The following is a 142,137-nucleotide window of genomic DNA, read 5'->3' as shown; positions in this document are numbered from 1 at the left end:
TAATAAAATTATTAAAATGTGTTCAATACAGGGTCTAGGAAAAAAGTTCTGCAGGACTCAAACTGAAGACCTTCCAAGTTGAAACAAAACCATTAACAAATATAGGTAGTCCTTGACTTATAACCACAACTGAGTCCAACATTTCTGTTGCTAAGTGAGGCAGTTGTTAAGTGAGTTTTGCCCCATTTTGCGATCTTTATTGTCACAGTTAAGTGAATTGTTGTTAAGTTAGTAACACAGTTGTTAAGTGAATCTTACTTCCCCACTGACTTTGCTCGTCAGAAGTTTGCAAAAGGTGATCACATGACTGGGATACTGCAATCATCATAAATACATGCCAATTACCAAATGTCTCAATTTTGATCATGTGACCATGGGGATGCTACAAAAATCGTAAGTGTGAAAAATGGTCATAAGTCACTTTGTAATTTTGAATAGTCAATAAATGTAAATTATAAAAAATTGTAAGTTGACAACTACCTGTGCTCATGGAATATTATCAACAAGGAAGATATTACCCGGTATGTTGCTGCAAGCTATATCTTTTTTTCCCAATTGCCTCTTTATTCTAAGTCATTCCTATTATTTATTAGCCATTTTTATTTATTGCTTTCTGCGTAAAGCTATCTGTAACATGGTCATCAGATCTACCTTCAGAGTTAGTCCTGGCATGCATTTAGGGATAGTTGAGTTTAGTGCCAAAATAACAGGACCAAATAGAAATCAAGATGAATGAACTAAACAATCATTATTCCCCAGCTGTTCTTATTTTATATTGAAATTATATTTCATTTTATATGTCCTCTTATACAGACACTTGCCACAGTCAGGCTGCTATAGAAAAGCTTGTGCATGTATTGACTAAAAACGGAAGGGTAAAGGAAAGTATATTTAAATATTAAATATATTTAATATTTAATGCCACAAAGAAGAGGGAGTCAAGCTATTTTCCAAAGTGCCTGAAGGCAGGACAAGAAGCAACGGATGGAAACAAATCAAGGACAGAAGCAACCTAGAACTAAGGAGACACTTCCTGAGTTAGAACAATTAACCAGTGGAACAACCTGACTCCCAAAGCGGTGAATGCTCCAACACTGGAAGATTTTAAGAAAAGACTGGACAGCCATTTGTCCGAAATGGTATAGGGTTTCCTGCCTGAGCAGGGAGTTGGACTAGATGACCTCTAAGGTCCCTTCCAATTTTATTATTATTATATCAGCAAATGCTGCCATCAGAAACTAAATATGATGTTTTGAACTGGTGTCCTAATGACACTTTTACTGGTAGTCACTGTTGATAAAGAAAGGGTTTACTGGACTTGAAATAGATAATCTTGTGTTTATTAATTGATTAACACATGTAAGAGGATAAAAAAGATTAAAGAGACTTCATGATTATATCAGTGTGAAATGTGGAGTGATGACTGCATTTATGCAGTTTTCTTGGCAGTGTTACGTCTGCTGGCTTTCTTCTTGTTTTTGCCTCCCCAATTGAAAAAGCTGGCTAAAATACTGGGATTCCCAAACAGTCCTTCATCCATGTTCTAATACCAGGTCTGACTTGGATCAGCTTCTGAGATAAGATCAGCTAACTGCTGCCACCTGTTGAAACATGCCAATGTTACTTAATGTTCATAAAAGGGGATGGAAAGGCCAGCTCAAAAAAGTCCTGAAAACTTTCCATCCAAAAAGTGCATTGAAGTCACTTTTAAATTAGAATTGAAAACAGCAAGAGGGGTAAAAACAACACACAGTAAAGTTCAAGAACAGATACAATCCCGTATTTATAAAGCTAATTTAGAATGAAAATGCATCTAGATTTTTCTGACTACATGAAAAAAACTCCCCCCCCAAAAAAATGCTGACCACACGAGGCCCTTGTAAACAGAAGAATGCTGACGCTGACATCCCCTAAACTCCACTGAAGATGTTACCTAGCCTAGTAATGAAATGTTCAGAAACAAACCCACAAGCTCGGAGAACAAACCTCACCCTCACAATCTACACTGTCATCAATAAAGCAAGAATAAGTCTTCTAGTATTCTCTTGCTCTTTCCCTTTTACCAATCTGATCTGTGTTCCTCTTCTGTTCTAAAACCTGACTGTTAACTGACATTTTTCTTTCCATTTATGGATCAGTTCTAAGTACTGCTCAGTGCAGGATCCACTGAAGCAGCGGTTCTCAACCTGTGGGTCACGACCCCATTTGGGGTAGAACGACCATTTCACGGGGGTCGCCAAACAAGGCTGTCCGCCATTTTTTCCACTTTTCTTTAACTGTGCTACTCCCTCTTATTCTATTGGCTTTTGAAAGACAATAGAATAGACTCTATTCAAGAGACTCTATTCTATTGGTGTTCGAAAGCCAATAGAATCTATTGGCTTTCGAAAGCCAATAGAATAGATTCTCTTGAATAGAGTCTAATTCTATTGGCTTTCAAAAGCCAATAGGAATTGTCCAGGCTGTCTCTGCCCTGCTGAGACCGCCAAAAGCCCCAGTCTGCAAACGGTGCTGCAAGGAAAGCTTCCCTCCCTGCTGAGCAACTACTAAAAGTAAGTAAAAGAGGGCCAGGGGTGGGAGGTGGGAGGCCGGCGAGTGCAGGGAGGGTTTCTGGCGCGCGTGGGGCCCGGCGGGTGCCTTACCTGCCTGGGCTGGGCCAGCTGGTGGCCCAGCCAGTGGTCGCCCTGTGCCATTGCTGCCGCTTGCCGTGGCTGCCCAGGAGCATCTGGGCCTGCCTGCCGCCGCCCCGAACGGGTGGTGGCCAAGGTAAGGCTAGCGGGGCAGCAGCGGACGCAGGGAGGGTTGCTGCCGTGCGTGGGGCCCGGCGGGTGCCTTACCTGCCTGGGCTGGGCCAGCTGGTGGCCCAGCCGGTGGTCGCTCTGCGCTGTCGCTGCCCCTTGCCAGCTAGGCCTCGGCCGGCGCAGGGGGTGGCACACATGCGCGGCGCTCCCGAGCAGGGAAAGTCCTTGACTTACGACCGGTTGGGTAGTCCTTGACTTACGACTGGTTGGGGGTTGCGGCATTAAAAAGTTGAGAACCACTGCATTGAAGACTCTGAGAAATTACTGCTCCTGTTGCAGACCTCCATGATGAAGAACTCACTGCATTGTATTGCAGGCTGTTTTATTGATTGGCAGTTTATAAAGTCAAGAGGTTCCTTCTATGTATTTTTTATATATTTTTAATTTATTGGTTCCTCCCCAGTTGGAATCAGAGAAATTCATCCCCTTTTTATGTGGTAACACTTCATATATTTGAAGACTGCTAACATATCATCGTATTAGTTGGTTCATCCATGGACTAAATTTATTAAGATCCTCTAACTGTTCTTCATAGGGCTTGGATTCCAGAGCTGTCACTATCCTGGTACTCCCCCACCCATCACCCCTTTGAACTTGCTGAAATTTGTCCTTTTCAAACTGTGATGCCCCGACAATCCAAGTGGGGTTTGAAAGACTGGCATAACTGCTTCCTGTGATTTAGAATTTATGTTTCTATTAATACATTTCAAAACAGCATTGCCTTTTAGCAACTGCATCAAACTCAGGTTTAACTTGTGGCCTTGCTTGTCCTTTTTTTGGGTATAGCTGTATAGACCAACCTTTCCCTATCTCTGGCCACAAAGGATGTTTTGAAGAATAAATAAGATTAAATGGGTCTTCAAGCAACAGATGGCATCTTCTGGAAAGAGACAGGTTAATTTTATATTCATCAGCCAATTTGATTTTGAGAGGTGTTGCTGAATAACTGAAGAATGTAGCTAAGTGCCTAGGAGCAAGTTGATCATAAAAGAGTTGAATTTTGCTTCTTCTTAAGGTAACCTGGTTGCAGAATTACTTAACTGGGTGAACAAGGCTTTTCAACCTTTTCACCCATTGTACCACTTTTAGGATATGGCAATATCCAAGTACCACCAGTCGCCTAGCAAGGTGTCAAAAACTTGATGACCCCCCCCCCAAAAAAAGAAAAAAAGTGATGAAGTACAGGTAGTCCTTGACTTACTACAGTTCACTTAGTGACTGTTCGAAGTTACAATGGCACTGAAAAAAGTGCCCCACAAGCCACAGCCAAGCAAGACACCTGCTTGCTTTCCCGGCGGCACTCTTCCTCCTGTCCGAGGTTTTAATTGTTGTGAACATTTCTGTTGAGGATTGGCAGCAGGGGTGGGGAGGGGTGTTTGGTTTTTATTCCCCCTGTCTGCTGGGTGGTTGCAGCAGATTTTGGTCACTTCACATGACCCTGGGACACTGTGATCATCAAAAATATGAATCAGTTGCCAAGCATCTGAATGTAAATCAGAAGACCCTGAAGATGCTGCAACATTCCAGCTGATTGGCGCTTCTTCTGGGCCCAGCAGAAGCGCCAGGATCAGCAACAAGCTCCAATTGAGCCCTGACAGTCCCGAAGAAGCGCTGATCCTGGTGCTTCCGCTGAGGCTTGTTCAGTGCTGCCACCGGTTCAGCTCATTCCCCTCCCCCACTACCACTTTTCTAGGATGGTCACGTACCACCTGCCAGGTGCCAATGTACCACAGGTGGTACCCGTACCACTGGTTGAAAAGCCTTGGTCTAGAATGTTGAAAAAACACAGCAGTAGTATTTGCATTTATAAGTAGAGTAAGGATCCTACAATTCCCTAGCACTGAGTAAATATGGCAAGGGTTGGCTACAATGGCAGTATAAATTTACAAATTTGAAAGTAAACTCTGAGTAATAAATTATGTTTACTTCTGCACAAATGTGACCTTACTGTGTAATAAGAAAAATTGGGGTAGATTGAGATATTTAATACCTTTTTTGGAAGTCTAAGCCCCCAGAGAGTAGAGAACTTATGCAAGTTAAGTGAAGCCATAAATATGAATGGGACAGAATTCCCAGTTTCTTTTCCCTGATTTTCAAGACTTGTTTAAGATTATTTCCTCTCTGCCTCTTCATCAAACCTATTTTTTAAAATAAATGCTATCAATGTTTATGACTTATAATGTACTTACTATATCCTTCTCTGTTTCAGACTAGTTAAAAAATATTGCCATTGGTTTTCAACACTTATACCTAAAGGTGAATCTAAGGACTGTAAAAGTGATCCCTCAGATAGCCACCCTTGACATATTTTTTTAATTATGGCATATCTCGTGGAGCATTCTTTTTTTACAAGGCAATGATTTTATGCGAATGTGTATTGTTCAAAAATAATCTCTGTCATCAATCCTGTGGGGGAGAAACTTAATGATTCTGAAAGTAACATTTGTAAGCTTACATTTGTACAAAATATACATTAAAATTCATGAAGACCCCAAAGATTTTCTTGATTTCTTTACTACTTTGATATTATTTTCTTTTCTTAAATCTTTTCCTCCTGCTTTCCCTTGTCTTGTTACATTTTTTCCAATTGACTATTTTTCCTTTCTAACTTTTTTGTTATTCTGTATTTTCAGAAAATCTACAATGAAACTAGCAAGGAAGGAGTAAGGAAAGCAGTGAAGTTGACACAAGCATGATTTCCTGTAATTAAAAGTTTCAATAAATGTAATGGTTTCTTTGAAAAGGAGACATTTGCTTCAGCCCATAAATATAAGCATGTCAACAAAAGCAGGTGCCATTTGCCTGACTCGTTCTTGTATTGTTCTCTGTAGTCTGTACTATCGTTGCTAATGCTGGGTTTTAAGAAGCCATATCCAATAATTTTATTATATTACTACTCTCCAGACAATTTTTATTTGTTTGAATATATGTTTTATGTAATAACAATGAAAATAGACAAATAAAATAATATATATGAGACATCAAATATTTATCCTTTCTGTCTATGGATAATTGTTTCATTACCAATATGTTGATACTGCTTTTTTCTCTGTTCCTTTGATTCTTCCCTTTCTTCCACCTCATCCAAAGAACATTTTGTCCAATAAAAGTGGGAATCCAGGTCCCACATATTTGGACCAGCAGCAAGTTAATTTCACATTAACCAGTTTTATAAAGGAGAAGTAACTACAGCAGAAATTCTATTCCCATCAATTTTAGGCTATTATATAATTACCTTTCAATCATGAATTAAAAGATTAACTTGAAGCAAAGGCCCTTCAACTATTTTTCTAGGGCAATGGAAATATTTTGCATCTACTGTATTTTCCAGAGTTGTGAAAGAGAATAGAACAGATTACAGATCACAACTAGCTTCTTCCAATAAATGTCACTCTTAATGTAAATTAGCTTTTTAAAATCAGCTTATATTAGCAAATCCATGAATATGATAAATAAGCGTTGTTAAAAGACAATACTCCATAATGGTACAATGACAGACATACCAAATGTCATACAAGTCATATATAGCTTCTATTTAAATTAAAGACAGATAGACATTGAACAGGCAGAAAAATGTGTTGTCTCTATTATTGATCTATATTCTGCCACAATAAAAATATTAGTAGATGGTATTGTCCTTATTTAAAGAGGCAAGTAGATGACTTCGTTTTCCGTCTCACCAAACACTGGAAAACCCCCATCAGTTTCTTTCTCCCTAACATAAGGTAAGTGGAGTGAAGTGGGCATTGAACGATGATTTAGTTGCCTATTAAGTTGCCTGACTAATATATAGTAAGTACTAAATACTAATTGTGTATGCTTCATAACCACAGATGGAAACAGCAGCCTATTCAGGTGATAAATGTAGCGCTTTTGCATGAGTTCTCAGAGATAATAAAAATTAAAAAACACAGCCACAGGGAACCCCTTATTAATAGAAGCAGTGGAAAACCTATAATGCAGTTTATTGGCTGAAAAAGGGGGTGGGGGGCAAATTTTAGACTTGCAAGATTGATGTCGGTCTTGCTGGGAAAACCAGAAAGAAATCACAATCAGATGAATTAAATCTACTTTATTGTAAAGCTGCATTAACAGAATCTTGCAAGTCTGAAGGTAAAATTCTTCCCCCCATCTCCTTTACAGACCGAGAAACTAAAGAGAATCTATTCTCATCCTCTTCCTGTGCTGTTTTTTTTAATCTGACTGTTGCCTTTGCAGCATCTCTTTGTCTAGTCTCCCAAGGTTTTTTCCCACATACCATTATAATATGTTAACAGATGCTAGGAAGCTCTGTCATTGGATATCACATATAATCTTGTCTATAAAATAATGGCAATTACATTGTGGGAAACAGATTCAAAGTCAAATTTAACTTCAAACTTGAAAAATACATCAGATATAGAATTTAATTCAATAATTAAAGCATTTTTGTACTACAATTTGATAATGTTCTGCATCTGACATTTGGGGTTCTCTTCATGTAAGGTTTTAAAACTTAAGTTATAACAATTAAAGCTAGATTTTTCAGTTTATACAGAAACTAATGCAATATTTTTTCTTAGTTTTTAATTTGAAATTCATATTATACTCACTACAATTATTACATTTTATTTCAATATTGATTTAAAGTTTTAAGTTGTAAGATTTTCTAATATGTAGAGTTGAATCCTTGTTATCTGAAAATAGTTTATCTCATCTCACAATATTTGTAAATCTTTCTTGTTCCTTTCTTTTAAAAAAAACTAAATTTATTAAAATTAAACTTTTATTAAATATTTATTGACTTAACACATTATCAAGCTATGAAGATTTATTTTTGTTGGACTACCATAGTGCTTCTAGCTTGCCTACAGTTGCGAGGGGGGAGGGAAGAGCTTGGGATCCACAGGTGTTGTCTATCAGTTGAGAGCTGAGGCCGTTTGAAGAGATGTTTTGGTGAACTGAAGTTTTCTTCTCATAACAAATGCTTGAAGATTAATTGGACAATGTGACCTGAACTGTAAGAGAGGGGAGAAAAAGTTTTACTTTTTTAATTATGTTTCCCGCCATATTGCCAGAGCTAGCTTTCCTTCTATCATAACGGTATGCCATGTCTAATAAAGTTTACATGAGAGATCAACATGTCTCCGATGATTTACTTCTTGGGCTTTTCAGCTGGAACTTGACATACACACATTCTAAATTACAGTTCCAAAGCACTGCAGAGCACTAACATAGGTATATTTCCTTACTATGATGTTACCAAAATAATGTATGATGATGTCACCAATGAAAGTGCCACCCTTTGACGTTTGCATTGCAACCTCATATGCTGGGAGAAGTTTGTATCAGACCTACATTTCATCATTCCCCCCCCTTTCCCTCCCTCCCCTTGCAAATGCCTACAGCCCTAATATATATTGTATGAAGTATGAAGCTTGTATATCTTATTTTACATTGTCTGCAGACATCTGATCAACCACTTCAGGTTAGATAGATTAGATGGACCATTGATCTAATAAAATTTTCATAGACTTTCAATCCTTGACCAGCCATTATACCTTTCTAACCAAGCTCCTTTTGATTCACCCCATCCATTTGATTAGAATATGGCTTATTATAATAAGAATCTTCACTTCAAAAGATGGTAATGATTACAGCAATACTCCAAAGTAGATTTTTATGTTTAAGAAACTAGGAATATCATGTGAAGTTGTTCTCCATGCTTCTTCTTTTTGTACATACCTGTTGAGAAAGGCAGGAAAGCTGCTTGCTTGACATACTATCCCACTGGAATCTAGGAAGTCTCTGGGTTATATTTGCATGGTTTCATTCACATTTTCATCTTTTTCTGCAGTTCTCAGGCTAATCCTAATTAAGGTGCAATTTTCAGTATTGCACATTTGAGAAGTTAAAAGGAACTTCTTTTGTTTTAATAGTAACATAGGATTGTCTAATTAAGTATCTTTCTGTGCTCCTCAGAATTCTGCAGTCGTACATTTTTGGACAGTCTTCAGGAAAGTTACGAATATGAAAGACAATATCATTATTATAACAGCTTCAAACAATTGTCAGACAAAACAAACAGAGGAGGTATTTTTATTTTATTCATGTATATTTATTATAGCTGCCCAACTCCAATGGACTCTGGGTGGTGTTCAAAGCAAAAAAAAAAAAAAACACAAAAAGAGATAAAACATAAAACTAGACAGATAGCCCACACTAAAATGATCTAAAAGGACACAAATTGGTGGCCCAATTTATTTTGGATGGAATCCTTTGTCATGAGCATGATCTATGATTAATGAGCTGATTTATTCAGCATAAACGGGACTGTCAATGTCTTTCAGAATTCATCTGAAACGGGTTGGCTACCAATAAACCTTTTCCATGTGTTTTGGAATTCGCCTCCTCAGTTCTTGCAGAGCAGTGCCCTCTCTGTGGGCACGCATGCCATCATCCCAGTCCTAGGCCTTCAGCTGGGTTTTATAAAACCTTTTCGATTTTGGCCTCCGCCACCGTGTGCAAAAAAAAAAAAAAAGGTTCAATCAATCAATCAATTTCAACTTCTCGCAGGAAAAAAAAGATCTCAAAGTTAGGACTGATTGAACTTTTTAGTCCCACTCAGTCTGCCGTTACCACCGCAGCCACGCTCACCCAATGGGCCATACCCAGCCAGTGGCCACACCCACCCAGCACCCAATGATACATAAGTGAGTTTTGGGTTGCAGTTTGGGTACTCAGTCTCTAAAAGGTTCGCCATCACTGGCCTAGCCTTTTCTACCTGTATTTTAAAAATAAGCAGAGAAGCATATCCCACTGTAACCTCTTCAAGGATGTAGATAATATCTTTACAGTTTCCCTTGCTCATATTCCTTTCCATTTTTTTGTGCATCTCCATAAGAAATGCACTGACCAGTCTTTTTGCTCTTAGCTCTTGCTGGTTGGGAGATATTTGAAAAAGACCTTGAGAAATGGGGTAAAGCTATGTTGCCTAGGGAAAGGTCAGACTGGCAAACAAGGCAAAGCCTGCAACTGCATAATGTGCTGACAAAGAGGCTCAGAAGAACCCTCACCATCTAGCTTCTCAGTCTGTAAAGGAAATGCCAGATTTGTACACTTGAAATATTATGTTAATCTAGTCCTACAATAAAGTAAAATTAGCTCATCTGGTCATATTTTCTGTCTGTTCTACCCGGGAAGCTTGACAGGAACTCATTATTCACTGCAACTTACTCACCTAATGAATAAACAAGTATCTTTCCAATTGTTTTGGATTATTCAATGAGCTTTTGCCACCATACACAAAAGTGGAAAATTGCCAGAAAACTGTCTATCTTGTGTCCAGCAAAGACATAAGGTAGACAAAGATGTGAGGGTATGTGGGAATGACCTTGGGAGACAAGGTAAAGAGAGGCAGCCAAGGAAATGATTTGTTAAAGGCAACTCAGTCCTCAACAAGAATATGGGCAGTGTAAGAGACTCGTAAGAGATCTTCCCTAGTTCCTTGGGCTGTAAAGGGAATGGGGAAGAAAGATTTGCAAGATTCTGCTAATGTAAAATCTGGCAATCTAGTTTATCTCACAAGGTTGATACAAGGTGCCTGAAAAGTGAACCATATGGACCAGAGTAGAAGGAATCATGTTAGCTAGTAGTTTGTCTTTTTGTGCTTTTTGTTTGCTTGGGCCACAAAGCAAATGTTAAAGGTTTCGAGGTTTCTAAGTTTAACCAGTTGCCTCATCGAAGTCGCTAAGCGTAAATTGAAGAAGTCGATAAATCCCTCATATCTCTTTGTACATACCACAATGCTTCTACCACACATAAATCTCTACGGGTTTTTTTCTTTCTTTCCAGAACCGTAAGGTCAGCTGGCGCACGTCAACCTCATTGATATTCTCACATCGGGTTATTCAACTTCCGGTTTGGGCGGTAGCAGAGCCAAGTCTTGAGTTTACTATGCAATGTTCATCTTAAATTCTCTCAACGCTATTGGTCACTATCCGTAAGTGGGTAGTCCTCTCTTCTAGTCATAAAGCTAGAGATTAGCCAATCGTCAGTCTTCTTTAGGTGAATGTCATAATTTTTAGCCAATAGACACTCTCTTACTCTTTCAAGGAAACGATGAGGGCGGGGTTTGTTTATCTGAACAGGAAACATGGCGGCTGCCGGGGCTGGGAAGGTGGCGGGCACAGTTGTCGGAGCTGTAGTAAAACCAATCTTCAGTCGGGATTTGGCTGAAGCCAAACGGCACGTGAGAGAATTATATAGAACTTGGTACCGCGAAATCCCAAATACTGGTGAGGGGCCGTGATTACGTTCGCGATCTCCGCTGTCAAGGTCGTAGGGGCAAGAAACGTTTAACTTAGTTTGAAAAGGAGCTTCGCAAACCGGAGTTGTCCTATGTCTTTCCTCTACGGCTTCTCCGGTCTGAAGATCACAAAGGGGTACTTTTACATTTTCACGGAAATTCCTTAAATGGAATGGCTACTCTAAATCGCCTTGATGACTAGACGCATAAATAAATAGGAGATAGTTGCTTGGATTAGGTTCATAAAGTTGGAAGGACCTAAGAGGTCATTTAGTCCAACCCCTCCATTCTGCAGGATTCACTACACCATCCCTGATAGATAATTACTCAGTCAAGATTATCGATGTATGTAAATATACGATTGTGTGCATTTGAGATAAGGATTTAGTGCATAATTCGAACTGTTCTATTGATTAATGGCCTGTTCTCTATTATCTTGCCTCATCATCTTTGGTTGCTAGGATTCATTCATAATCATTCATCTTTATATTCATTGTCATTGTTGACCATTCAGTGTATTCTGAATGTAGCCTGAAACTCATTGGAATTCTATCATGATTCAGAAATAAATGTATAAATATTAATTGCCTGTTAGCATATAGTACAGGACATTTGTCTGCAGAAAAAACACGTGAAATAGTTGCTGTTACAGATAGTTTCATAAATAGCCACAGAGTGGAAAGAAAAACTAAAAATTACCATGTGGATTTAGAAGGCCACAAGAGTTTCAAATGTATGTACCTTTTATTTTTTTTAAAAAAAAATCCAATTTTTATTTCATTGTAAATTGTAGTTTCACGTTTTGATCAAACTGATCCTCAAGACAGTTTACTTGAGAATCCCAATTATAAAAAACTCTGCCTTATAGTTTAAGATTTTGTATTGTTTTACATTACCTCAAATGATACATAATTTTTGCTTCTGCTTGGAAAATGAAAATAACTGCTTTACACCTATAACAAAAATGGGGTTTTTAAACACCTGTAGGCTGTATTTCCACAATATATTATCTAGTATAGTATTTAATATTGGGGCATGGGATGGTTACATAGTGTTGGGAAAGAGTTTTCCTTATGGAGAATCACTTAAGTGACTGATAGCATGAAGATCTAGTTATACATGATAAAATCAGAATAATCATATTTGATAGTGTTTTCTTATTTTCCTGCAGCTTAAATGATTTTTTCTATTAATTAATTTTTTCACATATATCACATAATTTTCAGTAAAACAACCTGTGTAAATTAGTTTTATTAGAAGTGATGATAACACTGACAACTGATAATGTCCATAGGATTATTTTTCATTCATGATCATTATTTTGCTTCTGGTCTAGTGCATACGTACCAGCTGGAGATTACAGTGAAACAGGGGCGTGATAAAGTACGAGAGTTGTTCATGAAAAATGCCCATGTTACAGATCCCAGAATTATTGATTTGCTTGTTATTAAGGTAAGACAAATAGTACTACGTAGTTCTAAATCCATAGCAGATGTAAGATTAGGGTTGTTATGAAGATAATTATTTCCTCTTTTTATCAAATCTGTGAAAATAGAAAGAATGAGAAGTTGTAACATATAGAAAATACCTCTTATTTGTATCAGCTATTTTTGTCTGAGTTTTCTTTCTTGGATGCTCTAGGTATGCTGTATTTATAGCATTCCTATGTTCTACTAAGCAAGTAACTTTTTAAAAAAGATAAAATTGTTCTAGTGTAATATTTGTGACAATCCCATACTGGCTCCTATAACCAGTAATTGTAGCTTGTCTATACAAGTGCTTAAAAACATGTTGCTTGATAATCTGGTCAAAGACTAGCTAACCAATACAGATGTCAAGTTGCCAGATTTGAAGTTTCCTACGTCTTTCCCCTTTTAGAGATAGGGATAAAATTTGCTCTCCTTCAATCTTTTGGAACCTCATCAGAAGTGCTCAAAGATCACCTGCAATCACCTCCACTATTTTCTTCAGTATCCTATATGTACTCCATTTTGGAGTCATATATTCAGTTAAATTAGCTAAACTTTCTCTCATTAACTCTTTTTGTGTATCCCCACTAGTACAAATATGATCAGCTAGGGCTCCATTTCCTTCCTGAGAGAAGACAGATGTCTTATCATCACTTATTAACAATTCAACATTTGCTTTTCACAATGGGCGCACATTCTCCTCAGTTTCTTTTTATTTCTAATATACCTATAGAAACATTTTCTGTAGTCTATAAGAAGCTTTAGTTTTTATTAAGTTTGAGCTTTATTGATGGTGACTTTGATTACCTTCTATTCATCTTTGCATTTTCTCCTCCAATTTCCTATATGTCTCTCTTTTTATCTTCAGCATTTTATAAAACCTGGCTCCTATCAATGCTGGCCTATTTAGATTTATCTCCTTTCTCCTTGTGGGGATTTTTGTAATTCCACTTTCAGTGTCTTGTTTCATTGAATTTCCCAGCTTTCCTGAATACTTTAAAGCAGTGGTTCTCAACCTTTTTAATGCCGCGACCCCCAACCGGTCGTAAGTCGAGGACTACTCAACCGGTCGTAGGTCGAGGACTACCCAACCGGTCGTAAGTCGAGGACTTTCCCTGCCCGGGAGCGCCGCGCATGCATGGTGCTGCCCCCTGCGCCAGCCAAGGCGTAACTGGCAAGGGGCAGCGACGGCGCAGGGTGACCACTGGCTGGGCCACCAGCTGGCCCAGCCCAAGGGAGGTAAGGCACCCGCCAGGCCCCACGTGCGCCAGCAACCCTCCCTGCGCCTGCCGGCCTCCCACCCCTGGCCCTCTTTTACTTACATTTTAATAGTTGCTCAGCAGGGAGGGGTGGAAACTTCCAAACAGCTCGCCTTCGCTGCAGACAACTTGCAGCACTGTTTGCAGAATGGGACTTTTGGCAGGCTCAGCAGGGCAGAGACAGCGTGGACAATTCCTATTGGCTTTTGAAAGCCAATAGAATTAGACTCTATTCAAGAGAGTCTATTCTATTGGCTTTCAAAAGCCAATAGAATAAAAGGGAGTAGCACAGCTAAGGAAAAGGGGAAAAAATGGCGGACTGCATTGTTTGGCGACCCCCGTGAAATGGTTGTTTGACCCCAAATGGGGTCCTGGCCCACAGGTTGAGAACCACTGCTTTAAAGATTTGTAGCTATTGAGTCCGACCTATTTTCCTTCAAAGTTTATCAAAATTCAGTCTTCTGATAGATAGCATTCATGTCTATCTTCCTCTGGACAATATGAGCACTTTTCCTCAATGTGTCAATCACTTTTACTTCTTCAACCAATTCTCCTTGTTAGTGAGGATTGAGTCCAGGATATCAGACAACCCTTTTAATTTCTCACACCTTCTGACAAATGACATGGTCAAGAGATGAAAAGAATTTGTTGGAGATTTGACTTGGCAGAGTTAAATTCCCATTACATATTAGGATAATTGAAATCATTCATAACCGAAATCTCTGCATCGCATAGGGTCAGGTTATCAGCAGGACTGCATCCCCCTAAAACAGCAGTTCTCAACCTTTGGGTCGCGACCCCATTTGGGGTCGAACGACCATTTCACAGGGCCGCCAAACAACGCGATCCGCCATTTTTTTCCCTCGGGGCGCCGCCGCGCATGGCGCCGCCACGCATGCGCGGCGCGTCCTTATGACCGGGGTCGCCGTATAAAAAGGTTGAGAACCACTGCCCTAAAAACATCTACCCAACCTTCCAGATCAGATAGGATTGGGGCATGCTCCTATTCCCTTCCCTTAAACTTTGGCATCTTGTGGGATATAGGAAGCATGTTTTTTCTATAGTCACCCTGCCTGCAGTTTGGCAGATCTCTACCCCCTTAGCTTTCTGAAAACTTAAAAACTGGCTTTCCCCAAGTGCTAGGGTAATCCACTGCATGTGAAAGCTTAAATTTGGTATCAGAATTTTAAGCCTGTAGTTTTTAATAGATGTATATATTTATTACAGGTAGTCTTCAATTTACAACAACTGAGCCCAAAATTTCTGTTGCTAAGTTAGACAGTTATTAGCAGTTATTCCTCCCATTAGCAGTGGGAGGAAGATGGCAAAGATCAGCTAAGGGCAGGAGTGGTGGAGCATAGGACAGCAGGGCAGAGGACAGAGCAGCCGAAAGGGCAATGCTGGGAGGGGGGTGATAGGAGGATGGGAGAAGCTGAAGCTGGATGGGCTGCCAAGTGCCCAAATTTGGATCATGTGACTGCAAGAGAGGAATAACAGATGTAACTTTGGGGACTGGGTGTATTCAGTGCTATCATAACTACATGGTTATGAATGAATGGTTGTTAAGTAAGGAATACCTGCACTGCATGACTCTTTGAAAGAGTAGTCATAGTCATCTAAAATAGAAAGAGCTCTATCTTCTAACCAGGTGGCTCTACAACAGTATCACTTATTCTTTCCTTTTACTCTTAACCAAATGCTTTTAACAATATTTCCACACTGATTAGTGATTTCCTATATATATTAGGGACAATACAACATCCCTACTATTTCTACTGGATCTATTCCCTTTGAATAACTTGATGTGGGCCACTTATAAGCAACACTCTGCCATGTTTCAGTGTTGTCTATGACTGCATATTTGTCTTCCTAAGGTCACATCCCTTGTTCTCTCAGTTTATTTCCCATATTCTACATTTAGTGTAAAAACATTTTTATAGCATATCTATTGCTATCTCCTTTATAGTTCTGCGAACTCTGAATCTCCTTTTGATGTCCTGCTTCCTACTTAGTGTTCTGTTTTCTTGGCCCGTGTCCTTGGTTGCATGCTTGGTTCTGGGCTTTTGCCACTTTCCCTCCATGTTAGTGCTCTCTTAATGAGTCCAGTGAGGTTTCTATCAAACATTTTCTTCCCAGTTTTTGTAAGCTATATCCTTTCCCTTCCCAAGCATCCTTCATAAAGGGATCATGGATAGTCTTTTTGATGATACGATGTGCAGAGCCTACCTACAGAGTACTAAGACTCACACTAAGCTAAAGATCTCTTGCTAGGCAGGAGTGGACTGGTTTTTTTTCTACGAAAAAAAGGACAGCTTTCCCCCCAAGATTTACAAGAGGCACCACAGGCTGGGTAGCACTGAAGAAAGAAAGAGGTATTCCTCTGTTTCCTATCAGAGAACTAACAGATTTTATAGCAAATGTCTGATTTCCTAAAGAAAGCTTTGAAATTAGAGGGGCCATGGGTTACTTAGCCATTTTGATCTTCTGAGTATAAAACCTGTTGTTGTTTTTTAAAAAAATCAGTTATTACCAATTTTTGATAATTTTGTTCCTAAAACTGACTTGACAGGAACTATCATCTGGCATATTGGTAATTTAAGTAATAATTGTTCTCTTATTCTTGATACAGGGAAAAATGGAATTCCAAGAAACAATCAATGTGTGGAAACAAAAGACCCATATAATGAGATTTTTTCATGAGACAGAAACACCACAACCCACGGATTTCCTATCCAAGTTCTACAAGGGCCACGATCCTTGAACTAAATCATCAATAGAGAATAATGACTCTATTTCTGTTCCAAATAAATGCCTTTATCTTACTATTCTTCAGCAAGAAAGTATTCAAGTAGGCATGCATTATTTATATTGATTCTGAGTAACTGGTGCTATTTCATCCTGGATTCATTTTGCAAAATCTACTTTACTATAGTTAAGTATATTGTATCACTTCCACAGCAATTAATGTCTTAAATAATATATAACACTGCAATCTAAAAAGTAACACTAAATTTCTTTTTAATATATGGTGAGATTCTTTTGGATATATATGCAGAAAAGATTTTATTTGGGAGAAAGGGAACCAAATGCAATTCAAAATATTACATTCTTAGGAGTCTATTGAATTTTAAAATATTTATTTTAGAGGGTACACCACATTCATGTGTTTACTGCCGCAAAATTGTAGCAATATTCCAAATTCTGGAATAAAAATCTCATACTGCTTAAATGTTGACGTAGAGATGGAGGTTGCTTATTAACACTTTTTCAAAATTTAGCAACCTACGTAATACTTCCATTATACATCCTAATCCTATAATCTTTCTAAGGTATTTCAGCTATATGTAATAACAAATAAAAACCCAGGTAACTGGAAAAATCTAATAGTTATACAATAGCTGTTTAAGCAATTTGCTTTCACCAAAATTGTAATTAAAACTTTCTCAAAGTTCTATAAAAATGTGTATTTATACTGACACTATTTATACTGATTCAACTGAATCAAATAACAAGATTGAGAAGTTGCTTTATGTACTTTTCTATAGCCTTGTAATTTTGTTCCTTTCAAAAAGAAAGCTGACATTCTATTTTATGTAGTATCATAGTTGGACAGCATAATCCCAAGGATATTAATTCAGCAGGACATCTCAATTCAGTAAAATATATATTCCTAAAAGGATGAGGACAGCAGGTGAATATATAAAAGAAACACACGAGCCTTGATCTCTAATTCTTAATTTACTATTCAGAGGAATTCTTCACACAGTGAGGGGAAAAAATATTTGATCCCCTGCTGATTTTGTACGATTGCCCACTGACAAAAAAATGATCAGTCTATAATTTTAATGGTAAATTTATTTTAACAGTGAGAGATAAAATAACAAAAATCCAGAAAAACGCATTTCAAAAAAGTTATAAATTGATTTTCATTTTAATGAGTGTGAAATAAGTATTTGATCCCCTATCAGCAAGATTTCTGGTTCCCAGGTGTCTTTTATACAGGTAATGATCTGAGATTAGGAACACTCTGAAAGGGAGTGCTCCTAATCTCAGCTGGTTACCTGTACAAAAGACACCTGTCCACAGAAGGAATCAATCAGATTCCAAACTCTTCACCATGGCCAAGACCAGAGCTGTCCAAGAATATCAGGGACAAGATTCTAGACCTACACAAGGCTGGAATGGGCTACAAGACTATCACCAAGCAGCTTAGTGAGAAGATGACAACAATTGGTGCGATTATTTGCAAATGGAAGAAACACAATAACTGTCAATTTCCCTCGGTCTGGGGCTCAATACAAAATCTCACATCATGGAGTTTCAGTGATCACGAGAACGGTGAGGAATCAGTCCAGAACTACACAGGAGGATCTTGTCAATGATCTCAAGGCAGCTGGGACTATAGTCACCAAGAAAACAATTGGTAACACACTACACTGTGAAGGACTGAAATCCTGCAGCGCCCACAAGGTCCCCCTGCTCAAGAAAGCACATGTACAGGCCGTCTGAAGTTTGCCAATTAACATCTGAATGATTCAGAGGAGAACAGGGTAAAGGTTGTGGTCAGATGAGACCAAAATTGAGCTCTTCGGCATCAACTCAACTCGCCATGTTTGGAGGAGGAGGAATGCTGCCTATGACCCCAAGAACACCATTTCCACCATCAAACATGGAAGTGGAAATATTATGCTTTGGGGGTGTTTTTCTGCTAAGGGGACAGGACAACTTCCCTGCATCAAAGGGATGATGGACAGGGCCATGTACTGTCAAATCTTGGGTAAGAACCTCCTTCCCTCAGCCAGGGCATTGAAAATGGGTCATGGATGGGTATTCCAGCATGACAATGGCCCACCAACACATAGCCAAGGCAACAAAGGAGTGGCTCAAGAGGATGCACATTAAGGTCCTGGAGTGGCCTAGCCAGTCTCCAGACCTTAATCCCATAGAAAATCTGTGGAGAGAGCTGAAAGTTTGAGCTACCAAACGTCAGCCTCAAAACCTTAATGGCTTGGAGAGGATCTGCAAAGTGGGACAAAATCCCTCCTGAGATATGTGGAAACCTGGTGACGAACTACAAGAAACATCTGACCTCTGTGATTGCCAACGAGGGTTTTGCCACTAAGCACTAAGGCATGTTTTGCGACGGGGTCAAATACTTATTTCACTCATTAAAATGCAAATCAATTTATAACTTCATTAAAATGCGTTTTTCTGGATTTTTGTCTCACTGTTAAATCTACTATTACAATTATAGACTGATCATTTGTCAGTGGGCAAACATAAAAAATCAGCAGGGGATCAAATAATTTTTTCCTCTCACTATTAATTAGGGATCCAGTGTATTCAGAAATAAGGTATACTCTAAACATGCAACAATTGTTGAATCAAGACATAAATATGTATTCTTAACTAGATATAGCATTTAAACACCATTGTTTACACATGCACAGAGCAATCCGTGGTACAATGGGTAGTCCAGCTGTCCCCAAAATATGTTCTTTAGACATCTGAGGAGCGGTGATTAAACATTGATATTAGAACACTTCATTATGGCTTTGTTCCTCTTACTGCCACATTGTAGACCTGTAAAAAACAAGAAATTTTTCACGCTGTGGAACTATTTTGTGATTACAGAGTATGAGTTCTGCACTATTTAGAACTAGTAACGCTTAGGACGGGTAGGCAACCTTGGCTCTTTTATGACTCGTGGACTTCAACTCCCAGAATTCCTGAGCCAGCCTGGCTGGCTCAGGAATTCTGGGAGTTGAAGTCCACGAGTCATAAAAGAGCCAAGGTTGCCTACCCCTGGCTTAGGACAAGAGGACAATTGGATAATACTTTTAAAATGTGCAACTTGCTCTAAAATGGCATGAGGGAATAATTATTTTCCTGATATTAATTTTTGGAGTGTTACTTCAGCTTGAAAAAAATGGTGTATACCGGTTTCCTGATTAAGAAACAAAGAATGTATTGGCTCAAATAGAAAAGATTCATATGCATATCAATATACACATCAGAAACACAATGCTGTTGCATGATCACATACACTATTAAATCAAAGTTAATGTATCTTTGGCAAGTATTTAACATAACATACTTCTACTAGCCTATTACAGAATAAAATATCAAGTATGTACAAACTCTTGGAATATCAATTCCCATCATGTTATAGTTATACAAAAAATACTACTAACATAATTAAAAGTAGGTAAAGCATAACTTGCATTTGTTTACTTTAGTTTTACTGCAGAACTAAATGTAGAAGATAACAGGAAAAAGAAAGAGGAAGGCATCAGAAGGACAGGGACCATTCATGCAATGATAATGAAAAGATGTTAAGATATGGAAAAGATATAAATGGATGGGTTTCTGTCCCAGTTTGAAACTGCAAATTTTCTTTAGAATAAATATGCACAATTAGATTATAAAGTTGTTTGAAGTTGGCAGCAAGGAGCTTTTAATTCTCAATTGTGTAGCCATAAACAATAATCCAGTTTCTTCATCCTAAATCTGCAAATTATGTGGTCAAAAATATATGAGGGAAGAACAAAAATAGATTTTGTTCAGTTCTTTCAATTCCTTCAAATTTATTTTTTATTTGGATCTATAAGGGTTTTTTTTGTCCTAGACCAGGGGTAGGCAACCCAAAACACTCAAAGAGCCACTTGGACCCGTTTCCCACCAAAAACAAAACACTGGGAGCCGCAAAACCCTTTTGATATCTAAAATGAAGATAACACTGCATATATCCTTTTTTACCTTTATTATAGGTGTGTGTATGTGTATATGTGTGTGTATGTGTATACACACACACACACACACACACACAGACACAGACACACACACACATATACACATTAAAAATAAAAGTAAAAATATGACTCTTGGGAATATCCATACTATTAAAACAATGATCACCAAGAGAATGCTTTAAGAGAATAAAATTACATACATACACAGGTAAAAAAAGGATATATGCAGTGTTATCTTCATTTTAGATGTCAAAAGGTCTCTCTCTCCCTCCCTCTCTATCTGTCCTTGGTCTGCCACTCCTCTTCCCCCACTCTCTCTCTCTCTCCCTCTCTCTCTCTTTCTCTCTCTTTCTCCCCCCCCCTCCTATCTGCTGCTCACCTGGCAAGCTTCAAGCTGTTGTCCAACAACCTCCGGGGTAGGCAACCTCGTCTCTTTTATGACTCATGGACTTCAACTCCCAGAATTCCTGAGTCAGCCTAGCTGGGCTAGCTAGCTCTCTCCTGCCCTTCCTGCTTCCTTCAGAGACGCAGCAAAGGGAGGAGCTCCGCCCAGAAAGCTTTTCAGCTCCTCGGAGAACACTGTGAGTGCACTCTCTTTTACACATACACACACACACAAACACACACAAAACACACACACACAGAGACACACACACACACACACACACAGAGAAGCAGGGAAGTGCAATTGCCTCTCTCTGTCTCTGTCTCTCTCTGCAAAGGCAGAGGAGGCTGGGAGCCACAGGGGAAGGCTCAAAGAGCCGCATGCAGCTCTGGAGCCGCAGGTTGCCGACCTGTGTCCTAGACCATGGGTGTCAAACTCGCTGCATCACATGACGTGTTGTGACATATTGCGATTTTACATTGCCGGAGCTGGGGTGGGCGGGCTGGCAGTTTAACACCCCTGTCCTACACCAACTATTCATTTAATCACTTCCCCAAATCTCCCAGCATGCCAGTTAGAGGATACATGCAGCTGAGAAGGGTTGCACAGCTATAATTGTACCTATTAGTCGTCATCATCGTCATCCTCTGGTACAAAGATATCATGTTCTTCAAGCAAAGCTGCAAAACTTTTGCTGATTTGTGTCCCAACATAGAGAAAGGGAATTACAACGGCAAACACTCGGACAAGACCAAATGGCATCTAAAAGGATTAATGAAAAGCTGGTTAATATCTCTTGGCACATATTCAAATACACATGAACAAATTTATAGCTGCCAGAGTATAACTAGAACTGATGGAAAGAACAAAAAGAATCACACAGCTGCCTCAGTAAATTTAACTACTGTCTTATTGTAGTTACTTTCAGGTGCAAGCATTTTTGAAAATTCCTTCAAATGAAGAATTTATGAAGAATCCATAGACTGAATAAGTACCCAACATCATTAGAATAATAAAGATAGTTAATAAAATACATCTTCAGGATATTTCAAATTACAAACACAGATATCACAGAACACAACTGTATCTGCGTTTAGATGATCTCAAATTTCCATTCCAGTCATCATAACCATCTCGCTCTTTGATTTTCAACTTACACGGGGCTTTCGTGTCCCCTCTACATCGGTCCTCCTCGAATCTAACCACTTGTCAGGTGACGCCCAAGGGTGCTTTTTCAAGAGGCTTTTTTCTTGAAAAAGCACCTTTGGGACAACCATGACCTGGATGACTGAGAATCTCCATAGACATTGTAGATCAGTGTTTCTCAACCTTGACCATTTTAAGGCATGTGGACTTCAACTCCCAGAATCCCACAGCCAGCAATGCTGGCTGTGGAATTCTGGGAGTTGAAGTCCACATGCCTTAAAATGGTCAAGGTTGAGAAACACTGTTGTAGATGAAGCTGCCGCTGAGTTTTTAAAAAACTGCTGCGTGGCTTACGGCATTTTCGGGGATGACAGAATAGGAAACCGCTTGCAACAGGATAATGGCATCCCTGAAATAAGCCGGCCTGCTGCATAATTGCCCAACTAACTTAAAAGCGTTCACGTCAATCACGACAAAACCAGATTAAGTGGGAAGGGCAAGTTCCAGTAATATTTTCTCATGATGACTAACGGAGGGGGGGGGGGGGAAGAGAGCACGACTTCAGCTTTCGAAAAAAAAAGTCACTGTCCGCAGCGCTTCTCCGAGACGAAATAAAGTTCTCGCTCTTTAACAACGCGTTATTTCCGCGTCTGCCCCACAACTGTTTTATTGCTAGGCAACGATCGAACACTAACATAACCCGCCCTTCCAAATAAGCTACACGCGATTGGCTGATACAACCTGCCAATTTACACCATCCTTGCTAAGCGATTGCTCAGTTTGGTTCCTACCCGTTTCTCCTTTAGAAGCTACGGCTACCTTTCACACTCACTCACTTTGACGGGCTTAGGCAAGATGGCGCCAGTCCGAGTGACGGTTATATTTCGTGAGGATAAAACGGTTGCTAAGGGCGCCTTCTGGTTCTCGACGGGTCGCAACTTTACCCAAGAGCCAGCCACTGACCACAACCGCGAAGCCATCTCCTCTAGCCAGCTCCTCCCCCAGGAATCGGACACTTTCTTGATAACCGGAACTAGCGAAAGAATGGGCGGTGTTTTTTCAAACCTCGCGAGATATCAATAGGCGGAAGGAGAGATTATTTAAATAGCGGGTGTCTGAAAAGTTTGAATTAGTCTTTTTTTTTAGTTTCCGTTTAGATGACACCTTTAAATGCTTCTGGAGCGGCATTGAAAGTTGCCAATAAAAAATAGAATAGTTTAGTAACGGAATTGTGTCTTATCTTTGTATCTCTGCTGCCCTCTTGTGGTTCGTTGGAGTCTTGTAATTTGGGCTGTCCTGACTTATTTCTCAGTCTTTGTCAACGAAGGCAGACCAGACTAATAGACATTGTGAGGGCCTAAAACTATTTTTATTAGAGAAATTGCAGTAACAGAATCTTGCAAGACTAAATGTGTTTCCCTTTGCTCCTGTGAATTGGGGGGCAGAAAGACCAATATCTCGGTCATGAATTCAAGTCATCTTTATCTGATTGATCGCCTTGGTAAATGATCTTACTGCCTTCCAAGGTCCTCTATAAAATTTAAACAGGGTAGGAAAAACACAAGTGGCTCTGGACTCTTCTTATAATAGTGATGGGAAAGAAGACAGAGGTGGGCTAAGAATGGAGGCCTCAGCAAAGTTCTGGCATTTATGGTGCAATTATTTTTCTGGAATTTTTTTCTTTGCAGCTTCTGGCCAGATCCAGTCCAAATTAACTCTGTACCTCAAAGCAAAGACCTGTTTTCTACTTTGAAGTCAGCCAACCCACACGTTCCTTCTAATGCTTCAAGATGCAATTTCACCCTGTTCATGCCCCAAATTGCCTTAGACACAGGTCGGCAACCTGTGGCTCCGGAGCCGCATGCGGCTCTTTGAGCCTTCCCCGGTGGCTCCCAGCCTCCTCTGCCTTTGCAGAGAGAGACAGAGAGAGGCAATTGCGCTTCCCTGCTTCCTTCTCTCTCTCTCTCTCTCTCTCTCTCTGTGTGTGTGTGTGTGTGTAAAAGATTGCACTCACAGTGTTCTCCGAGGAGCTGAAAAGCTTTCTGGACAGAGCTCCTCCCTTTGCTGCGTCTCTGCAGCAAGCAGGAAGCAGGAAGGGCAGGAGAGAGCTAGCTAGCCCAGCTAGGCTGACTCAGGAATTCTGGGAGTTGAAGTCCATGAGTCATAAAAGAGACGAGGTTGCTTACCCTGAGCTTGTTGGACAACAGCTTGAAGCTTGCCAGGTGAGCAGCAGATAGGAGAGAGAGAGAGAAAGAGAGAGAGAGAGGGAGTGGGGAAGAGGAGTGGCAGGCAGACCAAGGGCAGATAGAGAGGGAGGGAGAGAGAGAGACAGAGAGAGAGAGAGAGCCTTTTGACATCTAAAATGAAGATAACACTGCATATATCCTTTTTTTACCTGTATGTGTATGTGTATTTTCAGCTCCTCGGAGAACACTGTGAGTGCAATCTTTTACACACACACACACATATATACACACACACAAACACACACACACACCTATAATAAAGGTAAAAAAGGATATATGCAGTGTTATCTTCATTTTAGATATCAAAAGGATTTTGCGGCTCCCGGTGTTTTGTTTTTGGTGGGAAATGGGTCCAAGTGGTTCTTTGAGTGTTTTGGGTTGCCTACCCCTGGCCTTAGAAAATTTCAAAGCTCACTTTGCAGCAATCTGTATCTGACCAATAAATAGATGGTTCCAAAATTGGACATTCAACCAATGCTCCTCACTTCACATGCCTCATGTTCCATACTAAATCTAAGTAGTCATTGTGATGGGAGGTTGAAGCCAGCAAGGCCCTTTCCCTCTGCATAAAGGATTGGTGAAATCCTAGCTATTAGTTAGCCACTGAACGTCTATGATGGTGGTGGTGGGAGTATCTAGAAACAAATGAAGGCAGAAGTTCCTTTCCAGTGGAAGAACTGCCTTTTCAAGAGCGCCAACATTCTTACTGTAAAAACAATCTGTTACAATTCCTCTGATGCTATGGCTGAGCTGAAAAAAAAGTCAATTTAACCATCAAGCTTAGGTAATGGCATGGAAGCTGAAGAGATAAAAACAAACTGATAATTTCACCAAAAATGTATCAATAAAACTGCAATTTTGGGAATCACTAGAAAATGTGATGGCCTCCCAAGATAAGACTTTGCAAAGATAAAATTATCAGGGATTGCCACATGACAGCGTATATGCTATTTCTACCTCTCTTCTTCTTATGGGCCACAGACTATTAGTCTCTTTTTGTTCTTTTAGAAGTTTATAACTTTGATAAATCTTTCAACTCTAAAGTAAAAACAGTTCTCCTGATAATTTTAAAAACCTACATATTTATTCATATTTTTGTGTAAATAAAAAACATTCATGAAAATCTGTGCAATTCATAAATTTGTTTCCAAGGTAGACTCCCTTCTGGAAACTATAAAGTAAGTGTACGCTATTTTAAAAATGATCATTAAGTTTGAGCCACAAATAATTATGAAATAATATTGTACTTTCCTATTTTGGATAAAATGAAATTTATAAAACACATTTTATATAACATGCAATATAACATTACCAGAATGTTATAGGTTATAAGTTTATTATAAAATTTAGCATGCTTTTTTATTACTAATAACAGTATTATTGGTTGTGATCAAAAATACTGCAAGAAAAATCATTTCTGGAACCAGGTATATACATCAATCACAATGTAATTCAAACAATTCCCCAAACTTAATTTTACTAATATGTATCATGGCAATTTAGTTTTATCTTACTGAGCAGTAAAGATAATTCATTTTCTTTCTGAAATAATAATCTTAGATTACTGCAAATGCCCAATAAACTAAGTATATAACTGATGGCTATTACTAATGCTGTATTAATCTGTAAGGTTATAAATAGTTCTTGTTTCATTAATTCAATAATTAGTTACGTTCAAAGTCATAAATGTAAGCCATTAAATTGTGAATGCCCCTCCCCAATCAGAAAGCAGCAGAATGGTAGATAGATTCTGAATACTGAACACTAAAAAATTAAACTCATATTCACATGAAATTATGTAAGATTGCTTTGGATGACTTCTTGCCATTAATCTGTAGCAATATAATCTAAGAATTTAGAACAAAGTATCAAAAGAAATAAACATAGCTTAGTCCAGTCTTAGAAAACTATTGTATAGAAGTGACATTGAGGATGATTAAATGATCACATATTATATTAACAATTTGAGAGCAGCTGCTGATATTTATTTGGCTTTTCTATCTAGATTGTGTTGCTTTGGTAACCATACTTCTGCTTTTTCTACCTTTTGTGTTAGTGCAAATAGTTGTCAACTTACGGCCACTATTGAGACCAAACTTTCTGTTGCTGAGATAGTTAAGTGAGTTTTGTCCCATTTTACAATCTTTCTTGCCACAGTTGTTAAGTGAATCATTGCAGTTAAGTTAGTAACATGGTTGTTAAGTGAATCTTACTTCCCCATTGACTTTGTCAGAAAGTCACAAAAGGTGATCATGTGACCCCAGGACACTGCAACCGTCATAAATATGAGTCAGATGCCAAGTGCCTGAATTTTGATCACATGGCCATGGGGATGTTGCAGTGGGGTTGTGTGAAAAACAGTCATATGTCAATTTTTTTCAATGCTGTTTTAACTTCGAAAGGTCATTAAACAAACTGTTTTAATTCAAGGACAGTCCATATAAGAAGTTCCAAAAGATAGAAAAAACACAGGTAAGGTCAGATAAAGGCATACCTAAGGTATGACTATGAATCATATACTGTTCTTATATTTTATGAGGCTGCCCAGTGTTGCATCTGAGTGCATGAGGTGGGACGTTCCTGAATAAAAAATATATTTTGACTATAAATTCTTGAGGTGGTCGTATGGAAGCAACTTTTCACAGCTTTGTCCTCATTTGCATGAAAATCTAAAATATATGAAATGTCTATAGTTAAAATATAATGTATACATTCTATGATGTTTTTCTAATGAACAGAAAGGCAACTCACTACTATATTGTTCCAACATCTATCAAAATAGCTACAATATACAGATGAAATACAATTAATAGTTGTGCATGGATAAAAAAGGAGGAAATGATACATGGATTCTTCTCTTGCATGAAGAAGTAGACTTTCTGAAATAAAGGTCTGGAATACTCTTTTGAGCTGATATAGCAGTTTCTTAGAAATATCTTCTTAAATTCTGAAAGGTGCATAATTAGGAATATGGTGTTTTTAGAATTCCTGGCAATAACGTGTGGTGGCAATGTATAATAGAAAGCAGACTTATTAATCATCCAGTCTGGAAGATGCAATAATAGCTGTTTCTTAGTTTTTATCAACTAGGAATAAAACCTGCAAGTAAAATAAGGACTTCTGCCTTGGGCAGAGGGTTGGACTAAAAGACCACCAAGGTCCTTTCCAACCATATGATTCTATAAGCAGAAACCTACCTTATGTCCATTTCTCTCAATCCCACAAAATGTATTTTCTTCAATGTGTTCCTATTTCTACTGTCTTCTTTCTTTCCATCCACTCTCTTCTCACCTCTGCAATTTCATGACCATACCAATTATGCAACTTTGAGAAGCAGGTAGTCTCTGGAGATACAGGACTTTCCTGTGTGGCAGAGGCAGACCCAGCCAACAATGCTCCACCTACAGCACTGCCTGTCAGTTTTCGACGAGGAGGTAAAGGTGGAGGCTTCAGAAATCCTCCACTGAAATCAGAATATGCCATTTCTGCAAGAGTGCAACTATCGTTCCATGTGGAGTAACCATTCTCCAAGATGACAGGATGTTCTTGGATGGATATCATCATGGGATTTGATAAATGCCTTTTGCGGCCAGAAGACAATTTCTTTGGTGATTTATGGCTAGCAGCTAAACTCCTCTGAGCCTCTTCCAGCTGTTTCTCTAGTTCCTTAACTACTAGCCTCATATAATCAAAGCTGGCTCGTGAAAGTGCCTTCACCCAAGCCTCCATGGCAACTTGGCAGTCAGCAACCAACACATAAGATTTGCCACCACTGCTATCAAAGCGGATGGCAAAAGCAAATTCCTCAGCAGCTTCACATAGTTCCACGGTGCAGCCCTCTAACACAATGAGACCCAGGGGGTCACAGCAGTCCCGCTCTTCAAAGTAGAACAGCAAGTTGCCCTTGAGAATGAACCAGCAGCGCTGGTAAGAGGTGATGTGATGGTTGTGATGATGGCGTTCCATACGCTTGCACAGAAAGCCAGTATGATCGGCTGGAGAGTCACATGTGGCATAATGTACCACACTACGTTCATTGAGTTTCATTGTGGTAATCTTCCTTCCAGAATAGAATGAGAGGAAATGTACTGAATTATCACACAATGCATATTATTAATCCAGATAAAACTTAATATAACACTATATACACACATATACACTACTGGTATAAAATACTGATTATACGGGGATGGCAGTCACAACCATGCAGGCAAAGGCATGACTCTTTTTATGTGCAGGACTTCAATCATGTCATCATGCACACCACTTTTGACTTTTGACAGCTCCTTTCCAGTGAATGCTCCTGTCTGCTATTTAACCTTCCTTCCTAAAGATCTTATTGTGGATATTTTTTAAAGTAACAAACTCTATGGAGCTAGACCATATAAACACTAAAATTTATTTATTTATTTATGAGACTTATATACCGCTTTAAGTGCAAGCACTCTCTAAGCGGTGTACATCAGTAAGCAATGTATATATATATTTACGTTGCCCCCAACAATCTGGGTCCTCATTTTACCTACCTCAGAAGGATGGAAGGCTGAGTCAACCTTGAGCCGGTGAGATTTGAACCGCTGACCTGCTGAACACAGTCAGCTAAAGTGGCCTGCAGTACTGCACTCTAACTAACTAACTAAAATAATAAAAAGGGATTCTCTCATTGCTTCATTGTTTAATAAAATGAAAAATTCTTGTTGTTGATCTTTGTCATAACTACATTTATTTGCAACAAATTGCCACCTGCAGTGTAAATGACCATGGATTTTCCCTAAGAGTTTTGGATCCCCCAGATCCAAGAGTTGGAGTGTTTCCATCTTTGGTCCTGGATGGGTTGGCACTGCCACATTCAGACTAGGTATGTAATCTCAAGGTTTTCCTGGACTCAGATTCTGAAAATGTTACTGTGTCTATTCCTGGATTGTGAAGACTTTCTTATGGTCATTCATATCTTAATACCCTCATGACTGGACTCTGTAACACACTTTACATGGGGTGCTTTGAAGACCATCTGGAAGCTTAGTTAGTTGAGAATGCAGCAGCAGACATTGGGGCACAGCTTGTTGCACCTACGTAAAACTGCTATTTTATGAACTGCACAGGCTCTCAATAGGCTTCTCAGTAGGATTCAAGGTGCTGATTATCACAGGGGTCCCCCAACCCTGGTACTAGTCAGTGGCCTGTTGGGAACCGGGCCGCACAGCTGGAGGTGAGCAGCAGGCAAGTGACCTGTTTTCTAGGTCTGTGGAAAAAATGTCTTCCACGAAATCAGACCCTGGTGCCAAAAAGATTGGGGACCACTGGGTTATCACTTTTAAAATCCTACATAGCATAAGACTAAACATCTGCCTGACTCTTTGCTCCCATTGGGAAGACATATTCCAAGCACAACTTACTCCTCATACTTCTCTTTTAAACTTTACCATCTTGTAGAAAGCAGGGAAGCATGCCTTTTTGGTGGTTCCTCCTATGCTCTCCCTCTCATATGGCAGGCCTCAACTCTGCTCTTCTTAGGCTAAGTCTAAGACCTGCCTTTTCCCCTACATATTTGGATTCAGCAGCACTCCCTTTTGATTGCTTTTTATAACAATATTGGGCTTGATCACCATTTTATATCTAATATTTAACAGAACCCAGTTTGAAAAAAACTGGACTCACCTATTGCCCAAATCAGAATGGCCATAGAACACAATGCCCAAGGAGCAGCCAGGAGAGGGATGCCCATACCAGTCTAAAGTGGCCAGTAAGTGCCAGGCTGATCTCACTCCTGACTACACCACAAAGGAACAGTGGTGAAACGTGGGATTCTACCTAGCTGTGTCAGGAAAAAGTGGAAACACTAAAGGTAAGGATCCCCAAAGGCAGCCTGAGATATGAACAGGGAAACATATGAAGGCACCATTCTGAAGATACAGAGGAAGTTGTTGCAGTTATACAGTTATATATGACACAAGGTCCAAGTAGAAGTGCCACTGTATCGTAAGCAAAAGGCTGCAAGTTTAATTCCTGGCATCTCCAGGTAAAGACAGGAGGACGAACCCAACCCACGGCTCTAGAGCAGCCCTCTCCAACTTCGGCTGACTGTCCAGTTCCCTGAAGCCTGCTTTTCCCCAAGTACCTGGGGAAGACCAAATAGATGATTTCTTCAACGAAGTCATTAAGTGCACTTCCTCATCTCAGGCGGACCCGGAGCATGCAGAGACTAAAAGTTACCCTCGGAATTTCCTTTTTTCCTTTTCTCTCAGAAAGAAAACCCTTTTTGCAACCTTTTAATGTCACAGAGAAAAGGCAGGCTAGTTCAGGGACAGGCCTATCCTAACAAGCTGAAGCGACGCTTATCCATAATCGTACCTTGCTCACACCATTACCCAGAACGAGTTTAGCTTCGTCTTTTATCTACTCCCTGCTTTTCTTAAGCAGTCGCGTGTCCTCCTTCCTCTGCTGGACTCCCGTGTTACGGCGCCCTGGTCCTCGGGCAAAACCCGGAGCGCAGGATCATTAGAGCAGAAGGAAATCCTGCCACTACCCGGGGGGAGGTTTTTTTTTCGCAATCCAGATTTTCCAATAGCTTCCCGAGGGGAGGTTTTCCTCTTTTCAGCCCCCCCCTTCTCTTGGGGTCCTGAAAGCCAAGTAGGAAAGAAGCAGGCCGGATGTCAACGAGCAGAGGCTTCTCCATCGTTTTTCTGTCCTGCGCGATGGTATCTTTGTTCATTTAACATAAAAATTGGGTGGGTCATCTCCAAGTCAGCCGAAGTTTTCTCTTCCCTACCCGAAGAACGTTGCTTTTATTTGGGGAACCTAAATTTGAGACATAAGTGATATTTTGAAATTTATTTTACTATATGCACTGCTTCTTTTCCTCTAGAAACACATGGACATGGGTATAGTTCCTCCCTCTCCCATTTTGTTTTTCCGACAATACGGAGGAGATCGGTTGGGAGGCGATTTCAAATCACCTGCGAGATTGGTCACTGACTGGCATTTGAATTTAGTGTTCCCCAGTCCTCGTTCAACCTCCCCCTAATGTAACTCCTTGTCTACCACAACGTATCGCCTGAATGAGGCGAGGGGTAACTCCCCACTTAGTGACTACTCATGTCCTACCGTATTACGCGTGAAGAACCCCAGCGTTCTTTTAAATATGTTTTATTTTCGGCCACGAGAGGGCATCGCGAGGCCACGAGTACATCTGAACCAGACTGAAGTCAGAAAACAGGATCCGCAAGCAATTGCTAGGAGGCGGATTGCTTTATCTGGGCATCGTGAGTCGGTCGTACAGTACCGTATATTTGAAGAACTCTGTGAGTGTGGGCTGGCCCTGGAGAGCACATTAGAAATATGAATGAAGTCGACTTTCTGGGCCCGAGGATTATAGTTAATGAACAAAAGGTATTGCGTACCTATTCAGAAGGGAGAAGTACAATTGCTGCAGTGGGATTTGAAAAGGGAGATTTAAAAAAAGTGGACTAAAACTATCTTTTTTGTTTCTTCTCGGCTTCCTCTTCCAATCTGTGAAACGAATTCATTAGAAAAAGAGAAGGCAACTTGTGGCCCAAGAAAGTCTTCTGCACAAGATGAGACACTTCTAGCCCCCTGCCCCCCCCCCCATATTCCACAGAGAAGTTCCAATGCCTTAAAATAGGATTTGCAGGAACATTTCCATTGCAACATCTGATGGCAGATTAGTTTGTGGGTACAACATAAACTACATGATGTGTTCTGTCCAGCCTTAAGAAATTTTTTTTATTCTCCCACGGCCTGCCTACCACCTGCTTCTGCTCACTCAAACACATTCTGCAGTTGAACTACTGTATATTACTATCGCAGTGCACCAATCATGCATGGACACAAGCAAGACCCATTTAAACTGTCAACCACTTTATTTAAGCTGGAGCCTTTGCCACGGTTGACTTTGCCATGCTGGGGGGGGGAGCCAGCATTTCTGGAGTTGGAATATCAATTGGGATTGGTGGGAACAATTGGAGATCAAAGAGACAATTGGTGGCGGTAGGAAGACTGTACTTGCCTGAAACAGAAATCTCATGGTGCCTAGTAGTAAGTAGTAAGGCCAACCTAATTATACAGACATAGTTCATCTTTTCATTCTCACCTGTCATTGCTGATATTACTAGAAAGAGAAAGGAAGAGAGGATGGGTGAGTTTAAAACAGTGCAGTAAAGGGACAAAAGAGATCTGAAGAGTAGCTTCCATGGGTTCTGTAGTTAACCTGTCTCCGGTTCCATGCTGTTATTCCTCAGGCATAGGCATAAAAGCAGCCTGAAACCACTTTTACTGGTTTCCTTTCTAAGCCTTGGACCACTTCAGTTCATAAATCTGCCATACATATTCCAATTCGAATAATAAACAAAAGAGGCATCTCTGCTAAGGGACATAAAAGAGACGGCAATACTCTGATCCTTGGACGATTCAAAACGTCTCTTGGAGAAACTGTGCATGAACTTCATTACGTCCAGCACCGAGTGAAAAGGGCTGAGCTCAAACGACGCTCGCATACACGTGTCACAGGGAGAGTCTGCTTCCTCTTTTCCTCGGGACAAAAGCGAGGGTGGAGTTGACAGGACGCTGAGATCAGCACCTTATCGGCTCTACTATTGAGCAATCCAAGGGATCAGCTGATCGGTGGAAGTAAGCGAGCACGTGATTACCAGCCCTGTGCAGGAAAGCGATCGACTTGCAGGCTTTCGATTGTCGCTGGTGTAGTACTGGTTGCAGCTTAATGTCTGATAGTGTAAGTGTCCTGATGTGTCTTGAAGTTTGGATGGGTGATATACGTGAACGGTCGGGATGGGGAATAGTCTTTTTTTTCTTTTGTCTGATCAAAGATCGCAGTATATGAAAATGAATAGAAAAACGAATAATTGTTCCAGAGTACCTACTGATTACGATTACAGTTGTAGATTTGAATTAATTTAGGCCGTTTGTGCAATCAGTGAAATATGTTTTCATTAAATGAAAAATACCGAATTTGCACAATTATTTCACCATTGTCTTGATGCAGTCTGAAGGTTTCTTTGTAAATGCGGAAACTGGCTTGCAGCAGCCACGGGGAGGGGGGAGGCGGATGGATGCCTGGGATTCTAATGGACACAGCAATAGATTTGGCAACAGTTTTCAAGAAGTTTTCTATTGCCTTTCTTCATGATTTTTTTAACTTAGATCAGCTCACCTTACCATCCTATTCAGATACAAATAGGTCCCGCTGGGCCAGATGCTGCAATTCTGTTTCATCCCAAACAAGTACATTGTGCGTAATGAAACTTTTTGCCAAGTTGGAAACGGAACCAGGCATTGATCCTATGGCTGATTCTGTATCTGCACATCTCAGAAAATTAAATTATTCATATGAAGCTACTTACGCTAAGTACATAAGATTTATCTTAGAGAAAACTATGATTGAAAGTAGCTCTCCAGAGACCTTGCAAAAGATTTCCTCTGGTGTGCTGTCTGAGATTCATTCATAGCACACGTCAGATAGTGAACCTGGGAATTGCTATATGCTATTATCTTGCCACAAGCCAACTTTCCTTACTTGATGCCCTTCAAAGTGCGGGGCTGTATCATTTTGCGAACTCTACACCACACTTCATTTAGTGGATCTGTGGAATCAACATATTCTTTATGAAAGTGTAGTATAATAGATACTGGTTAGGAATGCTGTGTCTGTAATTTTGCTTCCATCACTGTGTGTGCTTCAGGATCCTGCTCTAACAGCAGCATGAGTTCCAGAATGCAACACTGGGAACTTGTGTGTGTGTGGTGTAAAACAGGGAAGGGTAAATGGAATCCAGAGTCAGTTTCTTTTTCAATTGTTGTCATATAAGTTTGCCTAATTCCTCCTGCAAACTGGGTGAGACAATCACAAATAAGAGTGATAAACAACATGTGGATTATAGGTAAGATCTCCAATAGAACATTGTGCTGACGGCAGCTAGTGGCATTATAGTATGAAATGGGATGGTACAGGTTGAAGCACCATTTCAGAAAGTAAATTTTAGACAGAGCTGGCATGGGGTGGTTGGTAGATGGATGTGAGCTTCTACCAGGTCTGTAATTTATTATTTTAAATGGTTGTTTTATTGTATTATCATCTTCAGAACAACCAAGCATCTTAAATAAGCAAAACATGTATATCACCAAGATAAACTTTTATGAATTACCATTAAGTTCTTGCTCTTTTTTCTTTCCTTTGAGTGAGTTTTGATTTTGGTAGCGGCCTGGACTAGTGCCTGCAATTTTTGTGGCAAGATTTTTGGAAATGTTTTGCAATTGCCTTTTTTCTAAGGCTGAGAGACAACGACTGACCGAAGGTCATCCAGTTGGTTTCGTGCCTAAGGTAGGATTAGAACTCACAGTCTCCTGGTTTCTAGCCTGGTGCCTTAAGTATTTTGTTTGCTGCCCAGAGTCCCTTTGGGTCAGTAACTATATAAATTTGTTTAACAAATAAATAAATTTTGGATATATCAACAGTGCTCTTAAAATCGGTGATTATCTACAAATAATATGCAAGAAAGAGTCAGTTTGGTATTGTGGTTAAGGCACCAGGCTAGAAACTAGGAGACTGGTTTCACGAAGCCAGCTGGATGACCTTGGGCCAGTCATTGTCTCTTAGCCTTAAAAAAAAAAGGCAATGGCAAAACATTTCCAAAAATCTTGCTACAAAAATTGCAGCACTAATCCAGGTAGTTACCAAAGTCAAAACTCACTCAAAAGAAAAAAGAGCAAAAGCTTAATGACCACTCATAAAATTTTATATTGGTGATATGCGTGTTTTGCTTGTTTAAGATACTTGGTTGTTCTGAAGATGATAACCATAGTTTCCAGGTTCAGGCAAAAAAGGTAACTGTCTAACTGAAGACTTCCAGGTTTCACTGCACATTGTTAAAACAAGAAAAACGGGTGCAGGCAGAGGTGAAAGCTTGTAAATATTTAACCTCATTAGATTTGGTGGAAAAGCCATTGAATGCAAACAGTTGAATGGAAACAATTGAATGGAAACAATTGAAAGTGATATTTCATTATGTCTCCTCCCCCCTCTGCCCACCTCTTTTGCAGTGGTCATTCCCCAATCCCTTGTCATGAAATGTATTGTCTTCCTCCTTCTACTCTATGCCTTCTCCCTGGCTTTGGAGAATGGACTTATGAGAACGCCCCCAATGGGGTGGCTTGCTTGGGAGCGCTTTCGTTGTAATGTTGATTGCAAGGAAGATCCCCATAATTGTATCAGGTAAGTGGGAGAACCTTGGAAATGGTACAAAATCCAATCTTTTTCTGGGTATGTTCCTGAGTTTCAGAATCCTGGGATTCAAGATGAGGGATGGCATCAAACCTAGAAAATCTGAAGCTCCAGGGTGGCATCTGCCTTCCCTAAAAGCCCTCATGTGTCTCTGAATATTGATGCCAAGTTGTAGTTTAATTTTCTGATTGAGCATAGTTCAGAAAAGAGTACTGAATCATTTTGCTATAAAAATATTAATGAAAATGAAAACATATGAGGAAATCATTAATTAATAGACCTTGTACCGCAATATACAAACATGTTGTTTGAACAGGAACCAGTAAAAGAGCCCAGCCTACAAGCTTTTGTTTATTCTCATAGTGACATTGGTTGAATGAGGCATATTTTAAGAAATAGAAGGATCCTGTCCATAAGGAAGGGCATTGATGAAAACATAATATTGTAGGGAGCTTTATTTTAATTTTACTTCCAGATTATTGCAGAAAAATAATAAGTATGAAAGAGTGATAGTGGGGACCTGACAGAGAAATGAACCTTTTTATCTATTGTGGAAAGTAAACTTGCATGACTGTGGCAGATTATGTCAGTGCAGTGTGAAGCCTGACATTGTCAGAGCAGTATTTTTTATGCCTGATTGTTCCCACTGGCTATTCCACATTGGTCACTTTGCTTGTCATTCTTGTTTCCTATGGCTGCTTTTCCATTTGTGGGACAGTGAGACTCTCTTTATGGAAATGGCGGACTGTCTGGCAATGGATGGTTGGAGGGAGCTAGGCTACGAGTACGTGAATATTGATGATTGCTGGATGGCAAAGAAGCGGAATATGACGGGACATCTGATTCCGGATCCAGAGAGGTTTCCCAGGGGGATCAAAGCCTTGGCAGACTATGTAAGTGAATATTTTTGATGTGAGAGTGAAATCAAATGATCTAGCTGTGATTTTTTAAAAAAGATTAATTGCTTAGCCAATAGTAAAGAAGTTCCAGAGGAACTTTGCGACTGCCCCAAAAGGTCAAGGCTTGCTTCTTAATTGCTGTAAAAAATGTAGGTTCCTTCTTCAGGTAGGACCAGCCAATTTGCAGCCATGGACCTGGACTTGTACAACAAGTTGGGCTGAGTGAAGCACCTTTGCTCAGTTATTCAATGAGAAACATCCAGAGGGCCATGTTGCTGGGCAAGAGATTCTGCATCTAAATCACCAAATTATTCTGTAAATTCAAACTCTATAGTTTCAGACGTAATCCTTGGCATTGGATATTTTTAAAAAGCTTATCAGTTTTCTATTGTGTCATCCAGCTTGGTACCCTCCAGATATTTTGACCTTCAGTATTCCTAACACATTTCCAGCATAGTGAATGGCTGTGCTGAATAAAGATGATAGTTAAAGCCAACATATCTGAAAAACATTAGATTGGAAAAGGAAGGCTTGGCCATTTGGTAAAAAAAAAAGCAACAATGAAACATACCTTTTAACTTTTTTTTCCCCTCTGACATCATCTTATGCCATGGTGGGCAGAAGCATAATTTGAACTGGCCATTCAGTCAGCAGAAATGTTTGTATTCACAGAAAATGGGGAAAATGCTACCACCTACTAAATATTGATGTTTCAGTATTTTATCTAGTTTGCTTTTGTATCTTTCCATTGGTGGAAACATAATTTTACGTACTACAAAGTAAGTGTTCATCCTCGGGGAGTTTGTTTGGGTAACTAGTTATTCTTAGTTTTAACACTCTACTCATTAGATATCTAGTCTTACAATAACCAATTTCAATTTAAGTCAACATTGTTGAGATATTCTGCAAATAAGGAAGAAGAGGAGAAGAAGGTGGATTAGCTTTTGAGGAAGTGATTAAAAATAGATGCTCACTAACACCAACAATAACAATGTTTGTACTGTTTCCTCCATCATGTAGATTCTTCATAGGCCTTCTTTCTTGATCTCACAAGTCATGACATATTTTGGCAGGTTCATTCACGGGGTCTGAAACTTGGCATTTATGGTGATCTAGGCACCCATACTTGTGCAGGTTACCCGGGTACTACATTAAATTGTATCGAACAAGATGCTCTAACGTTTGCACAATGGGGAGTGGATATGCTGAAACTAGATGGTTGCTACTCATCAGCAGATGAACAGGCCCAAGGTAAAGTTCAAGGCTTTATCATGCCTCCGTGTTGCTTCTTTTGTCAGTGCACCAAAAGTTGCTAAAATAATATATTTTAATTGGCTTTGTTTAAGATGTCAAATATAGATTTGGGATATTAATTATAATAAGCATCAACCAGCTAAAATAATTTGGTTTAAATAAATTCTGAATTTAACTCAAATGGATAATTATTTTTGTTTTCCAAAGGTTATCCTAGAATGTCCAAGGCTCTGAATGCAACAGGTCATCCCATTGCTTATTCCTGCAGCTGGCCAGCCTATCAAGGGGGACTCCCACCTTCAGTGAGTTGTATTGGAGGAAGGATGGGGCTCATCTTAAAGCTTCTGTCCATTGAACTTCAGAATTTTAAATGAAGGTTTTGCATCACATTTTAACAATTTAGTGTGACATGGATCCATAAATGTACTCATTTAATTTGCAAGAGACACATTCCTTTAATCTTGTATTGAGTTTTAGAATCAATCCACCTAGAACTCTTGGCACAATGTTTTACTTGGCTGAAACAGTATTTTTTTTATTAACAAGCTTACTACATGTAGTACTACATAATAGTATAGTGTTGTTGGATGTTACATATTTTGTTAATGACAGTGTTCTAATTATGAGTGATACAGTTATTCTGTTAACACATCCTTTGAGCAGTTCTATCCATTTCTCTTTGCTATGGTGACACAACTGTGTGGCTTTAGTTGGATAGCAAAATAATTATAGCTAATTGTTTAACTTAGTATTTCTTCTTTCCAATATATATTTTTGCCATATATTAAGTACACCCAGACTAGCCAAAATGATGTAAATTGATGATCATTTTCAAAAGATAAATCATGCCAAGCTGACTGTAATTATTGTTTCATGCATTTGTTTTGTTTTAGGTGAATTATACTCTTTTAGCAAATATATGTAACCTCTGGAGAAACTTTGATGACATACAAGACTCTTGGGAAAGTGTCCTCTCTATTGTGGAATGGTTCTCAACGAATCAGGATGTACTTCAGCCAGCGGCTGGCCCTGGCCATTGGAATGACCCTGACATGGTAATGTTGAGCTGAAGAGGATCATATGAAAGCTAAATGGATGAGAGAGTCTCTCTTTGGAATTCTAAAGCTAGAAAAAAGCTAATGAAGGTGACTGTTGGCAGGAATTTATATGTTCCATCATCTTGTTTTCAACTCTTGTATGTACCGTATATTCCGGCGTATAAGACGACTTTCTAAACACTTAAAATCTTCGCAAAAGTGGGGGGTCGTCTTATACGCCGGAAAAATATTACTCAGCAAGTTTTCTCTTCCCCCCCCCCTCTCTCTCACTCAAAAAGAGTCCTAGGGTTATTATTAAAACCAGCCGATCAACTAAAGATATCTCTGAGAGTACGATAGGCATTATCTGGCTGTTGTGACGGTAAGATTTCCTGGAGGTTTAATCCCCATTCTATAATGCTACATTGCAAACCGTCTCCTCTCTTCTTCCCTCCCTTTTGCATCCCAATTCCTTGCCCACCCCTCCAGAACTGCGGATTGGTAGTGGCCATCCCCTGATTAATTCATTCAAAGGAAGTAGAAAGGGATGGCCCATGTAATGGGGAAGGGGGGAAAAGAATTGTAGGGTGGTTTTTTTATATAATGAAAACAAACCTAAGCATCTGCGTCCATTCGAGGCACTTTTCAGTGCTTCTTCATGCAAGCTTTTCAGCGTTTACCTCTCACTGCCGGTGAGAGTAGCTTGGGGGAGGCGGAGCTTATGGGTCTGGAAGGGGAGGGGTGTCAGCTAAATTCCTCTCGGAGTTAAGAAGCAGGAATGGAGTGGGGACAGAAAACAGCTACACAATCCTTTTGCCCGAGCTTATGCAAGCAGTTTCTCCCCCCCCCTGCCTAAATAAACTTGCATGGTGCATTTGTGGTGTTATTTATGACAGATCCTGGCTGGTCAATCTGGCTCCCATCTATAAGTACTGTAGTGCACTGAGTTTTAATAACAAATTAAAAGGAAAGCATTTACTCCCCCCCCCATTACCTGAAAAGGGGGCAACTTATCACATTTATGGAAATGCAAGTTTTCGAAGGGCGAATGCCTTTCTTACTTAGCTTATTAACTGCTTCCTTTCCTTCTTCCCTAAACATTCTGGCTGTCTCCAATTTCATTCTGGGTAGTGTTGCTTTAAAAAACTGCTGAGAAGTCCTTTTGCAGGCAGGGCAATTTTCATCAAGGTGTGTGTGCGATTGACAAGGCAGAGCCTTTGAAAAACAGGCAGGCTTTCTGCTCACTCAGCTTGGAGAGGCTGTGGAGTATTCGCAGGGTGGAAGACTGAGAGGAGGAGATCCCTGTGTGCAGCCTGTTTGCTCCAAGCCAAAGCTTGCTACTGGGGGGAGGGCAATGGAAGGGACCCAGGGAGTCACACGCATGCCTACATGTGCACGCACACACCCTGAGCTACTCATTTGGACTTACAGGTGGCCAATGAGAACTCAGAAACTGTGCTCCCTTTCCCCCTCCCTCATGGAATTAGCTTGTCCATTTTTTCCCTAGGGCCTATACAGGAGTAGGCAACCTTGGCTCTTTTATGACTCATGGACTTCAACTCCCAGAATTCCTGAGCCAGCATAGCTGGCTCAGGAATTCTGGAAGTTGAAGTCCATGAGTCATAAAAGAGCCAAGGTTGCCTACCCCTGGCCTATAAGATGACAGGAAGGGTTGGGCAGGCAGGGAGAGCTGATCCACCCAATCCAAGCAGGCTTTGTATACAACAACCAGCTAAGGTTCATCGCTTGCTGTGATTGGCTGGTTGTTGTATACTGGGTACATACAGTACAGCACCAGTATCTGTACCAGTTCATACAGTACAGCACCAATACATACAGTACAGTATACAAATGTCCAATAGTCAAGACCCTATCATGGCTCCACCAGCAAGAAGAAGGAAATATGAAGCCAGTTTCAAACTTAAAGTTGTAAACTTTGCCATGGAACATAATAACTGCGCTGCTGCAAGACAATATGGAGTAACAGAAAAGATGGTTCGGGACTGGAAGGCAAATGAAAAAGCATTAAAGAGTATGCCAAGGGGTAAGTGTGCATTAAGAAGAGGCACCCCACATTGGCCAGAACTTGAAAAACATGTAGCAGACATGGTGAATGAGCATCGCCAAAACGGTTATGTAGTGACACGAAATAAAATACGTTTGTTTGCACTTCAGTGGGCCAAATCTAACCCAGATCACAGCAACAGATTTAAGGCCACTGCATCCTGGTGTACTAGATTCTTGGAAAGGCATAATATGGTACTGAGGCAAAAGACGAAAATTGCACAAAAATTACCTGCAGATCTTGATAGCAAAGTAATTAGTTTCCATCAATACATAATACAACAGCGCATTAAACATGGCTATGCATTAAGTAGTATTGGAAATATGGATGAAACTCCAATGAATTTTGATATGGTTGGAAATAAAACTGTCCATCAGAAAGGTGAAAAAACAATTTTAATTAAAACAACAGGACATGAGAAGTCCAGTTTTACAGTGGTACTAGCATGCACAGCTGATGGTGCCAAACTGAGACCAATGATTATTTTTAAAAGAAAAACAATGCCAAAACTCAAGTTCCCTGTTGGTTGTTTTGTACATGTGAATGAAAAAGGCTGGATGGATGAAGAAGGGGTAAAGCTATGGCTTGATAATGTATGGAGCAGGCGACCAGGTGGACTTATTCAAAAACGTAGTCTACTGGTGTGGGATATGTTCAGGGCTCATTTAACTCCCAGCACCAAGCAAAAGCTTGCAAGACTAAACACAGATGTGGCAGTTATTCCTGCAGGATTAACATCGTTAGTACAGCCACTGGATGTATGCCTAAACAAGCCATTTAAAGATCGCATTCGAGAACAGTGGAATGAATGGATGGTTAGTGGCGAAAAGTCATTCACAAAAGGAGGAAACATGCGTGCTCCACAATTGGATGTTTTGTGCAAGTTTGTCATAAAAGCCTGGAATGATATTGATGCAGAAACAATAATCAAGTCTTTCAAGAAGTGTGGCATATCAAATTCATTAGATGGTATGGAGGACGACTACTTGTGGCAAGATGAAGAGGAAGCCGAAGCTGAGACCACACCATCTGATACGGAATTCGATCCATACGATGACTGCCTTGCAAATGTATCACAAGATGTCATTGATATTTTTATGATATCAGATGATGAACAGGATGATTTTAAAGGCTTTTAAAGGGAAAGTATTATGCCAGCAAAACCTATAAAAATAGCTTGCAGTTATGATGGGCGTTGCTGACTCGCCAGGGACTTGCCCGGCACTTGCTCTCTCTATTGTTTGTTATCTTCCTCCTATCATCATCAGTTCCAGTTTGGTTGACAGCTTAGAAAACAAATAGCATGGCAGCTCCCATGGGTTTATTGTCTTATCCTTCCTTTCAGCTTTAGAGTGAATTAGGAAAAGTTTAATCACTTGCACTGTTTTATGTTTACATGTTTGATGACAAACAGCCTTATGTTTATAAGTGACAGTTTTCCTGCTAAGTACCTTTATGCCATAAGCATTTGAATTAAAATTACCATATTGAAATCAAATCTGATGTTTTTTAATTTTTATTTGGTGTGCGTTGAAAGAGGGGTAGTCTTATACGGCGAGTATAGCCCAAACTCTATATTTTAACTGGAAAAGTTGGGGGTCGTCTTATACGCCCAGTCGTCTTATACGCCGGAATATACGGTAATTTAAGTAGACAAGCCATTTGTGTTACATTCTTACATTTGCTGCACATATCCATTACTTTAATCTCAGTGAGTATAACCTACACTAGAAATATCACAGAAAACCTGAATTCCATTAAAATAATTTGTACAAATAGGCATATATTGCTAATTTTTGCAAAAACATGTTACATTGAAAGGATAAGCAGTTATATATTATACTGATTCAATTATCCTGCAGTTCTTTGAAAATATAGCTTGTTTTGCTTACGTATGGTTTTTTTAGTTTTTAAAGTTTAACTCATTATCTTCTTCTACCCCTTCTAAATTCTTCATTAATTTAATAATTTTTGCATCTAATTTTTATATTAGAAAACTGACATTCCTAGGATGCAGGACTTAATAGTTATGTCTATGTTTGCCTAGTGGGATATTGGAATTCAGCATTGATATTATTTCCTAAACTTTTTTCTAGAAAAAAATTGGGGAAGGTTATTCCAATCATAGGCATTGAGTAAACCTACCTAGTTATTAATTTAGCATATGGGTAAATAAATTAATAAAAATTAATAATCATAAATAAAAGCTACCTTTATTGAACAAGAGTTCTCTTGGAATCAGTCCATACGCAGCTCTTGTTTTCTTTTGCTTTCATTCTTGACTTTATTACTCACCTCTGGGTTAACCTCTCCTTTATCCTACAGCTAATCATTGGAAACTTTGGGCTGAGCCTTGAAGAGTCCAAGTCCCAGATGGCCTTATGGACAATTATGGCTGCTCCTCTTTTCATGTCCACAGACCTCCGTGTTGTTTCTGAAAGTGCCAAGGAAATTCTACAAAACAAATTGATGATCACAATTAACCAAGATCCCCTGGGAATTCAAGGTCGTAGAATCCTTCAGGTAATGAAAGCCAAGCATCTGGAGCAGTGTTTCTCAACCTTGACAATTTTAAGGCATGTGGACTTCAACTCCCAGAATTCCACAGCCAGCATTGCTGGCTGTGGAATTCTGGGAGTTGAAGTCCACATGCCTTAAAATTGTCAAGGTTGAGAAACACTGAATTCTGGAGAATCTTATTTGAATCCCTGGAAATCCAGAGGGTATATTCCTGCCTTTTGACCCTGTTATGTGGGAAGATCATTAGTTAAGGATATTTATTACATTCATAACGATCCTCTCTTCTAAGGAGCTTAGGAGACAATATATTAGTTTTCAGCAATCTGGCATACTCCAGATCCATTGACACTGTTGTTTTCATAATTTATCTGGAAGGAAGAAGGGTAGAGAAGCCTGTGTATATAGTGTTCTCCCATGCTGTTTTTGGCTCAAATTACAGCACCAAGAGTTGGGTTAAACTAGTATGAGTTTTATACCTCATAACAATTTCAGTTGAAGAATTGTTCTTTTCCTTATGATAACATAACCATTTTCAATTTATGTCCTGGGAAAGATTTCCTTTAGAAGAACATGTTGCTTAATCTGATTTTGTAGGCGAAATCTCAAATTGAAGTATTTCTGCGGCCTCTTTCCCACTCAGCCAGTGCTCTGGTTTTCTTTAATCGGAGGACAGACATGCCATATCACTACACAACTTCCCTTGCACAGCTCAATTTTACAGAGAATGCTGTCTATGAAGTAAGTAAAGAAACACCCATACGTGGTCTTCCTTTCCATTGCTGAAAACATTTTAGGGGAATGGGATGACAAGCTGAAATTCTCATGTACTACACAGTAATGCTTACTTATATTTGCCCCGTGTTATTGAATTTAATATGGCCATATCTGGCTTTTAGAAAATTATTTAATAATCAGGAAATTTCCTGGGGTGATAAAACAGTCCAAAACAAAATAACTCATAAACCCAAAACTCTGTCCCCTCTGCCAACACTACCATTCATTTGTGACAAACGAGTAACAGGATTATTTACTATTTAAGAATTCAAGTTGTACGGCAATTAAGCTTTAATATTTTTTATTGGGATAAACATTGCTATGGAATAGCTATTAGAATATATGAGTAGTTCCATAGTATATGCACATATGATCATTTATCCATTTATCTTTTTTTTGTTGTTGTTGTTAGGCGCAGGATGTGTACACCAGTGAAATAATCAGCGATCTGAAGATTGCTACCAACTTCACAGTGGTGATTAATCCCTCTGGAGTAGTTATGTGGTATCTGTACCCAGCAATGTACCTGGGGCAGCCTTCCAACTTCATAAAGCAGCAGGTGAAAGCAAATAAATTCAGTCCCTTTAATCTGTGATAGCCAGCAGTTGAATAACATTTTGGAAAGCTGCTAAGGATTCACCACTCCCTATTGGTACACTTGTGGTACTTCAACAGAGAGAAAAAAAAGATTGTGTAGGTTGGCAGTTTTATACAAGTAACATACAAATTGAGATCTACCTGTACACACAATGGAGATGCTATTATAGTAGTTCACTAGTATGCAGTCCAATATTTCTAAGTACAGTAGACATAAATAAGTAGACATGTATTCTTATTTATATAGATTAGACTGCTAATGATGGTCACATGCTTTGAGATAATCAACTAGAAGCTTGTTGCCTATATATAAGCATAAGCATGGAAAAAATTATATTTTGTACAACGAATTTCCTATAGATCACTGAATTGTAAATTTCCTGGATTCCAAACCTGAACTGGAATTGTCCTTTAATGCACAGAATTTCTATTGCACTATAGGTGTTTGTAATGGTATCAGCTATTTCAATAATTGAAATAATTGCAAAAGTTCTTTTTGTTAAGGGTTCTAGCATTTCTTTTATTGTCGCTTATCTGACTTGCTTAATTTTCCAGGATTTTAAAAATTTTTATTATTTTGTTGTAAAGAACTCTTTAGGGACTATTTTTTTCATCATATGTTCAGATGTTTATATTTTTAAATAAGTTTTTGAATAAAGATTATTGTTTCAGAAATGATTTGATTAAAAAGCCATATAAAATGAATAAATTTTCAAAGTGTTTGCTAATTCTGTAATTTATTTTTCCTAGTACATTTTTCCTAGTCACATACTTTTGATGTAACTGAATCCCAGAATTCCCAGAATTGCCAGCCAGCATATAGTCTATCACATCTGGAGATTACCAAAATAAGTTTCCTCAGTTTTATCCACCCCACTATTCAATAAGCTAATTTTAGTACTATGACAGTCTGTTTTTCTGTCTGTCTATCTATCTATCCTATATTATTTATCTTATCTATCTATCTATCTATCTATCTATCTATCTATCTATCTATCTATCTATCTATCATCTATCTTCTATCATCTATCATCTGTATCTATATATTTATCTGGATTAAAAGGCAACATTGAGGCACTGATCATAGCAGCATAAGTACAGGCAATAAGGACTAGATCTATAGAAGTAGTGGTCTAGACATGATCCAAGATGCAGACTATGCAGAGAGGTCTGAGACAGAGTCTAACACATAATAACAGGGTGTAAGAAGCTGGCAACAACAGCATATACTGAATGACATAACCAAATATCATTCTGTACAGGAACACGTGCATAGTATATAGATTAGATCCAAGTCTCAATGGGAGATCCTACAGGAGAATAAGAGAGCTAAGATCCTATAGGATAGCAGTGCCCAACCTTCCTGGCACCAGGGACTGGTTTTGTGGAAGACAATTCTTCTATGGACCAGGGGAGAACTTTGCATGCAACCTAGATTCCATGCATGGGCAGATAAAGCTTTGCTCACTCACCTGCCACTTATGTGGCCCGGTTCCTACCAGCCATGGACTGGTACTGGTTTACAACTCAGGGGTTGGGGATTCCTGCTGTAGGCTTCCAGATCAAGATGGACAGGTATTAGCCAATCAAGCAGCCATTATGGTAGTAGACATAATCAGAAGATAGCAATGGTGATAGATGTAGCAGTGCCAAGTGATAGCAATAGGAAGGAGTAAGAAAAGCTGGGTAAGTACCAGGGCTTGAAAGAGGAATTAGAAAGGATGTGGAAAGTGAAGGCCAAATGGTTCAGTCATGATAGGAGCACTCAAGGCTTAACTCATAAGTTGGGAAAGTGGCTCCAACAGAACCCGGGAACAACAGATGAGTACATTGTTAGGAACAGCTAAGAACTCTCAAACACCCAGGTTTGGGAGGAAGTGAAATTGAGGAAGACACATACCCATACCACCACCACCCCAACTCCCAACAAGATTGTGGTATATGCCAAGGTGATGCATAATCTCTTGTTATTCTGCATAGGCTTGAACTTCCTCAGCCAACTAATTACAAGGACATAAATGGATACAAGTTCAAGAATCGAACTATCACCAGTCATCTCTTCTACATGGATGACATCAAGTTGTATGCTAAGGGTGAATGAGACATTGACTCACTAATTCCCCTGACAAAGATCTACAATGAGGCCTTTGGATGTTGTTCAGATGAGAATTGTGACTGCATGGTACTCAGAAGAGGGAAAATAGTTTTAACTGTTGGCGGTGGAATTCCCAGCAGGCCACATAACAGACGTACAGGCCAGTTCAGGTACCTTGGTATCCCATTCACGAGAACCATGATGAGGCAAGGAAGTACCACCAAGGATAAGACAGATTCTGAACAGCCAGATCAATAGAAAGAACAAGATCCATCAAAATGTATGCTCTGCTAGTCATCAGATACCCTTCCAGTGTAGTGAGCTGGCCAAAGGACATGGAAGCTGCTGGTAAACACCTGAAAGCTCCTCACAATGTACAGATTTTCACCCCAAGCCCAACATGCAGAAATTGTACACTAGCCAGAAAGAGGGTGGGCAGGGTCTGGTGAGTGTCAAAGCCACTGTCCTGGATGAAACTCAGAGCATCCACAAATACACAGTTAAGGTGGCATTCAAAGATGAACTACTGAGAGAATGCCTAAGGCAGCAGTAGACATGGAAAGATCAAGCAGGAGTGCCATGGCAAGACAAGACCTTGCATGGAAAGTACCATCAACAGATTATTTGAGGTGGCAGTTTAATATTGTACATTAATCTCGGCAAGAAATTAAGTCTTGCTAATGTCTAAGTCACCGCATCTATTTAGTTTGATCTCTATAAACATTAATGGGACTTGAAAAGTTTATTTTTGCAGCTTGTAAAACTCAACATATTGCTGACAGCAAAATAGTGCAAACATAATTGTACATTTTTTTTATCTTGTATGCTTTATTTTTTTTGTACTCTATATTGTAACTCTACTATGTAAGTTTCATTTCTTCTTCTTCTTGTGCCATATCCGTTATTGGATGTTGGTGATCATGTTGGTGATCCTGTTTTTATCAGCAGCCACACAAAAAAGTGCTGCTGAGTTTTGTCCAAACCAGTCCCTTAGATTTTGAAGCCATGATGTTCTTCTTCTGCCTGGACCTTGTTTGCCTTCCATCTTTCCTTGGAGGATTAAATGGAGTATGCTGTATTTTTCTGGGTGTCGCATCACATTCATTTAAGAGGTTTTATTTAATCTGGGTCACTAACATGTAATACAGAATGTGATTTGAATGTATGTATACAAAGTTTGAAGCAGGCAAGAGCAAACTACTTTTGAATTGTTTCCAAATAAATTAGTCATAAAGCCGTCCAGAGGTCAAGGTTGAGGAAGATCTTACCAGGCACAAAATTCAAATCTTGTTAAGTGTGTAGTGGGGTGCTCCAGGGCTCTGTTCTGGGCCAGTGCTCTTCAACATCTTCATCAATGATTTAGACGAGGGGATAGATGGGGAAATCATCAAATATGCAGACGACACCAAGCTGGCAGGAATAGCCAACACTCCAGAAGACAGGCTTAGGATACAGGAGGATCTGGACAGACTTGAACACTGGGCGCTATCTAACAAAATGAAATTCAATGGTGAAAAAAGGTTCTACATTTAGGCAAGAAAAACCAAATGTACAGGTATAGTATAGGGGGTACCTTGCTCAATAGTAGTAACTGTGAGAGGGATCTCGGAGTCCTAGTGGACAATCACCTAAATATGAGCCAGCAGTGTGCTGCAGCTGCCAAAAAGGCCAACACAGTGCTGGGCTGCCTTAACAGAGGGATAGAATCAAGATCACATGAAGTATTAATACCACTTTACAATGCCTTGGTCAGGCCAAACTTGAAATACTGCATCCAGTTTTGGTCACCACGATGTAAAAAAGATGTAGAGCAGTGGTTCTCAACCTTTTTAATGCCGTGACCCCCAACCAGTCGTAAGTCGAGGACTACCCAACCGGTCGTAAGTCGAGGACTACCCAACCGGTCGTAAGTCAAGGACTTTCCCTGCCCGGGAGCGCCGCGCATGCGTGGTGCTGCCCCTTGCGCCAGCCGAGGCGTAGCTGGCAAGCGGCAGAGATGGCGCAGGCCAACCACCAGCTGGGCCACCAGCTGGCCCAGCCCAAGGGAGGTAAGGCACCCGCCGGGCCCCACACGCGCCAGCAATTCTCCCTGCGCCCGCCGGCCTCCCACCTCCCGCCCCTGGCCCTCTTTTACTTACAGTAGTTGCTCAGCAGGGAGGGGTAGAAACTTCCAGACAGCTCGCCTTCGCTGCAGACAACTTGCAGCACCGTTTGCAGAATGGGACTTTTGACGGGCTCAGCAGGGCAGAGACAGCCTGGACAATTCCTATTGGCTTTTGAAAGCCAATAGAATTAGACTCTATTCAAGAGGTCTATTCATTGGCTTTCAAAAGCCAATAGAAAAGGGAGTAGCACAGCTAAGGAAAAGGGGGAAAAAAATGGCGGACTGCGTTGTTTGGCGACCCCCGTGAAATGGTCGTTCAACCCCAAATGGGGTCCTGACCCACAGGTTGAGAACCACTGATGTAGAGACCCTAGAAAGAGTACAGAGAAGAGTAACAAAGATGATTAGGGGACTGGAGGCTAAAGCATATAAGGAAAGGCTACTGGAATTGGGTATGTCTAGTTTAATGAAGAGAAGGACGAGGGGGGACATGATGGCAGTATTCCAATATCTCAGGGGCTGCCACAAAGAAGAGGGAGCCAAGCTATTTTCCAAAGAGCCTGAAGGTCAGACAGGAAGCAACAGATGGAAACTAATCAAGGAGAGAAGCAACCTAGAACTAAGGAGAAACTTCCTGACAGTTAGAACAATTAATCAGTGGAACAACCTGCCTCCAGAAGTGGTGAATGCTCCAACACTATAAGTTTTTAAGAAGAGACTGGACAGCCATTTGTCTGAAATGGTATAGGTTTCCTGCCTGAGCAGGGTGTTGGATTAGATGGCCTCCAAGGTCCCTTCCAACTTTATATTATTATTATTATTATTATTATGGATCATCGCACAGTCAGCCAGATGTTCAGACTGGATTTGGCATTTTGTCTACCTATCGAGTCCTTACCCAGGACCTGGGATAGGCAGATGTGGATGTTTGATGGTGTTACAGATATCGTCGCAGGATGGAAGCAGTTCCTAATAAGGCTGCCTTTTGCAATTGACTAATAGCGAATTTGTCAATGCCAATGGTGTTCAAGTGGTGCTCCAGTTGTTTTGGGATTGCACCCAAGGAGCCTATGACTATTGGTACTACCCTTGCTTGCTTTTGCCACAGTCTTTCTATTTCTATTTGTAGGTCTTTGTATTTTGTTATCTTCTCCAGTTCTTTCTCGTCTATTCTCGTCTCCAGTTCTGCCACGTCCACTATCCAGACTTTTTTGTCTTTCTTATCGACAATTGTTAAGTCTGGGGTATTATGTTGCAGGTGCTTGTTTGTTTGAATTCTGAAGTCCCAGAGCAGTTTAATTTTATCATTTTCTATGACTTTCTCTATTTTATGATCCCATCAGTTTTTGTTTACAGGCAAATGATATTTTTTGCAGATCTTCCAATGCACCATTGTTGCTACTTTGTCATGCCGCTGCTTGTAGTCAGTCTGTGCAATCTTCTTGCAACAGTTTACCAAGTGGTCCACTGTTTCTTTATGATGATGATGATGCTAGTTTTCCATACCATTCTTTAAAGAAAGGAACTATATCTCCTCCCAGCCCACACCAACTGATCCTTGCACAAAATGATAAGTTATCAACATACCAATACAGACACAAATATAAAGGTTTCAATATTTCTGTATTAAAGTGCAATTCAAAAATATTATAAACAGAGTTAACTAGTTATGGAAAACAGTTATGCTTTTGTGTTCAGAATGAAAGTATTTGTTAGAAAAAAGTTTATTTCATACTTTTTACTGAATAATAAACTCATGTACTAAAGGGAAAATAAACAAGTATCCGTAACACAGCAGTACGTCTTGAGTTTTTCACTGTGAAGTACAGCCCTAACATCAAGGAAGAAAAGAAGAGATTTCCTATATGCAAATTACAGTCGCCACTACTTTAGTGGAACAATAGTTTTTTTAAGAAAACAAATACGAGAGAAGTCATTATTAAATAACAGCTTAACACAACCCAGAATATTGCTTGCTTCTTTCTAGCTCATAGACAAAAAAACTATTTTTAGTTTTTTTTCTTCCAATACAATTGCAGAACTCTTTATCAAATATAGTTTCTTACTCATGTTTGCAGTTTTAATATTTTTTCCACCTCATTATCTCTGGCTTGATGGTGTAGCTCAGCTAAATCTAGATAGAGGGCTAACTAACAGAAACTGCTTTGATATCTATGTCAGGTTTTACCAACATACAGCAGTGTTAATTCCCATATCTGTAGCAGAAAAAAAGGTTTTTCCTTAGATATAATATCTGATGTTGTGTTAGCTGCTAAAAGTTAGAAAAGAACTGATTTCCAGATCAAAGATTTTGAGTCCTGTTCTTAGAATAACCAATATCTGTTTTTTCTGGATCAGATATTATGCTGTTTGCTTAATTACATTTTATTTTAGTCCTCTCAAATCTAGCCAGTTATAAACCAATCTTTGGTTCCAGTTCACATAAATGGTTTCAATGCTAGTTTCCTTTCTGCTGTATAGTTATGATAGACAGATAATTTGCACTAATTTGAGTAAGACTCACTGCCCTACTCTTACAACAGGCAGAAGACATTTTAGGGGCACAGAGACACGTAAACACATTTTAGAAACATAGACCCTGCAGCCAAATTGAAAGCAGAAAGCCTGCTGTGCATTCCTTCAGATGTAGATACAGTAAAACTGTATCTACCTGGCATCCTTCTGCAAGGATAAAGAACCAATACTGCAGAAAGCGAAATCTTTACAGCACATTGAATATGGAAAACCAGAAGGCAGCAACAATTATTGAGAAGAAATGAATTGATTAATCTTTTGGATCTCCTCCCTGTCATCACTTCCTCTTGAGATATCAATTTCTAGGAATCAGTAGAAAGCTTTCTTCCCTTCTACTTTTCAGGAAAGATAGAAATCTCTGAAAATTCCTTGGTATTCATTGATCTGCAAGGGGCGAAAATACCATGCAGATAACGATGGTATTAAACATACAGAGATGCAGAAAAACCAAATGCTCCTTCATGAATATCTGTGTCACATTAAAGTGTTTTGTTTGTACACTGAATATTTCATCCCTGCATAACTGAAGTTGTTTTATATGTATTTTATAGTTTATCTTTCCCACCAATTAAAGGGCTAAAACAGTTGTGGCAATCCTAGTCTACCCTTAGGACAGAAAGCAAATAAAGTAGTATTGTCACTTCTTTTGTATTGCCATTCTGAAAGTTTAACAGCAAGTGTAACACCATCCAATACTATGCGTGCTACTGACACAGGATGGTCTAGAGCAGAGGTTCTCAACCTGGGCAACTTTAAGACTTGTGGACTTCAACTCCCAGAATTCCTCAGCCAGCTTCAATTCTGGGAGTTGAAGTCCACAAGTCTTAAAGTTGCCCAGGTTGAGAACCCCTGCTCTAGAGATTAAAAAAAACCCCAAGAGGCAGCAGCAATGGTAAAATCTCCAAAGTCAAGAAACACAAGAAAGAAGATGGTGCTGAGACTCCTGTTAGTTGTTCTTCTTTTCCTCAGGTGGTGAATAAGGAGGTGGTTGATCCTAAAATGAAAATTAGGCACATTTAATCAAATTGGCACTTTACTATTTAACATTTGAGTTTTTCTTCTGCCCGCTATTAAAATATCTCAGCATTCTTCAAATTATTTCATATTAAATCACAGTGTGTAAGACATTTCAACGCAGTCTCATATGCGACCTATCTTCTAAGAAGAGTTCAACTATAATGAAAGACCTCAAGTCAGAAGATGTCATGTTCTTCATACCTATATAAGGAAAGTTACTTAGGAATATGTGGTAAGCCAATTTTATGCAAAGACACAGCTCTCTGCAAAAGGCTCTAATGCTTGGAGAGGTGGAAAGAAAAAGAGGTGGTCAGCAACAAGGTACGGTAAATGGACACAGTTACAAAGGGTGTGCCACTGGAAGACTCGCAAGGCCGGTTTAGGAACAGTTCATCATGGCAATAATCAACCTATCAATGTTATTATCACAGGGATGGGATGAGATAATATAGAAACAGACAGTTAAACATGTATATAGGTATTTCATTTTTTTTTTAAAAAGGAGAGGAATAGCCTAAAGTAAATAAATAGACTCTGTGTTTGTGTGTAATTTCCTGTAGAATTCAAAGTTTCCCAGTGTTAGTATGCTCGTATAATAGAAAGCAAAAATGTCAGATGCTCTTGGTATAATGTAAACATTATATTCCGTGTAACTAGCTACAGATTTTATTTAACTAAATGTCAGAACAGCAAAAATTTTAGAAATACAAAGCAAAGCCTGCTCCTCATTGTGCTACAGCAGAGGTCTCCAACCTTTCTGGGCTCATGGCCTGGAGGGAAGGAGAGCAGCTTCCAAATTGGTGCGTGCGCATGCACACACAAACAGGGCAACATGCACCGGAGCGGCATTAGCGGCCCCATTCGCGCATGCACAAATGGGCCGTGCAACCTGCCCAGCGTTAGCGGCCCCATTCGCGCCCACATGCATGTGCAAATGGGAGTGCGGGTGCTAGCGTGAGTGGGGGGAATGTGTGCACACACATGTGCATACCAGCCAGTCATTTCTGCGGCCCGCTGGCCAAAAAGCCATGGCCTGGTAGTAGGCTGCGGCTCATAGGTTAGGGACCCTACCTACATGCTACAGGATGTCTATTCCCACTCAGTGATTGTACCAAATATTAAAACTGAGAATCAGGTAGTTCAGACCCAACCGAGTTAACACGACAGAAAGTTAATCTATGACAGAACTCAGAACTGAGAATCAGGTAGGTGAAACATAACCAGGTTAGCACAACAGAGAGTTAGTGTATGACAGAACTCATTATATTTCTCAGAAATTCCTCTCCCGATTTTCTCAGATAAAATGGTACCTAAAAAATGTGGAAAATCACTACTCCCTTGGCCCCATCTTCTGCCACATACAATTCTAGAGAAATTCCTTACCATAGGCATGTAAACATTATGAGGATTAGCTGGGTTATAATATGCACTGGAAGTTGCCTCTGCTGCTTTATTGCCACCTACATCATTAATAAAAGAAAAAAGGCAGGGAGAACTTTTAAAACAAATGCAAACACTATTCACATTCACAAACGCTTAGTGTCTTCTTATTATTTTCTAGATAAAATTAAAGTACAGATTTGTAGCCTCCATAAGGAAGAATCTGGACAAAACAAGGTGATCATTTTTAGATATATTAACCATATAGGTTTAGGGTAGGCAAGAGGGAGAATATTCCACACTGATCAGAGACTGAGATCAAGATCTGTCAACTAACATATCTCAACAAGTAGCAGCTCAAACAGAATGTACAATCTCTAAAACAGAATCTGGTCACATTTTTGCAAGCAAGGCTACAGGCTCTCCCCTTTTGTTAATTTTTAGGCAGCGATTGTCCATAAGTGGAATAGCACTAATGATACAGGAAGGGATGGAGACAGATTTTCTGACTTCGGCTTTTGGGCAGGAGGGAGGTGGGGTGAGTCACCAAAAAAAAAGAATACTAAGCCTAACAGAGTCAATACAAAATTTCAATAGCACAATCTTGCACAATTTCTGAGTACAAAGATAAGACTGGAGGTGAGGGGGCACAAGAAGCTGGGGACTTTTGCACTCATCTTTAGAGTTTATGTTTAAGAGATGGGTGTTTCAAAGAATAGTTACTTGATTGAAAGAAAATGGCTTGGACAAATCAGCATGACAATAATTGCTCTTTAAATGACTTACTTAAAAATAAGTACCAGAAAATAAAAACCTGGGAGAACAATGCAACTAACCCAGTTCTAAGCAGAAGCAATCCTAGATTCTTACCTGGCATTCCAGGTTCTGTCCAGGTCCTAGGACCTGTAAGTCCTGGGTCAGTAGGAGCTGAAGGGCCAGCACCAGAAGGGCCAGGATATGGGGGAGGAGGTGCCATGTACATGGAGTTCATCCCCGGAGGTGGTGGATACGCACCTAAAGAAAGAAAATCCATATTTGTACAAGCATATCACAGATGAATTTATGTTGGTGCAAGTTCACACGAACTGGATTTTTCTTACATTGCACCTTCTTTAAAAATCAACCAGGAAGTAGTTTTCAAATAATTTACACATTCAAAGAGAGATGACTATTGTGCAATCTGTATTCTTGTGCAGATCCTACATCTATTCTCTTGGTTGTATAATACAATATATAGGACAGTAGCAGAATCATTTGTGGGAAATGGATGCGCAGAACAGCATACATGATACTCGAACACTTAATTCTATATTGCAGCTAATTCCATTCACAATGAATAGGTTCAATCATTCTAAATATTATCCTTTCCCTAGTGGCAATTCTATAATGTTGCTATTCATATGGTTCAGATCTGGATCATTTTTAAGTCATTTCATCTACATGGAATAGTTACGAATTTTATAGTGCTATAGCACATTTTATCAAGATAATCTTATTTATAAGTGTGATTTTTAAAAAAAAACATTTTATATGTTAAATGAAGATGAAAAAAGGAACAAGAATTATAAAAATGCCCAAAACTTATCCTAAACAAAAAGAGACAGCTTAATATTGAATAACAGTATTTTATAAAGTTGGTTGAAAACTCACCTGGAGGAGGTGCATATGGATATCCCATAGGCTGCGGAGCAACTCCATATCCATTCATTTGTGGAGACATATACATATATGCTCCAGAAGCTGGTTGTGGCATAACGTAGCTTCCTGGTGGAGGTACATAAGCACCAGGAAAAGGTGGCGGTGCATACCCATAGCCAAAACTCTGAGCTGGTACTCCTCTAGAAGCTAAACACAGTATATTTAATAAGCCAAATTTACAACATGAAATCTTAAAGTTTAAATAATTATGTTTTAAATTAACCAAAATTAGAGGGAATTTAAGCAAATTATCTAATTAGTTTACTCATGCTCATTATATTTTTGCAGGAAATGCACTCTATGTGAAAATTGATTGTGAAATTAAGGAAACTACAGAAAGCATGCAGAAGATAGCTTTGTACTGTTTACTCACAGTGGTCATTGGAAGTGTCTGTATTTAATTCTAGATAACAAAATGTGTTTGCAAGCATGCATGGATGCACAGAGAAGACTGCACATGCTCCCCTCTGGGTCATGTGCCTGGAAGGAGAGAAGGGGCTTAGAACAGAATAGGCAGTATTCCAAGTCACCGCCCCATGAACATTTGCCATTGAGGAATATTTTCCTATAATGTTATTTTTATATCAGCTGCCAATCTAATCCAAACCCATTTTTGTACCCAGTTTTTATTTTTCCTGCTTCTTCCACCATATCAAATCTGGACCCATTCTGTTTAGAGGAGTTATCCTGCTGTTAGACAGAGTCCAAGTCTCTTTACATATTTTTCCCCCCAACATTCTGCTGGTAATTTTTCCCCCAACATTCTGTTGGAAAGAATGAAAAACATATAATAGATGTGGGAATAGCAGCATTTAGCACTGACCATACATTAGGCTTTAAGCATGACTGAAGAACTATCAGCAAGTACATCCATCAGATATTATCATCAAAAGCAGAAATCAGCTTTTTTATCTGTCTGGGATGGGAAGAAATGAGAAGAAAGTCTTACCATCACTTGCAAGCTTGAACATCATTTGTCCAAACTCTATAGCACCTCCACTGAAGAAGCTCATTTTAAATGACGCCTGACCTTCCCAGCCACCTAAGAAAAAATGATTGTGTTATAAGTCTTCATTATGGCAGCTTCCCAAAGGTTGTCAAGATAAACCAGGGATAAATTGAACACAATTTGATACCAATTATCAATTTACAAAGCAATTCAGAAATAGTTTTAACAAATATTACCATAATAGAGTATCCCTATGCCAGTTTTGGGAAAACTTTTTTGCCAATTCCAGGTTCCTCAGCATTGTGTTACTGAAATTCAGAGATAAACTATCAACTCTCAGTAGATGTATTAAACCTTTAGTAAGATTAGCCTACTTACATTATTAAGAATCCTTTAAAATCAAATTAAAAGGACCAAAACTTCTGGAGAGGGCAGATGGCCGAATAACCGTAACTTCACAGTATAACCCATCTTTCTCTCACAGATTTCAAAAAGAACAAATTTCAAGGTAAGAACAATACTTAAATGGCTTTTTTCCTTTTCACAACCAGCTAAAGATGCTCATTCATTACTTTCCCCTAAACACATTAATATGCAATTCTTCTTACAAAATCAGAAGTGCATAGCTTCCTCCAAATGCTAATCAAATGTTTTCACTGAATTTAATCAGGAAATGTGAAATTTAACCAGAATGTATACCAGGAAAACTGAATTTTCTATTTCCATATGCAAGCAAAAATTTATAAATAGATATAAATCTTTAGAAATAGGTATTCAAAATACCCCTTTATGGACTACTGCCTTGTCGTGGCGAAGGGGCTTGCGTAACTCAATGAAGCTATAAGCTATGCCGTGCAGGGCCACCCAAGACGGACAGGTTATAGCAGAGAGTTCTGACAAAATGTGATCCACTGGAGAAGGAAATGGCACACCACTCCAGTATCTTTGCCATGAAAACCCCATGGACAGTACTAAAAGGAAAAAAGATATGACGCTGGAAGGTGAGCCCCTCAGGTTGGAAGGTGTCCAGTATGCTACTGGGGAAGAGCAGAGGGCTAGTACTAGTATCGCCAGAAAGAATGAAGCGACTGGGCCAAAGCCGAAAGGACGCTCAGCTGTGGATATATCTGGTGATAAAAGGAAAGTCCAATGCTGTAAAGATTTTTTCTCCATAGGAACCTGGAATGTAAGATCCATGAATCAAGGCAAGCTAGACGTAGTCAAAAAAGAGATGACAAGATTGAACATCGACATCTTAGGAATCAGCGAACTAAAATGGGCAGGAATGGGTGAATTTAACTCAGATGACAATCAGGTATACTACCGTGGGCAAGAATCCCTCAGAAGAAATGGAGTAGCCTTCATAGTCAATAAAAGAATAGGAAAAGCAATACTGGGATACAATCCTCAAAATGACAGAATGATCTCTATTCGAATCCAAGGCAAACCATTCAATATCACAGTAGTCCAAATCTATGCCCCAACCACTGCTGCTGAAGAGGATGAAATTGACCGATTCTATGAAGCCCTACAGCACCTTATAGAATTAACACCAAAAAATGATGTCCTTATCATCATGGGGGATTGGAATGCTAAGGTAGGAAGCCAAAAGATAACCGGAATAACAGGCAAGTTTGGCCTTGGAGTACAAAATGAAGCAGGGCACAGGCTGATAGAATTCTGTCAAGAGAATACGATGGTCATAACAAACACTCTTTTCCAACAACCCAAGAGACGGCTCTACACATGGACATCACCAGACGGTCAACATAGAAATCAGATTGACTATGTGCTCTGCAGCCAAAGATGGAGAAGCTCTATACAGTCAGTAAAAACAAGACCAGGAGCTGACTGTGGATCAGATCATGAGCTTCTCGTTGCAAAATTTAGGCTTAAATTGAAAAAAGTAGGGAAAAGCACTAGGCCACTCAGGTATGAACTAAATCATATTCCTGATGAATATACAGTAGAGGTGACAAATAGATTTAAGGAACTGGATGTGATAGACAGAATGCCTGAAGAACTATGGATGGAAGTTCGCAACATTGTACAAGAGGTAGCAACTAAAACCATCCCAAAGAAAAAGAAATGCAAGAAAGCAAAATGGCTTTCTGAGGAAGCTTTGCAAATAGCTGAGGAAAGAATGGAAGCGAAAGGCAAAGGAGAAAGAGAAAGATACACCCAATTGAATGCAGAATTCCAGAGAATAACTAGAAGAGATAAGAATGCCTTCTTAAATGAACAGTGCAAAGAAATAGAAGAAAACAACAGAATAGGGAGAACCAGAGATCTCTTCAAGAAAATTGGAGATATGAAGGGAATGTTTCATGCAAAGATGGGCATGATAAAGGACCAAAATGGCAGAGACCTAACAGAGGCAGAAGAGATTAAGAAGAGATGGCAAAACTACACAGAACTATACAAGAATGAGCTTAACATCCCAGATAACCACAATGAGATGGTCACTGACCTCGAACCAGACATCCTAGAATGTGAAGTGAAATGGGCCTTAGAAAATCTGAGCAACAACAAGCTAGTGGAGGTGACAGTATTCCAGCTGAGCTATTCAAAATCTTAAAAGACGATGCAGTAAAAGTGCTACATTCAATTTGCCAGCCAATTTGGAAAACTCAACAGTGGCCACAGGATTGGAAAAGGTCAGTTTACATTCCAATTCCAAAGAAAGGCAATGCCAAAGAATGTTCAAACTATCGAACCATTGCACTCATTTCACATGCTAGTAAAGTTATGCTTAAAATCCTACAAGCTAGACTCCAGCAGTATGTGGATCGAGAACTACCATAAGTACAGGCAGGATTTCGAAGAGGCAGAGGAACTAGAGATCAAATTGCCAACATACGCTGGATCATGGAGAAAGCTAGGGAGTTCCAGAAAAACATCTACTTCTGCTTCATTGACTATACAAAAGCCTTTGATTGTGTGGATCACAACAAATTGTGGCAAGTCCTTAAAGAGATGGGAGTACCAGACCATCTCATTTGTCTCTTGAGAAACCTATATGCGGGTCAAGAAGCAACAGTGAGAACCGAACACGGAACCACTGATTGGTTCAAAATTGGAAAGGAGTCCGGCAAGGCTGTATACTGTCGCCCTGCCTATTTAACTTATATGCAGAGCACATCATGAGAAAGGCAGGGCTAGATGAATCAAAAGTTGGAATTAAGATTGCCGGGAGAAATATCAACAACCTAAGATATACAGATGATACCACTCTAATGGCAGAAAGTGAAGAGGAACTAAAGAGCTCTTGATGCGGGTGAAGAAAGAGAATGCAAAAGTTGGCTTGAAACTCAACATTAAGAAAACCAAAATCATGGCATCCGGCCCTCTCAATTCCTGGCAAATAGATGGGGAAGAAATGGAGGTAGTGACAGATTTTATTTTTCTGGGCTCCAAGATCACCTCAGATGGGGACTGCAGCCAAGAAATTAAAAGACTCTTGCTCCTGGGGAGGAAAGCTATGGCAAATCTAGACAGCATACTAAAAAGCAGAGACATCACCCTGCCAACAAAAGCGCGTATAGTCCAGGCCATGGTTTTCCCAGTTGCAATGTATGGCTGTGAAAGTTGGACCATAAGAAAGGCTGAGCGCAAAAGAATTGAGGCCTTTGAACTATGGTGCTGGAGAAGACTGCTGCGAGTCCCTTGGACTGCAAGGCGTTCAAACCGGTCAGTCCTAGAAGAGATCAACCCCGACTGCTCTTTAGAAGGCCAGATCCTGAAGTTGAAACTCAAGTACTTTGGTCACCTAATGAGAAGGAAGGATTCACTGGAGAAGAGCCTAATGCTGGGAAAGATTGAGTGCAATAGAAGAAGGGGACGACAGAGAATGAGATGGCTGGATGGAGTCACTGAAGCAGTAGGTGTGAATTTAAATGGACTCCAGAAGATGGTAGAGGACAGGAAGACCTGGAGGAACGTTGTCCATGGGGTTGCGATGGGTCGGACACGACTTCGCAATTAACAACAACAATTCAAAATAAAATCCAGTTTTTCTTTTTCTTCCAAATCAAGGTAAAGTGAATTATGAAGTTTCGCATAAGTACTGAATGAAGGATAGTGAACATAATAGCTATCAAAAACCTTCATTATTGGTATATATGTACAAAGAGACATTGATACATATTTTTGATGGATGTATAGATCTCAGTACAACAGAAATTTAAACCAAAACCTTTAAGCTTGATTTTATATATGATTACTCCAAGAGCATTTTTTTATTATTATTTGCCTCTCTTATGGGTGACACACACCTCCTGGTTCTGCTTGTATTACTCCTTTGATATAATTGGCAGAAAAGACTGGTTGTTCAATGGAGCATCCCTTCACCAAGTGGAATGGCATCATGAAAGACATCATTGGGTCTTTGCTTTTTGACACAAAAATAACCTGCAAAACAAATTTATGGTTTCACTTTTTATAAAGAAAGCCAACACAGAAATGAAAACATGTAACATATAACTGCAATCTACATCCATATCAAACCATCAACTTAAGATTTAAAATTTTATCCCAAAGCTAACTTATCCTAAAATACTTTTCCTAAATAGTCAAAATAATCAATCAAGATAGATATCTTTTAGAAGGCTGTTCAGCATGGTTTAGCTTTACTTCTTATAACTTTTGATTCTTGGCTTGTGTAGGCCTTCATTAAAGATCTCAGTAACAGTGTATGGACCAACCAAAAGAAAATGGTATGCCAGGTTCTGAGTTAATATACAAAATATTTAAAGCCAAACTCACAATCCTTTTAATCTAAACACAAAAGCAAATATTTTAAATATTATTTTAAAAATAGTGATGGAGTTGTGTTTATTTTTCTTTTTGGGCTGGAGATAGTTCCAGAAACAGAAGGGTTCTAGGCTATATAGAACTCATCTGTAGTGTCTGTCAACCTAAAGGATTGCAGCAGGCCTGCAATCAAAACTTCATAGACCACTCTTAAAATCCACATGAGTGCAGTCAATTTTTTGAATAATCTACTCTTTTTTTTATTAAAAAGTTTTATAAAAATTACAATATAACCCACCCAAACCCCCCCTCCCTCCCCAACTTCTCAGAGCTGAGTACAGGGTTACAAATATAATAATCATAATTTAACTAACATTAACCAACTATATAAATAACCAAGTCCATAATGCACTTTAACTCCCCTTTAACATAAATATAAACAAATTAAAAATAAACATAATAATAATGAAAACATAAACAAATTAATATCCTAATTATTAAACAATACAATCTTGAAATTGTTAAACAATACTAATACTAAAAATAATAATAATATCATAATAATACTCTAAAATTCACTCATAGGCTAAATGAAACTTTTTAGTCCCATATTTATTCTGAATATAATTTATCCATCTTCTCCAAACCGAAATACATCTTTCTTGTGAGTGATCCTTCAAGTAAGCAGAAATCTTAGCCATTTTTGCTAAATTTGACACTTTAAGCATCCATTCTTCTACAGTAGGCAAGCAATCCTTCTTCCAATATTGCCCTACTAATAACCTTGCAGCTGTTATCAAATTCAACATCAAATAAATTTCTTTAACATCACAATCTATAATAACACCCAATAAAAATAATTGTGGGGTAAACTTTATCTTTCTCTTGAAAATCTGTTGAATGTTCCACCAAATCTTAATCCAAAAGGCTTTTATATTTCTACAAGTCCACCATATATGAAAATAAGTGGCATCCAAACTACCATATCTCCAACATTTGGGCTGTAAATTAGGATACATACAAGACAACTTTTTAGGATCCAGATGCCATCTATAAAACATTTTATAAAAATTTTCTCTTAAATTTTGTGCCTGGGTAAATTTTACATTTCTAACCCAAAAATCCAATGGAATCAGTTCTTGAATATTTTGAGTCCTCTTTACCATACAATCTTTAACTAATTCCATTTCCGAATCATTTCTATTAAAACATTATAAATTCTCTTTATATGCGCTCGGTTTTGATCTTTAATCTGTTTTACCAAATTCTTGTCTATTAAAGTGATACCAACCTTTTGAGCTAACTTCCACCTAACCAACAATTGATTATACTGAAACCAAGATTGTACAATATTTTCTTGCTTTAACTCAGCTAACGATTTTAAATGCCAATCATTCCCTACCAATCTAAGTAATTCCTTATAAGAAACCCTATCCAAATTCACACCCCTAGATACCCCCTCTATCGCATGTCCAGGAATCCCCCAAATTGGCATTTTATAATTTAACCTATAATAATACTTCTTCCAGACACACAATAAAGCACTTCTTAAAATATGGGATTTAAAAACCTGATCCACCTTTTTATCATAAATTAAATATGCATGCCATCCATATAGTAAATCCCATCCCTCAAGAGAAAGTATATTTTTATTTGTTAAATTAAGCCAGTCACTAATCAATGTTAAAGCCACCGCATCATAATATAATTTCAGATTAGGTGCCTTAAGTCCACCTCTTTCCTGTACATCTTGTATAATCTTGAACTTAACTCTTGGTTTTTTGCCCGCCCAAATAAATTTATTAATACCCTTCTGCCATTCCTCCAAGTTGGATCTTTTTTCAAAATAGGTATCATTTGAAACAAAAAAAAAGAAACTTTGGAAGAACATTCATTTTAACCGCTGAGATTCTCCCCAGCAAAGATAACTGTAGTTTTTTCCAATCATTTAAATCCTTTTGCGCTTTTACCCATAATGTCTCATAATTATTTTTGTACAATTTAACATTAGAAGCTGTAATGTATACTCCCAAGTATTTAACCTTTTTCACTATTTCAAAACCTGTTAATTTAGCTAACATATCCTTTTCCTTCATAGACATATTTTTCGGTAGTATTTTAGTCTTATTGTTATTTACCTTAAAACTAGAGACTTTCCCATACTGGGTTATGATTTCTACCAAATCCCTTACCGAATCTGTTGGTTGAGATAATGTCACAACCAAAAATTTTTTCACACAGTTGAGATATGGATAATCTACTCTTAAGTATTTAAAACATTAAATTGTCTGAAAATGAATTAATACAAATGGTACTATACTAGTGTTACTGGCTTCAAAAGCTAAATCACTATAGCTATTCTAGTGATTTCAACTGAGAGCCTTTTAAAGACTTCCACATCGAAGGCATTAAGCATTAATTTGACTTTCAATTAGAGCATGTAAATGACTAAAGCATAACTTGTTTTAGATAGAACCCTAACTATGAGACACTTAAATCGGGAGGGAAAATAAAAGCTAACCACTGGCTTTACTTCTGATGCCACAGCTAACTTTGACTCTAGTAAAAGCATCTAATTGAGAAGGATTTTGCAGAAAACTCAGATTACTTTATGTATTATTAAAAATGTCTTTTCAGAAACTAAATAGTGTTTTGGAAGCTTGACTGAGGAAATTTTCCACTTTGTTTTTTTACTTGGGAAGGTTGGATTTCACTCAGAACTTACCCGGAATGGAGTGAGAAAAACCATTCCTTTCTTAGTGCCTTTGAAAATCTCCGGATTGCCAGTTATCTCAGAGAAAGTCAGCTCCACATCTTTACAGTGCTTGAGAATACTTCAAGAAGGAGACATAATATAGATGTATTAATATCTTTAATAAGATTTATTTAAAATGACAATACTAAGTATTGTTTTTTTACAAAGTAAATAAAAAGTATTTACTAAGCTCAATCCAGAAAACGTAGCTCAGATCATCTTTGTATAAACCTCTGTACAACTCAAACACTACAGTTAGCAACACTAGTGAATGTAGTATTCTATCCCCAATATAGCAATATCTATTATTATTATTATTATTTGTTCTTTGTATTAAGTCTTTTAAGATTTCTTTGCTCTTGCAGTTGATAAATTACAGCCCAGTAGCATTGTATACGTAGCATGTTCAGTTTTGAAGAAAGATGGGGAGGAAGCCTTACCATCAGGCCACTGTGGCCTTTCTGCACTACAGTTTGCCAATAAAGCCATTCACAGTCATGTAACGTTTGATTCTTCATGGTAGGCGTAAGGTAATTGGGTCAATGTCTTTTACTATTATTTGTGACTCTAATGGACTCTAATGAAGTTGAAAGCCTGTTTGGGGCAATTCTGCCCACCTCTGGCTTAGATCCATGTTCCCTTTGGCTTCTTTAGATGGCTGGGTGGATTGATGAACCCAGACAGGAGTAAGCACCTCATTTGGGGAATAAGTGATGCTCCCTCCTTATTCCCTGGTCCCAATCATATTGAATAACTATTGTCATCAAGCTCCTCTTCCTAATGAAGTTTTCATTTATTTATTCAATTTCTATAGCCATCCAACTCAACCAAGTGACTCTGGGCGACTTTATTTTGGGGAAGAAAGTAGATGTCAAAGCATCTGGTAAAAATGGATTATCTTACACCCTTTCAGTCAGAAATCTAGAAAAAGCACAAGATGGAAACAGTTTTCATTTGTTTGGAGAATGATCTATGAATGACCTAGATGGAGAATAGATGCCTCCTGGACCACTCAGCAACATTCAATACAATTAATCCTAGTATTCTTCTAGACCATCTGCCCAGTTTGGAATTGAGGGCACCGGTTTACAATAGTTCTGCTCCTTACAAAGTAAGTAATTCCAATGGTGATAATGAGTCAGGTTGGCCCAGTGGGTGGTCCCTTGTGTGATATCTCAGGGTTTGGTTTTCTCTCCCTAACATGAAACTGCTAAAAGAGGCTATCCATCTGTTTGGAGACAGAATATCATCAGTATGCTACTGAGCTGATCCCTAGTTATACATTTTCATCTTGGGCAGGGCCAACCTGAAGTTCCTGACTCTGAAGGCTGTTAGTCTAGACAACATGAAATAGACTGAAGTTAAATCCCAATAGGAAAGGGATGCTATTCTGTTCTGGTTTTAACTCTAGACAGAATAGCATTCCTCTGAAACAAAAGTTCTACAATTTGGAGTTCTTCCAGATTTCATGGTTTACAGCTGGAGGGGCAGGTGGAGGCCATGGCCAGAGGAGCCTTTACTCTGGTTTGGGTGATGTGTCTACTCAGCCCTACATGGAATTGGAAGCCCTAGTGATAGCAAGTCATACACTTAATTCCATTAGACTACCATTATATGATGTCCCAAAATCTAACTTTTACAATTCTCAGAAATTGCAATATATACACTGAGAAAAATGCACAAAATTCTGAATATCTTCATTGAAAAACAATCATTTACTTAAATTTTATTTTAAAAAAACAGATGGTGACCTATCACTGCTCAAGAATGTTGACAAGGTTAACTTAGCACTCCAATGATCATTTAGAAATCATGTGATTCTGATTTAACTCATATTGGCTCTACTTCCAGGCCTACTCTCAGTATTGCAGCTCTGCTGTACTATTTTTTTTTGTATGTTTTCTTCAATAATTGCTTGCCTTTTTATTTCAAAGTAAACCAAAAGAATGATGAATCAAACATGTAAATTATTTGCTCTCATTTGTTTAATAATTATGACAAAAACAAAGTCATAATTATTCATCTCTTCAATGTATTAATTGAGTACTATCTTAACATAAATAAATAATTGTTTTCCTGTGAACCAATTACTTCAGTCATGTTTCTTCTTAGGTAACGAGCCTGCCAGAAAAGTAATGCAGAAATTTATCTCGGGCCCAGACTTTATTTCCTTTTCCCTATCAATTTGTACTTTTATATGGTGTGATGGAAAGAGAACTTGTATTCAGTAACGCAGCCTCCTTAACTCTCTACCTCCACGTAAATTGCTCTCCGGATACACCCATTATTCCTAAACTAGACTGAGGAAGGCGGGATTAAATTCGTACTTAATGAAGCCTACACCAGGAGAGGAAAATGTGTGTCACAACTACGGCCCACGTCATAAAACAACAACACTACTGTACGCAGATTATTGCCGGATGGGAAGTGGAATTAAAGGCCACGTAGACACTTTTGGGGTTACAGGGAAACAAAACATAACAAAACAAAACAAGCCACTACCATCCTTGCGCCTCCCCACCAGGAGTCAAAATCCCGGGGAGAGCAAGACTGTAGAAGGGGAGAGAGCGACGCAAGTAACACTCCTACGGCCTCTTAACACTTGGGCAGAAGTCACAATCCCTCTCCGGGTGATGAAAAGATGCGAGCGCTCTCGAGCTCTGGCGCCGCGCTCGGGGCCGAAGAAACCAGGCGGCTTTCCGCGGGGGGTGGGGGTGGGGGGCGCAAGGTCGTTGTGCTGTGCATTAGAGGCGTCCGTCCCACTGCTCAAGTAGAAATGTCCCACCTGTATTTTGCGATCCCCGAGGCTACACAAGGGCCCCAATTTATCCCCCTGCCACCCCTTACTAGCCAAGTGCATCTTCGCCTCCGGTTACCTTTCCCCGTGGGGCGGGACAACCCCGCCACCGGGCGAGTGGTTCCTGTTCACCGCCATGTTCCCGGCCAATGGCACCGACCGAGGCGGTTCTTCTCTTTCGTCCCTTGCCAAATACGGCAGAGCCGCCCCGTAGCGGCCGTGATCTCCTGGCGCGCAGGCCTGCCTCTCGGTGGAGAGGAGGCGTGGCGGCGGCCGGTCAGCTGTGGGGGAAGCCTGTCCCGCGGAAGCCTCGTGGTTACTTGGGAAGATTGCAAAACGCGCGACGGCGCTGCTAAGGTTCTAGTTTATAATCGGCTTAATGGGTTCTGGAAGGAGGAGTAGAAGGAAGATCAGTGAGCAATGCAATTAGTGTTGATCGATGAAAAACGCCCATAACTAGGTAGTACCTTTCTTGGAATTAACTTAATAACAGTTTTATTTGCTTTGTAAATACAACATTTGTTCCCGGCATTCCCACCAACCACCCTGGAAAGTAATATATAATCGAAGGCTGCTTGAAATCAACTGTTCATTTCTACACCCGTAGATAGCTGAAAAATGTATTTGGAGTGAGGACTTCCCTCCAGTCACAAAACATCTTGCTTCCTAGCCTGCCCCTTTAACAGCATAAGCAGAAATTGTTTTGGTTGCATTTTTTCTATGAACTTGAACCTCGTATGTTCGGGGCTTATCTCTCCTGCAGGCAAAGGAGTTAGACAAAATTGTGTATTCTCATCTTCTTTATAGGCTTATTACATATTGAGGGAGGCTGAATTCAAAAGAGATAGTGTGAACTTTTAAACTTGGAGGAAGCAAAAGTGGTCTTTTAAGAAGCGGGATAAAAAGACTGTAATGCTTTTTAACGTTACTGTTAAAGAAGACTGATAAGCGAAGCATAGATAGCCAGAAAACAAATAAGTGGATCATAATCCAAATTATCGAAATCAAATTATCATCTAGAATACATTATGCAGAAACTAGGCCTCTTGAGAAGTTCATGATACTGGAAAAGGTGGAAAGAAAGTGAAAAAGGCAACCACAAACAATATGGATGGCTTTGATTCATTACTAGATCATAATTTGATCTAATGTAACAGAAGAGAGGAATTTAGGGAAAGACGATTCCATCAATTTCTGTCTCAGGTTGCAATTTATAGAATTTGGAATTATGTAATGCATCTGCCTGCTGTATTAGATACAGAGGGACAATTTTTTTGTTTGCTTTTTTATTTTTGCTTATCTAATAGTTAAAACAGATGAACAGTGATATTCAAATTTTCAAATATGCTTCACTTATGCTTCCTTTTTCCTCAAGTTAACACATAATCTGAGACCCTCCAGAATACCAAGGTTATATGATTATAACAATAGCCCTTTGAAGTTTCACATCAATCAGTTTCTGGTAAAATTTGCCTAGCTTTTGAGAAATGCCTGGTTCTGCATTTTGGACTGTTCCTAGAGTGAATGATTATAGGTTTCTGTCCTACATATTTCTTAACATTAGTCTCTTCAGAACTGTATGGTAGAAGTGCTATAACATCTATTTCAAAGAAGTGTCTTCCTTATATTGCTGTTTCTTGTATTTCTGTAAAAACCTTAACATAGTTTACTATTTTTATTAGGAATTAATATGAAATCACCAGTTTATCTAAACATAGCTTCATTCTATAATCATAGTTAAAATTAAGTTGTCTTCCCAGTTAATGTATTATAGGTAGTCCTCCAAGTAGGACCACAATTGAGCCCAACATTTCTGTTGCTAAATGAGATAGCTGTTAAGTGAGTTTTGCCCCATTTTACGACCTTTGTTGCTACAGTAATTAAATGAATCACTGCAGTTGTTAAGTTAGTAACATGGTTATTAAGTGAATCTAGCTTCCCCATTGACTTTCCTTGTCAGAAGGTCACAAATAGTGAGCGTATAATCCGAGGACACTGCAGCCATTATAAATATGAACCAGTTGCCAAGTGTCTGTAAATTTTTATCACATGACCATGGGGATGCTGCAACGGCCATAAATGTGAAAAATTGTCATTTTTTTCAGTGCCATTGTAACTAAACAAATGGTTGTAAGGAGAGGATTACCAGTAATGTTTATTTATGTATCATTTATACATTCTTCTATTCCCTCTCCCCCTACCAAACTAATGGTAATACAAACAACCCTTAATATTCCAATCCCTACAAAATAAAACAGTTGTTTTCTCAATCATAGGAAGAATGGAGAAATCATTCCATAGAAATTGAGTAATCATCTATACATTTCCAGATCACATACTTCTGGTGGGTTAACTGAAAGCATTACTTCCTGCATCAAATATACAGGGTGTCAGATTCAATTGGAAGGATGTGAATATGTGAAGATATCTAAAAGTTATACTATATAAGACTTATTCCATAAAATAGCACTTCAAATTGTTCTTGAAAACCTATATAATGTAAATGTTGATATTGGTATATTAGTGACATACATAACTAAATATCAGAGTGTTCAAGCATTCAACATTTATATGAAGCCACTTGGAATGATTTTTGGCAGATTTAGAACTAGATACCGATATGTCGACAATACCCAGTGATAAGTCCCTATTCTGCAAAGTCAGCATTGGATGCCTCCAGGGCTTCTGCGTGTCTCCAGCTTATAAAGGACAGGATGTGAGATAATAAGCTGAAACTGAAACAAGATGGAACTGTTACTGATTCTAAGGGTAGACCTCAAACGGTAGAGCAAGCTACTAATAAATCACTCAAATTACATATTTTAATCAGGCAATGGAACACAAAAGTTAAGTCTAGCAATATTTACATCATTGTGGTAATTTTTTCAAAAAGGTTGGATCAGTAACAAGAAACTTCATTGTGATACTTTAATGAGCTAAATATATCAAAAGATTCTAGGCATTGTCCAATCCCGTAATTGTTTTTTTAATACAAACAAAACCCCTCCCAGTCGTAGTATAATATACTAATTCTCCACAAAGACAATCTACATTATCAAAATGTTTTAATTAAATTTTGGTATCCACAATGACAATGGAAGGTTTTCAGAGATTATAATAGGGTATTTTCTTTCTCTATACCTGTATTCTTTTTATGGCTTGATTTATACAATACAGACCCATATGTAACATAAAAAAGAGGGGGGGACTATATTGCTGTGAGGCATTTTCTTTCCTAATATATTTGTGACAGTGATATGGTGATACTCAAGTAAGAGCTATTTCTGTAGTTTTGATGTCTTTAGGTATTTGAATTGGGGAAATGAAACTGAAAAAAGGGCAGTTTTGTAATAGTGCATACATTGGCTACAGCAAATGGCCATGAATACCTGATGCTCCCACAACTGGCTCTAAAATGCAAAGATCTGCATTGGGAGCAGGCAGATCTTTGGCTTTTCTCAGCAACGTTAGACTAGCTATGATGTAGATGAGAAATACTTTAAAAATAAATGCCTCTACACAATTCAGTATCAAGATGGAATTTTAGAGCTAATTTTATTGTTAAGAAGTAAAACTGATAAGAATATTCTACTACTTTTGGTAGTAAAGGAAATCAGAATTAGCTTGCAAAAGTAGAGCTTGTTAAACTCAGTTTGAGTTCCCCAAGACAAGTTATCAATAACATCATATCTCAAAATCACTGCTCCTATACACAGTCTAAGAAGATAAAACTTGAAATGGCTTAAGGTAGAGTGAAAATCGAAGGTTTTCTCTTTGTTCAACTCATCTGGAATATACCATACCTACATAGGACATAACACCAGAGCTTTGTATATTTTACTGCGTTTATTGCCAGGGTGTGCGAAGAATGTGTTTATGATTATAATCTGCAGTGCAAGGCAGTGCAGTGGTTAGAGAGTGGAACTGGGATTTGAAAAACCCAGAATTCAAGTTATCTCTTGAATAAGACAGTAACAGTGCAACTTTATATTTGTCACTTTTCCTCAGCCCCAATAGCCTAAAATTTTTTGCTGTGGGTATATAATGAGTGGTGACTGTTTGTATTGTATAACATGAGCTCTTTAGAAAAGACGGATAAAGGTTGCTTAGGAACACTGGCCACCAAAACATTTTAATATATTTAAATATATGTGTATTTGATAGAAGCAATTTGAATATTAATATGAGAAAAGGGCACACAGGTGAATTTGTGTAAATAGAAAAATAGCCAATATGCATGAATTAAACCACCATTGTTGAGGTTTATTCTCCCATAGTAGGCACAATAATGCTAATGCATGTTAAAGGGCAGTAGAATTTCTTTAATTAGGTTTCTTGTGCCCAAGAGTTCTAAAAACAAGCAGATAAAAGAAGTAATATGCCTAGTGTGATCATTCTGATTTTATGCCTAGGAGAATCAGCACAATACTATAGAATTCTCTGATAACCTCTTCCATTGAACATCAAGTTTCTGAGTCAGTATCATTCCAATAACATAGCTTTATATTTCCACAATTATATTAGAATATATTAGTTTTCACACTTAAATATATTGAACTAAAGTGGGACTTACTTCTGAATAAATATCTATGCAGTTGCTCTTTTATCTTTTTTATATTTGACAAAGGATACTGCTGCTATACTAAGACAATCCTCATAAAATTATTTTCTGAATAACTATAGTGAAACATTTCTTCTCTTGCAGTCATTAATCTGTCATGGCTTTGACATAGTTTTCAGAAACATCATGCAATTGTATCTTGCAATGTTATGGAAAGGCTTGAAAATTACCCTTTCACAAAAACCTGCTCAGGACCAGACAATCATATTCATTTCAGCTAAAACGTAAGCTACATTTGTTTCAGAATATTCATAACCTACTAGCAAACTATCCTCTCAATGGTTAAACTAAGCTAAAGAAGCAAGAAATTCTGCACAGAAATAAATGAAAGGCCTGCCTCCTTATCATGCAAATGTATTTCTCTTACTAGGCCTTTGTTATAAAACAAATCTTATGAAGAATAGTACCATTTATGCAAATTCATATAAATTCATAGTGTTAATGGCAATGTGAAATAGAGAAATTGTCTACTCTAGCTATTTGTCAAAACTAGAAGTGGGAGTTATGAGTCTTCCTAGTATATAATAAAAGTATTAATTAAATCCTTCAGTCTTGACTCCTGATGATTACATGGACATATCCAAGTTGTTTTCTTGGCAATAATTCAGAAATCATTTGCCTTTGCTTCTTCCTCGATATTCAGAAAAAAGGACCTCTTTGGGAATTTCTGGAAGTTTCCCAACTAAATACTAATTTATGTAATTAATTATATATTAAATATCAATAGGGTCATAGTCTGCTTAGCTTTTTGGAACTAGGCAAGTTTCCTATATGTAATACATCCAATGATCTCTCCCTCCCTCCCTCCCTCCCTCTCTCTCTCTCTCTCTCTCTCTCTCTCACACACACACACACACACACACACACAGAGTTGTCCCTCTCATTCTTACGGTTGAGTGGTTGCTTCAGTCAAATATTATTTGGGTTAATATTTCATATTAAGTTACAGTTTGATTAACTGTAATGAATAAGCAATAATAGGTTAGGATCCCACATACTGCAACATCACAAACTATGTTACAGTCCAGAATGGCTTAGTTCACCTCATATAGTAAATCAAATCACATTATAACTTACAGTAATATATGTGTGAACCTAGACTGTATATTAAGGTCTATTGAAATAAATCCAAAATTATAGCAAACATTTTCCTATTAAATTCTCCTATGATCTCGTGAGGTTTTATGGAGAGAGTTCTTCTAAAGCTGTCTTGAAGGATTCCAAATGTACTTCTCTTTTGTTATCTTTTTTGAGTTAATGGAAAAAGATTAAATTCCATTGGACTAAACCAGACTAAGAAATAAAAAAAAAAAATCTCAAAAGAAGGCATTGACAAACCATTTCTATACTATTTTTTTTAGAAAACTATATTACTCTTAATTCAGAAGAGCCTTGACATTTATCTAAGCTAGGAACAAAGGATCAAAACACTTATTCTTTGATTAAGTATATTACTTTAAGTAGTTGTTATATGCAAAATAGTTATGCATACTGCAAAAGTTTGTATATGTATTTGTAGAAATTAAAATATGGCAGTTAGTTTTTCCAGGTTTCTAGAGCCAAAAATCTATTTGGAAGGACTGAAAACATTTTATGAATGAATCTACGGACAACTTTTCTATAATGTGATGACCTTTTCTGCCACATTCCTGATCATATTTTAATAATTTGTAAACTCAAAAAGGGGTTTCGGTGGATTTCTGTTGTTGTGGCTCCAATTCAATTAAATACCCTCCCTAAGGAGATTCTTAATGCATGGAACTTTAATTTTACTGATTAAACTTTGATTTTTAATTTAGTGTTTGCTGACTTAGAATTGTTTGAATTAAGCAATAAATTATATAATACCAGCTACAAATTTTACTCCATTTTTAATATTTCTGTGATATATTTTATGATAGGGAAAGGCCATAATTCCATAACAGAGCAGACACTCTTCATGTAAAGAATTCAGGGTTCAATTGTTGTCTTCTTCAGGATTGGATGGAAACCCACTGCCAGATAAGACAAACAGTATAGAACGGGATGAGACAGTCATCAGATTCAGCTGTAAACAGCTTCTTTTGTTTTCTCTATTTTTTAATGTTTTGTTAGCTAATTTCCACTATGGAGAACTCTATAGAAGGAACATTTGACTTTGATGTTTAGATGTGCACATTTAAAAATGAAAGAGGACTATTTTTTCCCCCAAAAGTGGGGTTACATTAGTTAATAATCATGATATTATGGGAGACAGTATGAAACAGCAAACATGGTGGCTCACTATGTGGCAGTGAAATTCTGATCCTCACAAGTCACTTCTGTTTTCTAGGTAGTCCACAAATTTTGATTTTCAGCATTTGACTGTATAAACTAAGTACCTGTTTTTGTTTTAAAAAGAGAACAAAGCAGAAAACCTAAAGATTAGAGTACTCTAGTCAGATTCCGTATTTGGAAATCAGCAGTACAATTTGCAATTGAATGAAAGCTGACTGCCTAGAGGCAAACTTACAAGGATCTGAGTCAGAATTAAAATGACACATTTTAGGATGAAAGAAGGATGTGCCTTAAATATCCTCCTTAACAGTGTCTTAGTATACAATAGCTACAGGCATCTTTCCCATAGTCTGTGGGTTAGAGCAGGGGTCCCCAACCCCCGGTCTAGGGTCTGGTACTGTGCCGCAGCATGCCATCAATAGGGCCACACAAGCAAAGCCCCATCTGCGGGATGCAGGCAGCACGCAAAACCACACCCCCTAAGGTCTGCAGAAAAACCTCTCTCCACATAACCGGTCCCTAGTGCCCAAAAGATTGGAGACCTCTGGGTTAGAGGGCAAAAGGCACAGTTGGAAATGTTGCATTCTTTGCTTTCCAGCTGCCTCAGACATCCAGAAGGATTGTTCCATTACTGTAATGTCAAAACTTCATTAGGGTAGGTCTGACAATAACATGGGGCAGATTTTAGGTAGTGGGTATGTATGTGAATCTGAGATACATAATGGTGATTTAAGGAATATTGTGGTACTATTAAAAATGTTATTTCCCCTGTTCTAAGAAAACAATATTTCCAGATTAGCTTTTAACTCTATAATAGTTTATCTCCTATAATAATGAGAAAGAAAAACCTGACATTGTTATCCACACCTGCCTATTAATTCTAACTAAACACACTTACTTGGCAACTAATTCCTCCCACTGATTTCATTACATTTACTATTACAGAAGTGCCTGTAAGATCCCAACCTCAGTCTAACTTTTAATATTTCTACATTGAGAAGTGAATTTATAACACAAACCATCAACCACAATGCAAAGTATCCAGACCTGGAAAGCTTGACTCTATGTGTCTATTTTCACCACAGTGCTTACAGTAAATTGATCTCATTTCCTACCAACCCTTGGAGGCGCTTCACATGGTTTCACAGTTCGTGTCACGTCAAGGATTTTTTTACATTTCCCACAATCAGGATGCACAACTGAGTACTGGAAAACAACGGAAGACTAGAACTTCTGGTACAAAATTAATAAAAATAATTATAATGGTGGACAAAAATGCCAAATCCAGTCTAAACATCTGGCTGATTGTGCAACAAACCATAACAAATTGAGGACATATAGGGAAAGTTGGAAATCCATATCTATGTTCTTTCTCCCATACACTCATGAAGGATATTCCATACGTTTCTAAGAGAGGCCTGAATTCAAATAAAAAGATAGAATGAAATGCTTCTGAAACAACAGATAACAGTATTGATCATTCACAAATTGCTTTCATGATTTTCTTCTGTCTCTATGGTCACTGGGGGGAGTCCCCCATTGTCATTCAGTCGTTTTGCCCTATAGGTTTCATAGTGGATGTTGTGGGTGACTTCTTTTAGGTCTTGAAGGTGGGTCCTGGAGAACAAGGGAAAAAAAAAAGGTGAACAGAAGACAAAAAGCATATCCTGTTACAACACAGAAATACAGGAGCACATGTAATAATAATAATAAAGTTGGAAGGGACCTTGGAGGTCATCTAGTCCAGGGCTTTTCAACCAGTGGTATGGGTACCATCTGTGGTACATTGGCACCTGCCAGGTGGTATGTGACCATCCTAGAAAAGTGGTAGCGGGGGAGGGGAATTAGCTGAACCGGTGGCAACACCGCACAAGCCTGAGTGAGAGATGGCTGGAGTTGCAGGGCTGTCAGGGCTCAGCAGAAGCGCCAGGATCAGTGCTGCTTTCCAGCTGATCGGCGCTTCAGAGCTGTCAGGGCTCAGTGGAAGTGCCAGGATCAGCGCCAGGCTCCATCTGAAGCTTGGCGCTGATCCCGACACTTCTGCCGAGCCCAGAAGAAGTGCCAATCAGCTGGAATGTTGCAGCATCTCCAGGGTCTTGTGATTTACATTCAGATGCTTGGCAACTGATTCATATTTATGACGGTCACAGTGTCCCAGGGTCATGTGAAGTGACCAAAACCTGCTGCAACCACCCAGCAGTCGGGGAAAATAAAAACCAAACACCCCCCACCCCACCCCCACTGCCAATCCTCAACAGAAATGCTCACAACAATGAAAATCTTGGGATTAAAGGCACCAAATTTAAAATTGTATTATGATGCAATGGCTTTAACCTTGGTTAGTGATTGGCTCAACTTAACAAATAAGAATATCCTTTCTCTTGAGGGATGGGATTTATTATATGGATGGCACGCATATTTAATTTATGATAAAAAAGTGGATCAGGTTTTTAAAACCCATATTTTAAGAAGTGCCTGGCTGCGTGTCTGGAAAAAGTATTACTATAGGTTAAATTATAAAATTCCAGTTTGGGGGGTTCAAGGACACGTGATAGAGGGAGTATCTAGGGGAGTAAATTTGGATAAGATTTCTTATAAGGAATTACTTAGTTTGGTTGGGCAGCATTGGCAATTAAAGCCTTTAACTGAGTTGAAGCAAGAAAATATTGTATATTCTTGGTTTTATTATAATCAATTGTTATTGAGGTGGAATATAGATAAAAAGGTTGGCATTATTTTAGAGGATGTGAATTTGGTAAAACAGATTAAAGATCAAAGTCGATTTCATATAAAAAGAATTTATAATGCTTTAATAGAATTGGACTCTGAAACGGAGTTAAAGATTGTATGATTAAATGGGCGCAAAATATCCAAGAGCCAATTTTATTGGATACATGGGATACATGGGTTAGAAATGTAAAATTTACTTAAGCACAAAATTTAAGAGAAAATTTTTATAAAATGTTTTATAGATGGCATTTGGATCCCCAAAAGTTGTCCCGCATGTATCCGAAATTACAGCCCAAATGTTGGAGATGTGGAAATTTAGATGCAACTTATTTTCATATTTGGTGGACTTGTAAAGATATTAAAGCTTTTTGGATTAAGATTTGGTGGAATATTCAAAAGATTTTTAAGAAAAAGATAAAGTTTACTCCGCAATTATTTTTGTTGGGTATTATTGTAGATTTGGATGTTAAAGAAACTAATTTGATGTTGAACTTCATAACTGCTGCAAGATTATTGGTGGGGCAATATTGGAAGAAAAACTTATTGCCTACTTTGGAAGAATGGATACTGTATGTGTCTAATTTAGCAGAAATGGCGAAAATTTCCGCCTATTTGAAGGATCATTCAGAAGAAAGATATATTATGGTTTGGAGAAGATGGATTGATTATATTCAGAAGAAGTATGAAACTGAAAAGTATTATCTTGCTTTTGAATAGATTTTAGATAATTATTAATAGTATTAATGGTATTATTATTTTTGTTTTAATTTGTTAATATTTGTTTTGAGAAGGAGTTAAAGTGTATTATGGTTTTGATTGATAGTTTAGTTGGTTTATGTTAGCTAGAGTATGTTTGTTTATTTGTTACCCTGTAATCAGCTCTGGGAAGTGGGAAGGGGGGGAGGAGATGGGTGGGTTTATATTGTAATTTGTAAAACTTTTAATTTAAAAAAAAACAACAATGAAAATCTTGGACAGGAGGAAGACCGCCGCCAGGCACTGTCTTGCTCGGCTGTGGCTTATGGGGCACTTTTTTCAGTGCCATTGTAACTTCGAACAGTCACTAAGCGAACTGTTGTAAGTCGAGGACTACCTGTACTTTATCACTTTTTTCCTTTTTTGGGTCATCAAGTTTTTGACATCTTGCTAGGCGACTGGTGGTACTTGGATGTTGCCATATCCTAAAAGTGGTACAATGGGCGAAAAGGTTGAAAAGCCCTGATCTAGTCCAACCCCCTGCTCGGGCAGGAAACCCTATGGCCTATACCATTTTATACAAATGGCTGTCCAGTCTCTCCTTAAAAACTTCCAGTGTTGGATCATTCACAGCTTCTGGAGGCAGGTTGTTCCACTGATTAATTGCTCTAACTGTCAAAAAAATTCTCCTTAGTTCTAGGTTGCTTCTCTCTTTGATTAGTTTCCATCCGATGCTTCTTGTCCTGCCTTCAGGTGCTTTGGAGAATAGCTTGACTCCCTCTTCTTTGTGGCAACCCCTGAGATATTGGAACACTGCCATTGTGTCCTTCTCTTCATTAGACTAGACATACACAATTCCAGCAACCATTCCTTATATGTGTTCCTATTCAGTTATTTAATATGGCAAATGATCAAAATTATCCAAATATATTAGCTTTTATATTTAAATTGTTCGAAGACTGAGTACCGTATTTCCCTTATTCTCCTGCAATTTCATCTCTCAGGATTGTCATATATGATTGATAAATTTCTCTAACCCTTTTTTAACCTTGTAGCCATTATCACATTTTGTGGCAGAACATTTCTTAAGTGTCTATTATTTGAAGAAGTATTTTGTTTGTTCCAAATTTATTCTATTGTCATGAAAAATCTATCCAGCTTAATGAACTATAGACAATAAGGAGCAATTGAGAAAAAAGAAGTATTCACATCTCTCCTTTTTATTACTTTATTTGTTCCCATTCTAGCAAATTATTTGTTGTAAATATAGATAATCCTTGAGGTATGATAGGTCATTTAACGACTATTCAAAGTTACCATAGACCTCCCAAAGTTAGATATGATCCTGTTACAAAGTTACATTGCATGCAGCCATTCACCTCTGAGCACAGAGATGTTGCAGCATGCCCATCCATCTACTCCCCCCCATCCTGCATGGGGCATGGGGTAAATCGGGTTGGGGAGAGGCCTTGGGAGGCCTGATGCAGGTGGGTTTGTGCTTGCACTAGGCCTCCCAGGGACTCTCCTACTCCTGAAGCATCCCATGTTCCACTTAATAGCCTATATGTTTGTTTAATGAATGTATTGGGATGGGGGTTGTTAATGAGGCAATTCACTTAACATTCATCCTGAATTGGGCAGGCTCCATATCTATCATAACTTGAAGACTATCTGTACTATATCACCTCCCTGGAGACAAAGTTATGGCTGAATGCTGGCGAGGAGGACTGGCTTCCTTACCACTCAGTCCTCAGTCAAACTCACTCCCCTGTGGTGCCAAATTGAAATATTTTTTTTACCACGGTCATTTTAATGCTGTAGTATGGCAATAGCTTATTTAATTTTTTGAGTTTATTTTAGTAAATTATTCCAGTTGAATAGGCAACATCTTTAAAAGTTATTCTCACCTAATGACAAAATCTCGTAGTAGAGCAAATTCACAATGGTTGAGATTTTCAACTGTAAATAAAGGAAATTACATTAATGACATATAAGAATATAGTAATGGAATCACAAAACTGAATGGAAATCTTGAGGGCCGATCCTTGCTTGAAGCAGCACTAATATAAGAGGATATCTTGCCATTCTTAGGTCTCTCACATTATCTGCATGGTAGTGGATTAGATAAAACATTGCAGAAGAATTCCTTCGGATTTGTAAGAGAAGGAATGGCAGAACCTGGGGAGGGAATCTTTTCAACCTAGAATCACTACACCCCAAGCAAACTAAATCCAACCCCCCCCCCTTGAGTGCTACTGTCCTTTATCTAACACTAACCAGGTGCTGAATGTTAATTGAGAAGATTCTTATATATAGGCTTTTAGCAATAAATTGGCTTAATTGATCCTTCTCACGTGATCCTAGTCTTCCATGGCTGTCAGGACCTAAAACAACAATACTCTCCCTAGGAGATTAGAAAGAAGGGGCCTTTCCACCAACTTCTGTCTAGAATAGACCTATGCCCTTCTGTTTATCAAACACGTTTTTCTGATGATTGTGGAAACCACTTGAATAATATAGACTGCTGTCAAAAAGTTCCAAAAATATCAACAAAAAGCAAGTGAAAGCAAGTGGAGCAAAGATTTGTGAGGAGGAGAAATTTACCTTCACTTGCCTCTTTCCACATTGTTTTCTCACTCATATTTTTTTCACAACTCTATTTATTATAAATTATTCTGTCAATTCAGTTACAATATGTCTTTAAGCGGTACCATAAATCAATAAATATGAACTCAAAGCAAAAATCCATATCAGAAATTACAACCAGCACTAATACACTAGTAAAACCATGGTGTCATATATCATCAAAATAAAAAAATAATGTATTCAGGTACCAGTCCTCATTTTGTGTCCTAATGCAAGCTGAAAGACTCACGTTTTTAAAAGCTTCCTGAGTGTTATAATTTATCATATATTATCCTTCCTGGTGCTTAAAACATTTAAAAGTTAATATCAAGCTATTATTCATTAACTGAGATTTTTTTCTTATATATTTCAAACTAAAAACTGATCTAATGGGATTTCTCTTTTTCTTGCTCACCCCCCCCCCCAGTTATTTAGAGAAAATTCACCCTTGAAAATAACTGCTGTATTTTCCTATTTTATGATTCAGTATTTCAAATAAGCTCACCTCAATTTATTCATCCATATCATGAATAACTAATGAATCCCATTGAATAAGATGGGAAAGATAGTGTACATATTTGTAGGTCATAGGCAGGAATCTTCACAAAAAATACAACTGGTACCATTTGCAGATTGTCTGCTACCATTAGCATTTGCAATATAGTGATATCTAAAAATAGAGCAGTCAGAAATTACAGGATAATGATGTATTTACCTTCAATGACTCCCCAAGGTGTTTTTCTGCCTAAGACTCTTTTCCCATTCACTTGATATTCTTTGTCACTGCCCACCACAGCAAATGGCATACTTTCCTGCTGAAAATATACATAGGCATTAATTTCCTTCTTTCTAGTACTGTACAAGTAAGGATGATTTTATTATTTATATATTTGTTTGTTTCCCACCTTTTATTATTTTCACAAATAACATATCCAACCTCCTCCTATTTTCCTCACAAGAACAACCCTGTGAGATGAGTTGCACCAAGAGTGACACAATCACCCAGCTGGCTTTCATGACTAACTCAGGAATTGGTTCTCTCCATTTCACCCAACCCCCTGTACCTTTATAAAATAATATGTGTATACAAGTTGTCATTGCTAGTTTCTCTCTCTCTACAGTAGGTCTATACAGAGTACACACAATATATAATGGAAAATACATTTGAAAACTAATGACTCCTTTAATCATCTAATAAATAAAAAGGCAGCACATAAATATGTCTAAACCAACAATAATTAAATAAGTTTGTAAAAATGTATTTAAAAAATTAGATTCCCTCACTAAATGCATAAGTTTCAAATGTATGTAAGGATAAAAATTCCTTACATTCCAACTTTGGATTCAGTCTCTAAAAGCTACATATGACCTAATTTTAATCTCTAGTAAAAATAATAGTTTATAAAAATCTAAAGTTTATATATTCTCAATAACTAGACACACATCCTAGGTGTAGCTCATATCAAACAAACCAAAGATGAAAAAATAGTGATTAAACTACTTCAGAACCTACTACAAAAAGTCAATTGGTATTATAAACATCGCACCCTGATTTTGTCATTCTCTGTTTTGTCTTCAAGATCTTCATCAAACTCTTTCTGGGGATAAAATTCAATTCCATTGACTTCTAGTTCCTTACGGACCTGGTTAGAAAAAATATTTCAGGTTGAAAAGATTATGCAAGCAGATAGCATTTCTGACACAGTCTAGAACAGTGGTTCTCAACCTTTTTAATGCTGCGATCCCCAACCGGTCGTAAGTCGAGGACTACCCAACCAGTCGTAAATCGAGAACTACCCAACCGGTCGTAGGTCGAGGATTACCCAACCGGTCGTAAGTCGAGGACTTTCCCTGCCTGGGAGCGCTGCACATTTGTGGTGCCTCCCCCTGCGCCAGCCGAGGCATAGCTGGCAAGCGGCAGAGACGGAGCAGGCCGACCACTGGCTGGGCCACCAGCTGGCCCAGCCCAAAGAAGGTAAGGAACCCGCCGAGCCCCACGCGCGCGAGCAACCCTCCCTACACCCGCCGGCCTCCCATCTCCCACCCCTGGCCCTCTTTTACTTACATTTTTAGTAGTTGCTCAGCAGAGAGGGGTGGAAACTTCCAGACAGCTCACCTTCGCTGCAGACAACTTGCAGCACCGTTTGCAGAATGGGACTTTTGGCGGGCTCAGCAGGGCAGAGACAGCCTGGACAATTCCTATTGGCTTTTGAAAGCCAATAGAATTAGACTCTATTCAAGAGAGTCTATTCTATTGGCTTTCAAAAGCCAATAGAATAAAAGGGAGTAGCACAGCTAAGGAAAAGGGGAAAAAATGGCGGACTGCGTTGTTTGGCCACCCCGTGAAATGGTCATTCGACCCCAAATGGGGTCGCGACCCACAGGTTGAGAACCACTGATCTAGAAAGATATTTGGATTGTGTGCTTTGCTAGATGCTTTCCCAAGGGAGACTCACCCTCTGTTTGAACTCAATCTTTTCTTCCAGAGTCATGGTGTCTGCCTTGGCAATAACTGGAATAATATTTACGACTTTGCTCAAATGTTTCATAAATTCCATATCTAAAGGTCGCAAACTGCAGGAAGAAGATGATTAGGCAATTATAACCATCTTTACTATGGAAAAGCATCTTACTTTACTAATAATTAATATAATTAATTCCTCTAATAATGTATTCAGCTCCAGTTTGGAAGGTGGGGGATAAGATACAGGAGCCTAGTTGATCTGTGACTCCAGGCCCTTTCCTATTAATTTATTGCCATCAGGAAGACCCTTTGACTGGCAGAGAAAGTAAAAAGAAATAAATTCTAGGCACTAAAACCTCAAGGAACATAAACAAGAAAAAATCTCAGCGACCTTGAGGTTATGTGCTAAATATAAAGATTACATAAGTGGCTGTTTTGCCAAGTACCACTCTTGTTGGCAAGCATGGCTGATAGCAGTTACTAAAGAGTATAGATAGAGCTGGTAAAATAATTACATCTGTGTGATCACACAGATTAATATATTCATATTAAATATCTAGAAATACTGTGTTCGCCTACAGAACTGTGCATTTGAACTTTGAAAAAAATCATATATGAACCAGCCTTAAAAATATTCTGTCCTGGAAACTTGCAAACAATAATTATAATGAATAGGAATAGCTCTTCTAGGTCTTCATATGCATGATTAGGTATAGAGATGTAAGATATCTCAAGCATGGATTTTGCTTTGAGTAAAGCTTACCACTTTCTTCTTTGGGCCTTTGGAAGAAATATTACCATGAAATCTGTGCTGACCTTGATTACTTTAGCTGGCTGCAGGGGGAATTTATTCTAGCATCCTGTTAGTCCAAAAAGGGTATTTTTTCCTCCATTAATAAAACCTATCAGTAACAATCTTAATTCCCCTCTCTTCATCTTATGGACCAGCCCCAGAACTAGGAGAGATACATACGAGTGGCCTGTGGGAGAGATAAAGTAGAGGCAACAGTGGACTCTTGTATCTGGGATTCGTTTCTTTCTGGCAATATTCACCTCTTCCTTCAGGAATTTCTCATATTGCTCATTGATGTATTTTTCAATGGGCTCCCAGCTAAGCACGCAGAAGAGAAGAAGCAGACAGACAATCTTTTATTTCTTATTCCGACATGTGCTAATAGGCTTTGGGAGGAAACAAACCACAGGCACCAAAATGATTTTTGACAGGATCCCTTTTATAGCCAAATAATCTGACATTCTGATCTAACTGATATTACAAAATGAAATTGGGATGCTGCTAATATGATTTTAGATTTAGATTTTAGAATCTCTGTATTCTGCAACTGTGTCACCAGATTTGCCCAATTATAACAAATTACTGAGGTACTGTATATATAATGTATGGAACATGGTAGTAGATCATGCTTTATGAGCAACAAAACAAATCATGTAGCATAAAAAATAGCTGGATAATTTTATAGATCATGGAATAAATAGAATATGAAATTAGTACAATGGCTAAAATGTACTAATGCTAAATGTTGTATGTTCTCTGAAATTATTTGTGATATTTTCATGTATATTAAGGAGGAAATTTAAAATTGCTTTGCAGCTTGGGTCTCTGGGAAGACACATATTTTTCATATTGAAAAAACATGTCCTTTATGCAGGATGTCCATTTTGTCATTTAGCAGTACAATGTTCCCAGGGAATAGGGAACCATGCTAGAATTTGCAATGATGCTTATAGTGGTAGGACTTTTCCTCGGAGATACCAAGTCTCTAATCTACTACAACTTTGAAATATAAACAGTTTCCCAACTGCTGTTCATACTGGCAGCATAGTAAGCCATCCTGAAGGGTTTTTGTAATTTCACTAGTATGACCATTTAGGGGGAAATTAACCTCATGTGATCAGTAAATCACTTGTTAAAAATAATTTAATCAATATGAGATTACAGATAGTCCTTGATTTGCAACCACAATTGGGACTGGACTTGATTTTATGACCATTTTACTGTGGTTGTTAAATGAAACACATGGTCATTAAGAAAATCTGGCTTCCCCATTTATTTTCCTTATCAGAAATTCAGCTGGGAAGGTTGCAAATCATGATTCTGAGCACAGCATACCACAATCATTGTAAATGGGAACTTATTGCCAAGTGCCTGAATTGTAATCATGTGACTGCAGTGGAGGTGCAAAAGTTGTAAATTTGGCGACAGGTTGTAAGTCACTTTTTTCTGAAGGCGTCATAACTTTGAACCATTACTAACTGAACACTCGTAGGTTGAGGACTACCTGTATTAAAACATTCCTGTTGGCATTTCTTTAGTAAATGTCATCGTATCATCAAAACTATAATTTGAAGTAACTTGGAGTACAAGGCACATACTATATTGCTGTATGGTATTTCTGAAAATGTTTATGTGTGTGTGTACATTAATCAGAGTTTGCAAATGAGAATTCCACTATATTTAAATCTTACCCACTTCTCTACTTATATCAGGAGGAAAAGAAAGTTGGATTGAAACAGAAAATCAGTGAAAAAAGAAAATACTTACCAATTTTCATTATTGATCTGGTCACCAAAGCCAGGGGTGTCAATAACAGTCAGCTTCATTTTGACACCACATTCTTCAATAACTGAGGGAAGAATGTTGCTGTTACTCGCCTTCAAAAGTAATCTCTCTCTTTCTCTTTCTCTTTCCCTGTCTATCAATATAATTAGGGCATGAAGATCTTTCTAGAGGACAAAAAGAACTAAGAGTTTTGTAGCTCTTTAGAAATAATTACTTCTCAAAGTATATATTTTTAGTGAATGGAGAAAGCATGTAGTGGATCATGAGTGAAACATTTGCAACCATTCTTAGGTGAATGAGAGAGGAGTAAATAAATACACATTCACAGGGAAGCCTATTTAAGTTTGACATATATTAATAAATTAAATACTCTGATTATATTGTATTTATTTATAATATCTGTAATCCTTGAATGGTAAGGATTAGAAGGCAATATCTAGTTGATATGTCCTTCAACTAGAAGATTACTTATACGGATTCCAAATATAGCACAAGTAATACTCTGTTTAGTTCTTGGCACCAGGAAATAACCTTGACCAATAATAACAATGGTTCAAAAGTCATCTGATTGGATGGATTCAGCCATGCCACTTCCATTTATCCATATAGGGACAGTCCATCTCTGTACAACCACAGTATGTATAAAATTGTATGCAGCTAGGCAAAAAACAACAACCAACAATAACAATCACACAGTTGACTTCCAAGATACACAGTTGACTCCTAGAAGCACGAAGCCGAAAACACCAGCCTGAAGATGACAAATGGGACTTCATCGAAACGTCGCCAAGACACTTCCAATTTTATGCAGGAGAAAACCCAAATAACCAAAGACCTACATACAAACAACTGCGAAAACCTCAGAAAACAGAATACACACCATATTTTCATTTGTGAAAGTGCCTACACTATACATTAATCACAATGGTGTAATTCTTATATACTAGGGAACCTTTGGGGTAAAATATGGTCTGAAAAACAGGCCAGGCATATTGTCCTTAATTACACTAAAAATACGAATCCCGGGTATATTCATATTCAAGAAGATCATCGAACACCAGGATAAAATACAAACAAAACTGTTTTAATACACTTAGCTTTCCTCGGCTAACTGCCAACGACATCAGAGTAAAATGCCGGTGTTTTGGGAGCTTGCTTATAAATACTTAAGAAATGGGTGCAAAGAAGGGAGGCCAGTATCACAGCATCGCTATCCCTTCCATTATTATATTCCCTTTATGTCAGTAACACAGGAAGCATGGTTGTTTTACTTATAGTTTCATGTTTTAGGTAGTTGAGCAAGGGAGGTGAGTGCAGTGAGGTCTCCTTTTAGTACGTAAATGCTTTTCACATTTTCAAATTCTGCCACTGCATATCTACCCCAGCAAAAGTACTGTTTTGTCTGTCAGATTACCAGCCAACTTCGAATCTATTTAGCCTAGCATTTCCCTGCAATCGGCCCTACATCTATTGTCACAACTATTTTATATATTTTTTCAAAGAGATAATTCTTAAAAAAATTAGCTGAGCACCCCACTCCCTAGAATTGGAACAGCACAGCAGATTCTTTCAGATTCTTGCCATTCTCCTGGGAGAGAGAGCCAAATTACTGGATGAAGAAAAAGCAAGGAGTTCTATTTCAGTCCTTCTTTTGAAAGCTGTGCTGCCCTGACCCTAATTCCTTTTGTAATTAATAAAGAAATGGCTTAAAAGCCTGGCATAATAAGCCACAGTTTATCTGCATACTAAGAAGAACTGCCTTTTACCATGCCCAATAGCTTTGATTTCTACAGTCTTAGGGATCTTCTCGTCACGGTTCCAGCCTGAAGACTTCCTGCTTACTTGGGATTTGAACAGGGTGTTTACCAGTGTTGATTTTCCAAGTCCACTTTGGCCTAGGGGAAACAACATACAAACAATATAAAATAAGTTTTTGGCTAGTGTTAATTGCTACTGTATTTTTTTTTTATTACTACTGCTTTGACTATCAAATTCTCCCAGGGAGCTTCTTTTAATGGCTCTTTGTTCGCTTGCAAGGTATATCCCCATCAATCCCAGTGTTCCTCATTGATCACACAACATAGGCCATATCTTGTCTCAGCTCTGAGTTAAAATAGTAAAAATCTTACACCAATGCTTCATAAAAGAACAGCTTTATCTTGCTTTGGCCAGTCAGCACAGGCCTAAGAATGAAAACACACACACACACACACACACACACACACACACACACACACACACGAGACAGAGAGAGAGAGAGAGGGAGGGAGGGAGGGAGGGAGAGAGAGAGAGAGAGAGAGAGAGAACATTTATACAGCTGCCTGGAATGGACCATTATTGCAGTGCTGTGATTTGGGGTGTATCCTGAGCATGTGGGAAGATATAGCTACACTCCTCACTTAGATGACTGGCCAACTGTATATTTTAACCATTAATCAGATTTTGACCAACTACCTGTCTGAAATATGTGAAAACAATAACTTAGTTATCAAGGAACTAAGAATGCAAAAGAGTGCATAATCCAGACAATCTGTTATATGGCAGTATCTCTTTTTACCTGTCACAGTAAAAGCTGAATGGTAAACTGCTAGTGAAAAAAGGACCATTTGGTAGATTTAAAACATAATAAAGAAATACTGGCAACCTTTCTCAACTTGGTACCTTCCAGACATGCTGGAATCAGAACTGCTGTTGCCCATGCTATGCTGGCTATGGAGTTTGGGAGCTGTAAAGCTCATTCACACATCCTCCTTGCCTGATGTGAGAATGTCTCCCCCCTGCTTTTTCTTGAAAGAAGCAGGTAACTTTGTCCAAGCAGACCAAGTCCACTGTGAAAGCAATTCTATCTCAAAAGTTATGTTTTCTTGTTTATGCCTCTACAAGTGGATTTTAGCTGTCTGTCTGCAGCACAGCATTTCACTGTAGGCAAATACTTCTGCTCCAGTTGGTTACCATGCATTGTGGTGGAAACACCTCTTTCCTGCTCACTGATATCCATGTCTGTGTTAGCCTGGTTACAAGGCTGCCTGCCCCCTATTCTGAAAGGATTTTCACTGATGGACTGGTAAAATGCTGGACTGCTTAATGAATGGACAGAAAGGCTGGTCTGATACTATGTTTTGGGGTTGTTGTTTTTTTTACAAATTTCTTTGCTTTAATCAGGTGAAGTTGACAAATGTTCTGCCAAGTTCTTCCCATGGCATAAATGTCAGGAAGAACAGTAAAACTGAATTTTTCTTGTGTTGGATGAGAAAATGTGAAGCACAAGAAGGAATCAGTGGAGGCAATTCATATAAAAGCCACATTGTCCTTAAACTCCCCCCCCCACTCCAAGAGCAAAGCTGTTTGCTTTCTTGGCATGTATAACGGGGAAAAAGCAAGGGAACCCTAGTCAGGGTCTGTGATTATTGTCTGGCGAACACTTTTGTCAATGTCATTTCCAACTGATTTAAGCAGAGAAACAAGCAGTTTAAAACTGTCACGTGGAAGCAGCCATGGTGTCAACTTGTTTGGAGGATATTCATCCAGGCAGAGTCTGTTTTAAGTTTGATTACTGATTGCCATGAGAGAAAATGCTAGGTCAAAAGAAAGAACTATTTAGGATGAAATACCTGCTTGCAATCAGGAGCAGAAGTAGAGCCTCAAGGAAATACTCATGCTTGTAGGAAATGCTGCAAGGCAACTTCAAAGAAAGTACCTAGATGAAGTCTCTCCTACCCCAAGCCTTTCTTTCCTACCTACAACCATGATGTTGAAGTCAAATCCAGTTTTCATGGTCTTCTTCCGCATTTGCTCTATGATAGTATCAATCCCAATGTAACCCAGTAGGTTGGAATTAATACTGACAGGTTTCATTGGTACTACTGGCTTTTGCCGTGGCTCTGGTACCAATTCAGACATGACTGCTTCAGACTTGGTATCTGCTGAGCCTGCAAATGGAAGGAAAATAAAGAATAAATTATGTGCCCAAAGCAAGTTGAATATAAAGAGTTCAGAAGCTTAAAGCTGGAAAAGCTTTCAAATGGATAAAGAGTCAAGAGACCAAATACCCCAAGATTCATTCCCCTTGTATCTCCAGAGAGACCAACATTCTCCACGTTAAACCACATGGGTACTGTATAAAGAAAATAATCAGTCCCTAGTCCAATATGCACAGGGCTTGTTTGTTTGTTTGTTTGTTTGTGTGAAAGGAAAAAGAGCTCACTTGCTGGATTTTTTGTAATATATCTATTTTCAATTTAAAGTTTGCTAGTGAGATTCATGCATGGGGGAAATTTTATATTTGGTTCAGGCACCTGTCAATGATTGCCATTAAATTACTAAATCTGTTTCTGTTTTATAGTAAAATAGAATAACTCCTCTCACCAAAGACTCATTTCTCTTTATCAGAATGTCTCTATTTGGGCTCTTCTAAGTGGGAAAGTAGTACAGATTAAGGACTAGTTCAGACAATACACATACCCTAATTCTTTTTTTTTTTTTTTCATATTTGGAGGCAATAGATACCTCTGGCTGGTCTTAGCATGTAGCAGAATGAAAAACACCAACCATCAGACTCCATCCAGTGGGACTGAGGAAGGTAAGAACTAGTAAGTGGTTCAGCCAATCTAGTCCCCAAAAGGGTGATATCTGAACTTCACTACAAATAGCAGTATGTCATGACCATGTACCATTTAATGAAAAGAAAAAAAAGTATGAAACATGCTATATTAAAAGAAAGACATCTATTTCAAATACCACAGTGGCAGTGGCACTCTGTAATGAAACTTGTACAACATATCTATTGTCAGTTTTAGGCATTTTCACAAAATGTTGAAATAATATGTTAACATAGCATTTCCATTCTTTTCTGTAGAATGAAGCAGTTGCTTCTGGCCACATAATAACTGATGGCACATGAACTTAGGCAGTCATAGGATGGATTCCACTTGATAAAAAGTGTCCACAAAAGGGACCTAAAACAAGATAGAGCAATGGCATCAGCAAGAGCTGGGTGCCCAGTTAGCAAAAGAAAGCTAAAGACCGTATTGGTTGGAAACATGCTGAAGAGACCTTCACCCTAAAGTGAATAGACAATGGCTGGAATGATGAAGCAATTACTTAAACAAAAACAGCAAAGCAGAGATGGAAGTTGGAGACCAGCATATAGCCTACTCAAGTTCTCTAAAAATTAATAAGGATTGTTTGATTGGAATACTTAAAAGCATTTGTTATAAATAAAAGATTCCATGAATATCAGTCATGGTATCAAATCTTCTTTCATCAGGTAACCACATCAATAGATAGGCCTGTGGGGGTGCCAATAAAATGTGACTAAACCAGTGGACCAGCAAAATACCATGGACATAATTTACTTTTACTTCAGTAAAACATTTGATAAAGTAGACTACAACCTACTACTTGATAAGTTAGGAAAATGTGGATTAGAAAGCATCATCAAATGCTTTAGTAACTGGCTGACCAATGGCACTCAATGTTAATGGATCCCCATCTGCAATGGAATAATTCAAGGGTCTGTCTTAGGCCCAGTATTCTTCAATAGCTCCATAAAAGATTTAGATGATGAGATAGGAGAGAAACTCATCAGATTTGCACATGACACCAAGCTGGCAGGAATAGCCAATACTAGGCTTAAGATACAGAAGGATGTATACAGACTTGAACATTGGGCTTATCTAACAAAATAAAATTCAGTGGTGAGAAATGTAAGGTTGTACACATAGGCAAGAACAGCCAAATGTACAGATATAGAATAGGTGGTACCTGGATCAATGGTTGTAATTGTGAGAGGGAGCCTGGAGTCCTAGTGAACAATCATTTAAATATAAGCCAGCAGTGTGTTGCACCACCAAAAAAGCTAACACAATCCAAGGCTGCATTAACAAGGGATAGAATCAAGATCACATAAAGTGTTAGTATCACTTTATAGTGCCTTGTAAGACCACACTTGGAATATTGCATCCAATTTTGGTTGCCACGATATAAAAAAGATGTTGAGACTCTAGAAAGAGTATAGAGAACAGCAACAAAGATGATTAGGGGACTGGAGGCTAAAATATATGAAGAACAGTTGCAGGAATTGGGTATATCTGGTCTAATGAAAAGAAGGGCTACGTGTGATGTGATAGCAGTGTTCAAATATCTAAGGGACTGCCACAAAGAAGAGGGGGTCAACCTGGTCTCCAAGGCATCTGAAGGCAGGACAAGAAGCAATGGATGGAAGCTAATCAAGGAAAAATCCAACTTAGAAATAAGGAGAAATTTCTGACAGAAAAATTAATCAGTGGAATGGCTTGCCTTCAGAAGCTGTGAGTGCTCCATTACTGGAGGTTTTTAAGAAGAGATTGGACAGCCACTTGTCTGAAATGATACAGGTCTCCTGCTTGAACAGAGAGTTAGACTACAAAATCTCCAAGGTTTCTTCCAACTCTGTTATTTTGTAAAATAAGGCCCAGCTGAAAGCTCTCTCTTGAAGCTCCCTTCAAAATTCTCACATCTGAAGTCTGAAGGCAACTTGGAACACTTGAAAGCATTTTTTGTTCATTACTGTTACTACTACTACTTATTTACTTCCTTGTTGGATACACGGAAGCGCTTCCATGGTGAAAGGCTTAACCGGTAATATCACCATTGCCTGGAGGTCGTTCAGTTGGGGGCTCCTTTCATGTTCCCGTTAAATTGCTCACTGAAGTGATATACATCTATCTACTCATGGTCACCCACTTTTGAACTGCTGGACTGGCAAGAGCTGGAACGAGTGACGAGCTCACGCTGCCATTGCGCCAGCAACTGGGTCTCAAATGCAAGCCTGTGATCATTAGACCAGTGTCTTAATCACCACCACCACCACTACCACCACCACTACTACTACTCCTCTACTAAAAATAGTTCTTTGGATTGATCAGCTACCTCTACTTGATTCTCTCGGACTGTTTGGATTAAAATGGCCATGCTATTTCCCAATGTATTATTCCTTGCTGGGAATTATGAAACATGCAGCCAATGTGTCTGAGGGAATGACAGAAATCCAACACATGATCTAAACTTAGTTTATCATTCATTGACAGGAATATTCCTCCTCTGAATAATTCTTTTTCCTATTATTTTCAACTACTGTTTTCACCGAATCTCCAGCCCTGCTTCAATAAATGGGTTCTGCTGTTTAAGACCTAAGTCAGACTTTACTTTTCTATAAAGAAGAATCTGCAGATGTGGGAGCCAAATTGAGCTAGTCAAACAGAACTGGCAATTTGTTTTTGCCATTTCACAATCTCAGTTTGTGATATGATTTGTGTGTTACCAGACAACTTTTTTGTTGCCTTTTTCTTTCTTTTTCAGAATCTGGAAAAACATCATTTTTTTAAACAAGAACACCAAGAGCATCCATAGGGTTGTGAGTGGTGGGGTAAAATCAAAAAGTGGATGGCAGCTCTGGTTAAACATGCTGATAGTCATGACATTATCTTGCTTTCTATCCCTGCCACCACAGATTAGTTCTTGGAAGTACACCAGGCTGTATGTTTGTTTTGCATTGGCATAATACATTTAAATATTTGTCTTTAGAACAAAATACTTATTAAATTCAGCTTCTCCAAATCCTTGGAAGCCACCCTTGGTAAGGTGCAAACTTAAATTAGTCTGTCTGTCGGTCGGTCTGTCGGTCGGTCTGTCTGTCTGTCTGTCTGTCTGTCTGTCTGTCTGTCTATCTATCTATCTATCTATCTATCTATCTATCTATCTATCTATCTATCTATCTTCCTTCTTTCTACCTACCTACCGACCTATCTACCTATCATCCAACTATATCATCTACTGTCTCACACATACATGAAAAGCATTCTTCTCCCCTTGGCTTTTGTCTGAGTAGCTCCAGAAGATAGAGCATAGATAATATGCCTTTTTTTTTTTGAAGTGTGTGGAAATCTTCACACATAGGAATTCAAAAGGAAATTGAATATATCCTAGGAACCAAGTTTTTGATAATCAGATTATTTCCTTATGATTTTCTAATTGTCAGTCTTTAAAAACTCTATCATAGGCAATTAAAGAGTCCCAAGATAACAGAGGTTTCCAAAAGTGCTTCCAATGGCTCCCACTGTTACCAATCAAATCATATTATGGAGTTGCTTTCTTTTTCTCCTCTTTCCCACTTCCATATTCCCATCTCTCTTTTGTCTTCTAAACTGATACTTTATGTCTGAGGGAAGAAAGTACTCACATCAGGGTAAGCAACTTTTATCAACAGAAAGTTTAATCTAAAACAGTCCAGAACTGGGAAACTATTTTTTTTTAATTTCTATGCAATGCAAAAAAACACGTAGGTTTTAGAAGAAACTCTTCTCAAGTAGGTCACAAACTGATTTTCATAAGAGAAACGGATGAATTCAAGACTCCATTACATCCCAAATGCTCAGGACTAGGGTTTCAAAAACGGGATCCTGAGTTTTGCAGAATCTATTATGTTGCAAGTAATCCCTTCACATGGCTTCTCAGGAGATCTGAATATTGACTTCTATTTTTAAATTATTAAAGAAATCACTATAGAGTTTTATTCATGCCATTGCAAAAGTAGTCCTCTGAAATACAGTGGTCTTCACTCCCAGAGATATAGATAACAGATGGCTTCTCTGCCTTGCTTTTGAAGCTGGAGCTGATTCTGCCAACAGTTATTCTCCTATCTTTTTTCATACCATATTGAAGCTATTTTGAAATGTAGGAAAAGACATTAATATGATGTGAATAAAATTTTATATGCTGAAATTTGCATGGTTCAGTCTTTTTATTTCCACATAAATGGGAAAAATCCATCCTTGCTAGATACTGAATGAGGTCAGTACTCTGACTAGGATCAACTTGCTGATTAGTGTAAGACAGTTTACAGTAGTGTGTTTCCATGAAAGACAGCAGGATACATTTCTTTGGACTGCCTATGAGGGAGTAAATTAAAAGCATGTTTTCCCCCAGCATATTTCACATTACCATAAAATATCTGGAACTGCTTATTAATACCAGTCATTTTTTTTTAATCCAGATTCCCTAACCTGGATTTTCTCCAGATATACAGCACTACAACTTCCATCATTCCTAGCCAGAAGAACCACAATGAATGGGGAGGGTGGGAAGTGTTAGTTCAACTGAGTTCTTTGTATTTCATTCATCTATTATCCCTCCCTTCTTTCTCCTCTGCTAATGTACGGATGTTCTGTTCCTGTGATCCAGCCCCAATCCCATCACACGCCTTCTTTCCTCTGATCTAGAGTTGTTTCCACTGCCCAGCATTTTAAATCACACCAGTCTGTCATCCACAATTACCCACCGAACAGCCATAGACCAAAACATTTTGCCATGCTGAAGGTTACCCATTAACATCCCTCCATCCTTGTTCCAGACTCAGTCCCTGAGGATTCTTATGTGGGTTCAAATGTTAGCTGCAGCTGCAAACTGGTACTCACACCCCTGGGCCAACTGGGATGAATGCCCTCCTTCACAAAAGCCTCAGTTCTGATGCTCAGCAGCAGCAGGCAGCTGCTGCTGCTGCTTCCCTCTTGATACCAGATGGAAAAGATGAATAAGTGTAGCGTCGCCTTTTGGCAGGCTTCTCCGGGGAGCCTTGAATTAAAGCAGTGGTCAGCCTCTGTTCCAAACCCAAATGCATGGTTGAGCTGAGAGTGCATGCAAGAGCGCAGCATCCCTTCCTGCATCTCTGAGCTCAGCCAGATCCAGAAAGAGCGTGCAAACCCCTGCAGGAAACACCTACCTTTGAACATGAATCTTTCTTTGTCTCTGGCTGTGAACCTTCGGGTGGGATTTCTCTTGACTTTTTCCTGCCCCACAGGCGCCTATTAGATTCTGGTTGTCTTTGTTTTTTCCCCCGTAAGTGTCTGAAACCCCCTTTCTTTTCTTCTCCAATGAATATTTCAGATAAGCAAAGATGCTGCTGCTACTGCTGTTACCACGATCACGTGATCTGAATATTAAACATCGCTGCAAAATCTCCCCCACACTCTGCCTCCCTCTCTTCCTAGGATCCAGAGCATTATCATTCAAGCATCTAGGAGACCTTGATTGGATTGATGTGCATTAAATTGTGCACTAGCTTTTGAAGGGAGGTGCTGCTGGGATATGAGGCTTAGAGGTAGCCTGGAATTTGTCCCCTCCCCATCACATATATAAATGTTTCCTTCTCTGCCTGGTCTCAACATCCTCCTTCCTTCTGTCTGTTCCCAAGCAGCATTCATATGGCTTTGTTTGCTGAGCATCTCTAGAGGCAGACACTAGTTAATGTAAGAGGATCATTAACTCCTTCATCAATCATAGCATTCACATGTAAGGAAAAGGAAATAGATTTCACATCTAGGAATTCAGGGATTGTCATCTTGGCACTTGCTTTCAAGCAGATTATGATAAAGCTTGTGACATTTTGCATTCATTCATCATCACAGGATGCTGGCAACAACAAGAGATAATAAGGTACTGTATGACAAGACATGGTATATGTCAGTAATGGTTTACATGTCAACAGTGATGCTGGCAGAGAGAAATCTGCCTTTGTGTCAATCTGAATAATGCACACTGGTGTGTCTCCATGTGTTCATAGGCATCTACATCACGTATGTGAATTTGCATAGTTGTCATGGTAAGCATAAATGCCTAAGGAAAAAAAACATTTCCATCATTTTAATTATCCAAGATATCTGGCATTTGTATTTACTTTGACAATATGGAGAGACCTATTTGCAATGGGAAACACTCTGATCCAAGATAAACTCTACAAAACACATACAGTATGTATTGCTTCATGTGAAGTTTATATATGTGTAAATTTCATTGCAGGTAACAGGCTGAGTAGGCATGACTTTATGGTAAATATGTTAACATACGTATTTGCAAATCTCACATTTGGTATCTGATGCCCATAGGCAAAATTTCTTAATACACAAAATATTCTGGGTGCTAAAGGAAAGACAAGAAGTCTGCACAGAAATTCCCCAAACAGCTGGAATGAACTATATTCACTGAAGTCATTTTCTAATTTAATATTTGGAGAACAAGAGTTCAGAATGGAGATGGGAATCAGGATTATGGATATTATGTGCATTGAACAGGATGGCTAGGCTACAGAGAAACTGTATCCAACTGTTAAGTAGAGTGCATATCAAGGTACAACAGCTCTCAGATTAAGCTGTTGGCATTCCTATCTAGAATGGAAAAGAGACCTCCTGGAGACTGTGGTGTTGAAAAACAACTACCAGTCAGCACAATTTTCTTCAACTAGGTTCCACCACTTCTGACATCCCTAGCTAATGTTCTCCATATTATTTGAAAAACCTGGAATATATGAAGAAAAGAACAAGTAGAAGAAAGCTGCTATAGAAAAGACTGAGTTAGATGGACCTTTTTTTTATATATCAGGCAAGTTCTACATGAACAAATCTTCACAAATGTATTATGACCCTTCCTTCACTAAGTTCAGGCTCTCATAGGTGAACCAGACACTTAGTGTGCTCATAGACAATTGGAGAAATGTATGTTCTGCTCCTGATCAAAGGTCTCTTAGAAATCACTTAACAGTACAGCACTATATGACAATATAGTCACTAAAACCATCCTCACTTCAATTGAAATGATATTGAGTAACATAAAAGTATCAAATGAGATAAAGAACAGATCTGTTGTCAGTGTAGTGATTAAAATCATTTATTTGCTACAATGTGATTAACTGTTTTGTTTGGTCTGCATATGGATTTCAATAAACTTCCTACATTTACTGAAATTCTAGAGTCAGAATTCAACTTATCTGGAGAGCAGAAAGCTGGAGAATGGTAGTTTATACATGCTACATATTTAATCCTTATATTTTTAAACCACTTTAGAATGCTATGCTCTTATATTGCCTGTCCTTTTCTATATAGGTAGTCTTTGACTTACGACCACTATTGAGCCCAACATTTGTTAAGTGAGTTTTGCCCCATTTTACGACCTTTCTTGCCACAGTTGTTAAGTGAATCACTGCAGCTGTTAAGTTAGTAAATGAATCTGGCTTTCCCATTGACTTTGCTTGTCAGAAGGATGCAAAAGGCGATCACATGACCCTTCGTCACTGCAACCGTCATAAATATGAGTCAGTTGCCAAGCATCCAAATTGACCATGGGGATGCTGCAATGGTCATAAATGTGAAAAATGGTCATAAGTCATTTTTTTCAGTGCTTATAACTTTGAACGGTCACTAAATGAACTGTTGTAAGTGGAGGACTATCTGTATAGACTAGAGATTATATTTCCATGGATTCTTGAATGATATTTGAAAAGATTGTTCATGTCATATCTATTTTATGAAGTTGATGGCACGGCCCTTGAATTTCAGCCTGATTGTAAATGGTCTGTCTTTGCTGGATCAGGTGTTGCCTTTAGCAAGACTGAAGAGCTCTCTAGAGAGTAACGTATACTCAAGGCAAGGAGTACAGAGTTATATAGACCAATAATTGGTTTAAAGCCATTTAATATATCTATTGAGATTTTGTTAATGTTAATTATCCCCAACTAGGTGCTTCCCAGATGTTTTTCCCAGACTAGTACCGAAGGTCATGCCAGTTAAAAATTCTAGGAGCTGTAGTCTAAGAATATGGTGAAGAGGATCAGAAATAAATAACTTGGAAGCTCCATGGAGCCATCCCAAACTGCACCACTGAATTTTAAAGGCAACCCTTGCCATTTTTTATTAAACAAAGGGCTAAAATAGTTGTGTTATTCCTTGCCTAACCTCTGTCGGATAAAGAAAAAGAAAAGAAAAAACAGTTTTTTGATGCCATTATATCACCCTCATGCCATCCTTCTGATTTTTTTTTACACGCAAACCCCTAGGCCCAAATTCTGGGTGGTTCTACATGTAGATAGAATACAGATTGTCCTTGACTTACAAATGTGCACTTGGTGACCATTCAGAGTTATAATGGCACTGAAAAAAGTGACTTATGACTGCTTTTCACACTTAGAATAGTTGCAGCATCCTCATGGTCGCATGATCAATATTCAGGTGCTTGGCAACTGGTTTATATTTATGACAGTTGCAGTGTCCCCAGGTCATGTGATCACTTTTTGCAACCTTTTGGCAAACAAAGTCAATGGAGAAGCCGGATTCACTTAACCATGTTATTAATGTAACAACTGCAGTGATTCACTTACGGTAACAACTATGGAAAGAAAAGTCATAAAATGGCACAAAATTCACCTAACAACTGTGTCGCTTAGCAATAGAAATTTTGGGCTCAATTGTTATCATGAGTCGAGGACTACCTGTAATATGAAAAACAAAACAAAACAATGACACAGATAACTCTTGTGTGTGAATTGGATCTGATTTTATATTTCTGCAGAGCCTCTGCTCTGAGGTAATAAAACAATATTCAGCAAGAATTTAGTTTCATGGAACATGCAATCCATAGTATGCCATTATTAACTGAGAGACTACTATCATTGATCCCATATAATGTATGTACAATAATATATAGCAGCACTTACCATTTTGGGATTTACATTCTGACTCAGTTGCATTTACTACAGAAATGGGTGTAGAATTTGCCATAAAACAGTGGCCCATACCACCTTGCTCTTCAGGACACTCCTGAGGAAAGGGAGGGAGTATCTTCATAGGCCCTGATAAACCCCGGAGAGTAACTCTTGGAATGCCGTTTCTGGCCATCGAAACCTGGGCTTCATGTACAGCTTCTACCAGGATAGAATTCATGAGCTCCTTTCCCATGGTTTGGGTATGCGCCTGACATGATGGAAAGCTATCAAAGCCTATTTTTTTCTCTGAATCTGATGTTTCTGTCTCTGAAATCTGGATTGCACGTTCAAGAGAGGAGTTGGTTTGTGAATCAGGAGTGAACTCCACTGTACTCTCTGGCAAGGTTTGTGGTCCAGATAGCAGTTTAGGACATGGCAAAGGCTGGTTTTTGAACCTCCGTGGTATTTCCTCCGTTGAAGATACCTTCTGGAATTCTCTTCTTGCCATGGGATGCCAAATGAGTTGCTGGCTGGTTGGAGGAATGCTGTTGCTTTGATGAAAAGTAAAAGATATGGAGCTGAGTTTCTGTTGTTCCAAACCATTAGCTGCTGTTTGCTGAAGTGACTGGTATCTCGTGGGAGGAGGACATGAAACCTGAACATCATGGCGCTCTGGAGATTTGGGAGAAAGAAGTCTAGAAGCAGGTCTTGGAATTCCTTTGCCTTTAGCCAGAAGAGTTTGTTTGGGAGAACCTTTCATGAATAAGGAGTTGTTTTTCAAACTAGGGTTAACAGACCCTAAACCTCCAGTCCCAGGTGAGCGAGCTGAACATCCTGGAATGCTATTGCAATGAGAGGAGGCACCTAAGATTGGGATACACCTTTGGATCCTGTGTGGGGAGGGAGTACAACTTTTATCCATTATGACTCGTGGTTGCCTTCATTTTGCCTAATGAAATAAAAGCAAGTGACAGATTAAAAAATTTAAAGAAGTTAAAATTGCTTTTAAAGTGCTTTTCAGCTATTAGGAACCTTAGATCAACAGGTTTTACAGCACTGGGAGAGTTTTCTTCAATCCCTAGTGAAAAAAAATTTGAATACAAGTTTAATTTTTGAAAGCAAGATTTTTTCTGGAATAAACAGCAAATTAAAGCTTTGATTTTATGAAGTTAAAAATGGACTAAGGGTCCAGATAAATTTGAAATAAAATTTTGGATTTTATTATAAAGAATCTTGCTGTGGGCAATTCTTTGAAATCTTAAAAATTGGATATTAGAAGGAACAAGAACATTACAATTAAAGGAAAAAAATACTCATTCGGCTTAGTCATACAAACCGAAGCAAAATATTTTATCATTGTATATGTTGCAGGATATTTTTAAATAATGGAGCCAGAAGTTTTTTTTTAAAAAAGAGTTCACCCAGAAGCTGCCCAGAGTCATTTTACAGGGGAAATGGGCAGCATAAAAATGTAATAAATAAATAAATAAAGTTACTTTTAAGAGGGTTTGCCATTTTAGACAGACTGTGCTTAAAAAAATGTTATGGAAGAACAAATTTACCAGAAAAAAACTGAAAGTGGGTTTAAAAAAGACAGGCTACAAGAATATTGGGGGGGGGGGGAATGCTACACTGGATATACAAATGAAATTGGTGGATGTCTTAATAATTAAAAGGGATAAAGAAATAAAAAGTGATATGGATAACTTCTCCATATTGAATTTACAAAAGAGACTTGTTAAAATGTTGAGCAATTTTGTGAAAAAAGACAAAGAAAAAAATGAAAAGAAATCAAATTCTAGATTAGAACATTATTTGAAAGGACTATAGATCAACATTCTTAGAAGTAAAAAGGACTATTAAATTGGTTTGTTGACCAAGGTTAATATATATATGTTGCTATCTCTGATAACACTTAATGGACTTTTGCTAATATCAGGACTAAAGTGACATTATGGATATATTTGTAGATAAAAGATGAGATATGGGGAAGTCAGCAACTATAGTTGGCAATGACAAATGGAGTAAAATCCGCCCGGACTCCTGTACTTTTTTTTTATGGGGAAAAGAGATCATTTTGTTGAATTTTAAGAGAAAATGCTAAGTTCCTAAATTAGTTTGTACTTGTGAAGAAGGGTGAAGTCACTTCTTTATATGTTTCTTTCACTTTACCATATTCTTATTTATTCTTTTTCCATTTTTCTTTCTATTTTTCCTTTTCTGCATCTAATTTTTTCTTTTTGTTTTTTTAATTTGTACTAATTTTTAATGTGGTAATTGTATTTTTTAATAAAATTACTATTTAAAAAAACAAGAAATACAATTTCTGGTTGTCATTCATCCTAATTGTATTGCTGATCAACAGGCTTAGTGATCTTTTGATAGGCTTTTCATAACTTTTATTTGATTAGTGGTGCAGTGTGAAGACGTTTTACCATGTCTTGCAAAATTCTGTTAATTTTGAAGAACATCTGGTTGGGAATGGCTGCTGTAAGCCATTGAAAGAGATAATTTCTAAGTCTTCTTAAAAGTTCTTGGGTCTAAGATATAGCTTGGCTATTCTGACCAAGCATTTCTTATTTCTTTCAAAGGATTCTTATACTGAAAGAGAATGATAAGTGCTTACCTGGTAATGTAAAGGCAGGAAGTAGCTGAATGCTCATCAGGAATATCCCAAAATATTCTTTCATAGATTGCAAAGGATCCCATAAAAATGTTTACATGAGCTTTAACAAGGCATATCAATCCTAAGACACCCAAACTTTCTGGATGCCATGAAGAATATGTTTGTCCCTCTTTCAAATGTTTTGCTTTTCTCTTTCTCTGCCTACTGTATTCTCTTTTGGCTGTGGAGTGTTTTCTCATTCTCTTGAAGTGGGAGAAAGAGCATCTAGGGTGCTTGGAGCAGCAATTTGCTGGATGCAGAGGCAAGGAGTGGGCACAGCCTTTGAATTAGAGCACTCATAAACAACTTTGACTTGGAAATTGTAAAAAGGAAATAAGTACATTCTGGAGATCTCAGTGCATGTAAACATCTAGGAGCAGTATATAAATTATTCCTCTGAAGCAGTGTACAGACAATAAATATAGGAAAAGGCACTGTATTATAGGAATTTTTCCCATTGCTGCATTAACAAGCATTCCTCTATCACGAAGTTGGAAAAAAAAAGTCTGCCAACTAAATAGTGTGCACCAGTAGCTTCAATGACAATGCTGGTGATGGTTGCTGTCCTTATGATTTCAATATGAGACACTTTAAACCAGTGGTTCTCAACCTGTGGGTCGGGACCCCATTTGGGGTCGAATGACCATTTCATGGGGGTCGCCAAACCATGCTGTCCGCCATTTTTTTTCCCTTTTCCCTAGCTGTCCTACTCCCTCTTATTGGTGGCCACACCCACTTGGGGGTCACCACAACATGGAGAACTGTATTATGGGGTCACGGCATTAGAAAGATTGAGAACCACTGCTTTAAACTTTAAAAGCCAGCAATTGCTGGAGTCCCCTGACTGCATTTCCCCTCTAATCAGTGTTACACGACAGGTAGAAAAATCAACCAGCAATTGCTGTCCTTAACATGGTAAGCCAGATTTGAGCAGTTGTAAGCAGATGTCTGGAATGGAGCTTTAACATGTTTCAAGTTACTGGAGTGTTATATAGCTAACAAAGAAGTAAGCCATGCTACTAACCTGTTAACTTGGTCTATTTACGAACACATAACTACTGCTCTTCTGAAAAAGTGCTGGACCTGTTTAGCTTACATCTAGTTATCTTCTAGAAGAGTGCTAAACTCATGTATACTGGTTGCTCATGCAACAAGGGGATATTTGCTGAAGCATGAAAGAATAATAACCTCAGTTATTATCAATTCCCATGCAACAGAGCAGACATAAGTTGAACAATTTAAGTAAATGGATGGAGCTTTCATAATGCGAGTTAGTATCATTCTTATGTGCCATTTGATATTGGACATACTGTAATCTCTATATAAGGGTAACATGTACATATGAAGAAGAGTTGAAACTGATGGAACTTGGAAAATACGCATATTTCTCTACAACTTAGAAAACACCATGTCATGTTTAGATACAATATCATAGCTCTAACATTTTTTATAACACCCTTGCTTTTCCAGCAGAAGCCTGACAGGAACTGGTGTCTTCACATCAAAAGCAGTCTTTTACATTTTAAAAGTATATTGGCATGTTTTAAAGGAAACATCTGTAAATGATCAATAAATGCTTTTCTGGTCAGTTATTCCTAGCCCAAGAGGACAAAAAAGAGAAGTAACATAGGCAGAGTTTTTAAGTTGCACTTGAAAAGGGTTAGTAAGTGCATCCAATGCTATTAAAACTGTCTTTAGTTCAGTACCAAATGCCTTCACATATTTGACTCAGACTCTGGCTTCTGCCTGTTTTAGTTTTAATCTTAAGGCCTTATTTGAATGTGTTGATTTATCTATATCATATAAGTTGGCTAAGGGTTATGAGAACTGAAATGCAATGTACCTGGGCAGAAATTTTAGGGGAAAGTGCCTAGACCCTTTGACTTTCATAGTAGCCCTCTCCAATTTCATATGGAAATAATGTAAAGCATTTATTTACAAGGGACAACAACAGGAATGGGTGGAACAATATGCTTTTTGTGTAACTTTTGAAGGGCCTAGAATCCAAGCATTATTTCCATTCCAGGCTTTGAATCTCCTACATTCTTACTAACCTAACTCTTCAATCGCTGGAAAAGTCTAAATAATTACCTAAGCCAATTTTAGGTAATTTTTCCTTCATTTTAGGTGATTTTTTTCCCCATTCAATTGTATCTAATTCTTGGAGATTGCCTAGACAGGTCCCTGCAGTTTACTTGGTAATATTTTTTCAGAAGTGGTTTGCCATTGGCTGCTTCCTAGGGTTGAGAGGGAGTGATTGGCCCAAGGTCACCGTCTGGCTTTGTGTTCAGGGAGGGACTAGAACTCATAGTCTCCTGATTCCTAGCTTGATGTCTTAACTACTACACCTAACCGGCTCAGTTTTAGGTGAGAGAATGATGCTATGTTCGTTTATCATGTTTATCTGGACAGCATTTATAATATTAATGCCAAAATATAAATGTATTTAAATGGTAACACTGGAATATGTTTATTAGGCATACCATACCACATTTCAGATGCAAAATCTGGATGATACTGGATGATGGCAGAAAGATACAAAAAAAAAGATTTTTTTTGTTACCATATAATTATGTTCATGTTTGTAGCCCATGTTGGCTAGCTCTAGTTTATATCCATAACATCATTCAATATATCTTTACTCTCAACTGATAGTAAAGTGGAGGCAAAGATTTTGTTCTGTATTTTGTATTTTCTCTTTTATTTAACAATGGAAGATGAAGTTATAAATCCATTTTTAAAAAGAGGCAATAAGTTCCCCATTTGAAAAATGAGACAAGATGGTGGACATTTCAATTTCTTTCAGTAATATTAGAATTTTCAAATATGTGCCTTCATGTTAAGTCTGTGTAATTTGCATGGGATCTTATAATACATGATTGGTTATTGATTGCTAGTATTTCAACTCATTAAAATATTTGTGATGTTAGGGTGTTGTTTTTCTTCTTGCAGACCTTTCATCATCAGGCCATGTAACATCATCAGTGGAGGGAGAATGAAGTTTGCTGGTTGTTTATATGTGGCATAAACATGACAAACAAATAGAGCATGATTCTCTATCCTAAAAGAGAGCTAGTTTGGTGCAGTAGTTAAGACATCAAGTTAAGAACCAGGAGATCATGAATTCTAGTCCCTCCTGGTTTGTCCTACCAACCTTGACTGAGGTAAGTCAGATACATTCTGAGCTACGTATATTCTTCTGCAGGTATTTGTGAATTTAGTTGTTAAGTTTTTCAAGAAGTTCCATGGCTATGAATCCATGCAAATGCTGGCTGTATTTATAAAAGTACAAAGGGCCAAACTGTACATATTACAATCATACAATTTAAATAGAAGAAAAAACAGGCAGATATCTTGATTTTTTATGTGTTCCTGATCCGGATTAAAGGCTGCAAAAGTTTTATAACAAAAAGTTTCCAGAATAAGGTTGCTTTTTATCCCTAAAAAGTACTATATGTGTGATTTGATCTCCTGTTCACCTTAATTTATGTATTTGGCCTCTATGGCTAAGTCTTCTTTAGCCACACTGCTGCACACTTCTGACTATTTGATATTTTTATGCACATTCCTGATCACTTTTAGTAAATAATAGTACATAATATTAGTTTTCTTTAAAAAGTTTCTTTAAAAAGTTATGTATCATAAATAATTTCATCAGTTAGTTAGTCTATCTGAGATTAAAGTTTATGTAATTAACTAAATCTAGCCACAAGTTTCCCAAATTAAATATTTACTTACAATTTTTGGTACTACTATAAAAAAGAAACAGTCCTAATTAAATTATATCAGAATTTATTTATTTACCTATATTCCATGATGTCATAAACAGAATTAATTCACCTACTTCTATTCTTTGTTGAAAGTAAGTTATTAAAAGAAATGCCCATTGATCAAATAATCCAAGAATTTGCAAATAATGATGTAAAGTTAAAATGTAGATAATAAATTATCTTGGTATAATTTAATATCTGGTTGAGATTTTAATTGTATGCATATTTTGTCTTTTATATTAGAATTTTATTGTATTTATGGTATATATTTTCAGAACCAAAAAGCAAGGCATGAAATTAAATAATCCATTCATTTTTATTCTTTTTAATTTAAAAAGAAATTAACACATTTTGTCTGAAATGGTATAGATTTGTCTGAAATGGTATAGGGTTTCCTGCCTGAGCAGGGGGTTGGACTAGATGACCTCCAAAGATGACTTCCAACATTATTGTTATTGTTGTTGTTGTTATTATTGGCCCAAGGCACGATGCCTCTTGTATTTAAAGGATATTTTGGCCCTGCAATTCATACAGCTACTCATATACATAAAAAAGAGGAAATTCTTTGTTCCAAACAGAACAGTAGACTATATTATGCTTATGTAAACCTGTGTATTGTGAAAGGAACAAAATACTAAGATACTTTATGTATTGGCTCTGACTTGTTTATTAGAATTCTATTCAAAATAAGCATTACCATTATAAAGCACAACCATTAACATTAAAATACATTTCATCAGAACAGTTTATACTAGCAGTTTATACCAACTGATTATTTACTTTGCAAAATACCATATAGAAAGTGTTATTTTAGATTTTATTTCAATTTCTGAAGCAAATGAGTTAAATTCACAATTCTGTACTAGATTACCTGACAGGAGAAAATGGTACACAGACTACCGTGGTAGAACTGATGCTCGCAGTTTATTAATAGTCTTTCTGTTTATCTCTTTCCCCCGGCAAAGTATTCTCAAAAGCGTCATTCAGTCTCTTAATTGCTAAGTTTCAGAGTTCCCTTAATATATGATATTCTGTAAGAACATTTCATTGATCTGGTATTATTTATCTGTTATTAGTGTAACAAGGATAGGGGAAAAACTGAATCAAAGTTTGAAGCTTTGTTTTACGATAGCTACCTATACTGTTTCTATATCTAGACCACTATTTTAATATTTAATAGTCTGACAGTGTTAGGAGTTAGCATCATTGATTATTTTGTATGATTGTGGTGGATTAGAAACTTGATGAACAGACAGACAAAATTCTAAGGTCAACTGTTCTATAGGAAGCCTCATTTTCACCACCACAATCTATAGCTCTCTGCACTTTCTATTTATCTGTACTCTTCCAAATAGGCAAATAATGATGACTGAGAACATCGTGTGCACTCATCTTGTGCTTTACCCTTCTGGTATCCTGTACAAGTTTACACTGTACAAGGCTTACTTAATGAAAAACTCCAGCCATTATGTGAACATCACATGCTAAGCACAGCTGTAGAAATTTCTCTGGATGTATTCATTTAACATCAGTCTTACAACATGAACATATTTTTAACAACTCTAAGGCAGAGAATCATCACCACAATGCAGTTCATGAATAAATTATCCAGTCCAGAGATGAAAACACCTTTATTACAATTCTGAGAAGTTAGGACAGCTGGATTCTGTCCAGGATCCCTCCAGTTCCACACTCCCAACAGTAGATCAGCTTTGTTCAGTGTTAATCAATTTAGGGGACACAAAAATATGATATTCCAGTTACACTGTCAAGTAGCAAGTTTAATCTCATTGAGAAAAAAACAATGCACACATTACTTTCTGAGCAGACTTTAGTTTAGGCTGAATATTTGAAAAATTCCTAGAGGTCTAAAGAAGCTCAACTCCTGATGCTCCCAATACCCATTTTTTCAAGTAAATACATTGTTTCTGGGATTGAGGCATTTATATTTTTCTTTGCAAAATGTTTCTTTACTAATAAAAACAATAGCTAGAAGCAGAACAGATCCGGCATCCAAACATAAACATTACACATGTCAAATTGACCTAATTTTGTACAATGATACTTGTACTCCTGTTCCTATTTATTCATATTTAATGCTTATTCAGAATTAATGCTTATTCAGTTTGATTCCTATTTTAATCTGAAATAGCAATATTTTTTATTAATGAATGTTTTAAGTATGACATTTTTTAAAAATCAGTCAGATCCAAAGATCCACCTAAGTATTACTTTAATCATAAAATATGTTTTTTCTCACAAAAACTGCACCATATGGCTGTCCATTTATATATGCTATAATATGAACTAATCAGAGCTAACGCTTGTGTTATATTTACAGATAAAGTTATCATGTAAGATAGGAATATTTCATATGTACACATAAAATGTTCACAAGGAAGCTGGCACTTATGGACAATATAAAACTTGGCAACAATTAAACAGTTAAGAATTGGTGCACAAGACAGGAGAAGCAGCCAAGAGTGAGACAGTGCAGCCACTGCCCTTCAAGGTGCTGTTGGAATTGATTGTCCATTAGGCCCAGTCAAATGGGTATGAGCAGGCGTTGTGAGAATTCAGTAGTATGCGAAAGGCCAGCTATATTCTAATCTCCTTCTTCTAAAATAATTCTCAGTAACCTTGAAAAACAGGATTAATGAGTTCTTCTTTGTAGGTAGTTAAAAAATTCCATTATAAGACATAGCTTAGTTACATTGGATTTTTGTCTAATTTTTTTCCTGATAGTTAAAAGAAGAGAAATTGAAAACATATTGTGGATTTCATACATTACCTATTTGAAAATGGAGTTTTCCTTTTACCATAGAAAGTATAGAAACATAACAGAGATGTTAACAAATCTCTCATTCATTATTGGATAATAAAGGGCCATTAAGGGGTGGAAATTTACAAGAGAATTGATGAGCCTCTATAGCTGTCAGGGTCAAAATTAAGATTACTAGACATACTAATCTGAATGGCTGGGTTCATCCCTATTTTAGTTGGAAAGTAGGATAAATAGCATAACTTACTCACAGCACATATCCATACTAATTATTTGGACTGAAATCAAAGCACCTACACAAAGCTGACATAATTGCTTAATCACTCCTTAATGGTTGTTTTGACTTTCTGGGTAATGTTACACTCAAATGCAATGTGAAGCATGCTCACAACATTGACTCAGGATGGCTATTGGACATGCTACAAATGCATCCTATTTTTTATAACAAGTGATACAGTCCTGAGGAAAAAATCTGGAACAGGAGAAAGGTTTAGTGCAAATTAGTGCTGTAATGCCCCTATGCCCATATATTGCAACTGTACATTAGCTGTGAAGGAATACTGATAGCTGTTTCAAAGTCTTACATTTGTTAATAAAAGACTTATTGCTACCCCATTGCTCCGCCTGGGGGTTGTTCATTTGCATTGGTAGTCTAGTTGCCACAAAAGAGAATCAAGGCTCAGAAAAGAGGTCTTTAAGTATTACTCAGAGACTATGGCTAAAGCTAGCATCAGTGCTAATGGATAAGTCACAGACAGAGAAGAATGGCTATTTATATACAGGATGAGAAGAGAAGGACATTATTTTAGGAACTATATGGTGTTGCTGTTTCATTATAAAAATAGATCAGTATCCCAATATAACAAAGATAATATAAATGCAGAAGCAAGCTTGTTTACTTATACCTTTCTCGCTCAGATAAAGGTATGCTGCACTTACTGGTCTTGCCCCTTCCCCACCCTACTGTAAAAATAGATGACAATTTGCCACCCTTTGATAGCATCAAAAAGATGCAATTGTAATGTAAAATTTGGCCCTTCCATTGCATGTACAAGAATCTCTGAACTGGGAACACATAACATTTTGGAAAATTTATCAGACCCTTCAAATACTTAAGATGACGTCCAGCACATGATTCCAAGCCAGGAACCCATTTTGCTGTGTTAGCTATTTTTAGAAGTGGAAGTTTTTTTTACCTGTTGTGTATATTTGAAACTAAAGAAGTCCCATGCAAACATTACTTTCAGGAATGATGCCTGGAATGATATTCACATTGACACAGCAAAAGGGCTTTGAGACAAGTTCTCTTCTATACAAAAGCAACACTGCTCTTTAATAATATTGATAGTATCCTCAGACACCTACCATAACTCACATATAATAAAACAAATTGCAATGTACTACACTTAAATTCAGTCACTGCTGAAAAATTGGTCAACTGTTTTCAAGTGAGAGCAATGACTGGCTATGGACCCATGACAACTCATGGTGAACTGATCAAAAGAACAAGAGAAGAAATTGAACAAAGCCCTTCGGTACTATGTTGTTGTCAGGATCTATGGCACTGCAATAGAAAAAGGAAGATGTCAAATGTAATGAAGTGTAGGTGAGGTAGATGTGAGATGAAATTACAGATGTAGAAAAAGATCTATATGCTACACCATAAATTCCAAAGAAGCATGTAATGTATAGAAAGATGTACAATATTTAAGGAATTATGAAGTTGAGCACAGTGGTACCTCAGTACTCATCCTTAATTGGTTCGGGGGGTGCAATGAATACCAAAAATGAAGAATACCAAACATTTTTCCCCACAAGGAATAATGTAGTGAGTTACAAGGCAGCTGACACTGACAAGTTCTACCTTATGTGTTGAGTATCAAACAAATGATGAGTACCAGGACAAAATTTTCACATCAAAATGCATCGAGTACCAAATTTGATGAGTTTCAAAGCACTGAGTACCAAGGTACCACAGATACTATAATAACAATGTTTGTACATTCTTAACTTGGAATGTGTACCTGTGAGCATATTGAAGAAAGAAAGGCACATCTTCCTAGTATGGAATGTGTACAAGAAGAGCTGGTGATTACAGCATAATATCCCATTCCTGCCCTCAAGATATAATAAATGGAACCAGTGTATTAAGTTAGTACAGCTTGAGATATTATGTCATCAAGAGAATAAAACTGCAATCAGTGATGTCCTAAGACAGGAGTGTCAAACTTGCCATGTTAAATGACGTGTTGCAAGGTATCACGATTTTTTCTCCATTGCTGGAGCTGGGGTGGGCGCGGTTTTGGCATGACGCGTCCAGTCCGTGAGCCGGCAGTTTGACACCCCTGCCCTAAGGCAATTCAGCAAAAACAAGATATTTACAATGACATAGGGTTCTAGAGGTTGTTACTATATAATTTTCATAGAAACAGAGATTGTTAATAATCTTTTTGTGCATATAGCTATGTTTACATGCATTAATTTAATTATATACCAGATTTAAAGAAAATGTGGACAATATGCAAACATTTAACATGGATACTAACCCATATCGTATACAGTGTAGCTCTAGAAAACTGCATTGGAATTATGCAATCATGGTCTGTAGTCCAGTAGCTCTTATATAAAATGTACATAGGTGACTGTGTACTTCTATATTTTATAGTTTTAAAATAAATTGTCCATATAGAAAGAATAGTGCTAGATGAGGCATTTGAGTTTTAAAAGCCTTGCCCCCTTCAACAGACCCAGCAGCAGCGAACTGGAAAAGTGCAGCATTTTTAATTCTAGATTTAATAGCTAAAGGGAGTATGAAAGATCCCATTCTAAATAACAAACATAGATTATTTTTTCTCCATCCTTTATCTGAACAGAATATGTCTTTCAGCATATCTGAGCTCAGTGCTAGAAGTGAAAAATTATATAATCAATCAGGATGTTACTTGCTTTTTTTTACTATACCCAAGTGATTTAAAAAATGGGATAATGTGAGAAGTGTTTTCAGGAGCATCCAGAAAATATACGTTGCCCTTGGAGTAAAGCATAACCATTGTTCCTCTTTAAGTGTAACAATTTCCAGCAGATTAACTTATTTCAAATTATGGTATAATGTACAGAGCTTAATTATTAAAAGTTAAAAACAGAAGCCCCAAGGTGACATTATTTAAAAGGTGTGTTTTAGAGAAGTTAGCAAAGAGTGCACCATTAAAAGAGATCCACATCGCAAAGAATGAAGTTATGAACTGACCACATAATGAGTAACAAGAAATTGTCCTGAACAAGTCAAATTTTCATATGTCTTGGGGAGCAGAATACTAAACTTCAGGCACTCCAAATGCTAGATTGTCTCGTATCATCAATGTTTTCCGGAGGTCTCGCTCCATGATTGGTCTTTGTGTTCTCCACTTGTGTGCTTCCTGAAGCCCTGGCTCAAAATAGTATATACAAGCTCCAAAGCCCACCAATATGAGAATTGAGATCATCAAATACATTGGCACAAACCAATCCAAGAAATGAGGCATAACCACTAGACAAAAAGAAAGTAAAGTGTTGTTTGATGAATAGAAAAAATGCAATCTTATTTATTTAAAACATTGCCATATGCTAAATAAATCTAAAATGTTAATATAATTACCTACTTTTCAGCCAACTCTGGGCAACTCCCAATCAAAGCTTAAAAGACATATTAAATCATTTTAAAAAGTATAAAATGCATCCAGTTAAAACACAGAATATTAAAAACAACAAAAACCTGCACCAATCCAACCTAATATGCCTTCATCCAATCTTCTCCCAATGCTTGGGGGGAAAGCCAAGCCTGATGAACTTCAGGGAACAAAATGTTTCACAGGGCATGGGCTATCATGGAAAAAGTACACTTCCTACCGGTAGCTCCCATTAGATGGCAATATTTGGGGGAAGGAACAAGAAGAGTACCCACCTTATCTGATCTGATAGGAAGGGTAGATATCCTTAGGAAAAAGCGGTCCCACAGATAGCATGGCCCGGTGCACACAGGGCTTTAAAAATGATGACCTTGAATTGCACCTGGAAAGAAACTGGAAGCTAATGGAGCTTGCACAATAGAGTGTTACATAGGCAAACCTAGTGGCCCCCATTACTATATGCACTTCCACATTCTGGACTAGTTAAAGTTTCCATGTGTCTTCAAAGGCAGCCCCATGTAGATGGGAGGTGACCAAGGCATGCGTGACTGTGACAAGGCCTCTTGGTCTAGGAAAGGGCACATTTTTTTTTGTCTTCTGCGATGCAATGAAATTAAATTTGGCATAAAATCATCTTTTTTCTATTAAACCCAAGCAATAACTTACCTTGAAAAGCTGGTCTTTTTCCCCCTCTAAGATGACTTATTTTAGAACTTTTTCTATTCCTAAGAAGAAAAATAATAGAATAAATTATACAAATATGTATATTTTTCCCTTACAATTTTTCTATATTTCAAACTAGATTTACTGATTATTTAAAGCATTTTTTTTATTCCTCCTTTCAATCTTGTTACAATATCCAAAATAAAAATACAGCCATAATAGCATTGTTCCATAGCCTGCTGCCACCAATATATGGAACTACAACTTGTTCTTTTCCTTGATCTGGTTTAATATTGGAATCTCCATGTATTTTGGTGTTGGGTGTTAGGTGATTTCAGTCTCAGTGCTTCCTACCTGGGGTTGGCAAGGCCATGAATTTCAAGGCCTACATTCTGACAACGAATTTGTCCCAAGCAACCTTTGGCCCCAACCCTTGCAGGTAGTCATACATTAGATGTTTTGTTCATCTTGGAGCAGTTGTGTGATGATCTGAATAGGGAGGGGATTACTTCTAACTCACTGTCTTGGCCAAAGTCCAACTGAGATTCTCTGTCATTTTGCTTCAGAATATGAACATTTTGATTTATAAAACCCAGTATGGCTTGGCACCTCAGGACCCCTTTCTAATAGGTGTTGCCCTTTATGATGAAATCATCTCTGGAGAAGCTGCTTGTGAGCCCCCAATTCCATGAGGTGAGGAAGCTGAAGCCAGAAGGTGCTGCTTTTCAGTCATATAAATTAGCTTAAAGCAAAGCTGGCTGCTCCTGGAAGATAATGAAAACCATATTTTACCGGAAAAACCTTTTAGAGTGATTGCACACCTTCTGGAACTGAATTTTAGTTTATTTGATATTAGATTACAACTGTGACTTTTGGCTAATTTATATATTATATGACCTTTTTTTACTGTACTTATTTTATTTTTTTAACTAAACATTTTGAAATAAAATAATTCTAATTTTGTCAGCTATTTTTGACAATTTCATTGTTATAGCTCCTAATGCTCTAATAATTACAGACATTGGATGATGATTCATTTTACTTATGTGCCACTTTATTTCAGAAACGTGATACTTCTTCCACCAGCTTCTCCCCACCACAATAACCTTGAGAGAAAGGCTGGACTAAGAGATACTACTGGTCCCAAATCAGCTAATAATTTTTCCTTATTAAAGGTGACTTGGACCTTGGCCTCTCAGTCCTAGACAATATGTAAACCCTAATACTTTGTTTATTGAAGCTCTCTGTTCTGGCCCATATAGCTCTATGGCCCATATAGCTCTATGGCCCAGCTCTACGTTGGAGTGTCTGGCAGTTATTGGGTTAAATGCTAGGTATATGGATGGGTCAGTGGGAGGAGTTCCAAAGGTCTTTGGAGACTTCCTGGACACAAGCCACATGGGAATCCTTTTGTCGGTAACAAGCATGGGCCATGGAGGTCATACAATAGCCTCAGTCATTATAAAGATGGTATAAAGAGCAATATCTTCTTACCTAAAGGAAGGATCTAAAAGATGAACAAACATGTATTTCCAGCAGCACCAATCTCAACGTGAACGCAAGTAATCTTTCTCATTAAAATATATTTTGTTTATTATAAGATCATTTCTTTTGAGTTAACTATCTGACAGGATTTAAAAGAGATCACTTTAAGTTTGTGTCAGAATAGTAAGAAGATAAACTCATAATTTGTGCCATCTTTTGAAAGCAAATAGTAAATTGGCAAAGATTAATTCTTCTCTCAAAGCTGCAACAGTTTGAAGAAAGAGAATCAAATTGGTTAGCCCTTTCTCTACATTAACCTTCAAGGAAGTAAAGATTCTCTTGATGCCTTTAAAAGCCTGCAAAGCAAAGCCAGCGTGTTTGTGTAAAAGACAGCTTTCAAGGAGTGATTCAGAAGTTTTGTTATGCTAATTCGCTTGCTAGCTAACCTTCAAAGTGAAAAGTGCCTTGTATCTGATTCAAAATTACTTTGGACCTGTTCTCAAATTAATGTTTATAGCGGGGAGAAAGAAAAACAAAAATCTACACTTTTGTTCCTTGCATGAAAAGTTTGAATTTTAACACCAAAAGGAGCTTGGGCTTTTCCCCCTCCCGTCTTTGCCAGTGAATCACGCAGCCTGAAACAAAGAACTGTTTAATGACTGCCTCTAAAGTTCAGACAAAAGCAAGGTTTATTGCCTTTCAATAAACTCATCTGTTGCCATAGTGACAGCCCTAGGTATGCTCGGAATTTCAGCCAATGTTATAAGGAGGAATCATCGCAGAAGCACCCCCTGGTGGTCATGCAATTTTTTTTCTAGCTGAGTCACAACAGCCACAATTAATTCAGCACACAACAGAGCAAATCTGTTAGTTAAAGTGCAAGCTACTTAAAGTTATCCCAAGCTACCAACACCCCCCAGAGGGGACAGAGTGATCTTACCAGAAGCATTCACTCACTCACCCAAGCTGAGCACTAAGCTGTTCCAGCTTGAGAGAACTTAGGCAGAAGAAATCAAAGCCAAGTCTCTTTGTTTATTATCACAGCTGATGACCCGGAGTTCCAGCCTGCAACTCGCCAGGTGGGAGTTTGTACCTCTACATTCTCTCAGTGGCTCACTAGCAGTAACGTGGTAATAGGAAGAATTTGGCTAGTCTATTTAACACCCTCTAGAGGGCACAGAGTGAACTTACCAAAAGTACTCACTCACTCACTCACTCAAGCTGAAGGCTAAGCTGTCCCAGCTTGAGAGAAAGGAAGCAAGAGCCAAGTCTCTTTGCTTATTATCACAGCTGATGACCCGGAGTTCCAGCCTGCAACTCGCCAGGTGGGAGTTTGTACCTCTACATTCTCTCAGTGGCTCACTAGCAGTAACGTGGTAATAGGAAGAATTTGGCTAGTTTTTTAACACCCCCTAGAGAGCACAGAGCGAACTTACCAAAAGTACTCACTCACTCACTCAAGCTGAAGGCTAAGCTGTTCCAGCTTGAGAGAAAGGAAGCAAGAGCCAATTGCCTTTGCCTATTATCACAGCTGATGACCCGGAGTTCCAGCCTGCAACACGCCAGGTGGGAGTTTGTACCTCTACATTCTCTCAGTGGCTCACTAGCAGTAACGTGGCAATAGGAAGAATTTGGCTAGCCTTTCTCCAGACGCCCCCTAGTGGTTAAAGGAAGCTCTACATGCAAGCCTTTAACCGCACCCAGAGAAGCCCCTCTAGTGGACAAAGAGTGAACCTCAAAGCCAGAGCACCCTGGTAGCCCACCCACAGCAAGTGACCCCTAGTGGTGAAAGGGTGAACTGCACTGAAGTACCCACAAACACAGGAGAACACACCCAGTGGCATCTCCACCCACAGACAGCACCTCAGAAGCTGATCTACAAGTAGCGACCCCTAGTGGTCAAAGAGAGAAGTTATTCAAATTCTCTTCAAAATGGCTGAGAAGGACACGGAACCTACCCTAACCATGGAGGAGTGTCTTATCGATTTGGACAAAGGGGTTCAATTAACCAGCCTAGTTGAGACACCCCAACCAGTCAGTCAAGGAGAGATGCTGCAAACAGCCAACCTTGACCAGTACGCAGAGGTTGACACTCAAGCCTCAACAAAGCCAATAATGTCTCAGGGTCAATACGATCTTAGACAATGCAGAAAGCTCACAGATGCCATGCATTCACATCTGATGGAGAAATGGCACATCATCCACAGACGCCATGAACGAAGCTGGGAGAGATTATACAAACTCTACCATGAACAGAAGGAGGAACTCTCCCCAGAACGGGCACACGCAGTGGAAGGAAATAAGGAAGACGCCTACGTGCAATGGATGGACTCTGAATGGCAACTCAAGGACATTCAAGAACAGTTAAGAGACCTAAGAGTCGACAGCGAGATGCAAAGCCTCAGGCTAATAAACGAGGAACGTAAGAAGCTTCTAGTGAGCTCACATGGTTCCCCACAGCCCGAACCTCACCAGAAAGGCAGACCGGTCAACAGAACCGAGTCCGAAGTTTCCCGCCATTCACATGCACCATCACAATGGTCGCACGCAGATCCATCCCATGTGTCTGGAAAGGTCTCATCTTTTCGCCACATGTCCAAGGCACACTCCAGCGTGTCCCAACACTCGCATATCACAGGACCCTCCTGCCATTCAAAGGCATCTTCTCGCCAGAGCCATGCATCTCGAGCCTCAGGAGCAGAGAGTATTGCCGCCCGTCTCAGGGAAGCACGGATCAATACCGCAATGGCCAACGTTGCTGCAGACGCAGCAGTAGACGACCAGCTACATAGAGCCTACTTTGAGATTTTCCAGCGACAACAGAGAGCAAAGGAGGCAGCCGCAATAGAAGCGATCCTGCAGAGAGAGTTAGAAGATGCCATGTCAACACCCAATTTGGAAAGTTTAGGAAGGGAAAGTTCTCACAGCCGTGTACAGGCCTATGTGGATAACCAAAGCGCACTCCAGAATGCACGGATGAGAGCACCACAGCCAGCCACAAGCCCCCCAAGACCGAGTAGACGAACAGAGGAATCTCACCGACCTGATTCGCCGATCAACCGCAGAGTTGATGTCACGACACCTAGGTCACGAGATCCTCCCGCCGTTGCCGCCTCATCGAACCTGATGGGATTACCAGCAATGACAATGACTGCACAGCGGGGAGTGCTACAAGATCTTTCCACCATTATTACCCCACAGAACCCGCCAAACCATACCACTAATGGCAATCGGATGGATCCACCTGTAGCACCAACAGCCCTACAGCAGAACCAGCCGACGCTCAGGGATGAGGTTGAAAGAGTTAGAGCCACACTAGAGTCACTAGAGTCCCTGCTGCACCAACAGGAGGCAGCGCCCCAAGGAACTGCCACCAATCCTGACTACAGACGACAGCCTCGAGTATCAGCTCTGACAGCCTACCAGGGAGCTAGCTACACTCTACCAGAAACACAGACCTTCCAACACGTAAGCAAGCAGGAGCCTGGGCTCCCTCAGCTCAGCGCCAGTGCAGCAGAGTTCAGACCAAGCCAACAAGGTCCTTTGCACGTGACATGGCAAAATACACCCAGCCACCAATATGCCGAAGGAAATTACCAGCCAAACATGGCACACGCCCCTACTCCTGGAAGCGAGGTACCATCGCCACCCGGTTACACCCCTATGAGACTTTACAGAAGCAAACTAGATCTGGCATCCAAGGGTGTACACAAATTCCCCGATAAACCGGGAAAGGACTACGTATTGTGGAAGCTCATGTTCCAAACCGCCATCCAAGATGAAGCTATAACATCGAGCGAAGCGCTCGGACACATGAAAACATGGCTGGGACCAGCTTCCACATGATTAGTAGAGAACACTCAACTAGCCCACCTGGGCAACCCAGCTACTGCCCTTCTCAAAGCTTGGGAAAGGCTCGACGAGCGGTATGGCGGGCATGAACTGACAGAAAAGTCGCTCTTGGATTGCATTTACACCTTCCCTAACATCAATGTCAATGATCACACCCAGATGTTGGAATTTGCAGACACACTCTCGATGCTACATTCAGTTCGCGAGCAACCCAACATGCCAAAACTTACCTGCCTCGATCAGTTCGAGAAGCAAAGGATTATAGTTAGAAAACTACCAAAGCAGTCAAGGGACGAATGGGCCAAAATATCAGAAACCCACAGGAACCAAGACCCCGACGCACCACCCGCCTTCGCTGTACTCGCTGATTTTGTGGCCGACCAAGCAAAACTACGTCGTAATGCCAGCAACTTCGAGCCAACAGAAGACAACTTCAGCCCCAACCGAAGTTCTTCCCAGGCTACAGACAGAACCACACCTTTGATGTATACAACAGACATCACGCCTTCCCCAAAGAAGTCTCCAGACAAACAAACACCGAGAAGCGCTCTTTCGAACCCTCATCCAACTATCAAAGGCCTAGCTTGCCCGATACACAAGTCCTCTCACTCTCTAAATGATCGCAGAGACTTTAGGAAGAAATCCCTAGATGACCGAAAGACCCTACTCAAAGAGAATAGGATATGTTTCAAATGCTGTGACTCTATGGATCACATGGCCAAGGACTGCACAGCTAAGGTGAAATGCCACCTGTGCAACAGCGACAGGCACCCAGCAGCCTTACACCTAGAACCTAAGATGCTGTCTAAGGAATCACGACAAGCAACTAGCTCTACACCAGACTAATCACTGACCGAGTCCTGTTGCTAAGGAAGACCAGTTTAGACAATTGAACCTCTTCAGTTCCAGCTGTTGTTCCTGATTCTTCAGTTCCGGCTGTTCCTGAGTTTCCAGATGTTCCTGATCCTAAGTTTCCAGCTCCGGCTGTTCCTGAGTTTCCAGATGTTCCTAATCCTGAGTTTCCAGATCCAGCTGTTTATGTCTTTCCAGGTTTTTCAGTTCCTGAGTATCCTGTGAATCCAGTTCCCCTCATTCCTGAGAAGCTTGGGTTCCAGTTTTTTCTCTTCCAGAAAAGAAGAAGACCTTGTCTCACTGGGAGACAAGACTGCATACCGGAACTATTGGCCCAGGGGACTTGTGCACTGGGCCCACCCACTTGATGAACTAGTTTACCCAGCTGAGATCCAGATCGTGAAGCCACATGAGTCAGGTCATGACTCAAAGACACTTATACCAGGCTGATCACCGATTTGGTCCATTGCTGATGAAGACTGAACCACAAGATTAAACCTCTAATTATGTATTGTCTTATGCATTATTTGATGTAACACTTGCCTTTTAGCATAATCGTGCATGTTTTATGTTTACCTTATAGTTATGCATGTTTGATACCAAGTTTTATCTATTTAGTCACAAGTTAACCACAATGAGTATTGCATGCCTTGATGCTACGTTTTTACTATTTTAGTAGTGGAAATATAAATTTCCAAGCGGGGAGTGTTCTGGCCCATATAGCTCTATGGCCCATATAGCTCTATGGCCCAGCTCTATGTTGGAGGTCTGGCAGTTATTGGGTTAAATGCTAGGTATGTGGATGGGTCAGTGGGAGGAGTTCCAAAGGTCTTTGGGAGACTTCCTGGACACAAGCCACATGGGAATCCTTTTGTCGGTAACAAGCATGGGCCATGGAGGTCATACAATAGCCTCAGTCATTATAAAGATGGTATAAAGAGCAATATCTTCTTACCTAAAGGAAGGATCTAAAAGATGAACAAACATGTATTTCCAGCAGCACCAATCTCAACGTGAACGCAAGTAATCTTTCTCATTAAAATATATTTTGTTTATTATAAGATCGTTTCTTTTGAGTTAACTATCTGACAGGATTTAAAAGAGATCACTTTAAGTTTGTGTCAGAATACTCTCTATCCACTTTATGCATTGTTTTTTAATTTGTAAACCTAAGGGCAAGATCTATGCATATTTTTTTTAGAATCATAGAAATAAAGAACTGGTAGGCATCCTCAGAGTCATTGGATCCAAAGCTCTCAGTGCAGTGATCTAAATCAAAGCATATCCAACAAATATTTAACCTCTGGCCAAGCGCATATAATGAACAGAAAAATAAACTTAAGAGTAATTTTTGCTGTTAAACTGCTTGTACCATTAGGAAGGGTTTTTGTTATTGATGTTTTTCATGTTCAGCTGGAATCTGCCTTTCTTAAATCTTTTACTGCGTATTCTGGAATGAGAGCAGATTTCCTGTGTAGCATATTTTCAAGTTTGCTTTTTCTCAAGGCTGAATGTTTCCAGTTCATCTAATTTCTCTTCACAATTTCTAGGCCTCCAAACACTCTCTTCTCTGAACCTGTTCTAATTTGTCTGAATTTTTTTTTAGTACCCAGAATTAGGCACAAGACTCATGCTATGGTTAAACCAATATTTTAATCAATGTAAGTGGCTTGGGGAGAAAAATAATAAGTTTGAATCTTGGGCTAAAAATACAATCAAATATGTAAGTTTGATAACAGAGGAATATTATCCACAAGCCTACAAATTTGTAAATTCCCAGCAATCAAGAGATGTTTTGTGTAAAGAGACTTGCCATCTTAATTGTTTTAAAGAAATTAGAAATGTCCAGTTTGAACAAGAAAAAAATGAACTTGGACCTCATTTAAATCTCTGTATACTATTAAATGTTTTGCTATATTAAAAATATCTTCAGGGATACCCATTTGATGAATTTTATCATGTACTAAATCTAGTCAAAGATAGTTTTTCAACCTAATGGTCCAGTTATGGTCAAATACTCAACTATTCTGGGACAATCCATACTTTTAGCCAACCCCAGAACCCCAAAGTTATGTTCTGTTCCCCTTCCAGAAATAACAAATATAGACCATGGTGATGTGATAATGACAAAGTGTTTACTGTGATATTACAGTTGCAAACTCTGGCCTTTTGTATTGTATTGTGGTTTTATATTGTATTTGTATCATGGCAATGGCTGCAAATCATGTAGTCTGTGCCTTGTGGTGATGCAAGTTTCATCATTTATTCTTCCCTTGCCCCATTCATAGAAACCTGTGTTCCCCTTGCAATGATTTCAGGGAAATAAAATAGAGAAGGTGTATCCCTACAAACCGCTGGTTTTATGAAACCCTTGGTTGTGCCAGAGACATAATGTAGATAAATCAGAAAACAATTTTCCTGTTTTCCTCAATAGAATCAAATCCTATATCAAAAGACTTTCTTGTATAACCCAATAGGATAGAAATATAGGGAATTTTTAAAGGGCTACAATTTAAAAAATAATGTAAAGAAACACCAGAAAAAGGAACTGAATTCCAGAGCTTTTCAGTACTGTGGTAGCTCATTCTGATCCTTTTTAAAAATTACTTTGTGGTCTAGATCCAGATTACCTTCTCTACATCAATCCTGTAGGACCTTTATATAAAAAAGATCCTTTTCTTTCAGAGAAGATGCCTTCAAATTTTCATGTCTATGTCCTTGAATTATGTACGCTTTTGCTCTTTTTCTATTTTTGACCTTGCATTTCAGGTTTTTTTTGTATTTTGATCTGAATTACTGTTTTCCCCCAGGTACATTAATTACAATTTCGTTTAATTTTAGTATTCTCTAAAGAAATCATGTGTATACTTTAATTCCATGTGCTTTATATACAGTATGTCACTAAAACATTTAATTGAATGAGATTGTTGCATGCATGACAATAGGTTATCATTCAGTAATAGATTACAATTAGAAGATCGTTCAGTGAATGGATCTTAAAGTAGGTGATCTAAAGTTCAAATCGTGTTCTTGAATACATCTGGTAACACTAGAAAGCTAAGGTTCGGCTAACCTCATAGCAAAAATAATAGACCCAATCCAAGGAAGTCCTTCACATAACAAGCATATTTGACTCTAAATATTTTATAATCATTCTTGGAATAGAAATAATCAAAGCAATAGCAGGAAGCTGGTTACAATAGTATCTGAGACCAAAACAGAATATTGTATTGTCCATTGTGTCTAATGATCTTAAAGATCTACATTTTACAATACAAAAATCATATCCATTTCTAAATTAAGATTATCATGCCAGCTCTATACAGTATACACAAATATTATTGAGTAAACAATATTAATTCTCTAAAATATGTAGTTAGATTGCAACTAAGCTATTAAGACCTCAGTTCTATACACACTTACCTGGGAACAGAGGTTTTCTTCAACATTCACTATCTATAGAAGAAAACAAAATAAAACAAAACTACGTAGGGATTATTAGCATTAAATATATCTGAAAGAGAGCAATTCATTTAACAATTTATAGTAATTACTCTTCAGCCTCTTGTATAACTTCATTTCTATCCCTCCCCCAAAATGAGGTCTTGATTTCAATATATCTATACTGTGATTTTTTTGTGCGTGTGCTGGTTTATGAAATGGCTAGTGATGTTTAAATGGCTCTTATGGATCTAAAAGGAGACCTCACCTGCATATTTGTGCTCTACAGACATATGGGTACAAAATAATACATTGGATAAAATCATAAAATCATTCTAATCCCTACTCTACTATGAATAATTGGGTCTACATTCATTTTTGATGTCTCAAACTGGCAGTGTATCTAAGGAATGTCACAGCTGCAGAGTTCAAGCTCAAAGGAAGTTCTAGAACACTTGAAGTTATAAAATAACAGGATATTTCATTTTATTAATTATGTCATATTTATGCATTCAGAAGTAGATTCAGAATTAGCACAGCACAGAACTCACAATTTTTTTTAAAACACGACCAAAGATTTGTTAAGGGCTGCCAAATAAACCCCATGTTCACATATCTCCACAGAAATACCACAAAAGATGCATCACCTACCTCAATCCATGCTTACTTTAGGAGATCACAGCTGCTAAGCAAGCTATTCTGGTACCAGGCAGCTTTTGAAGGCCAGTCGCTCTCCGCTGTGCAGTCAGATGACAAGGCAAAGGGTTTGTTTCTTCATCCAAGGCAGCTGGAGTCCTCAAAGTGCCAGAGCAGATTGGTCCAGATTGAAGACAGATGGAGCTGCACTTGCTCTGCATGCAGCATGCTGGTGCATGCAGTTGTGAATCATATATTCAAGCTCACTGTCTGATCATCTGCTGTTGCCAAAGGACACTCCCCCATTTCCTCCCCCCCTCTTCCCAATAGATGTACATTACACTCTGGACCAGTTTGGCATCTTTCCATTCTGCTTTCATTCGAGTGGGCCTCCTCCCTTTCACCCTCACAAAAGAGGCAACATTGTCCCCAACCAATCAAAATGCCGAAGCAAATGAGGACTACCAATTGTTGTCATAGCAACAAGCCCAGAGAGCTCGCCTCTACGTGTGATACAAAGGATAAGGGGAAAAAAAGAGGTTGAGAGATGCTCTAAGGTTTGGAAGACAATTTTCAATGGAACAGTATTGCTAAAACATGACACTTCCCACTGGCTCCCACCTCAAGCACCACATTCAAGCAATAGCCAAGGCTTTCCCCCCAGAGCAATAATAGCCTTTCACATGCATATTAGAATGTACTGGTAGGGTGAGCTCAAACTCAGGACCACAGAAAGGGAATTCAAAGCAAACATCACATTGAGTATCTAAATATTAAGATGGCTCAGACTCTTGGATTCAATCTCCCAAAGGTGCTTTGGAGCACTTGGCACTATAAACATAGTCTCTGAGTGCAATCCCTTAAGCAACAAAGTTCCATGGAGGACACCATAGCCATCACTCTCCATACTGCTCTGACTCATCTGGAGCAATGGGGGACCTATGTAAGGATGCTCTTTATGGATTTTAGCTCTCCATTTAACACAATTCTTCCGTACACACTGGTGTCTAAACTTGTCAGCTTTGCTTTTTCACATTCAATCTGCCTTTGGATTTTGAACTTTCTGTCTGTCTGCTGTCAGAGGCATAGATTAGGCAACTGTATTTCTTTAGCCCTTATTCTTAATACTAGCTCCCTACAGGGCGGTGTGTTGAGCCCCTTCTTTACACCCTCTATACTTATGACTTCACCCCTGTTCATCCCAGCAATATTATTGTTAAATCTGCGGATAATACAACAGTGGTGGGGCTTATCACCAAAGAGGATGAGTCTGCCTACTGGGATGAGGTGGAGCAATTGCTCTTGTGGTGCAGAGACAATAATTTGGTTCTCAACACTGCTAAAACCAAGGATCTTATAGTAGATTATAGAAGGAATAAATCAGACATTCAGCCCGATCATCAATGGAGACTGTGTGGAACGGGTAGCTAGCTTTAGGTTTCTGGATGTTGCCATAAAGGAAGACATCACCTGGAGTGCTCATGTTATAGCAATGGTTAAGAAGGCCCAGCAGAGATTATATTTCTTGAGACTTCTCAGGAAACAACAACTGAATGAAAAACTGCTGGTGACCTTCTACCATTGCTCCATAGAAAGCATTCTAATCTATTGCATTTGTGTGTGGTTTGCCAACTGCACAGTAGCAGATAGGCAAGTACTCCAGAGAGTCATTACCATTGCCCAGAGGATTATTGGCTGCCCTCTCCTCCCTCCCCTGGACGAACTGTACAGTTCCCACTGTTTTAGAAAAGTTCAAAATATACTTAAAGACTCACCCCGTACATTCTTTTTTGAATTATTACCTATATGGCAGACAGTACAGGATAATAAAAAAAGACAAATAGGCTGAAAAATAGTTTTTATCTCAGAGCTGTAACCATATTAAATATTACTGTATAGTGCAACATTGAAGTGCAATAATAGGGGCAGCGCAATGGTGAATAGAATGTGAAGGGTGTGTGTATATAATGTATGTTCTTATTTGTGGTTTTTACTTATAAGTAGTGTGCACTGTGGACAGCACTTAATTTTGTTGAGTTACACAATGACAGATATTCTATTCTATTCTATTCTATTCTATTCTATTCTATTCTATTCTATTCTATTCTATTCTATTCTATTCTATTCTAACCATGCCCTTAGCTGCAATGGCATTGCAGCTTTGAAAGGCAGCCTTTTAAAGCAAGGAATACTGTAGATATGACTACTTAAAGTATTGCTGGGGGTGATTACATCCACCCTTGAAAATACTTTTTGGAGATTGACTTTAACACCCTACACCAGTGGTCCGTAACCCTCCAGTCCATGGACCGGTACCGGTCCACTGCACGCCAGCAACCAGTCCGCACAAACAAGCAAAGCTGCATCCATGGAATGCAGGCAGCACACAAAACCACGTACCTTCCAGTCCATGGAAAAACCTTTCTCCACAAAACCGGTCCCTGGTGCCCAAAAGTTTGGGGACCTCTGCCCTACATAGACCTCCTAAACATACATTGTCATACAGTGAAAATAATCTTGCAGCACTACTAATATTGCCAATATGATTTGAATTTTGTTAATTTTTCCAAATATTTTTGAGTATATGGACTATATAACTAGAAACTGTTCCATGTGAATTGTAAAAGTTTGTTCCAGAATCAGTTAAATATTTTAAAATATTGCTTTTGTCCTCCTGAACTCTCATTAATTTTCTGGAGTGACCGCCATGTACTGCACTTTTGCTTGTTTTTAAAGGCAAGTGCACTAATTACAATGATTTGTGAGATTCAGCATCACAGCGATTGGCATCACAGCTTCAAATTGTGGACTGGTAGTACTGTTGCAATTATGGATGCATTGTTGCTCCTTTGGAAGTAGTTTTTTAGAGGAGCTAAAATCTGTCTTCTTCATATCCCATTGGTTGGCCCCAAAACTTCCACAGTATACAATAAAAAGCAACTTAATAATATTGAAACAGCAATGTTACAAAAGTACATTTGAGAATTATCTTTCCTTAAAATAGGTCTTGAGAGTCAATATGGTGTAGTGGTTAAGGCATCAGGCTAGAAACAGGGGACTGTGAATTCTAGTCCCACCTTGCCATGAAGCCAGTGGGTGACCTTGGGTCAGTAACTTTCTGTTAACCATAGAGAGGCAATGGCAAGCCACTTTTGAAAAAACTTGCCAAGAAAAATACAGGTACCAGTCTGAGAATTGGATACAATTGAACTGAAAGGGGGAAAAAAGCCTTAATATTTTGAATCATGTCCCCCCAATGGCAAAAAGATTGGAATAATCTTCAAGGTTAAATGCCTAGTGGACAGTTACTTTCAAGCATGAAATCTTTATAGTTATTGGACAACTCCTTTCATTCTGCTGATAATAGAATGAAGGAAATATAACGTTTTCAAATGAAAGCACACTGGTCAGATCACCTTAAGACTGAATTTTTATTGAAAATTCAGAAGATAGTGATCGTCTAGTCAAGTGTTTGACAGCTTTTGCCTGTGAAGCATCTTAGCAAAGTAAACATCTTCCTCAGTTTGTAAATCTAACTTCCTCTGATTTTAATGGCATCTTTTAAAACTATTGTTAATGACTATTTTTTAACCTTTATAATCTGAATTCTGCCTATTGATTAGAAATAATAATAATAATAATAATAATAATAATGTTGGAAGGGACCTTGGAGGTCATCTAGTCCAACACCCTACTCAGGGAGGAAACCCTATACCATTTCGGACAAATGGCTGTCTAGTCTCTTCTTAAAAACTTCCAGTTTTGGAGCATTCACCGCTTCTGGAGGCAGGTCGTTCCACTGATTAATTGCTCTAACTGTCAGGAAGTTTCTCCTTAGTTCTAGGTTGCTTCTCTCCTTGATTAGTGTCCATCCGTTGCTTCTTGTCCTGCCTTCATGCGCTTTGGAAAATAGCTTGACTCCCTCTTCTTTGTGACAGCCCCTGAGATATTGGAACACTGCTATCATGTCCCCGCTCGACCTTCTGTTCATTAAACTAGACATACCCAATTCTAGCAACCATTCCTTATATGTTTTAGCCTCCAGTCCCCTGATCATCTTTGCTGCTCTTCTCTGAACTCTTTCTAGAGTCTCAACATCTTTTTTACATCATGGTGACCAAAACTGGATGCAGTATTCCAAGTGTGGCCTAACCAAGGCATTATAAAGTGGTATTAACACTTTACATGATCTTGCTTCTATCTCTCTGTTAATGCAGCGTAATACTGTGTTGGCTTTTTTGGCAGCTGCAGTATACTGCTGACTCGTATTTAAGTGATTGTCCACTAGGACTCTGAGATCCCTCTCACAGTTACTATTATTGAGCAAGGTATCATACCTGTGCATTTGGGGTTTTTTTTTTCCTAAATGTAGAACCTTATTTTTTCATCATTGAATTTCATTTTGTTAGATAGTGTTCAAGTCTGTCAAGATCCTCCTGTATCTTAAACTATCTTTTGGAATGTTGGCTATTCCTGCCAGCTTAGTGTCATCTGAAAATTTGATGAGTTCTCCATCTATCCCCTCATCTAATCATTGATGAAGATGTTGAAGAGCACTGTGCCCAGAACAGACTCTTGGGGCACCCCACTACACACTTCCCTCCATGTAGATGCAGTTCCATTGAGGACCACATGCCAAGTCCAGCCAGTCAGCCAGCTACGAATCCATCTGGTGATGATGATGTCTAACTCACATTTTTGTATTTTATCAAGTAGTAGGATATAGTCTACATTATCAAATGCCTTACTGAAGTCCAAGTAAATTACATCCACAGCATTCCTCTGGCATTCTTCTGGTTCACTAATTTTGCCACCTGGTCAAAGAATGCAATAAGATTTGTCTGGCATGATCTGTTTTTGACAAACCCATGTTGGCTTTTAGTAATGACTTTGTTTGCCTCTAGGTCAGTGGTTCTCAACCTTTTTAATGCCGCGACCCCCAATTGGTCGTAAGTCGAGGACTACTCAACTGGTCATAACTCGAGGACTACTCAACTGGTGCAGCACCATTTGCAGAATGGGACTTTTGGCGGGCTCAGCAGGGCAGAGACAGCCTGGACAATTCCTATTGGCTTTTGAAAGCCAATAGAATTAGACTCTATTCAAGAGAGTCTATTCTATTGGCTTTCAAAAGCCCATAGAATAAAAGGGAGTAGCACAGCTAAGGAAAAGGGGGGGAAAAATGGCGGACTGCGTTGTTTGGTGACCCCCGTGAAATGGTCGTTCGACCCCAAATGGGGTCCCGACCCACAGGTTGAGAACCACTGCTCTAGGTGTTCGCTGATTTGTTGTTTGATTATCTTTTCCAGAATCTTCCCAGGTATTGAAGTCAGGCTGATAGGTCTGTAATTTCCTGGATCCATTTTTTTCCCTTTTTTTGAAGACGGGAACTACATCAGCTCTTTTCCAGTCCTTTGGTAGTTCCCCAGTACTCCAGGATCTTTGAAAGATATAGTTCAATGGTCACATCTGCCAGTTCCTTGAGAACCTTGGGGTATAATCCATCTGGTCCTGGCAATTTGAACTTGTCTAGGCTGGACAGGTACTCACTTACCATTTTCTTGCCTATCTTAACTTGTGTTTCTATTCTGTTTTTATTTTTGATAGGTTGGTCTGTTTTTTCCCTTTGTGTAAAGACAGATGCAAAAAATGAGTTAAATAGTTCTGCTTTCTCCCTATTGCTTGTCACTTTCTTGCCACTTTCACCCACTAATGGACCAATCATTTCCACTTTTTTCTTGTTTGATGCTTTTATTGTATAATTGATAAATAACCAACAAATGCATATTGCTATATCCTAAGAATTGCAATAATTAAAGAATTATTTATTCAAATTTATATAAATAAAAGAACTGTAGCTAAGAAATTAAAAGATGCTTGCTTCTGGGGAGGAAAGCTATGGTAAATTTAGACAGCACACTAAAAAAGCACAGACATCACCCTGCCAACAAAAGTACGTATAGTCAAGGCCATGGTTTTCCCAGTTGCAATATATGGCTGTGAAACTTAGTTTTCCGATATGTGATTGCCTTATTGTGCATCACTATTTATTAATTTGGATTTATGCATTTACATACCTGATTTGATTTCATGCTTTTAATTTTTGGCTTTGTTTGTAAACATTTTTAAAATTTAGTCTTTGATCATAAACTATTTTTTTTAAAAAACTATAATAGAAAAATTAAGACGTTGTTTTCCAGTACAAAAACAAAAACCATTTGAGAGATCAATGCAGTTTCCTTTCTGTTTTGATGTTCTTCCAAAGGCTAGGATAGACATGAAGGCCCCTAAGCCTCTGGTTTTGAGCTTCCTTCTATGTTTTGAAATCTGTTGTGCTATATATTCAAAAGTCAAATTGCTGCTATATAAAGCTATACTAACAAGCATTTAAAGCAGGGGTGTCAAACTGCCAGCCCGTGGGCCGAACGTGTCACCAGGAAACCGTGCCCACCCCATTGCCGGCAATGGAGAAAAAGCTCCGATACGTTGCATGACGTCCCATGATGTCACGAGTTTGACATGTCTGATTTAAAGGATACAACCCAAAAGAGTCTGTATGGAAGTCACAGATGACCTTCTAGAATGGAATAAAGGTGTGGCTTTTCCAACAAATTTTTGGAGTAGGACACTTTATTATGCATACAGAGTTGTTGCTTTATAATTCTATTTTGAATATTGTGTTTTAATGGTTGGCTTAATGTGATTAAATATAATATTTCTGTAAATCACCATAAGTTTAGAAAGAGATATATAAATGTTATAAATAATCAGGACATAACAGTCATTGTTTTAAAGATAAGAAACTATTTTAAAATCAATTCACTGAAATATTTACATTTACCGTTACAAATTAATATACAAAATAATTTTTGTAAAATACACAATAAAATTTTATTAAAATATTTGTGTATTTGAATCCATTAACAAAACTTGAAGCAATTTACAGTAAAACACACCTTACTGCTACATCAGTGGTGGTGAACCTATGGCACACGTGCCAGAGGCAGCACTCGGAGCCCTCTCTGTGGGCCCATGCACTATCACTCCAGCCCCACCTCGCCCCTGGCCCCCTCCTCACCAGCAGCACCCCCGGAGGACAGTCACCCCCTGGGCGCGGCCTGCAGTACAGCCAAGGACATGGCAGCCGGACAGCAGGGACAAGACTCCGCCCTTGCGTCCTGTTGCATGCAGATGATGCTACAGGGCGCGGGTGGAGAGCATTGCCATGCCGACGCTGCAGGTCCACCTGGGTGATCTGCTGCAGTGGGCCATGGAGGTGGTGGGTGGCCCTGCGGGCGGGGTGGGGCAGGGAGCAAGGGTGGGCAGGGTGGGTTTTGGGCACTGGTCTTTAAAAGGTTTGCCATCACTGTGCTACATAAACAGTATTTGAAGCTAATTGCTCCCTTAAAGAGAAAAAAATAAGAGAACCCTCAGTATGAGAATTATAATCACTTTTTTCCCATTATTCTTTCAATCACCTCTTAGCCCAGTGATGGCGAACCTTTTAGAGACCAAGTGCCCAAACTGCAACCCAAAACCCACTTATGTATCATAGGGTGCTGGGTGGGCGTGGCCTATTGGATGGGTGTGGCCCATTGGGTGGGCGTGGTTGCGATGGTAACGGCAGACTGGGTGGGACTAAAAAGTTTAATCAATCAATTCCAACATTGCTTTTCCGCGAGAAGTTGAAATTGATTGATTGATAGAAACCCCCCCCCCTTTTTTTTTTTTTGCAGGCGGCAGTGGAGGCCTAAAGCAAAAAAGTTTTATAAAACCCAGCTGAAGGCATAGGACTGGCGTGAGGACGCGTATGCCTACACAGAGGCCTCTGCATGCCACCTGCGGCACGCGTGTCATAGATTCGCCACCATGGTCTTAGCTCATTCAGTGTTCAAAATATCTAATTCTTATCAAGAATAGAACTTAGAATTTCAAACAAGGGATAGCAATTTTCTCAAAGTGCAACACTGGGGACAGATAAGAGCAGAGGAATTTTACAAGCCTCTGAACAAGGCAAGGCACATGAGTGCGTTCTGAATTTTCCCCTTGAGATACCAAATAAAAATTAAGTAGGTCATGAAACCAGCAGCAGCATTGTTCTTTGGAGCCTAGGTTTCACGAGCAGCCTTGATTTTAGCTTGCCCCGATAACAGAATAACTGAGCGAAAACTAGGTGGCGCTGCTGAGCCACCAAACTGCCTAGAGCAGCGCTAGGCACCCTTTAGTAGCCAAGAACTATTATAGTTGCACATGGAGGTGTGTCTGTTAACGATACCGATATTTCGCTTTCTTTCCTTTTTAAAGAAATGTGCCTGCACGGGGAGAGATGATGTAGTTATCATTCATGCGGCTTTCCAAGCCATCAGTTTTTAGTCTATTGCTACCCAATAAAAGCAAAAGGACTGTATGCAACCTTTGGGGGATCGGCTATCCAGGCTCACTTGGTAATTTAGAAAAGAGAAAGTAAGCCTGTGACAAAATTTCCTCTTTTGTACAAAGTGTGTGCTGGAGTTTCACTTGCCGTTACATTCAGGAGATCCTACAGCAGAGGTCTTCAGATGTGGCCCTTTTATTACTTGTGGACTTCAACTTCCAGAATTCCTCAGCCAGGCATCCTGGCTGAAGAATTCTGGGAGTTGAAGTCCACACGTCATAAAAGAGCCAAGTTTGAAGACCCCTGTTCTACAGGAAGCCCAGCACTCCCGATAATTACCCCCTACTGCCCCGAGAGAAAACAGCGGGACTAACGCACGCAGGTTCCAAAACGGTGGACTCGGATCAGGTTCTGCAGCACATAACAGCCACAAAAGCAGAGCTTCTGAAGCAATGCGCATGCGCATGTGTTACATCGAGCTTCGTGCAACCGCCCAAACGTACATGCGCAGTAAAAAAAACAGGCGGTCTAGTTCCGGAATCCGCCTGCAGGCGACTATTAAAGGCGTCAGGGTGACGCTACTTGGCGGCAGTTTGAAAAGGAGAATGCGCTTTTCTTAGTTGTGATAATGTCGACGTTGAGTGCTTTTGGCAAACTCCCAACACTTAATTCTGCGACCATTTTGGTACGTATCATGGCATCTATAAAACAATAGTTCATGCGGATAACGTCTGCGCTGCCTTCTTTTCTCCAGTTATCGGTCCTGAAGTCCTGAGCTGAAAACGGGTAAAAAAAGGCGAATCCGTCATTCGCCAGTGGTTGCGAGGTTTGTCTCTTTTTAGCCCACTGACCAGCGTTATGGGTGATTTCAACTTAACACAGAAGTTGCGCTGAAACTATCCAAGGAACGACATCCTACAGAATGATTTTGCTTATGGAGTAGTCATACCTCTCGATCCGAAGGGGAAATCTGCAAAGCAGATGAACGTCTTTGTGAGCATGAGCCTTTGTGTTTATTAAGTATCCCAGGTCCCAGCAATTGACGGCAGTTCCTTAACCTTTCTCAAAAAAAGAAGAGCTCCCGAAGCTTGGATTTGGCTTATATTTTGATAAAACGGCATCTAGAATTTCCAGATGTATAGGCTAGATTGGGCAGTTGAAAAGGCATACCGGAAGCAAATCATTTCCTTAATGTTGTCAAATAAACTAAAAGTATTGACAATGGCAAATTGTGTGACCTATTATACTGAAAATAAAGACTATTCAATTCTTCCAAGTTAATGGCTACTTTTTCTACTGAGTCTGATAAAATTCAACAAATTGAATTTGATAATAGAAGAATGAGGACACCAAAAGTATAGCAGATTAGAACTGATCACTATTTTTCTTGCAGCTATTTGAACTAACTTTTTTTTCTCATTAATAGTTGGTGGGAACAAATGTTTTCCAGCAGCAACTAGCAGAAACTCTTCTTAAGGAAAGACAAGATTTGAAAATAAATATGTAAGTGGTAGAAAAAATATTGCCAGAACTTCTGTTTTCACCTGCATTTTGTGGAATTCTATGGAACATTTGTAATCTAAAATGATGACTGTTGTGGTCTATGGTAAAGTACCATGCTAAAAAATGAGGAAATACTATATATAGGTGGTGGTGAACCTATGGTACAAGTGTCAGAGGGGTCACTCAGAGCCCTCTCTGTGGGCACGTGCACCGTCAGCCCCGCCTCCCCACAGACCCCTCCTCCCAGCAGCCCCCTGAAGAAGAGTTGCTCTTGGGCACGGCCCGTGCAGAGCATTGCAGCCAAGGACATGGCAGCCTGGCAGCTAGCAGAAAAAGCTAATATTCAGATAAAATCATTTAAAGCTAGTACTTGAGTATAACCATACTATGTCACATTTGCCACTTTTTTTCTTTCTAAAGTGCTGTAGTTTAGTTTAATACTTCAATGTTAATATTCTCTTTTCCCATAAAGCTTCTTTAGAAGAAACTTGTTGGTTTGGGACTGTTGACTGAAAATGCAAGGTTTTTTGGGTTTTTTTTAGACATTTGGCAGCCTCTCTTCCTTTACCTGTGGAGAGAAACCACGTTCGACCAAGGATTGATTTGATTGTCTTTATGATTAACATTCAAAGCAAATACAGGTATGAACAAAAATAACATATTTGACAGAAAGGGAAAAGGGATTTGTTTGTTTAATTGCTAATTTAATTGCAAAGTGTAATAAACTCAACGGGAACATATGTTTACTTATTTGCATTGAATAGATTTGAAAGCTATAAGCTCTCATTTTTAAATATTGTTCTAAAGTATGTAAAATTAGGTACATTAGGTATATTCTCTGGCTTGAGCTATTTATAAAACAAAATAGGGATAAAAATCTAATAAGTTAGAATGAAATCCTATTTAATTGCTAATATTTAAATAATAGGTTTTATTTCTTCTAAATTTGAATATTATCTAGAGAAATTTGCTCCTTCAGGAATTCAGTAACATAAAAGAGGTTATGCAGAAATTAAAAGAGCAATGATTTTCTAATTGAAATGTAAATAAAAAATCCTCTGAAACATAAGTATCTGTTCACTAATGGGACCTCTTTTTCTTATGATTTATTAAAAGTTGTAATCATTAGATCATGAATATAGCAAGGGATTTTTTTTTTGTATTTGTAAAAAAGTAGCCCTGCATTTTGTTTCCTTTTATTTGCTTTTTTGCCAGTTTTGAAGAAATAGAAGCTTCCCTTATACATGTAGATGCAAACTTTTTCCTTGGAAAAGTGTGCCTTCTAGTTACTGGTGGTATGTATGAGATACATTTGCTGCTTAAAACAATCCATCAAATCTAACTCTACTTGGCAGACAGTCTATTCTATGACAACCTTTACTTTACCTCAAATGTAGCAGGTTGCTACTTAAATTCTGACAACTAACTAGCGCTCCATCTTGCATACTTGTATACTTTTACTTAATAATCCATGACCATTTAGCAATTTGTTATACCAGGATTTTTGTTCAGGCCTGAAATATAAATGCTTACTGTTTTTACCAATAATTTATTATTGATGATATTAAATAAAAGAAACAAAATAATATCATACCTGGAAAAAATATGACTGGAAATATCTTCTTTTCTTGTCTTTTTTTTAAAAAAAATAGTAGGTAGAATGAATAAAATAAGTGTGGATATGGATGCCGTCTGGAAGCTAGCAGATCGCTACTGTAGCCCTGTCTTGTTCTGTGAGCTTGAAGTAAGACCTCTTGTTTTTAAAAATTATATATAGTTGTATTGTTTAGGTAACAAATTCATTTTTCAGTCTAATACCAATATATGCCAGTTTTTAAATAATCAAATATATCTTCCCTTGGCAAACATCTTTCTTGTTTCTGTTTCCAGTGATTGGATCACTGTCTCTATTAGCCTTCTCAGTGTTCATTTAACAACCTGGCAAAAGTAGAGCAACGTTATTTCATGTTTTTTCCCCATTGTCAATTTATGAGAAGCTGCATGCTAATCATTTAGTTTTTTCTACCTTGCCCAATGGGTTCCTTGGAGAAGTTGACATGATATTGCCAAGGGGCACGTGTTGCCCTTGATCTGCAAGTTCCTACCTTTGAGGTTATTTTTTGAATTATAAAAATAGCCAGGGCTTTTTTTTTTTGTCATAGAACGCCCAGAACGGAGTTTCGGCACCTTTTTTGAATGGAACCTTGTAGGGTAAGCAAGGCAGGTTGTACGACATGTGTGATTTCCGGCACCTTTTTTTTTTTTTTTTTTTAGAAAAAAAGCACTGAAAATAACCAAGTATGAGGAAAGCTTATGGTCAATTAATTGATTTCACTAATAAAAATAAAATAAAATAATTCTTGTGCTTGCCCATAAAGTATTATAGTTGTGAAGAATTGCTTTTGCCCTACTCAGTATCAAGGTGAAATCTTCCTGTGGCTTTTCCAGAAGATGGTGATAAGGAATAATGATTAATGTAACAATGAAATAATTTCAAAATTTTGGGCTTGGGATGAAAGAGCTATCATAGTGCAATTGCTCAGATTACTACTCACCCATACCTAATTACTCATCAAACAGTGGCAGCACATCTATCACAAATAAATCTTTAATCCTACTTTTAATTACAATAAAGTAGCAGTAATGAAAAAATAAGCATTTTGCACTTCACATTTTCAATTGCTTGCATTAAGCTTTGTACAGGTAGTACAAAGTACTATGCAGGTAGTCCTTGACTTCGATCACAGTTGGGATGAGAATTTTTGTTGCTAAACAAGGTGGCTATTAACTGAATCGCATCCATGTTTACAACCTTTTTTACAATGGTTGTTAAGTGAATCACTGCAGTTATTAAGTTAATAATAACTGCAGTGATTCACTTAACAACCATTGTTGTTAAGCAAATTGTTTAGCACATGATTGTTTAGCAAATCTGGCTTTCCTGACTTTGTTGGAAGCCAGCTGGGAAGGTCATAGATGATGATCACGTCACCTCAGGACACTGGAATTGTTGTAAATACATGCCTGTTGCTAGGCATCCAAATTTTGATCATGGGATGATGGGAAATGCTGCAACGGTCATAAATGTGAGGACCAGTCATAAATATCCTTTTTCAGTGCTGTGTCTATGGAGATTCTGAGTCATCCAGTTCATAGTTGTCTCAGAGGTGCTTTTTCAAAGGCAACTGGACGTTTTTTCTTTGAGAAAGAAGCAGCTTCGCTTCTCATCCAAGAAGCTACATCCATTGTGATGGTGGAGGAGGGATGGAAGGACAGGCTCTGACAGGATGATGGGACAGGAATGGAAGATGGTGTTTCTTTGCAGTTACCTGAAAACTTAGCAACTTGAAACAGATGCTAAACAAATGGTTGTAAATTGAGAACTATCTGGCAGTAATTGACTGTAACTGGCAGTACCTTTTATCCAGCAGATGATGAAACTGGGTACAGTAATTAAATACAAGTGGCCTTTTGGATTTACGCATTTTTGCAGAACAAGTATATATTTGATTGTTTCCCCTGTCTTTGTTTTAGGTAACAATTTTATATACATTTTAAAAAGGTTGTTTCATGTTTTGTTTTCCTCTTTTCAGTGTGAAAAAGTCAGAACTGTCACAGCTCAGAGACTTCTCCGGATGTTACAAATATGCGCTGGTCATGTATCAGGGATGTCTTCCCTTTCTTTCAGTTCTTTAATGAAATGCTCCATTGAGGACTCAAGTTATTTGGCATAAAACATTGTATTTTCCAGTTTTACTATCTGTGATTTCTGAGTGAACTGAATATAAGCATCACTCTGTCAGAAATAAACTTTACCTACTATTTTTTCATATGGGATAGGAGCTGGTAAAATAGTCTTAAAGGAGCCAAATTAACCTGGACTTGTCAGGAATTATGATACCTTCTTCTCAAAGCCTAGTTCTCAGTTATAAAACAGTTGGCGTATAATACATGGAAACTATGCTATTTCCAGAATGAATTGCTAGAACAAGTTTCTCAATGCCATTTACATACAGATAAATATCTTCAGGATCTTCGTGAAGAAAAGTGTTTCTCACAGATACGTATATCAAGCAAAATCTACAGCATGTAGAACGTGTATTCTGAGCAGAATTTCAGTGACAGGTTGGGCAAAAAAGAGCAGATATTTGATTACTTATTAAAGAGCAACTGGCCTTTTGGATAATTAGAGATACATATCCAATGCAACTGAACTATATTTCCACTCAAAATAACAAAAAGGATTCAGAAAATTGGAGGGTTTAGCATTAAGATGAAATTTCATTGAAAAGGGCTGCAAATAGCACATCTTTTTAAAGCCTTTTTTGTGTGGAAAGCAAATAATTTTTTTCAGAAGAGTAGCTTTGCTTTCTTTTTAGTATAAATTTTTATTTTGTTCAAAATATTAAAATATAGTGCACATTGCAAAAAATGGGGAAGAGGGAGAAGATAATACAAAAGCAAAACAAACTAAACAAGACTACAAACAAGTGCATACAAATCCAAACATATACATAAACTGTCCCCCCAGTTGAATACTAATACATATATTTCAAAGATAATAACTTCTCCCCCTTGCAAAGCAGGCACGCCATTTATAAATTTCTACAACATTCTTTAACCAATCCATTTAGCCTTACATCTATTATATGGAAACATAATAAAAAACCAACAGCCAAAATAAACTTCAAAGACCTCTGTTAACAGTCTATTAATTTATTTCACTCACAGAAAGTCCACAATGGCTTCTGATCTACTGTAAGTCACTACCATCAGTCTGAATCAAATATAAGTCTTTAAAAATCTGTAGCTCTTTCAGAGTCCTTTAACCATCTTGTATCTTCTGTGCCTACATCATCCAGGTCTGCCAGCGGCAAATTACATTCCAATCCAGGTCATACATCTGATTGTATTGCTGTTACTAGCATCTGGTTATCATCCTCAAGTGGATTTAAAATCATTTATTTCATCAAGCTTTAAAAAAATCCAGGTTTCCAAGTTGGGCTTATAAGCTAAGAAATATTATTTTTTCCCAATTTTTCCAAAAAGCCGTAAGTTAGTATATTGCTTCCATTTTGATTATATTTTAATATAGCCCAAGATACTTCAATAGCTAAACTTTTACAGCTGAGCTTTTACAGCCAGCCATAAAGAACTCACAAAGACAGAAGCACTATAGCAAATTAACCTGGAAGAACACTGAAAAAAACCTTCAGCATAAAAAAGAGGTTTTCGTAAAAAATTAAGACCAGAACTTTTAAAAATGTATAAAGTATGAAATCCCTGTAGTGCAATGGTTCTCAACCTGTGGGTCGGGACCCCATTTGGGGTCGAACAACCATTTCACGGGGGTCGCCAAACAATGCAGTCTGCCATTTTTTCCCCCTTTTCCTTAGCTGTGCTACTCCCTTTTATTCTATTGGCTTTTGAAAGCCAATAGAATAGACTCTCTTGAATAGAGTCTAATTCTATTAGCTTTCAAAAGCCAATAGGAATTGTCCAGGCTGTCTCTGCCCTGCTGAGCCCGCCAAAAGTCCCATTCTGCAAACCGTGCTGCAAGTTGTCTGCAGCGAAGGCGAGATGTCTGGAAGCTTCCACCCCTCCCTGCTGAGCAACTACTAAAAATGTAAATAAAAGAGGGCCAGGGGTGGGAGGCCAGCGGGCGCAGGAAGGGTTGCTGGCGTGCGTGGGGTCCGGCAGGTACCTTACCTCCCTTGGGCTGGGCCAGCTGGTGGTCAGCCTGCTCCGTCTCTGCTGCTTGCCAGCTACGCCTCGGCCGGCGCAGGGGGCGGCATCACGCATGCGTGGCGCTCCCGGGCAGGGAAAGTCTTCGACTTACGACCAGTATGGTAGTCCTCGACTTATGACCGGTTTAGTCCTTGACTTACGACCGGTTGTTTAGTCCTTGACTTACAACCGGTTGGGGTCACGGCATTAAAAAGGTTGAGAACCACTGCTGTAGTGAAAATTCAATATAAATGTAAATCAAATCATTACCCAGAATTTACCATATTCCATGATTAGAAAGAGGAAGTGATTTAAGGCAGCTAATAAAGCAATTAAAAAGAACTCAAGCCTCCTTTAAAATCGAGCAGAGGATTAAATTAGATCAGCATTTAACCAGTCAATTGACATTTAAAAGTAAAAATTTTAAGTAAAAATTTTGATGATTAGGAAAAAAAAGGAAAAAAAATATCAAAAGGTGCTGTTAAAACCCAGGTGTTCTTAAAACAGCAGACAGTTGGAAGGAAAAGATGGAGACTCAGTCCTCTGACCGCTCTCATTGAAAATTGCAACCTTCTAGCTAAACAGTATAAAAAAAACTGCTATTCTAGGGCATAGAATAGAATTTAAATAGAAGAGCTGTAGGAATGTAATGGCCACCTTTTGTCCTAAATCATGATGAGCTCTTATTTTGCTGCTTTAAAATCGATGAAGGCAGCATAGAAAGATGCCACCTTGTGAAAGGAATTTTTTCAGTAAATTGCTAGAATATTATGCACCAATAGGTCATGACTAGCCTTTCCTGGAGCTAGCCTGCTCATCTGCAGGTAATTTACCTGCTCCAGCCAATCCTGGAATTTCCATGCTAGGTGTCTTATGTTGAGCTTGTGTTGAGCTGCCTGATAGTTTGTCATTTTTAGTGTTGACATTTTTACCTTTTTAGACAGGAATGATCCTCACTAGCTCCACATGGAATTTGACACAGATGTAGATAAAGATCAAAGCTAAAGTGAATTCATAACATACTTTCAAAACTGTGCCCACCAATCCAGAAAGATTTGATTCACTTGCTGTACTCATTGTATTAGTTCATGCCTATTTAGCATGAACTTGTTTTTCTCTATACTTGAATGTATGCATGCCAAAGCACTTATTCAAAAATGACTGGGCTGCAATAACTTTGGCAAAAGAAATTCACCTCCCTCTCTGTTATTCATTTGGTTTCTTCCACAAGGTTTCTTTGGATAAGGTAGTGGTACTCAAGAAGCAATTATACAGTTACAGTCTTAAGGTAGAAACAACGTAGCCAAATATAAGTAGTCCACAACTGAGCCCAAAATTTATGTTGCTAAGTGAGACAATTGTTAAATGAGTTTTGCCCCATTTTATGACCTTACTTGCCACAGTTGTTAAGTGAATCATTGCAGTTGTTGAGTTAGTAGCACAGTTGTTAAGTGAATCTGGCTTCCCCATTGACTTGGCTCGTCAGAAGTTTGCAAAAGCTGATCACATGACTCCAGGACATGGCAACTGTCATGAATATGAACCAGTGGCCAAGCATCCGAATTCTGATCACGTGACCATGGGGATGCTACACTGATCATAAGTGTGAAAAATGGTCATAAATCACTTTCAGTGCCATTGTAACTTTGAGTGGTCACTAAACGAACTGTTTTAAGTCAAGGACTACCTGTAGTCAATATTGTTTCTGGCTACTCTGATGATTTCATTCTTCTCTCTCATCAATTTGTAGCTAACCATACGAGAGCTAATTATGGGGAGATTTAATATACTGTTGACACTTTGAATTCAGTATTTCATTAGTTTCACAAAAATGGGTTTGGAAGGAGCAAATAATGTTGAGATGTTGGTGTATGCAGCAATGTTCTACTCTTCATCTTCCAGATTAACATTTTATAACATTGTAGTGCTTGCTTCTATATCTTAATTACAAGTAATGGGCCTAGCTAGGCCCTTTTTACAACTTTGCCCCTCTAGAGCTTTCACAATAACAATTCTTCAAAGCTTTCTTATCTCTACAAGTTATATTTTTTTTCTAAATGTTTCTGTTGCTACCCTGCAATTGGAGAAGAATCTCATGAACGTGGAGGCTAAATTATGGCTGGCCATACTTAGCTGTCACCTTAGATTAACCCTCTTCCCCCTGATCTTTCCATCCCCAACTATGAGTGATGCTTTCCAATCTGACTGAAAAGAAATAATTATGACTAAATCCCACTCTGTGGCCTGTTTGTGTCTATCCTGTTTAATATGGGTTATGAGAGGCCAAAATTATCATTAAACAGTGGATAACAGTGCCAGTCTAACTTCATCAGTGAAGATCCCAGGTAATCCCTCCCCCATGGCAAACTGAAGGGTCTTTATTTTTTCATGATGTCATTGTTCTCCTCCCTCAACTATGCATGAGGCACAATGCAGAAACACTATTCTCAGAATGGTAATGCCCTTGCAATCCTGGGCATAGAGGAACACTGTAGCATGTTGTCCTCCGTGCTCACATTAAAGAGATACATCAACTTCGTCCTCAACAAGAATCCAGGGTACATTTGGACATTTCTCTGCTATCTCGGGAACAACTGTGCCACAACATAAGTGTTGTCAGTACACAACAGTACACAAAATCTGCTGGATGATGACTTCTTAGCCTCATCTAGATGTACATGCCTGTAATCTGCTACCACAGAAAGTTGTATAATCTAACAGATAATGCAGTCTCTTTAAGTTATCCTATTTCCAGTCAACATTGTATATTTTGTAACTTTTATGTAACTTTTTATGCCTCCCTATGCCTTCCTGTGCCTTTTAATATCTTTTACACTCCTATGTCTTCTTTTATTGACTGTATTCCTTCCTCAGGCCTATTCTGGTTTATAACTGTAATAAGGATTTTTGTTTTTTTCTCCAAATTAGTATGGGGCCTGGAAGCCCAGAGGATGCCCATGGGCACCATGGTAGCCCAGGCTCCATATATTGTATTAGGCTAAGAAGACGATCCAGGTTCAACTTTATTCATATATTTTGGTGAGCATGGTGATGAGGACATGCCATTTTGAACTCCCAGAATAAATATAGAAAGTAATAATTTAAAAAAATAACTGCAGATTGATCTCTCTTTCTCTCTCTTTCCCTCCCTCACTCATGCATGCACGCATGCACATACCATTATACACAAAAACAAAAGTACAAATTGTAATTTTTACTATAACCTCAGGATGGCAATAGGAGACTTATTAAATGCATGTAATTAAATTTAAAGATTTCAGGCTGCTTCTTACATACATGCTACAGTAATACATTGCATGAGTGGGGGTGTCTAATCCAGCAGTAAGATGTTAATTCTTTAAAGAATTACATTATAAAATGTATTAATAGCTTAATAGATTATCTGTACCATTTGTATAAAAATAGCTTCTTCATAGTCATAACTTTTTCTTTATTTTACTGTCCTATCTAACCTGAAAGAATAAAGCTATGATAGTTAAGATTTATCAGCTGTCATATCGCTAGTTTGGGTTCTTGTATTTATGCAAAATCTGTTCAAACGCTCAGAAGATAATAGTTTTATCCATGTGATAATAACAAGAAGTGAACTGAATTTACTCACAATCAGATTCATTCACTAATGGAATATTCCCGCAGGTGGGCTATACAACTGCTCTTTCTTTGGCTACTTTTCAAAGCAAAGAAATTTGGGGGCCCTATGGTATTCTCTATGCGGCTTGGTTAAGAAACTGTGCACTTGGTTATAGCGGACTAATAATAAACATGAAGCATAACAGTAGTTGGCATTTTCCCCACGCAGATATAAAGCTGGCTAGGAAACACTATTTTAGGAGAACAGGTAGAAATTGTATTACTAAATTGGTTAAACATTTGACATGTAGTTTTAGAGAACAACATGTACTGAATAATATTGCCCATTAGTCGGAGGCAACTGTGCATAAGAAACATTCGTTGGCTACTCTGCCAGAGGTGTCTTTTCTCAACCTGTGTCTAAATTATTTTGATTTTTATGCTGCTCAACATAACAATGCAGAGTAGTTAGTAACTGCCTTTTCAAGAACACAGGGAAGGTTAATTAGTTAATGTCGATGCTGTGTTTTGAAGAGGGGAGATAAATCTTGATGCTGGCAATGTTCTCTATGTTGAATGTGGTAGAGGATGATGGCCAATTCCAAATGTTTGTTCTTTTAGAATTTACATGTTAAATTTCAGCTTGAAGTAGGAACAACCTAACTAGTAGTTAGATAAGGACGCCCTTCCAAGGTGTAGAAATCTTACAACAAAAGTAACTAACTCATATTAGTTTTCCCCTTGTGCCCTGATAAGGTATATTATTAGTACACAAAGAATACCATTTGCCTACTGTTTGTAAATAAGCATATTCATAAATCAGGTTG

The 142,137-nt window shown here is 38.5% G+C and overlaps 7 protein-coding genes across 13 annotated transcripts; 3 read left to right on the top strand and 4 right to left on the bottom strand.

Moving 5' to 3' along the window:
* The first annotated feature begins 10,912 nt into the window (after positions 1–10,912).
* Positions 10,913–16,816, top strand: NDUFA6 (NADH:ubiquinone oxidoreductase subunit A6). Its single transcript, XM_039335609.1, has 3 exons — positions 10,913–11,077; positions 12,425–12,540; positions 16,446–16,816. Exons 1-3 carry the CDS (start codon positions 10,936–10,938, stop codon positions 16,575–16,577), a joined length of 390 nt encoding a protein of 129 aa, XP_039191543.1. The 5' UTR covers positions 10,913–10,935; the 3' UTR covers positions 16,578–16,816.
* A 1,834-nt stretch (positions 16,817–18,650) lies between these two features.
* On the bottom strand, positions 18,651–23,135 carry SMDT1 (single-pass membrane protein with aspartate rich tail 1). Its single transcript, XM_039335607.1, has 3 exons — positions 22,936–23,135; positions 21,575–21,715; positions 18,651–19,399 (listed from the first exon to the last, which is right to left on the bottom strand). Exons 1-2 carry the CDS (start codon positions 23,077–23,079, stop codon positions 21,578–21,580), a joined length of 282 nt encoding a protein of 93 aa, XP_039191541.1. The 5' UTR covers positions 23,080–23,135; the 3' UTR covers positions 18,651–19,399; positions 21,575–21,577.
* A 3,505-nt stretch (positions 23,136–26,640) lies between these two features.
* PHETA2 (PH domain containing endocytic trafficking adaptor 2) lies at positions 26,641–31,552 on the bottom strand. Of its 2 annotated transcripts, none has more exons than XM_039335605.1 (3): positions 31,450–31,552; positions 30,697–31,143; positions 26,641–28,405 (listed from the first exon to the last, which is right to left on the bottom strand). In XM_039335605.1, exon 3 carries the CDS (start codon positions 28,390–28,392, stop codon positions 27,583–27,585), a length of 810 nt encoding a protein of 269 aa, XP_039191539.1. In that variant the 5' UTR covers positions 28,393–28,405; positions 30,697–31,143; positions 31,450–31,552; the 3' UTR covers positions 26,641–27,582. The 2 variants fall into 2 exon arrangements, with proteins under 2 accessions (XP_039191539.1, XP_039191540.1); XM_039335606.1 differs by having other exon boundaries at positions 26,641–28,401.
* A 1,400-nt stretch (positions 31,553–32,952) lies between these two features.
* Positions 32,953–45,481, top strand: NAGA (alpha-N-acetylgalactosaminidase). The gene is made up of 9 exons (XM_039335604.1): positions 32,953–33,094; positions 35,419–35,590; positions 36,318–36,492; positions 37,572–37,749; positions 37,960–38,054; positions 38,646–38,807; positions 43,180–43,377; positions 43,969–44,112; positions 44,561–45,481. Exons 2-9 carry the CDS (start codon positions 35,442–35,444, stop codon positions 44,741–44,743), a joined length of 1,284 nt encoding a protein of 427 aa, XP_039191538.1. The 5' UTR covers positions 32,953–33,094; positions 35,419–35,441; the 3' UTR covers positions 44,744–45,481.
* Positions 45,482–50,550: 5,069 nt separating this feature from the next.
* Positions 50,551–67,107, bottom strand: WBP2NL (WBP2 N-terminal like). Of its 2 annotated transcripts, XR_005555801.1 has the most exons (9): positions 66,907–67,107; positions 64,001–64,109; positions 60,798–60,933; positions 56,524–56,616; positions 55,527–55,721; positions 54,747–54,890; positions 53,880–53,956; positions 52,352–52,473; positions 50,551–52,215 (listed from the first exon to the last, which is right to left on the bottom strand). XR_005555801.1 is itself a non-coding variant. In XM_039335601.1 (8 exons), the coding sequence occupies exons 1-8, from the start codon at positions 66,963–66,965 to the stop codon at positions 52,426–52,428; spliced, it is 861 nt and encodes a 286-aa protein (XP_039191535.1). In that variant the 5' UTR covers positions 66,966–67,107; the 3' UTR covers positions 50,551–52,425. The 2 variants fall into 2 exon arrangements, 1 of the variants encoding a protein (XP_039191535.1); XM_039335601.1 differs by having other exon boundaries at positions 50,551–52,473.
* A 5,151-nt stretch (positions 67,108–72,258) lies between these two features.
* Positions 72,259–123,755, bottom strand: SEPTIN3 (septin 3). Of its 4 annotated transcripts, XM_039335599.1 has the most exons (13): positions 122,131–123,755; positions 121,462–121,494; positions 111,853–111,911; positions 111,462–111,568; positions 88,535–88,726; positions 86,564–86,692; positions 84,780–84,861; positions 83,193–83,330; positions 82,212–82,329; positions 81,303–81,398; positions 80,471–80,570; positions 79,038–79,089; positions 72,259–75,321 (listed from the first exon to the last, which is right to left on the bottom strand). In XM_039335599.1, the coding sequence occupies exons 5-13, from the start codon at positions 88,695–88,697 to the stop codon at positions 75,186–75,188; spliced, it is 1,014 nt and encodes a 337-aa protein (XP_039191533.1). In that variant the 5' UTR covers positions 88,698–88,726; positions 111,462–111,568; positions 111,853–111,911; positions 121,462–121,494; positions 122,131–123,755; the 3' UTR covers positions 72,259–75,185. The 4 variants fall into 4 exon arrangements, with proteins under 4 accessions (XP_039191533.1, XP_039191530.1, XP_039191531.1 ...); XM_039335596.1 differs by lacking the exons at positions 111,462–111,568; positions 111,853–111,911; positions 121,462–121,494; positions 122,131–123,755 and adding exons at positions 98,317–99,253; positions 100,931–101,161; XM_039335597.1 differs by lacking the exons at positions 111,462–111,568; positions 111,853–111,911; positions 121,462–121,494; positions 122,131–123,755 and adding exons at positions 98,317–99,253; positions 100,931–101,161 and having other exon boundaries at positions 80,471–80,567.
* Positions 123,756–131,018: 7,263 nt separating this feature from the next.
* Positions 131,019–135,829, top strand: CENPM (centromere protein M). Of its 2 annotated transcripts, none has more exons than XM_039335602.1 (6): positions 131,019–131,174; positions 131,916–131,992; positions 132,535–132,633; positions 133,208–133,287; positions 133,645–133,736; positions 135,586–135,829. In XM_039335602.1, exons 1-6 carry the CDS (start codon positions 131,118–131,120, stop codon positions 135,724–135,726), a joined length of 546 nt encoding a protein of 181 aa, XP_039191536.1. In that variant the 5' UTR covers positions 131,019–131,117; the 3' UTR covers positions 135,727–135,829. The 2 variants fall into 2 exon arrangements, with proteins under 2 accessions (XP_039191536.1, XP_039191537.1); XM_039335603.1 differs by lacking the exon at positions 131,019–131,174 and adding an exon at positions 131,328–131,482.
* Positions 135,830–142,137: the final 6,308 nt, after the last annotated feature.

The sequence above is a fragment of the Crotalus tigris genome, unplaced genomic scaffold (genome assembly GCF_016545835.1).
Source record: "Crotalus tigris isolate CLP2741 ecotype Arizona unplaced genomic scaffold, ASM1654583v1 scf7180000017644.4837335, whole genome shotgun sequence".
Lineage (NCBI taxonomy): Eukaryota > Metazoa > Chordata > Lepidosauria > Squamata > Viperidae > Crotalus > Crotalus tigris.
The sequence above is the reverse complement of the archived record's forward strand: the minus strand, read 5'-3'. Positions and strand labels throughout refer to the sequence as shown.

Excerpts from the sequence above, each read along its gene's own strand:
- NAGA (XM_039335604.1), top strand. The coding sequence starts at position 35,442 with ATGAAATGTATTGTCTTCCTCCTTCTACTCTATGCCTTCTCCCTGGCT. Across the intron at positions 37,750-37,959 it reads AGCAGATGAACAGGCCCAAG|GTTATCCTAGAATGTCCAAG; the intron begins GTAAAGTTCAAG and ends TGTTTTCCAAAG. Across the intron at positions 38,808-43,179 it reads ATTGGAATGACCCTGACATG|CTAATCATTGGAAACTTTGG; the intron begins GTAATGTTGAGC and ends TTTATCCTACAG.
- SEPTIN3 (XM_039335596.1), bottom strand. The coding sequence starts at position 99,226 with ATGGATAAAAGTTGTACTCCCTCCCCACACAGGATCCAAAGGTGTATC. Across the intron at positions 84,862-86,563 it reads AATCAAAGCTATTGGGCATG|TTATTGAAGAATGTGGTGTC; the intron begins GTAAAAGGCAGT and ends TTCTTCCCTCAG. Across the intron at positions 80,571-81,302 it reads CAGAGAATGACAAAATCAGG|CAGGAAAGTATGCCATTTGC; the intron begins GTGCGATGTTTA and ends GTATATTTTCAG.
- WBP2NL (XM_039335601.1), bottom strand. The coding sequence starts at position 66,965 with ATGGCGGTGAACAGGAACCACTCGCCCGGTGGCGGGGTTGTCCCGCCC. Across the intron at positions 56,617-60,797 it reads AATACAAGCAGAACCAGGAG|GTGGCTGGGAAGGTCAGGCG; the intron begins GTGTGTGTCACC and ends ATTTTTTCTTAG. Across the intron at positions 55,722-56,523 it reads GTTCAAGCTTGCAAGTGATG|CTTCTAGAGGAGTACCAGCT; the intron begins GTAAGACTTTCT and ends TACTGTGTTTAG.
- SMDT1 (XM_039335607.1), bottom strand. The coding sequence starts at position 23,079 with ATGGCTTCGCGGTTGTGGTCAGTGGCTGGCTCTTGGGTAAAGTTGCGA. Across the intron at positions 21,716-22,935 it reads TCTTGCCTAAGCCCGTCAAA|ATGCCATTTGGTCTTGTCCG; the intron begins GTGAGTGAGTGT and ends TAATCCTTTTAG.
- PHETA2 (XM_039335605.1), bottom strand. The coding sequence starts at position 28,392 with ATGAAACTCAATGAACGTAGTGTGGTACATTATGCCACATGTGACTCT.
- NDUFA6 (XM_039335609.1), top strand. The coding sequence starts at position 10,936 with ATGGCGGCTGCCGGGGCTGGGAAGGTGGCGGGCACAGTTGTCGGAGCT. Across the intron at positions 11,078-12,424 it reads CCGCGAAATCCCAAATACTG|TGCATACGTACCAGCTGGAG; the intron begins GTGAGGGGCCGT and ends CTTCTGGTCTAG. Across the intron at positions 12,541-16,445 it reads TTGATTTGCTTGTTATTAAG|GGAAAAATGGAATTCCAAGA; the intron begins GTAAGACAAATA and ends TTCTTGATACAG.
- CENPM (XM_039335602.1), top strand. The coding sequence starts at position 131,118 with ATGTCGACGTTGAGTGCTTTTGGCAAACTCCCAACACTTAATTCTGCG. Across the intron at positions 131,175-131,915 it reads TTAATTCTGCGACCATTTTG|TTGGTGGGAACAAATGTTTT; the intron begins GTACGTATCATG and ends TCTCATTAATAG. Across the intron at positions 131,993-132,534 it reads CAAGATTTGAAAATAAATAT|ACATTTGGCAGCCTCTCTTC; the intron begins GTAAGTGGTAGA and ends GGTTTTTTTTAG.